The sequence below is a fragment of the Semicossyphus pulcher genome, unplaced genomic scaffold (assembly GCF_022749685.1).
Source record: "Semicossyphus pulcher isolate SPU_LCO1_2020_fin unplaced genomic scaffold, fSemPul1.0.p SCAF_9, whole genome shotgun sequence".
NCBI lineage: Eukaryota > Metazoa > Chordata > Actinopteri > Labriformes > Labridae > Semicossyphus > Semicossyphus pulcher.
This window is the reverse complement of record NW_027211770.1, coordinates 1,791,581-1,935,759: the sequence shown is the minus strand read 5'-3', so window position 1 is coordinate 1,935,759 and position 144,179 is coordinate 1,791,581. Positions and strand designations below refer to the sequence as shown.

Below are 144,179 nucleotides of genomic sequence, written 5' to 3'. Positions count from 1 at the left end.
TAGCTTTCTTGCTGGTTTCTCCACAGTTCCCTTCCCCGGCTTTAACTAACTTAACATAAGCACTGCATCAACACTGGTGAAGACATTGTTGCAAACGGAATAAATTGGAGCCTATTTACAAACTTTGGGTTGTGACCAAAAACCTGCAAATAAAATGATATTTTCATCAGACACTGCTGTTAAGCAAATGTTAGTACGCAAATGAAAAAAAGATGGTGACCTTAGTTAAATGTTATAGAGCAAATAATAATTTTCTATAGATCAGACAGACAGACAGAGGCGCACTGCACTGCCTTTTTTGTTGAAGCCTACAGTTAGAAAAAAGAGCAGCTTGAAGCACCTTTTCCTACTGTTGTTAAGGCAACCACCAAAACATTAGCTGTCATTAACCTAACCGTTAAATTGTAAACTGACAGAAGGCCCACCTCTCCTTTCCATGCACCATGAGAAAAAACGCCCATGACGTCGGGCGCTTTTCTGCTTTGAGTTGAAGTTTTTTCAACTCGAGGCGCACAGAGTGTTTCCTCAAAAACATGAGGTGCACAGAGCGGTAATACACGAGGTGCTCTGCAACGCAAAAGCAGCGAGCAAAAAGCCTCTCATTGAAAACTATGACAAAAAAGCCGCCCAGCTGCTAAAACGTGTTCTGTCTGATCGGGGCCTTAAACAGGCGAGAGAACAAAGAGAAAATTGATAAGTCATGTTGTGTATGGGAGTGCAAGGTAACAGGAAAGGGTTTAAGTGCAGGTTTTAAAATTTTCATCTGCAAAGAGCAAACCTGCTCTGGATTCTTGTTGCATGGGAAATGTAAGAGCTTGTGTTTAAGTTAGTCCAGGTGGCTGTGAGAGGCTGCTGCTTGGTAATTTTAAGACGCTAGCAAAGCAAAACAGTACATAAAAATAGGCACAGCAGAAATGTCAGAGAGGATAGACCACTGTGTTAAACTGTACAACATCAAGAAGTACAGTTATGGCTGAAAATAAAGGCTGTGGATTTTACATGACATTTTCTCCTCCATATGACTTCAGTTAACTCCTTACCCCCACGGATTAATCTGTTGCTGGGAGCGACATCACAGTGATTTGGTTAGCATTCATCTGTAATGTCCCTTGTCAGAATAAACCTCTGCATTCATGTTTTACAGCAAAAGTCGAAAAGCACAAGTGAAAAAATGTTGGCTTAGATCCTGAGTGTATCTGTGAGCCATGAATGCACAACTCCAGGAGCAACCACGGGGTTCACCGTCGAGTTGGCGGATAACAATCACACCTGTCTTTTCCTGCTTTGTCCTTTCAAAACGTGTGCTGTGAAATTTCTCAGCATCGACGCCTGTCAACTCTCCAGAAAAGCAACACCATTATCACGTTCACCCACCGGATTGTCACACAGCAGCTACTGAACCTTCTCTTCTACTCTTAGTGTATTTCTAATTAGTAGCTTAAACATAAGAAGCACCTGGCAAGAAACACTAGAAACAGCAGAAAAGTAGACTTAAAGATGATGGGATGATGACATCTTCATGATGATTACCACTTGGAGAAAACTGACAGAAATAAGGCGGCAGACAATGTTCTGCTGCAGGAATGACTGGAATTGTATCTGAAAGCACAGTGAAATCAGATGGTGTTTGAGTATTACATTCTGCTTTTGTGCTCATTTCCATAATGACAAATTATTCAAAGCCCATATAATGGGTTATGATGTGCAAAGTTACAGAGGATTCTTTCATTGGATTTAATTCAGCACCTTTGGTAATTCTGAAAGCACTGAGATTGCTCTGGGATTGACAAGAAGGAGAGGCATCAGAGACTACTGGACTAAAGCTCAGTTTAATTATTATAATCATGTCCAGTCTGCAGAATTCACATTACAGCTCAGTTTAAACAATATTTCCTTCATTTTAATGATTGTAAAAATCAGAAATTGTTCTTCTTCAAATGTGTTTCATAACCAGAAAAAGGCCAAATGAACCATTTTCAAGTTTAAGAGCAGAGTGAGCTGTTAAAAGGTCACACCACTCATCTAAGAGGATATACAGTCATAATGAAAATGATGAACTCAAAAGCGACACGATTAAAACTGAGTTCATTATGTGAAACATTGGAATGTTTGGGACACATTTTCAAAAGAAGCAGGGGGGAGTATACCTCAGTTTTAATGGTCTGACTTGTGTTTCCTCAGGTGCTGCATCAAACCAACAATCTTATGAAGATCTAGAGAATCAGAGAGGATTTGATCGACACAGTTCAAGAGACCAGCAATCTAAACTGCTGCACTGCAATCTCATGGAAACCACTTTGGCATTTAATGGTGGTCTGTAAGCCCAGGACAAACACTCCCTGTCTGAAGAAAAAAAACACCAGGAGAAAAACATCAATTTCCTGTCTCACATGTTCAGAGCAGAGGAGAAGCAGGTTGCTACAGGGCTGTAGGTCATGACTTACCTGTGTGGACACCACCAACCGACTTTCTCCAGCTAAAAATAAGACACTTTCAAAAAGGACCACTTGTGACAATGACAAACTGGCTGAAGGGAGCAGCCTGTTGCCATTCCTGTGTACCTGTGTGAATTTACACCAACTATACAGGTCAGATTGAACTTCTGGTCATTGCCAATTAATCCACTGAACTTTTTGGAATCTAAAGTTAGCAAAAGTTTCATCTTAATATACGACTGAAAAATCCAATTGGAACCTTTTCCTGAGTAGTCTAATGTTTTAAATGTTAATCAGCTTTTAGTTGAGACAAGAAGCCATCTTGGATAACAATGAATGTTAACACAGTGAACCAGTCTGACTGCCCGGACGTGAAGGTCCCCTTCCCCATCTTCTTCACCATCGGGGTGGTGAGCCTGGCCGAGAACCTGCTGGTTGTAGTGGCCGTCATACGGAACAGGAACCTCCACTCTCCCATGTATTGCTTCATTTGCAGCCTGGCAGCCTTCAACACCATCGCCAGCCTTACCAAAACCTGTGAGAACCTGATGATTGTGCTCGCTGACAATGGACACCTAAAGAAGACAGGTCCCTCTGAGACAAAGCTAGATGATGTGATCGACTCCCTGTTGTGTATGTCGTTTGTGGGCTCTATTTTTAGCTTCCTGGCTATTGCTGTGGACCGGTATGTATGCAGGGCTTGTATCTGCACACAGAAATGAATGCATGGTATTTATTTAGCAGAATGGTGGTATTAAATGTATTCCCCGCCAGCACATTAATCCTCCAGAATGCCCATTTCAAAGGCATCATGATGCTTTAAGCTATTTGTTCCTCTTTAAATCGAAGGAAAATCAGCTCCTCTGACTGTAAAGGAAAGCAGAACTGTGGCGGGCATACTGTAGGTTGTAAAACAAAGTGATTTGTTTGATCTGTTTACAGCTGAGCTGGCTGTTTTGAACTGTTTCTCTTTGGATTGTAGGTCCCATAACCAATTATCCTCTGCTCAAATTCAAATTCAAAGCATCAGGTCCCACTAACTAAGACTCTGGGGATAATGAGCTCGAACTCATTAAAGGCAGTGGTTTCTGCAAGTCATGTACACTACATTACCATCGTGCTACTGTTCTCTGTTTTTGTTAGGTGCAGAATAGAACTTTTTAGGCAAATACTAGTGAATTGCCTATCTGAATTAAAGATAATCTCTTTCATATTTCACTTTTGACATATTTTAAAACCACTCACTGACCATTAAGAACACAAATAAATAAAACCCAGCTGACGGGATGACGACCTGTGATTTCAGCTCCGGAAACATCAGTTATTGGAGCTGTTAAGCATCCAAGTATTGGCAAAAGATAAATCAAGCAGATAATGAAGTATTTGTTATCTCTTCCAGTTACATCACCATCTTCCACGCTCTGCGATACCACAACATCATGACAATGCGGCGGGCAGCGGCCATCTTGGGTGTCATCTGGACAACATGTGGTTTGTCCGCCGTGCTCATGATTCGGTTCTTTGCCTCCGGATTCATCATGATATGTTTCGTTGCCTTCTTCTTCCTTTCCTTGCTGATCATCTGCTTCCTCTACGTCTACATGTTCATGCTGGCACGCAGCCACGCCAGAAAGATCGCGGCTCTGCCCTCCAGTGGCGAGGGGAGGAAGTGTCGCCGTCAGTGGTTGAGGGGCAGCATGAGAGGAGCCCTGACTCTCACCATCCTGTTTGGGGCATTCGTGGTATGTTGGGTGCCGTTTTTCCTCCACCTCATCATCATCATGGTGTGCCCAATGAACCCCTACTGCGAGTGTTACCGATCGCTGTTCCAGCTGCATGTGGTGTTGATGATGAGCCACGCCCTCATCGACCCGGCCATCTACGCCTTCCGCAGCGCCGAGCTCAGACACACGTTCAGGAAGATGCTGCTTTGTTACGAATGGAGACAATGCTCTTAAAGAAAAAGTATTTACATCATGTCACTTTCTCTTTATTAATCAACTGAAAGCTTGCATTTACTTTAACTGCAGACTGCAGATTCATTTGGTTACATATATTTACACCTGGGAGAAGAAGAACCAGCCTGATCTCACATTTCAAGTTATTAAATACAGCAGCTTGGTCAGCGGCACAACCTGTCAAAACATGATGCTGTAGTCAACCCTCTCGCATCATTTCTGAGCGCTGTCCTCTAGTGTATTGTACTGATGTAGTGTTGAAGTCAGGTGACACTGTAGAAAGAGTGCAGAATTCTGCATGGGATGGAGGTCAGAGGCGATGGATGCGTTATAGACTTTTCTAGTCTCCTGACCACTCAATGTGTGTCAAGTCACAGGTTATGTCAAGTCAAGTCACTTTTTTTCCACCCAAGATCCAGCACTCTTACCTGTAGTATCCGGTCTTAATAAAGAGAAGAGATAAGGTATTGGTAGCACGTCTAATAATGATATTATTGGCCAGTTTATATAACCTGTTCAAAAAGTATGACAGTGAATTGTATCTGTATTATCTTGGCACAGACGCAGCCATGATGATGGTCTGCTCTGAGACCGTATTGAGTAGTAACGAGTACGACTGGTCAGGCTTCTCTTTGGGGAGCAGGGGGCTTTGATGTAGCGTGTTGCCATAGCGAAGAGTTTGACTGACAGCCAGTCATCCAATCATGACAATCACATACTGGGGAGCTTTTTGAGTCATCCAATTATGATTCCCAGTTTGAGCTGCGTACATACTTGATAGTTAGACAGAAACTTGACAACATTGAATTTTATCATTTATATTTAACAGCTAACATTCAAACTTATGAACACACACGTTATCTCAGTCATCATGCCTCAAGTCAAGTCAAGTCTCAAAGTCATTTATTTTTTGTCAGGTCAAGTCTCAAGTCCACATCTCAGTGAAATTGGTACAGAGACAGTCATACTTTGAAGTTTAGGGCTACAGAGCAAGCTGCTGTATTTGATGAGTTCAGAGAGGGAACGTGTTGACAATACATAGATCTGTTCTGACGCCAAACAGCTGTCAGGGGCATCCTGTGGCTAATCACTTATTTTGGTCACAATTTGGACCTGGTGGTATGCGATTCTGGCAACATCAAGGCTACTGCTGCCAAAACATTGAGCATGCCTGTGACTGTTCATGTGTGTGTTTGCATGCACCTCTGCAAAACTGAGCATCCCTGAATATGTTTATTTCATGAGATAACTGCCATCTGTCAGTCTTCTCCGTGCCTTGCTGGCTATCTCTCTATCTCCCCCCCCTCCCTCATCCTTTTCTCTCAGGACTTGGATGCAATCTCTTTTCACCCCGAGTGTCAATCTCTTGAAATCCTGTTGGAAATTGCCCATCTGCACCACAATCAAATGGGACACATATTTCCTAGAACCTATTTTACTTGAAAGGCATGTAAACATTTTTTATGCGTGGACATTGACATTGGGATTTCCATCATTCACATGAGCACAGTGCAGCTCTGCTTCTGATGCACACAATAACATGAAATCAGCTCAACATTTGATCGTCTGCTTTTATTCAGGCACATTGAAATAAAATGCATTTGAAGCAACACAAGCAGCACTGACAGCAGTCATTGCAACTGAAGCTCATATTTATATTTTAGCATGCCATCACTTCACTTTGAACTAACGTGAAATCTGCCCCACAGCTGAATATTATCTCACCGAACAAGCGTAGGACAAAGCAGGTAATGAGCAGGGGTGCTTCACCTCTGTCCAGTGTCACATCACATTCAGTGTTTTTGCTTTTATTTCCCTGGGAACATAAACCGACTACTTCACAATCAACAATAGCAATGAGTCATTTTGCATGATTGCACAGATATTTCGAGTTGGAGGCGAATTATCAGAGAGTAAAATGGATCTATCTCTGTGTTATTGTCCTTAAATAAACCTGTTGGAAAAGAAAAACATGCATCATTTTGTTTTTTATAAAAGCACTTTTTCATGCAGAACCATGATGTTCATATGCCCGTCTTATGATCTCACAGTTGCAAAGAACATACATTAACATCAATAAACGCTACAGCAATGTGATTACATCACAATACAGAAATAAACCTCTTTCAAACTTTTATATTTATAACTTTTATCTTTCTGTCTACTGCATTAAAGTCCCATGGATCAGTGTGAAGATGCAAATAATACAAATGGCTTACTCTTTCTTTTGCAATAAATATGAATATGTAACGCTGGATAACAAATGTTTAGTCTGTACCACAGAGAAATGATGCATAACATTGCAGAAAAGTCATTTCAGCAGATGGTTGAAAGTTTCTGTCAAGCTTCTCAGTTCGGAGGTAGGCGGCACGGACACACTCTTACAGAGAGCACAGTGAAGCTGTTTGTACATTCATGTCTGACATTTCAAGTGTAACCTTATGTCATCTTTACATACAGTTTAATACAGGCTGTGGGCTGGGAGGCGGTATGCAGGGATCATCATGTGGCACAGACAGAATGGAGCCTCTATAATTAATCTGAAGATACAAGACGTGGGCTGGACAGGAAAGAGACTCCGCATTGAAGTCATAGCAGAAGCGTCGATGCTGCTTTGAGGAAGCTGCGCTAACTGTCACACAGCAGGGGGGAGACAGAGCAAACAGCAGTGGCAGAAAATTGGCTCCTTACAATTGATGCAATCAGAAAGTTCAGCAGCAGCTTCCTTTTACCCCTTGCAGATAACAAGCATGATAACACATGTCCGAACACCTGTCATAACATGTTATGTTATACAGGTGTCTATCAGGAGTCTATCAGGTGCATTGGGAGAAATCTCTGGAAGACTGCCTTTCCTTTTAAACATCAGTGTTGCCAGATGTACGATAACTATCGTATTTGTACGATATTATCGGATTTATAGGATCAATATTGCCAAAAAAGGCTGAATGTACAATAATTTTACCCTTTCACAGAAACCCACAATACCAGTTCAGGGATGCATCTGTCACTCATTGCATCGGCGCGAGTGCGGCTTGCAAGCAGCTTCCCAGAATGTGCGAGGATTTAGCAATATGGTGCTTTTGTTTTAAAGGGTAATAACGGAAGGAATGATGGCGTAATGGGCTGCAATTGACTCTGTTGTGTAAAGCATACAGTTGCCATCTTGTTAAAGGGAGTAGCGTACTATTGACGGGACCTCCATGTTGTGACATTGATTGGTGCGCAGGGCATAGTTTTGCTATTCAGTGTGGTATTTTCATATGTACGTAGTTTTTGGAAACATACCGTAATTCCAAAGCTGTAGAAGAATATTGCTGTATTTTCTGTGTCTGCAACACTGTTTAACATTAACACAAGATTGCCTTTTGTGATTCTTGTTGTTTAGAGCTTATATACCTGCCTTTAACAATATGTTCCTGTAGACAAGCCACTGCGATCTATTAGCCTTTTTAAAAACAAATCTTCTGTATTAATTTGAGTCATTTGCTTTTCAGTCCAAACATGACATGTAAGAGCGTATTTTTTCTTTGCTGCCCCCGTTAGCAGGCCGTTTGTCAGTGCCTCGTAAAACTCATGTGACCTGCCGTCACTGATTTGCTGGTTGGATAAGGGATCTCTGTTTTTTTTCTCCACACAGAGCTGTTGTCTGTATGAAAGTAAAAAAGTACATCCGTAATGGGGCAGATCAGGGCTTAACTATCTTTGGCTAACTCCAAAAATCTTCCGAAATAACTTACAGAAAAACAAATTACCAAACATGTTGTTCATGATGAGGATGAGGTACATTCACTTCCCCACCTTTCATTCATCTGTGTTGATTTGTACAACCACTGCTCAATAAGGTGAAACATCAGAAGAGGCAAACCAGGCAAATATTTTGGGCCCATTAAAAATATTTTAAAAGTGTCCCTCAACTATCACTCTAATTTGCATATTTTACACTAAACACAAGTCATTTCATAGCCATATCCTTGACGATGTACAGTAATCTTGCAGCAAAGCTTATCTCAGCTAATAAGGTTATGGTTAGCCTAGCCTCTGTAGCCAGTCAAAGTAATCGATAGCAGAAAGAACGCAATCCCACATTACATGTACAAACATAACTATGACAGATGTTGCTGCATGTATTGATTACACCTGATATAGTTTAACTGTAAGCTCTGGAACAGGAGAGGCATGTCAGTGGAGAACGGCGGCGGATCTTACTATCAGGCTATATCAGGTGTAATCAATACACGCAGCCCAATGTATATGCCATAATGATGCCGGTAAAAAAGGCTAATGCTATGAAATTACTTTTCTGTCATCACAAAGGTAGGTAATCAACCGATCAACATGAAAGACGAATGAGAGAAACGTATACATTCCTTTATATACATGTTGCACTTGTGTGTGTCATAAAGCAAGACTACTGTACATTTTCACTTTCAAGCGCCACCTGCCTTTGGAAGACGAGTGGCATCGCTGAGGAGATAGTCATACCAGTCTAACGATCGGCACATGCCGCTGGCCCCCTAGTGGCATGCCATCAGTAACGCCACGTGCTGCTGAACTACTGGCACACACAGTGGCATGTGCCATCGGCCACTTTTCGATCTCACTATCAGGTATGGTAGAAATTGATCTATGTTGGAAGGCCGAATGGAGGTCAATAGTATTTTCTTAATGTTACTGAAAAGATCTGAGACACTCAGAGGGGTAATTAATAAAAAACCTTAATTTCTTTAGGGCTACAGACTCATAGTAAAAACCATGCCTACGCATTTCAGCTATTGAGGCCTTCCTTACGGGAAGTAAACCTGCATCCTCAAACTGAAAGCACCAGAGAGACAACTTTTTCTCACAGCTTTTTTTACACCCATGCAGCACGTCGGCTTTTCTAGTGGTTTCTAATTGCACAAAAAACTCTTGCAGAGATCCACACAGCTTCCTCACTGAAGATTTTGACTGCTTGTCTTCATCTGGACATCAAATTTGCTTCTTTTTATTTGGATGTGCAAATGTTTCATCGTCTGTAGTCGACTGTCTGTTCTTTGTTCGTTTGGCCATAGTTAACATCTTACTCTCTCAGTCAGACAAACCTCTGCTGTGTTATGGACATGGCCAACAATGTTTCCCCGAAATGTCAACTGCAAAGCATGTAATGGCTTTAATAAGTGGGCATAGACTCAATCATAAACGATAGCGACTAAACAGACATAACTCAGAAACCTTAATGATTATACCTTTAAAAGCCAGTATATACGCAAGTGCTCTTACACAAGTAATAACAGCCTTCTGAATGAAAATAGAGGGAACAAGAAGGAAAAAATAAATGTATGTTTTATGAAAGAAAAGCAACAAAGAGTTTTCTGTGACCCACTTTAAAATGAGTCATAATTGTCTGTGTTCACATAATGTACCTTACAAACCAGCCTCTTTATGTACATGGTAGATACAATAAAAGACAGTAGTTTAACCTTCCTACATTCTGTGAGTGTCCTCTTTTCAGTCCATTATATGCAGTAGAGAAAAATGTGCTTGATTACACACTATGCTGGCGGACAGGTGAAATGAACCACTTCTCAAACAGTGCATTTCAATAGAATCTCTCATGGTTAGGTTGCAGTGTCAGATTCAGTCACTTCGTCCTGCTCATCCTGTGATTTCTCTGCGTCTCTCAGTACTTACCCGTCAGAGCACAGATGTTGGTGCAGGCGTTTCTCAGGCTGTAACAACAGATGATCTCCTTAAAAGTCTTCCTCATCTCCTGACTCCTGAAGGCGTAGATCAGCGGGTCAATCACTGAGTTGCACATGATGAGGATGAGGTACATGTTGAAGTGGGACATGAAGCACACGCAGTAGAGGTTCCGCGGACAGGAGATCATCAGGATCAGGTGGAGGAAGAAGGGAGCCCAGCAGACGATGAAGATCCCCAGCAGGATGGTCAGCGTGATGGCGCCCTTCATGCTGGCCCGCTGGTGGATGGAGTTGTAGCCAGGCAGCGCTGCGATGCGCTTGACGTGCGAACGAGCCAGCATGAACATATGGCTGTAGAGGGAGGCCATGATGAGCAGCATGGCGAAGAACATGGAGACCAGGCAGATGATGACGGGGGTGGTGTCTGAGTAGATGATGAAGACGATCCCGCAGCCGGTGCAGAAGGTCCAGATTCCCCCGATGATGCATCCGGCTCTCCTCACTGTCATGATGTTATGGTACCTCAGAGCATAGAAGATAGTGACGTACCTGTAGAAAATAACACACGTTGATTTCAGATGTAACTTATGATATTCTCGCAAACTTCACTTGCCTTTGAGGAATTGCACAAACCAATGAGGGCAGAGGCCTTCAAGATGTCTGAAGAAGAAATATGTCCCCATGCACAACAACACTGCTTTGGCATTTGCTTCTAATTAGTAATGTGTTTCTACCAAGCCTATCTCGTCTCTTCAGCTGCATGGTTTCTCTGTCAGTTAAATTCATTTTATGTTAATGGGTCCCGCTAGTTCTTAGTAATTTTCTGGAAAACGTCAGCAGGCAGCACACAACTTTGTTTTAGTTTAAAGGGGTATTATTAAAGGGTATTTAGTCATGTTGGAAGACTTAAGCTCTTTTCAAATCAAAAGCAAATCACATTTTTGTCTCATTGGTATTCATTAGTTTTGGTTTCTAAAACCTGCAAATATGTGCCTTTAAAAATATGTCAGAAAACCAAACACAGTTGTGCCTGTGTTCATAATATCACCAGCGGGGCACAAACAGCTCGGTAAATATAATTGCCTTCTCCAGCGACTGTATCTGGACTCATTGTACTGCTGCTTACAGTTACAGTAGGTCGACCAGTGCTCAGTTTGGTAACCTGTTAGCAAGTTCAGGCTCAGCTCTGTGCATGCATCTGTCCAAAGTGAGTGTCTAATTCACTGCATGTCACACCCTGGCTTAAATCTACCACACTGCAGCTGAATTAACTGAAAAGGAACATATTTGGCTGTGATTGAATTGCCATACAAGGGTTGAATTTAAAGCAAAATAATAACATGAAGATGCAGACTTGTTTGTCATGCCTGTCACATTTCGGAGAAATGCAAACAACTTTACAATCATCCATTTCTGAGGCAATAAGAGACAAGATAAGATAGAACTTCATGTTATTATTTTACCTTTTTATGCCATTATATATATATATATATATATATATATATATACATATATATATATATATATAATATGAGAGAGAGAGGGGACAGTGGATTTTGTCGGAAACAACTTTATTGAAATTGTAATGCCCAATTGCTCCAAAATGAAAGTACAAAATAAGAGTAATACAAAATAACAACTCAAATATAAATGAAAATAAAATATATAAATGAAATATAAAATATCAGGAGGCTTAGGCTTTAGTGACACAGGGTCACTTGAGGTCAAAAACTTCAACTTTCGCCAAAATACAAATGACGCATGTTTACTTATTTTGCATTTACTGGTGAATTAAACTTTTGACTTGAATTTTGACTTTGTATGTAATTGCATCACTAAAGATGTGCCTAGCCTTTGCACCTTCAAAAGATAAATAAAGGTTATAATGGTTCAAATTGAAGCAGCAGCAGTCGTGGCGGGTGGATGTTTACGGATGAGTTTGGTTCTGCTTGAGGTTTCTGCCTGTTAAAAGAACGTTTCTCATCCTCTGCCACTTTTGCCCAGTGCTCCCTCACTGCTGGATTTAGATCGTTCTCCGTAGATAATATTACAAAGAGTAAGGTCTACACCTGATCTATATGTAAAGGGTCATGTGATAAATAGCTTTTGTTGTGATTTGGCATTTATAAAGAAAAACTGATTGATTAACTGACAGTGGAGTTTCAAATCCCTATTATGAATCAAACTGAAAAAACACTGGAGCATACATTTCCCATAATACCATCTCTCATTAGTATTATCCCTTATCAGTAAATGCCCTATGTTTTTTGATAGTAACAGGAATGAAACAGGAAGTGATGTGATGGTTTTATAGTGAGCAGAGATCAGAGAGATGTTGTCTGTTTCCTTCAATGGTTAGAAAAATTGGAAAGAATTTATTTAAATCTGAGTAAATGTTCATGAATTTTTTTGAGACCTCACGTTTGTGAATTTTATGTTTGGACAAAGTTTACAACTACAGAAAGAAAAACACTGTCCTTCAGCAATACTTCTTTGATATTATTTAAAAGAATGCTGATTTACATCCCTCCATGTTTCTGGGAAACAAAACGACACAACTGGAATATTTTCAGTTAATCTGGGCTCCAGTATGAGGTCGTTTTTACACAGCACAGCCTCTGCTGTTATATAACTTATTGTTTCAATGTCACATATTCATGAGCTGAAGTCAAAGAGTGCCCTTTTTCCGTGTTTAAGGACACAACAGAGTAATGTAATTACACACTGGCTCTTATGAGAGAACATTTAAATAAATAGTTAATTTCACAGTGTTTGTGTCTATCTGTACACACACCCCCTCCATCATTACCTGTCCACAGCGATGGCCAACAGGCTACACATCGAAGCAACCACTGAGATGCAGATCATGGAGTCAAACACATTATCCATCTGCCGGATGAAGTGGTCCTCCACAACAAGCTGCCTGTTGTTGAGGAGGTAAATGATGATGGTCTCCCAGGCGTTGGACACGCTCACCAGCATGTCGGCTACAGCCAGACTGCAACAAACAAGCAGGGTTAAGTTTTCACCATCAACATGGATGTTCATTAATCTGGATGCTTCTGTTCAATTGTATTCTCTAAATGAGTCCAGCGGCCCTTTGAGTAGCTGTCCCAGCCCTCCTCCGACATGATGACACATTAAGGTCACAGTGATTAAAAATATTTTAATCATTTAAAGGCATTATGCATCTACAACAAATATTCTCTTTTAGAAGCCGGCAGGCAGAAGTGAGACCCAGGCAATGAATAACTAAGACACTGGTCCGAAACATTTGTACCCAAACAAGTCATAAAGCACATTTTACTTAATTTAACAACTAACTCTAAATATATACACGTATAATGAATTTTAAATTAAAGACATCTATGCTCTCATCCCACTGTAAGCCTCTGTCTCTTCTTCACTCTGTAGATAGACAGCAGACATCTCACAGAAACCATTGAGAGCCACATCAAAGCGTTCACAGCTCTGCTCTGTCTCTCATCGGTGTCAACAGAGAATCTTCTGCTTTTGTCCGCCGGGAGCCGATTCAGTCTGTTCAGTGACACGGCCCAGATCCGTCACAGTCGCACATAATTAGCGTTAATATCAAAATGAGTTGCAGTGTCATTTTTGAATCTTTTATGCTGAGTCATAATATTCATGACACCCACGAGTCTGACACACGATCCGCATCATAAGGGAGCATGTCTTAATGTGGAGAGATAACATTTAGAGGAAGCAGGTCAGTCAAAGCTTGTTTTTATTAAATGGCATTATGCAGTCACTTTAAGCAGGGAACAAGATTATACGATTAAACATTTCAGAAAGTCTCTCTCTTATAAGTCTGGGTTCAACAAGGCTTTTTACTCATTCATGTTTGATGCATAATTTAAGACACTTTTATGTGTAGTCCCAGAATCAAGCAATAAGAAGGCCCACTTTTGGGATTTTACTTACAGCTACACAGCTTTGTGAGACTGTAGGCAACAGCGAACATGCTGATGTTTAGTTCCTGTACTTTAAGTTGAATAAAGTGCAGCTTTGCTCACCCTGCAGGGAAACACATCTTAGGATTTTCCTTAGCCTATTCGACTCTTCTTTTATACTTTATGTTTGTGTTGAACAGCTGGAAAAATTCACCTGCAGACGAAGAAGTACATGGGTGAGTGGAGGTTCTTGTTCTTCACTATGGCCGTGATGACCAGGATGTTCTCCAGCAGGGAGATGATACCCAGGATCAGAAAGACCTGAGGAGAGAGAGAAGATACAGTAACAGAGTGCAAAAAATAGAAGAGTAAAGAATAGAAGAATACATTTGTTTAAGTTTATATGATGATGATTTAAACAGAGACAAATATACAATACACAAGTTCAGAAACAAAATACATTGAGCAGCCTGAGGGCCCGATCAGACAGAACAAGTTTTGTAGGCTGCAAAACGTGAGGCGCACAGCACTGGCTTTTTTGTTGAAGCCATTTTTTTCTACTGTTGTCAAGGCAACCACTGAATCATTAGCTGTCATTAACCTAACTGTTATATTGTAAACTGACAGAAGGCCCGCCTCTCCTTTCACCCGATTGGACAATCAGGAAAAACGTCCATGATATCGGGCGCTTTTCTGCTTTGAGTTGAAGTTTTTTCAACTCGAGGCGCTCAGAGCGTTACCTCAAAAACACGAGGCGCACAGAGCGGAAAAACGCGAGGTGCTCTGCAACACAAAAGCAGCGCGTAAAAAATGTAGCTCTCATTGAAAACAATGACAAAAAAGCCACCCCAGCTGCTGAAACGCTGTCTGATCGGGCCCTGGGAAGTTCAAAGTGTGCACAGTTCTGGATTGCCATAAGCCGTTGTTTGACATGTTTCTTTAACCCTGTATCCTTTAATCCCTTGCTGCATGTGGTAGGCTATTCCAACATTTACTTTGTCCCAATGGTGTGCGCCTATTTGGCTCATCACAGTCCCTTCTGCTTGTGGCCCTGTAGCCAATCTCACTGATAATAGTGTTGCAAAGGTAAGGAACGGGACAGCAAAACCCTGAGAGGGCAGAGCAAATCAAGGAGAAAAATGCAGGCAGTTTTTACCAGCCCTTTCTCATTCCCAGGATGTCAAATACGATTAGTCAAGGCCTCTCTGCATCTCATAGAGAAGCAGAAGGTACCCTTCTGCATGACAATTTCAACTAAGGTAGAAATGTGAACCCATTAGCAGCAATATTAGACGCATAGACTGAGAAAAGCAGCTTGGGGTGGAAGTCAAGTTGAATGGATGCAAACACAGACAACAAGGACCAGGCTTTGAGCGTCTGTGCATCTAAATGACAGACAAAGGGGTGGTGACTCACTGTTGGTATTTGAATACCTTGGCTCAGAGTGTTTTTACCTTGGCAGACAAATAAAATATTGAAAAGAATCAATCTGTAAAGGGAAGTCTTTCTCATGCCAATTAATCCATGTAGTAGAGTATTAAAGTTAAAGTCCTAGAAGAGGTCATGGAGGTTACGGGTCGTTGGATGCAGGTGAAGAAAATGGAATACAGTAGAGGTCAAATAGTAAAACATGCATCGGTGCCACACATGCTGTTCTTACCTCCACAGCGATGTGGACCTGCTCGCATGCTGCAGGTTTGGAGGTGCTGGTCTTGTCAGGTAGCAGCGGGGGGGACAGGCTGTAGTTTTGGTGGTAGTAGGAGTGAGCCCAGGTGGAGTTATCCAGCATCACCTCCTCTTGGTAGGAGGACAGATCAGACGCATTCATGCCTGCTGTGGCTCTGGTTCGGATCACTGATGCTCTCCTCTGGACGACATTTTCCAAGTAGGCTGCAAAGGAAGACAGAAGTGAATCATCATGTTGATTACCAAAAAAAGAAGTAGAAGTGACAGGTTTTCTCTTCTCACACACTTCAACTCTTAATTAACCTGAACTTTAGTTTGTTTCATGGCTGCTGGCAGTTGTTGTTCCCTTTGGTCAGGAGCAGGCGAGCTATTTCTCCTGCTTCCAGTCTTCATGTCTACCTGATAAATATATCTTTCATATATGTAAAATTTGCAGAGCAGTCTAGTCTTACAGTCTTACAGTCGCAAGATGGAGTCACCAACAGCAGTCACATCTGGGTAGATAACAGCCGAGATTATCAGGGGACATTAAGCTATGTAAAGTCAGCAGACTTGTTTTTCATTTTCATCCATAACTGTAACATTTTTCATAGCTAATTTTTCACTGCAGTTTGCCTTTATGTGTCTGTTAAGGCCAGTTCAGATCAAGGATTCGCAACAAGACTGGAGGCAGCTGCCAAAAGAATCCCTCAACATCTGATCGTAAACGTTCTAAAACTGGGCTGTTCAACGCAACGCAACGCAACGCAACGCACAAAGACACAGCTGACCGTCTCCATAGCAACGACGCACTGACATACCCCATTACTTCTGCGTTAATACTATAATGTTAGTTAATACTTTATAACGTTAGTATTAGGCCGAGGTTACATGAATTATCTAGCTGGATTTCTGTTATCGTTTTAAAAAGAAATGGATGAAAGTGACAGTGACATGCTCACAATGAAGACAGAGAGTTTGGAAAAAGAGGATTTGGAGCCGTCTTTGACAACTGCAGCGCCTATGCCAATTTATACTGTTTCCTAATTGGCTAAATTAAATAGGTCCATCATTCAGTTCTTAAACTGCATTTGGAGATTTAACAAGTATATTTTTGCAACTCCACGCAACAGCTTCAGATACTCTGCAACTAACATGTTCACACCGCTGCAATTTCCTCTGCAACATTCTAAAACTGTTTTGTTGCGTTGCAAATCATCAATCTGACAGGAAAAGGGGGTGAGACACAGGGGGATGCATCAAACCTGGATATCTGGACTCTAAGGACTGAGCCTTTAGGGGCTCAAGCTATGGAAGAAATCTTATAACTGTAAAGATAAACAGTTAAACATGGTGTTACAATTTATGCGTAATTTCTGCTGTGCTTATTTGATATAATCTGATTCTTTACCAGTATCTCTGAAACAAAACCCACCCAACAGCAACATTTAATGAACTGACTTTACACATTTTTAGCCCTTAAGCGTGAGCAACCTCACCTACAGTAACTTACAGACATGCTGTAATACTTTCAAACTACAGACACTAATTATATCATCACAATTTTCCTTATTTGATTAGCTTATGGTAACATCAGTATAAAAAAGGACTCTCCAGCCTCAATGCTCAACACTGACGCCGAGATAGCTTGTACCATTTCAGACGCTGAATCCAGAGCATGTTGGCTCTGACAGAAATCTGACATCTGACATCAAACATTTTTCTTTGTTCTTTCCCCCCATTTTAGGCTTAGCTTATAGATTGTTTTTATGGGATGCAGGGGTTTTCTACCAGTTATTGTGACCAAACATTTGGATTCATTCTTTAGGATGAGGTCAATACACCGAGGAACAACTTCTCATCTACTTCTTTTCTGTTCCTTAAAGTACAGTGTTACATCATACACCCTGTTTAACAATCAAGTTACAATCAGCACAAAGCAGTGTTGTTTTCTTCAACAATGACGATGACTAAATTATTTTGTTGACGCCCCTTTTTTTCATGACGATAACAAGACGGTGATGAGCTAAACATGGCTCTTTGATGACTAAAATATGACAAGACGTGTGTGAGTTTTCGTTGACGAGACGAGACTGGACGAAAATGTTAGTGAGTGGTCTGTCAGACGTTCAAAATGCATGACATTTCTGCCTATTGTGTGTGTAATCTGTCTGTCAAAAGCTAAAAAGTATCAGCAATGCAGCTGCATCCTATCCTTGTTTGGTCACGCCCACCACATGGCATGCAGCGCACATTCTGCACAACACACCTGCGGTCACTAGTCACACACACAGACATGCAGTTGAGTTGAATTCATTGATGGACCATGGCGGCAGCGTCAACCAAGGGGCTTGGTGGTCGGAAACGACGAAATGATCTATGGACATGCTTTCAATATAATCCATCAGAAAGAAAAACAGAATGCAGGGAGACACAAACTAGGTGGAAAGACCAATCTCAAGCGGCACCTGAAGGCTCACCACGCCGATATTCTTTCGAAAGTAAGTTACAATAAGTTAAAGTTATACGTTTTCCACATAACTCCTGGCGCAAATGGGCTGCTAACTTCAGCCTAAAATTAGCTTGGTTGTGCTAACGTCAATTCATTAGCTTATGTGTGTGTAACTGTTATGTGTAGAACATGCAGGGATTTTTGGCTGGGCAGCAAGTGTAAGGCGTTGTCATATTGACCCATGTTTGAGTGACTGTCTGAAACATGGAGGGAAATGTAGCATTTCAGACCTGTTGCTTTTCCCCATGTGTCTAAATGAACAGCACACTTGGCTTCTGTAACATTAGCAGCATGTTTAGCCATGTTTACATTCAGTGACGTGTGGTCATCTCTTTGTGTGTTTATGTTCTGTCAGCACGTTGCGATATGTTAAACTGTTCGAGTTATATGTGCTTTGTTAATCATACGTAGAGTCTGCTAGCTTTAGGCGAAAAGCCACAAGGGTATGTCAGTGACGTCATGCAGCCCCAACCATGACCTGCGCCGTTTGTGGTGAGAGAGGCTTGCCACAGTACGCAAAATAACAATTGGGCTGGACATATGGACCAAAAAAGGACATAATTTAATTATATACGTATACGTATATACGTATTTAATTTGCTTTAAAGACCCAATACAGTGTTTAGTGTCATGTTTGTTTCATACTTTCAAGTATGCATAACTTACAACCTGCCTCACTGTACCTCAGGAATATAAGTTAATAATAAGTTGAAATATGGAGATAAAAGGTTTCTGCCCAACAGCAATGAAGTACACCACGGCAGCATTGCATCTCCATCATTGGGAAAGTCTAGGCTAGAGCTATTAATCTGAAAAGGAATCTTGATATTATGCAAAGGTGTTAAGGTTAACTGTTGTTTTATGAATTGGAACATTTGATACAGCCTGTCAACCTTGATTCCAAGTTCCAGTACTTAATGACCTAAATTAATTTGTTAAAAGACTAATACTTTCTTTTTTTTTTTTACTAAAACTGACTAAAACTAGACTAAAACCTTTTTGAGTTTTCGTCGAACTAAAACTAGACTAAAACTATCACATATAGAAATGACTAAAATGTGACTAAAACTAATAAGCATTTTCGTCCATAAGACCAAGACTAAAACTAAGATGGCTGCCAAAAACAACACTGGCCCAAAGTTTTGTCACACTCTTGCTCTGGATAAATCAGATGTTTGCTTGTTAAATGAGAGATTTCTCCCTAAATTCAAATTACGCGAACAGTCACATTTCCAGTGACATAATATCCCACAAATGTCAGGGAGATGACTTTGGTGTCAGCTGACCAACAAAAAGGCAACACAATTTGTTTTGAACATTCTGCTTTGGTTACAAAAGAGAAAAAATGAGTGGTGAAGTTCATCCCGAGTGAATGGGATACAGTGTTGTGGTCCAGACCCTCAGCTGATGCCATTAAAGTATAGATTTAACTTTTGCCGCAGTTCACTCAACTCATGACCTCACAAACAGAGCCTGCGGTCATGTCAAATGACATGATCTGAGTTGCTAATGCATTTCCACAGATGTGATATAAACCCTTTTACTCTCTACCTTACAAAAATGTCCAGAGTCATGGGGCACATATGGCGTCTCGGCAGATGGAAGAAGAGAAGGAAGCAGGCACGTTGAAGACTCAATAAAACCACTGAAGCAACGTTCAGCGATAAACTTTATTCACCATTATCTTCAACAAAGCCCCGCTGGACTGCCGTCTGTCTCATTCCAGCACAACCAGATTATCCCAACACAAAGTGACTGTGTGAGCAGGGACTATAATGAACCTGGAGTTGTGTAGACATGTTACCGCTGTGATGTTGGCACTTAGAACACAACAGCTGCAGGAAATGTAAATGATGAACATAATTGGAATTCATTTGTTCATGTATTAATTGACACAGCAGTTAACTGAAGCTTTTCAAAGACCAGAAGCAATCATCATGACTGAAAGCATCACTCATGTTGCCATGTCATGTTGTCATTTAAAATGCCAGTTCCTGGAGCAACTAGTTTCATTAATTCACTTTATATGGTGTGTCTCTGTGGAGCCTGTTCACAGTTTGCATTACATAACATTAGCTTATTATCTAAAAATATCAGTATCATACGGCTTTCCTTCCAAAAACAGAAAGTCCATAAGATCTCTCAGAAAATATGCCTGTATTATATATCCTACATGTTTATGTTTCACTTATTGGATCCAACATGAACACAGGAGAGGAAATGATTGGGCATAGTCAAACACAATTATATGTAAGGTGATCTACATCCAACATCTCAAGCAACAAGCAGAGAAACTATCGACCATTTGAATCTTGGTGTTAAAAAATGAAACCTCTTTTCTCCAAAAGGTGTTAAATTAGACAATAGTTGTATAAACTGTTTGATTATGTTGTAATATGTTTTTTTTGTCTTTTCTACTTTCTTTTTGTAGATGACTTTACACAAACACATATAGATGCATGGTGCATTATTCTCTTGACAAGATGGCGCCGCAGATGGCAGCCTCCGTACTGCGCTCTCTTAGAACCTTTGCACTCTCTGTTGTACCATTGCAGTATTGTCTCCTCTCCTGTCTGTAAGATATGTTGTGTTTTTTAAGTAATGTATATATATATATATTTATATATTAATACCTTTTAATATATTTTGTATTCATAGGCCTGTATAAAGTAGCTTTAGTTTTTTCATGTTTTTTTGGCCTTTTTTGGCTTTATTTATAGGACAGTTGAAGATAGACAGGAAATGTTGGGAGTAGAGAGTGGGGGATGACATGCACCAAATGATCGGCAGACCGGGAGTCGAGCCTGCGATCAGTGCGACGAGGACTGCAGCCTCTGTACATGGGGCGCCTGCTCTACCAACTGAGCTAAACAGCACCCCAGTTTTTTCATGTTTTAAGTGTTTCTGTTACCTATGTCGAACTTGTCCATGTCTAAGTGTACTAACAACCTCACGCCGTGCATGTGCTGCAGATGTAACTGTAAACACTCTGCGGCACAGCCCCTCTGTGAGCTGTCCATTTATGTAGCCAGACCATTAACCAGCACCGGGACGAGGTGCTGCTGTTACAGGGAACATAAACGGACGGTTCACGGAGCGGTTTACCTTTAGCGGTTACACCGGCAGCACACACACGGAGTGAGGTAGTGTGTGCCAACGGGAAGTAAGACGCAAGCTTTCGTGCTCAATAAATCTATTTGCAATGCAATGAATGCTAACAGGCTAACTGTAATGTCACACAAATGATGATACCTTCTTCTCTGCGTTTTCATGGCGGCTGGCAAACCAGCTAAAAGGTGCATTACCGCCACCTTCTGGAGTGACGGTGTAGTGCAGTTACTTTGACTGCTTCTGCATACGTCATTGGTATGATTTGCATAATCTTCCCAGGACTTTAGGCTGCCATGGAAATGCAGACAACAATGGGCCACAGGAGCCATTTAGTTCCTTGAAGAGAAGTTCCTGGAACTAAAAGTTCCTCGTACTTTTGGTCAAAAAGCACCTTTTGCGTGTCTGGTCTGTATTTTGATAGTTAAGGAAAAAACGGGGTCAAATTCCTTGTATGTGCCCACATACTTATTATATACTTATTAGTCTATTTAATTACATATGGCTCAGTGGTGATTGACAGTTGGGCACTTAACGTAGCAGCCTTTTCCATCAGGGTGTGAATGTGTGTGTGAAAAGGTATGTAAATTGAGATGTAGTGTAAAAGTGCTCATGGCAAGACTAGAAAAGCGCAGTGGAGTTTACCATATAGTGCCAACTCATAACATTACCTAAGAGAACTTTTTATATTTATATTTTATATATATATGCATTGGGCATTGTTTTACATGAATAAAACTAAATGTTATTATGAGGTGAAATTCACTTCTGAAACTGTATTTCAGAGCAACTAAAACTTTTTTAAGCGACAAACATTTTAACTGAAAGGCAACATTGTCATTAAAAGTTTCTGGAAAAACTTTTTGAAAGCAGAAAGAACAAAATTAACAAAATGCAATAAACAAATGTAAAAATAGCAGAAAGATTCAAAACAAAAAAGGGGAGGTTTTTTCTTTTCACTGTGTCCAAGTGTTTTCTCATGATGGATTTAGTTTGGTCACTGTGAATAATCCTCTAAAGAGTACTGTCTAAACCAGCTCTGCATGAAATGTGCACTGAGATCATTTCTGTTATGAATGGGAACTTTATAACTAAAACGAATAAACTTCCAATTTCAGCTCACAGTTTAGATTTAGTCAGTATTGGAGAGCAGATTCACATAACGCCCCCGTCTGTCAAAAGCTGTGTTCAGTTTGTTTGTTAACAGGATGAATGACAATACAAAGATGGAAACTGATCAGGAGAGAGAATCATCAAAGAATAAGATGAGGGTTGTTTTTAATAATCTTTTCCTTAAATGGACTGCTTTGTTTGGCAATTAATCCATAAATCATGCCAAAAATCATTTAAAATATTCCACTCTCATTTGACTAAACAGAGATACCTGGCATAACGCATTTATTTACATCTCACATCTTCATTACCAATATATTTCAAGATGAAGGTTTAAGAATACTTTCCTCTTCTTCTTTCTCCCAGTTTTAATGGAAACATAAAAACGACTTTCTATTAGCCGTGTCAACAGCTACAAACCCAGAGTGGCTCATTAATAGAAGAGGAAAAGCCTGGAGCTTTTGTCTGATTAATAACCCAGAGCACATTAAGACGATACTTGCACACAGGGTTCATGTGCAGATTGTGACCACCTGCACTCTGTGCTGTGCTGTGCTGCGTTTACATGCAGATCATCTGAGGCCTGTTTCTGTTTGAAGATATGATGTCAGAGATGTGGGACACGTGCAGCATGTGATGTATGGCTGCTGTGATGTGAAGATGTTTAAATTATGAACTCAGTTATGTATGATCCCTGCCCAATTACCGGCAAATCTCAGTGTTTCAAGATGTCATTTCTGTGACTGCGTGCCTGATTGATGTTCCTCTTAGCACTCTACCTGCTATAATCACACCGCCCCAGTGGATTTGGTGGGTGTGATCCTTTGTTCCTTGTCTGTCTCTTCCACTTAGTCGTCCTGTCTCTGGCTCTGTGTTTTCCTCAGGCCCTGACTGTCCCTGGGGGTTGATTATTGATGGGGATCTGCTGCCACAATCCCAAAACAGACAACATGACAACAAGACAACAAGACCAACACTGCCTTGATCACAGTATCAGGGGAGACATCTTGAAGCTTCTTTGCTGACAGCTAATGATCGTTGGACTTAAAAAACCGTCTACTGATCCGCAGTGTTTCTAGAAGGAGCATGTGGACATGAATTACAGCTCTAAAGGTGAAATTTCAGAGCCAATTAAGCTTATTTGGATGAAGTAGCTTATAAAACACCCTCTCACTCTCTCCCACACATGCAGACTTTATATTATTATCAATGGAAAGGCTCTTTCTGATGGATCAAAAGGAATACATGGTCAGCTATGAAGCTAAATTCTGGGCGTATTTTGGGTTTGAATGTTAATGGTCACGTGGGAAATGAAATCAACAGAGAACAGTTGTTGCTCAGGTGGAAGTTTTTGTACCTTTAAATGTGTTTTACATTATTCATGCAGCAAGCAGGACCACATCATTTATGCACAGTGCAACACCTCTGATTAAATCTAATCATGATGACCTGATAATCACACCGACACAACAACAACCTGTGAGCCTGAACTGTTTACATACATGAAACAATACAGTGTCCTAATTGGACTTTCTAATGATGCTGGTGTATAATTATGTGAAACTACAAACAGTCATTTTCATAGACAAAATAATAATAATAGTAAAATAAATCTAATTATCTTGAGATTACAGCAAAAACAAAATTGCAAAAACGGCCACTCTTGTCTCCTTGGAGAAAAAGCTCATTTTCACCTATTATTTTTATTTGCCTTTTAAATTTGTTAGTTTCCCAGTAAACATATTGTTTTCCTCATGTGTATATAACAAGAAGAGGGGTCTGACCATGTTGTGCCATTGATAAATTCAGTCCACAGTTGGAGCACTTGAGAGGATGTTATGACAGATGAAAACAATTACAATGTTACAATTCAAAACTCTCAGATGCTTTTGTCCAAAGCGACATACATCTGAGAGTTGGCTATGCCACCGGGAGGAATTTGGGGTTCAGTGTCACTTGGGCATGTGACTGTAGCAGTCAGGGATTGAACCACCAACCTTCCAATTGAGAGATGATTACTCTACCACTGAGCCACAGCTGCCCATCAATGGATTTACACAGTGAGCATCATCAGTCTTTGCAGCTAGCTAAAGTACTGAAGCTGTTTGTCAGTAAACTGAATGAACTTTTGCCCATGATTAATCATACACAAACTGTAGCATCACTGTATAAACCCCTCTAACAGCAACTTCAGAACAGTTTTTTTGTTTTTTTCCTTCAGAAAAGCGACGTTACATAACGCACATCTATAAAATGTCAAGAACATCACTGTCATTGTAGCAAATTAACTGGCGCCCTTGTACACCTATTGTGGTGCTGGCCTTATATTGAGGTGGGTCAGGTGCATTGTTGAAGCAATGCTATCATGATAGCAATGCTATCTTGCAGCAAGCGCTTGCTCTATTGAACAACAGAAACCTTGTATAATGTCAATGATGCAGTTTTTCCGGTAGTTTAAAGCTTGCATTATTCCAATAGTAAGAAGTGTCTACGTAGGAAGGTTCACAATGGGCATAAACACACAGCAGCGCCCCTGCTCCTGAGGCAAATGTCAGACCAGTTGCTGATATGCAGTCGAATTAGGTTGTTGGGACTAGGAGATTGCTTTTGATTCCTTTGTCTTCTGACCTCATTAAACAGCTTTTGGCATTGTGCACTCGTTTCAGTGATGCTAGAAGATGAAGATAGGCTCACTTTACTTCCTCCCAAAGCTGCTTCACCTCAGGGAGATTTGTTGGATACCCAAAAGACCCCAGCACTGCCCAAACACTCCAGCAGCTGAGCTCCCTCAGATCTCTGAGAAATGATCTCAAGCAGAAACATAAACGAACATTTATTATGGGCTTCAAATGTAGTGCCACGTAATCATCCAAAATGATGCAGTCAAATCGAGCTGTTGATCTTACGGTGTCCATTACTCATGCAGAATAGAGTCAAATTATCCAGGAGCAGACATGAAAAGATTTTTTAAGAAACAAGAAACATTTTTTGCTTTCTTTATCCTGCAGGGTAAAAGCAATCTGTGCCTCACAATGTTATACAGATGCCTGTGTGTGTTCTGCATTTACATGGGCAGAGTGGAAATAACAAAGTTAAATGAGCCTAATCTGACCTGCGCTGTTTAAAATGCCTTAAATTGGCCACTTAAATAGCAGTACCCTAAATGCAGGAGCACCTGGCAGGGAGAAAACACTGATTGATTCATGTGACGCCCAAAATACCAATATGACTAATTCAAGGGACTAAATGCAACCTTTCTGCGCTTTGCATCTCACTTTGTGCCCAGTTCATGTGCTGTTTATAAGTTAAGATAAAAATGGGGCTGTTACTTTTCAATCGAATTTCTACATATCGTTCGAACCTGGTGAAATATTAATAGTTCAAAATTGTAATGATGTGATCCAATTCAAAAATTTTAGCACAGCAGACGTAGGTGTAGTTTGGGGGTGTTCAGGGGGTTCACTGAAAAGAATGCAAAAGTAGTTCAATATCTTTTTTTTTAAAACACAGAACTATTTATTGTAATGCCTTCCCCTATAATAATAGATACAAATAGTAACTAATTGTGTAACTGATTGTGTGAACTGTGTGACAGATTATTTTCATAAAGCTGTCGTACGGCAGCCTGCAGGGACACTCACACACGCACCCATGACAGGCAAAGAAGGAGAGGTTAGCGGTCAACATTCTCTCAATTCTTGTTCACTGCATTACTACTGCCTTAAAAAAGTTTCTTCTTTAAAAAAACAACACCAGCTCGGGACTGACTAAAGAAGAGACCGACCACACAGAGACAGAGTCCAGCAGCTATGGTGAGAATTTCACAATAACTGCTGTTATTGTGCGGCGTTGTCATTGCAAATGGCAACCGCACTGAACCGCATTGGTTCCTTTCAGCCAGAAAGTGGGGAAGAAATACAAAGGAAGAGAGGTGCGTGGTACTAGAGTAAATTATCTGAGAGGCTCACAAAGCATGGAACATCACAGGCTAGGTTATAAATGCCCAGCGATCCCACTACACTACAGACCTCTCTGTGTTTTAACACACTATAGTTTATATTAGACGCCACGGGGTCGGTCTATGAACAAGCCTGCATGGCTCATCCCTGCAGAAACGCTAGAAGCCGAGGATCTGTATCAGTTTTACTATAAGGTTTTATGGTTTGTGCGAGTTCGGTTTCTGTATGTGCGGTTTCCTAGTTCTCAAAGTATTTCATCACTCTGCCTCATTGCATTTCCTCTATTTTTTGTGAACCCCCAAGCTTAAAGTTCAAACTACGCCTATGACAGCAGCTAACATATTCCCACGAACAAATTAATAATGTGCTGTCCAGAGTCCCAGAATGTTATCACAATTAAAAAAGTGTGCCTTGTATCCCAACAAATGGCGATAACACGCTGCCTGCTTTAAACCAATGGAGGAAAGTAACTTGTTTAACCTTTCACCGTCCTGACCGCAGTCAGAAAGTACAGGGGAGACTTGTTGGTGTGCTCCGGGGGCCGAAGCTGTAGCTAGCCTCGGGGCTAACTCCCGACACAAGAGTGAGGCCTAAACTGTACAGCCTAAACTGTATATTAGTTCTGTTGTTAATACAGCTACCGATCACTCTTTTCTCTGCTGTTCCGCTGCTGCCAACACTTCACGTAACTCATGCAAACACACTTCTCTCTCACTCGCTCTACCACCCCACTCTCACGCACTTAACTCTTCCCAAAACAAGTATAAGACTGTGCTACAGAACTGATCATCCCAACACCAATGCACTCAGAAGCGCTGTATGTACCACTATGTACCCAATATGCAATGTACCACTATGTACCCAACCTCCCCTTAGGGTTTGATAGAATTCAAACGAATTCCATAAGAACGAGAATTCGAACTACTTTTTTTGCGAAAAATGACAGCCCTAGTGCCTATTAGCTAGCTTACCACACTATCATTTGCTTCCTGGCTAAAACACTCTCACAAGTATCTAATGTGTCAGCTAATGACTTTATAGTGATGTTGCTGCAATTTGCAGTATGTGGATGTCAAACTTTGCTTAACATACAAGTACTGGTTCTCAGGCTGGTGCTCCATGTATATCAATATCTGAATGTGAGCTAGCTAGCCTCACATACATGATATTTATGTTATTAACTGATTGCTGCTAAAGGATCAAATGATTTATTTACCAACTGATCAAGTATTAATGTTTCTATATCCTCAGATAATCATTTATTCTTTATTTAAAAAAGAAAGTCATGTTAGGGGTGCAGATTTAGCTCAGTGTGTTTAGCAGGTGCCCCAAAGGCTACACAGGCTGCAGGTTCAACTCCCACCCTCAGCGCTCTGCTGCATGTCATTCCCCGCTCCAGTGTTGCCAACTGTTTTCCAATGAAAATAGCCAGCACTAGCACTAAGTCAGTAGAAGTCGCCAGATGACATCATACGATAATTTGCATATTGGTGATGTCATGACATATTAATTTGCATAATGCTTAGTGGTTGTGAGCAGCTGCCCCAGGCCAGCCCCGCCCACCCCTGACTGCCTGCACAGTGCTGCTGAGTACGGGACAAGGGGAGAGAGCAGCAGACATGGGAATGAATTACAAGATAATATATTTCACTGGTCTGAAAAAGTCGCTAAATTTGTCGCTAGTTGCTTTTTTAGAAAAAAGTCGCCAAGAGGGTCTGAAAAGTCCCTAAATCTAGCAAGAAAGTCACCAAGTTGCCAACACTGCCCCGCTCCCTTCTCCCAATATGTCTTGTCTCTCTTCAGCTGTCCTAAAATTTAAGGTCAAAATGCCCCCAAAACAAACTAACAAAAATAATCATGTTATTATACAGGTATTTCCAATATGTAACAATAGAAACAGCCACACTGAGTGCCTTTTGTGCGTCAGGATTGAAAGCTCATACAAGCCGAGAGCTGCTCCTGCTGAGATGTGTGTGTTCAGCCTCAGGGAAGGCCGATCCACAGCAGCTAACAGAGCACGTCATCTGATCTGATCATCTGCAGCCGATCTCAAGATGGGACCAATATTAACAACAATTACAAGAACGATGGAAACACAATGGTCATTTGCACCTTCTGTAAAGGTTGTCATGGCTACACATCACATCACAAACATAGTGTTAAACAAGGCATTTTTCTCTCTCCCACATCCTAAAGAATAACACCATTATTACCATTCAAGTCATGAGCAAACCCCTAATGGCTTGTTGTCAGTGAGTCAAATGCTGATCAACTGTTGGTGGTTGCTATCAGCAGATTCAACAGAGTATTAAGGCGGCAGGATTTTCATTTTCATCATTACACCAACCATTCTTTTGACAGGTGCCACACAGTGAAAGAGACTGATGGACAAGTGCTGGTGATATAGAGGTATTATACTGGAAAGATTCAGTTTTATAAAGACACTTGTTTGAAACAGAGTCTGTGGTATATGCAACATCAACAACAACGAAAACAAAAAACTGAATATCATTTCCACCAAAATAAAACAAACATAGATGCATCAGGGACTGAATGAAATAACTGACACACTGACGCTTCATCACATTGATTCAGAATGCCAACATGACCTAATGCAACAACAAACGTTGACGGGAGGAACCTCAATTAGACCAGCACATAAAGACCAAAGACCACATTTACTGATTCCCCATCTATCTCATCATACACACTCATGATCACCGTTGCCTTTCTTTGTGCTACATTCATGCCTGACTGAGCAGCTGTTTTCCAATTATGTTTTCTGTTACAGCCAGCCCAACCTGTTGAGTCACTATTTACATGAGCTTTGATGAAGTGGCTCGCCTCGCCACACATCTCTGCCTCTGCATATGTCAGAGGTATTGAGAGGAGATGACATGAATGTGTCATTATGCAAACCAAATAATAGAATTCTAATGAACTTGTTCGTGGAGGCGAGTTTTTGTTCTCCGTGTGATTGTCGTCTCACGCTGAGTGATGCTCACTGCTGCTCATTTAGCACAGTGGTGACTAATCTTTGTGAGAAAACGATATTCTCTCTAGACAATTATTACACTAACACTTATAATCGACAAGCAGAGCATTTCATGTTACACCTATTAAGTTTTCTCACTGATAATGAAGCAGTGCTGTTTCAGCTTCCGCTGACTTGCACTTGCTCATTTTTTCGGTATTGGTGCCGCACACTGGGGCCGTCTCTGCTGACATTAAATATGCTTTTACTGCCACCAGGCAGCTCGGAGCTAAAAATACAGCAGACTTACATTATTTCTGTAGGAGTGATGTGTTGTTCTGACTAATTCGGGGCTTTAGTAACTTCAGCCAATGCACACCTGGCAGAATGCCATGAGACTGTGCAGCATCTGGACCTCTGTGTGTTTGTGTTTCCATAGGAAGCAGCTCAGAGGGATCCCCATGCTGTGAAATCAACCCTGTGCATGTCAATGCAAATCATAGCTATAAATATAATTAATGCATATTAACACGTTGGTGTTATTTCAACATTATTTCACTTTGCTGTTGACAAAGTTTTCCTCATGCACAGACTTTAAGATGTTTGTCCACAATAATTACTTTATACCCATACAGATTATTTGATAATTAGAATTTTTTAGAATACATTTTTTATTCTAATATGATTTAAAAGTTCATACAAAGCTATTCGTAGTATGTATTATCATGGTCAGCCAAATGCCTCAAGAAAAAGGGGAAAATACAAATATAACTAAAACCTTGAAAATATGATGTAGCTGCAACATGTTCTCTCATGTAACCCCAATAATCCTGCAAACTATGAACTGAGCACACTGACAATCAAAGTGACACCTCACAAGATGAAAATTATAAACTATGATGATCTCACTATAAAATCACACACGTTTGTAGTCCTCAGGTCTAATAGCAGCTATTCTATAAGTGAGAAATGAATTAAAAGCTGTCTGCTAAGGTGGTGACAGATATCCACCATGAGTGGATAAAACAGAGATAAAGAATGACTCACCTCTTGTAGGAGCTGTGACTCAAATCCTTCCCACGGGCTGCTCAGATGGACTGGCTGGTGCCTCTGTGGAGCATCAGAGCGGTGGATTTACGCATCGTGAGAGAGGAGATGCTTAGCTGTGTGTGTGTGAGAGAGAGAGAGACAGAGAGAGAGAGAGAGAGTGAGAGTGGGAGGAGGGAGGGAAACTCCCCCTTCAGATCTAACGCACCGACATGGCAGCAAATTTTAGCTCTCCCACACAGACATTTGGAGGAAACAGCAGCCAAAAGCGCAGAGCTTCCTCAGTGTACATTTCCAACCTGCAGTGTTGTGAAATTCGACGAGCAGAAAAAGGAAGAGAGGATATTTTTGATCGTACTTTAGTGCAGGTTTTTTGTGTTTGTTGGGTTAAAACAGTTACATAAAACAATTTCAAGTGGCTCAAGTGGAAACAAACAGTCTACTTGCTTACCATTTTTCTGAATGTGCAAACATTTCTGACATTCTGCGTTAACAGACAAACCCTGCAGCTAAATGAACATTGATATCATGATGCTTTGCAGAAATATCATTGTTTCAGAGACGGACGTGGAAGCGAAATAAGAAGCAATAACTAATGAATGCATCTTTCCCAAATAAGGATTAAAGTTAAATGATATTTGACACCGTTCACTGTAATCACCAGCTTAACATAGTAACATTTGTGACCAAAATGTTTTTTTTACTTGGATTAATTTATGTGGACAAAAATGTCTTCTTCTTCTTATTGCTACTCCCTAAAAACACGTGTCTCCCCCGGATAGTTGAGCCTTTTTAGCAAACTCTGTTCCTTGTAAAACCAAAATTAAATGTCAACATACTGTTTTAGCCCTTGGTCTTTTATAAAAACTGAACCAAGAACTTTTTGTTGGAGCACAAAGGGACTATGTTAGGGTAAGAAAAACATCATGATTTAGGTTAACATAATAGATTATTATATATTCCAGACTCCAGTATGAGCATTTGTTTGCTGTTGGACTCATTTTATCCATCTAAATGTCTATATTTAAGCTCTATCTACGTAAAAGTTTGGCGTGAGGTCTCCAGTAGGTTTAATCTAACCGGGTTAAGGTAATATATATATAGTGTTATAACTGGGTTTGGGAACCAAGACACATTGAACAGATCACATTTGTATGCCCTGTTTTTTCCAAAGGGGCAACCTCCGGTGTTGAAAAATGAAGCCAATGTGTAATGCAAAAAACTGCAGTTCCTCGCGTGGCCACTTGAGGCTCCAGAAACCAAGACATAACATTACAGCATGTTTACAGCCTGGTACAAAAAATGGTTTCATTATAAATAGCTAATTTTATTGTTCAAGATAAATGTATGGGGGGTGAATTTTTTATGACACACTTGTTTTAATTATATTAAGCCTTAAATCATAGCGGCCGGCTTACTTGACGGGTGGATCCTGCTGGCTGTCTGCTAGATGTCAACACAGACACACAGTCACTGAGCTTAACTTCACCTGTTTGTGTTGTTGGGATCTTTTAAGTGATTTTTTCATTCAAAATTTGGACAAATAATCTCTCTCTGTGGGATTTATGGAACTTTATGCCCGTGCAAGAAGTCTGAGCTCCAGCTATTTGGTTAGATAACAATAACGATAACTTTCACTTGTCTGGCATCTCATCCAGCTGCTAGTATTATAGTATTGATATATTTTTAGCACTAAGCAGCTGGTATACTATGCTCTCCATACCTGGCTTGTTAGCCTGTTCAGTGTTGATCAAACATTTATGTAATCGTTGGACAGTAAACAGGAGTCAGGAGTTGTTGGCTTTTCCCCGGAGAGATTACAGCGGACTGTAGTGATGAGAAGATCGGTTATTTTAACTTTCCCGTTATGTTTCGTTCACCTGCCACTATCTCCAGTACTTCTTTAGTCTGATAAATAACACCTGCAGTCCGTCACCGTCACTAACAGAATCTCCTCCTGGGAAAGTTAAACTAGCTCATTCACGAGATCCACCACAGACACAGACTGTTTAGCTTTGATAACTTGCCGTTTTTCAACCATTTGCTTTTCTGCAACTCCACCCTCTTATCCAAATTTGGTCACTTCAGGCTCCAGTAAACCAACATGACGGCGGCCATATTTTGGCTTCATTTACGCAGTCGAGAAACCAATGGATGACGTCATGGTGGCTACGTCCATTATTTATACAGTCTATACTTTTCAAGCACACATTATTTTTTCCATACCCCATGACTCCATTATCCCGACATCACCCATACCCTCATCTCTTCATATCCTTCATTCGTTCAACGTTTCCAGTTTCTCCTCAATTATAAACCGTGAGTTATCAGCGGTAAATGTGGTTATACAATGAGGGCTGTCTGAGCAGCTGGTACAGCACACAGTGTTACAGGGACATTATGTGAGTTCACCATTATTCCAAGCAGAGGTGGAAGAAACTTCGACTCTTCAGATTATCCTTACTAAGGACAATAAACCTCAAAGGGGCCAGCACAAACTAACCATGGTTATGTAAAAATACCACACCGGACTCACAAGTGTTGCATCACACACAGGAAATTACCTCCTGCAATCTAAATAAAGATTCCCCATCTAAAAGGGTGACCTTAAAAAGTCTGTTTTACTCAGATAAATAGAGTTCTGTTGATTTAACTGCAAAACCTCAATTTTTTATGGGTTGACAAGGTCAATATTTTCAGTGAACCTTGGCTACCATGATTAGGAAAAGATGCAACCCAAGATTAAACATATGTCGGGCAGGATTTCCCTCATGATGTTGTTGTCTCTGAGCCCAATCCACAATCGGAATCCTGTTGACAGGATGAGTGTCGCTTTAAAAGCATAATGTTTTGTTTGTACACTTGACATAAACAGCATTTTCTCATGCTTTGTTTGGCTGTTGCTGCCGAATGAACGTGTGCTTGATCAACAGAAAAATGAAACGTGCAAAGCATCTTTACTTTATCCTTCTTTTCTTAATACTCAACCAATCGGATGGTGGGAGGTTTGATCCCCAGCTCCCTCAGGCTACATGTTGAAGTGTCCTTGGGGAAGACACTGAACCCCAAATTGCTCCCGGTGGTGTAGCTAACAGTTATGAATTTGATAACAGATTGACAGTTGGGTACTTTAGGTAGCAGCTTCTGCCAATTAAAAAAAAAGATTATTAGTTTAAGATATTAAAAATTTTGATCAGGATGTGTGGTACATTTTGTGGGTGGTTATATTTGCTCTATGAAGGACTTTTAAGGGTCTATGCTATTATTTGTTTAAAACGCACATAATGTAACCAGTAAATTCTAAAACTGAAACACCTGATGTATCAAATATGATACAAAACAAAACTCATACATGCAATGTGTTACGACATGCGTCATTCTCCACAATCACTTCCTCCCAATGTGGCGGTCTACTATTTAAGCTGCAAGGTTTCCGGTCTCTCCCTCTGCTCTGTCACTGCCACCGCTGCCCTGCACCAGCACTGCGCTCTCACTTTCTGCCCCAGCATCCACCTGCAGGCTCCGCCAGGGGTTTTAAGATATTATGTCATCACAATATTCAGGGAGTGATGAGGTCGGAGCCGAGACGCCAAACACAAACTGTTTTCTGCTGCTGCAATAAACATTTCATAATACAACAATAACAAACGTGAGTTGTCTGACTGAAATACCTTATTTTAACTAAATCCACAAGTTATTTCTAAAATTCACCACACAGTTTTGGAACTTATCAAAATAAATCTGTTAAAACAATTTTTAAGTTTAGGCACCAAAAAAACGGATAGGTTAAAAAAGATTGCTGTTCTGATTAAAAAACTGAAAACAAAACGTGTGTCTGTGTACCATCAACTGCCTGTTAGCTATTAATGGAGTGTCTGCCTGTAATCATCCTCCTGCCGCACTCAACAACAACAACAAACATGACTTATACACACAAAAAAGCAACAGTTTTTTCAGTGTGCCATGAACTACCTGTTAGGCAAACTTGCAGTGTAAAGGAATATCTCAGAGGCTTTTAACCCTCCACATCCGCCTTACAGGCGGCTTATTTTTATCTCCTACATGCAGCAAAGAGGACTTCAAGCACAAGCACAGAGAGGCAAGGATGTTTATGTGAGACTTAAATACAGTCACAGTTATTCTCTGCTTTCCTCAACAGGTTCTATGATGCACAGTTTCTAATTTATTAAAATTAGTGAGCCTGTGATTTTTTTCTCTCTGTGCTTGTTTGTGTCTTTTGTGTCTTTGTTCTAACCATCCCTTATTCCTTCAGAGACTCAGTACATCATGCTTTCACTGCTGTTTCTCCTTCTTTCATGTTAGTGTTTTTTGTACTTGAGTTGTGAATGTGACAATCTAGGTCTCCAGTAAATATTTGCATTTTCACAAGGAAGGCCTATTTAGCAAACGTTACAGTAGAATGTGTTTCTGCACACAGATCTTAAAAAAAGCATTCACAGCCGGATGTTGTCTTTCCTTCAACAAAAAGCCCCTTGAAGATTCACAAATGTCACAATGCGACAGAAAAATGCCAAGAAAATAATTTCCTGTTGACATATAAGATGAGAAGACCCAGGATAACAAAGGATGACATTCACTGCTCTGAAATTGTGTGTTTCTCACTTTGATCAATGAAGCAATTTTCCTCTGAATTGCTTCCCTCCCTTTGGGCACCTGATTAATTCCTGCGTGTTTTCTGCTTAAACATGGCACTTTGAAGTATTCTATTAAAGGTGCTAAATGTAACTTTCAGAAAATCCTAATTCATAGCGACACGGTCGACCGTTGAGGGAACTGCAGTCAACCTTCTTTACGCACTCGCGTGGACAATCACATGCATGAACGAGCGTCCGGGATTTTTGCCGAAGACACACGAAACTGAGCGTCTGTCTACTTTTCACTGACGAGACGTGTTCATATATGAGGCCAGTATCATGTTGTCCAAAATCAACACTGCTTGTCATAATACCTAAGTTAAGATCATGTTAGCTGGCCAAGTTATTTGTCAAGCTAGACTGACAACACTGACATACACATTAGGATAGTATTTTGGTTGTCATAACGTTAACAAGCATGCTAAGGTTAGCCAACTAGCTCTAACATAACTACACTGCATGGATCTGACATTGTGCTTCGTAACCAAACGGCAAATTACTAAATGACCAGCCAGATCAGCCAAGGGAGTGTGTGTAAGTTAGCTGATGTTATCCACTCAACGGTGTTTTGCTACGTTGCCTAACTGGCAAATCGTCTGCAATAGCAGACAAGCTAACAGTAGCTTGTTGCCAGCTTACAGCTGGCTGGCTATCCTTAGCCTAGGCAGGTAATGCCATGATATTGGCTAATAGAAAACAATCGGTATTTATTCACATTTGCTTTGTTCTGCTACATAATTTACTGTTGGCCAAAATCAACACTGTTTGTCATGTTAGCTGGCCAAGTTATTTGTCAAGCTAGACTGACAACACTGACATCCACACTCGGATAGTATGTTGGTAGTAATAACGTTAGCAAGCATGCCATGATTAGCCAACTAGCTCTAACATAAATACACTGCATGACTCCGGTATTGTGCTTCGTAACCAAACAGCAAATTATGCCGGTGAGCCAGCAAATCATCACAGGCATTAGCTAACATTAGCCAGGCAGGGCAGGGCGGCTGGAGAGAGCTGGGATGAAGCTCTTGTGCTGTGAGAATTGCTTTTTATTCTTGTGTGTAGTTTGTGTTGGTGTTGTTGTGGGTGCCGGTCGGCACTATCCATCTCCATTTCACAGCTTGCATTGTCTCGTGTTGTAGTGGCGTAGAATGAGCTCTCAGCAGAGGTACTCGCGAACACACAGATATGTCACATCCTGTGGAGAAATGGAGAAAGTTGGGGAAGGTCTCATTTTATCAGTTCCTCTACATTCCTTTCACACATTGGCAATAAAAAATTATATTTGATTGATGAATATATGTAAAAACTTAAATATAGTCCCTTTAAGCAGAACTCATATTTTAATGTTATCATGTTATCTTGATTCCTCTTAGTTAGGCTGAGTCTGAAACCTTCAACATCCTCTTCACCGAAAGGTGTGTTAAATAACAGGATGTTATTAATTAGAAAAACAGTGACGGCACACACACTCATTTCTTTTGCTCTTGCATTCACAAACCGTCTATTAAGGGGAGATGAGGCTGGACCATATCAAGAATGTCCATGGAGGCTTTGGCTTCAGATAAGAACCCTGCAGTGACATGAAGAGCAGGATTTATGTTTGAAAAGTGATTATGCTGCTTGTGCACATGTATGTGTTTCCCCTTAAAATCCCTTAATTGATTACACCAAATAAAAGCTGCATTTAAGAGATTCTTATGGGAGGCTACATTAACCACGTTTGAACATCCTGAGTGGCAATTAGATCCATGAGACGAGAGTGCATCTCTAGCCACAGCTCCAACTAATCTGTTTATTTTTTCCGAACTCCTGCAAAGAACCACTGGAGCGATTTAATTATCTCAAAGCTGGGCAGACACATTCATGGCTTTTTATTATTTTATCTGGCTTTTAAGCTAGCGAATCATAAAAACTAATTTTCTCTGTGTTTTGTATCACAGCAGCAAAGCAAATGTCAACACACTTGCCATATGCTGCAGTTTATAAGTGATGAAAAGCTCAATATTTGTTTTTACTTCCCTGTTGTCCTTGAGATCCTTTTCTTTCCTTTCTTCTAATAATAGAATCTTGTATCTGCTTTATTTGTCACAAAACAAAGTAAATACAAGATTTCGTCCTCATTGTAAGGAAAAAAACATACCTCTTAACATAAGAGCTGCTGCATTCAGCTTTATTCACTTCAATTACAATAGATTCCAAGGATGGCAAGCTTTCATTGAGAAAATAGATTTATTTGTCAAGTTTTGACTCTTTCTTCAGCTTTAAAGCCAGGACGAAATTTGTTGAAACAATGGTTGGAATACTTTGAACAATAAGGGTTCATGCTGCTAAGAGCGTGAAACAACTCTATTGATATTTTCAGAAAATGTCCTGTTGTGGGAATGGATCTCAGTTTGAATCACAAAGAGTTTTTATTAGCATTTTTCAAGCTTCAAAGCTGATGGAGGATTGTTTACTGTAGGAAAGGCAGGTTCAGTTACAACCTGACTTTAAAGACATAAAGACTCAAAAACAACTTGTGTCCTTAGACTACATATAAAAATAAGACGAAGCCATCATGAAGTCACCCTTAGGACTGCTGTCTTGAGTTTGGCAGTGTTGCCTTTGCCACAATGTTTTGGGTATTTTTCTTGGAGCCAAAGGTGGCAAGAGGGTGTAGCTGGAGTTATTAAAGCAATACAGCCTGTATACAGCCAAGGCTAATTCATCAGCTTGCAAATAAGATCATTATTAACAGTGTTTTCCACAGAATGAGATAGTATTTGTGTGGGTTGCTAGCCGGAGATGTTTTTGTATTAGACTAATTAAGCTAAAAGTGGAAATGAATCAACTTGCAGCTCCCTTTTCTTCAGAAAATTATTAGATTATAAAATATCAAACTATTCCTTTTAATATGAAACAACAGCCAGGAGACAGTGAGCGTACTTATCAGGCTAGGAGAAGGGAGAAACAGCACGCAATAGTTCAAATACAAAGTAAACTAAGAAATGTACTTTGAACTATGGAGAGAATCATGCCAGCTGATTCCCCATTTCTTCCACTCAAGATTCACAATTTCAAGATTCATTTATTTGTCATTTTCTTGTGCCCTTGCGTACATAAAAAACAAAATATCGTTCCCTTGTAATCCTGACTGCTTGCGGAAAGAAACTGTTCAGCATCCTGCTGGATCTGGCGCGGACGCTCCTATACCTTTTCCCTGACGGCAAGAGGGAGAACAAACGGTGGGAAGGATGATGAGGGTCCTTTATGATGTTGGTGGCCCTGCGAGCACAGCGTTGGTTATAGATCTCCAGCAGGGAAGCGAGAGAGGCACCAATGATTTTGCTGATCTTCACGATCCTGCTCAGCTGATGATTGTTCAGGGCTATGCAGCTGCCGAACCAGGAAGTGACACCATAGGATATGACAGATTCAATGGTGCCTTTGTAGAAGGTGGTAAGGCGGGGGGCAGGTAGGCCTGCCTTTATCAGACATTGGAGGGGGTGGAGCCGCTGGTGGGCCTTTCCCACAGTGGCTGTGGTGTTGGTGGTGAAGGTCAGGTCGTCTGCCAGGTGGACCCCCAGAAACTTGACCCTGTTTACCCTCTCCACAAAGCAACCACCGACGGTCAGTGCTTGCCAGCCCTCCTGAAGTCGATCACAATCTCCTTTGTTTTGTCAACATTGAGGGAGAGGTTGTGTGAGCTGCACCATGATGTTAGTTGCTTCGCCTCCTTCCCGTAAGTAGACTCATCGTCGTTGCTGATCAGACCCACCACACTTGTGTCATCACCAAACTTAATGATGTGATTGGTGTTAGATCTAGCAGTGCAGTCATGGATGAGCAGGCTGAACAGCAGGGGGCTCATGACACAGCCTTGAGGTGACCCTGTGCTCACTGAGATGGTTTTTTAAGTGAAGCCATCCACCCTGACTCTCTTTATGCTAAGCTACACTAATCACCTCCTGCTGTAGGAGTTCACAGAATGCACATAAACAAGTTAAATACTTTCATGTTTTTCTCAGAAAGCTTAACGTCAAACTATATCAGGCAGCATGTAGGCGTGGATGTGTCATTTATATTACACATGTGGTGTCCGGGTCCACTGGACCAGAGGGTAGTGTGTGTGTGTGTGTGTGTGTGTTTCCTTTCCCGCTCCTACTATTCACTTACAAGGTTGTAATATTGTTACATTTCAAGCACTGACACCTGTCTGTTCCAGCATTCCCGCACATTCTATCCCACATGCAAATTGGGGGCGGAACATAAATAAATAGCGTTGCCTGTGTGCCTCTGCATCACAGTCGATCAAGATGGCGAAAAGAGTCTCTGCTCAGAGGGCCTTAGAAATGATTTATTATTTAAGAGAGAGAAGCTGGGGAAGGTAATTTGAAGATCACATTTCTATCAAATTCTGTCAAAATACATATGCCACACACACACACTTAGTAAAACTCTGCCAACCATGTGTTGTATAGGCCCGCATAAATAGACTATGTGTTCAATGGGGCTGATGTGTTGTGTAGAGTGTTGTGGATACTGTATCCTAAATTTACCTCGGCTCTATCCAGTATCTACCTGTCGGTCGATCGATCGATCGGCTGTGGCTCAGTGGTAGAGGCAATCATCTCTCTATCAGAAGGATGGGGGTTCGATCCCTCACTGCTACAGTCACATGTCAAAATGTCCATGGGCAAGACACTGACCCCAAATTGCTGCGGGTGGCAGAGCCATCGGGTATGAATGTGCATAGATCTGATTGGAGATTGGCCCTTAGGCCTCTGCCATCAGTGTGTGAATGAGTGAATGTTATATGTAGTGTAAAAGCGCTCTGAGTGGGTGGAAGACTACAAAATGTAAGTACAGTCCACTTACTATTTTAGACAGATATTTTAGATCTGTCTGTCTGTCTGTCTGTACAGTGAGGCTGGTGTTTTTCATACATAAATGTGTTCAATTTCTGAACATTGTCTCAGTGGGATTTGTTCAAAATAAACATGTTTTTGTTGTTGATGTTGATTTTTCCTTTTTTTTTTTACGTTTATCACAAAAAACGGATTGCATTATTATTTATAAATATGATCTAACAGAGGTAAATGCTAAATATTAACCAGATATGCTGTCTTCATTGCTTGCAATTGGGATAAAGTAAACATCTGATAAGTATTTTATTAAAATTGTTATGGCTATATTGATTTAAAAACCCAATAATGTGGTGGGTCCACCAGACCCGCAAACATTGGCTGAGAAACCAAAACATGAACACCACACAAGGGTTAATACAGTAAAGCATGTTTCCAAAAGATAATTTGGTAAAGGCACCGTCTAAAACTTCATTTAGAGCAGTGGAGGAAAAGTCAAACCTGTTTTCAACAATACTTAGTTAATGACACTTTCTCTATGACAGGCATTAATGAAAATTGATGAAACTCATTTGTCACTTAATTAATTGAAGCTGAATCCAACGTCACTTTACAAATTAACCTCACAGTCACAAGCAACTCCAAGATAATGATACCACTCAAATCTGTTGAAGGCAGTGTAGTTTCACTTTTTAAATGGAGCTCTGTCCCATGTTCAAATCAATTTCATCATTACAACTGTCAAAAAAACACCATAACCACATTAAAGACGGGCAGGTTAAATTTTTTACTACATTAATACTCAATATTGTCTTAAAATGGCTGTGAAAAAGGTAAATCCTTGATTTCATATTATTAACAAGACAAAAGGGCAAAAATTTAGAGGAAAAAGTGGCTGTTTGCAGTAAAGCTTTTTTTCAACCTCGGTGTCCGACTCTGCCAGAGTGCAAAAGTAGGTGGTAGTGAGTCTGAGCGGTCTTATCGTATAGATATTATTTTGGTAGTTTAACATTGAATTTCACCCGTTCTTATGATGGTTAAACACTCGCCCATTAGTAACTGTAGTAGGTAAGTATTAATGCTTCCACTTGCTACTACTCATGATTTGTTATAGCCTTTGGTATGTGATAAACTTTACAATGTTGTGATGTGAGCAGCGTTCACAACATTCACACGTAATTTATGCACTTATAAGGATGTCCCACCTAAAAATCAATAGTGGTAATGATTGTACGCTATATTTGAATATTTCACCATGTTTCACTTTTCATTCAGAAAGCGTCTTTATTTGGCACTACTTTGTGTGGACCGCAACCCATACGTGTTACTACGCCTGCAGCGTACGGTGTCGGATCAGCTGTTTGAGTCAGAGATTTGTAGAAGAGACAACAAACAAAAGAAAATACAATATTATGGAAACAACGGGGGCGCTGGTTTGGCTCAGTTAGAAGTGACGCTCATGGTGGGGACCAGAGGAAATTTTTTTCCTTTATGTCGTTAAGTGTTTTATACTGTTGAGTGGTAATGGTGTTAGATAGACCTTCTGGTCTAGGCACTGCTCGAGTGGCAGCCTGTTGCAGTAGCTCTTGCTCACTGACCAGCTTTTTCCCTTATTTTTGTAACTTATCTTTTTTATTCATTAAACTTATTCTTGACCATGGACACCAAACTGGTTACGTCACGGGAATCCATGTACGATACGATACGATACGATACACTTTATTGTCCCCTTAAGGAAATTTGTCTTGGACTCCAATGCTGCACACACTTCGCTGCCAATACAGTAGGATCAGTAAATTAAAGACAAAACACAATCCACATGTAGAGAGTACATGCCAGTGAAAAACCACAAACATATATTGCACGTAACCCATATTGCACAGATCCATATAAAGAAAAGCATGAAGAGGGAAAAAAATAAATAAAAATAAAAATAAAAATAACCAGAAAAAATAGAAATATAGAAATAAAAATAGAAATATATAGGAACACCATGATGCCATTGCACAATCCACAATCCATATCACCTCAGGAAGCATTTAAAATCTTGATCGACGTGGGCACAAACACATTTTTACAACGGTTTAGTTTGCATCTGGGGACTCTGTATAGTCTGCCAGATGGTAAGAGTTTATATTCCGAGTGAAGGATGTGAGACCGGTCAGACAGAACTCTCTGGGCTCGCCTGAGGGGTTTTCAGTCCTCCCCACAACCTTCATGGCAGTCCGTACCAGGTGAGCCAACCTAGATTTCGATTTAACAGACAGACCAACGTACCACGCCGACATCCCGTACCTAATAATGCTCTCTAACACAGCCTGATAAAACAAGAACATTATCTTCTGGTCCACCCCAAACACTCGCAATCTGCGTAAAAGATACAGTCTTTGCTGTAAGCGAGAACACAAACTGTCCACGTGAGTTTCCCAGCTAAACAAGTTATCTAGGTGCATGCCAAGATACCTGTAAGAGCTTACCTGATTGATTTCTTTGTCATGTATAAGTACTGGGGTATGATCACCAACTGACCTCGGGTCCACTACCATTTCCTTTGTGTAACCATAGTCGCATTGTTTACTCCCGGGACCAGCTGTTAGCATCCCGTAGCATGTCGATGCTAACCTGTGCAAGGCCCGATGTTCCCCGTGAGCTGAGGAGAAGGAGACGAGGATGCCGTGCCGGCGCTGCGCTGCGAGCTGAGAGGAAACGTTATAGACCTGTCCTTCCATCCATCGTCATGGGAAGTGTAAGATCTATTTCCAATAAGATGGACAAGCTCGCGGCGCTGACCCAGCACCAGAGGGGATTTTGGAAGAGTAGCATCATGCTATTCACAGAGACACGGCTAACTGAGCTAACACTGGACACAAATGCTTCATTGGAAGGATTTAATCTGCTGTGGGCAGACAGGACAGTGTCTGGAAGTGTTTGTTAATGATAGATGGTGTAACCCTGGACACATCACTGTTAAGGAGCAAATCTGCAATAAGGACATTAAGCTATTACCCGTTAGCATGAGACCATGCTATCTGCCGAGGGAATTCTCGCATGTTATACCGATAGCGGAGTATGTTCCCCCCTCTGCTAACGCTGAAGTGGCATGTGACGTCACCCACTCCACTGTAAGCAGGCTGCAGACACAGAACCCTAATGCCTTCCTTCTCATCTCTGGGGACTTTAACCATGCCTCTCTCTCCTTCACTCTGCCCACATTCACCCAGTATGTCACATGCTGCACCAAGGACAATAAAACTTACTGTATGCCAACATCAAGGAGGCATATAACTCATCACCTCTCCCTCCCCTGGGAAGATCTGACCACAACCATGTACATCTCCTACCTGCGTACAAACTTCTTGTTTACAGACAGCCAGTGGTCACAAGCACTGTGAAGAGATGGTCTGTGGAGTCTGAGGATGCTCTGAAGCATTGTTTTGATACAACTGTGTGGGAAGAACTCAGGGATTCTCATGGGGAGGATATTGACAGCCTCACTGGCTGCATAATGGACTATATTAACTTATCTGTGGATAACATTGTACCCACCAACACTGTGTGGTTTTTTCTCAAACAGCAAACCCTGGATTATTGCTTGCAACAAGGCTCTGCTTAAGGACAAAAAAAGGGCCTTTATATCAGGCAACAAGGAGGGGCTGAAAACTGTGCAGAGGGAACTGAGGTAGAAGATCAGGGAGGGAAAAAACAGATACAAGATGAAGATGGAGGACCAGCTGCAGCAGAACAACGTCAGTTGAGTCTGGATGTGCCTTAAAACCATCTCTGGGTACATGGAACCTGACATCCAGGCCGAGGGGACCCAATGGACCCGCTGCAGTTCGCCTACCAGCCTGGCATCAGGGTGGACAACGCTGTTATCTACCTACTTCAGAGATCCCTCTTTCAACTGGAAATGGCTGGAGCCACTGTGTTTTTTGATTTCTCCAGGGTCTTCAACACCATACACCAACATCGCTTTTTCCCCTAACACCAGTGAACATCCTGGGAATGGACATTGAGATTGTGAAATCTTAGAAGTACCTTTTATCACAAACAGCTGATCCGACACCGTACGCTGCAGGCGTAGTAACAACTATGTGTTGCGGTCCACACAAAGTAGTGCCAAATAAAGAGGCTTTCTTACTGAAAAGTGAAACGCGGTTAATTATTCAAATATAGAGTACAATTGAAACCACTATTGATTTTCAGGTAGGACATCCTTATAAGTGCATAAATTACGTGTGAAAGTGACCCCTTTTGCAGCGGCATATATATAGCCTAGCTTCCGTGCCAGTATCGCAATACACGGGCCATGCCGACCGGCATCCACTGTATGTAGTACACTTACCTTATCTATCTCATGCAACCTCACTTCAAACAAACCAAACTATCCCTTTAAGCTTATTCACCGTAAAATGTTTTGTACAGTTTCTAAAGAGCATTTTTTAACAGTTGAACATTCTCAAATCCTTTTTTAATTATTATTTCAACATCACAGTGTTTGAGGTTGTTGCCACTCAGTCAATTCATCAACCATTAAGACCGAAATACCTTTGGACCAATCAGAAATCAGTTTCAACTATCAGTTTATTCATCAATCCATCCATCCATTATCTATACCGTTTATCCTGTTCAGCATCACAGGGGGCTCGAGCCGATCCAAGCTGTCATGGGGCGAGAGGCGGGGTTACACCTGGACTGATAACCAGTCAATCACAGGGCTGACACATAAAGACAGACAACCTGTCACGCTCACATTCACACCTACGAGCAATTTAAGAGTCACCAATGAACTTACGAGCATGTCTTTGGACTGTGGGAGGAAGCCGGGGTACCCGGAGAGAACCCACACATGCACGGAGAGAACATTCAAACTCCACACAGAAAGGCCCCCTACGTCTACAACCAATTTATATGACTTTTGTTAAAAATACAACAATTTACTATTTTAAAGCATGAATATTCAGATCAGAGTTTATTTAGTGTTGATGCAATGGAGAACATTTTCACATTCAGGGGCAGCCATCTTAGTTGTTTACAAGTTTAGTTTTTAGTTTGTTTAATAAAACAGTTTTTGAATGGCCTGACCTGAATCAGGATGAATGGATGGAAATCTACAGTGACAGTGGGAGGCGGACCAGATGCATCCGGAGAGCAAATTAAATATAACTCCTATCTACAGTGACAGAATTATTATGTTGGTGAATTAGGTTGGAAAATAGGACACATCTTTGAACAGTCATAATTACAAATGAAAGCCTCTATAAGCTTTAAATAACAAACTGCATCAGTGTGATATATCAATATCAAATACACTAAAAATTAAGCACAATTATTCCAGTCAAACACGATACAGCATGTACAGAGTTAGGATACCTGATAGCATTCCAAAATAAAGGGAAAAGATGAAACCTGTCCAATACTAATCTAATAGCCACACAGTCCCTTAAAGTGTCCATCTTTTACCACAGCTTCACACTGAGGTTAAATACTGGACGCTCTTCATCAGGTCTCTCTCAGGCACTGTGTGCATGCCCACTACAAGGTCATTCAAGAGCACAAGAAAGTGGTGCTTGAAATCAGGCCCCAGCATCACAGCAGTTTCCTGAGGTCCTACAAAAGCCCTCTCACAGTGCACTTCAGTGGACTGCTGGTCAGCTTACCTTTGGTTGGTAAGATTAGCTCTGTGAAAACTAAAAGGATCTTTGACAGTAACCACCTCAGCCAAAAGTGACCTGACCTATGTCTTGGGTAGGGAGCCTGGGGCGATCCGTGATGTTTTCAACCTTGTTCTCTTGTGGCCAAACTTTACTAGTTTGTATTCCAGTGGTCTCATGCCTTGCCCACTCACTTTTCTGTGGACTCAGAGTGACTCTTGCGTTTACTGCCCGCAGGACTTAGCTTAGTGGAGTGTCTGGCTGTAAATGACTACATTTACCAGAGGTTCCTCTGCTACTAAAATATAAAACCTGGTCTTGACACAGATCAGAATTTTGGTGTCATAAACACAAATAGCAAATAACTATAAGTATGGACTGATTGCGTATTTAAGCCTTATTGCAATCAGATGGTAAAAATATTAAAAATGAATATTGAGTGTTCACTTGGTTTGACTAACAGGCAGATCTGTTTATCTGACTCTTGAGAAACGTTCTATTTAACATTGTTATTATAAGAAAAGTTAGAGGAGGAAGAGAACAACACTGTTCCTTTAAATGCTGTTGTAACCATCAGACCCAGAGGGAAGCACCAGCTCTTCAGATTAGAGGACATTCAACTTAACAATACAGGATGCATTTCTTTTGAAGTCCTACAAAATATAGCAGAGAAGGAATTATGGGAGAATATAGTGAGTATGATTTGTATGCTGAGTATGCTGTCACTGTTGTTGCAAACACTTCCCATATTGATGTGCCTGCAAGTGAGTGTGCCAGCCAGGGTTGCAACCCACAGTCTCCTCTCTCACCCTTGGAGCAGTGATGGACTGCAAATAAGCTCAAAACTGTTAAAAAAGGATGTGATTGCTTAAGTCAGAATTCATAGAGCAATCGATGTAGAAACTCCTGTGTAACGTTGTGTTATGATAAAACTGATATTTAATGATTACATTATTGTATAACAAAATAACCCTCGCATTAATTATCAAATCACCCAGAAATATACATGTTTCAGTGAATATAGGAATCACGTATATGCATAATCTTAGCTGGAGTGGACATTAAGCATCCATGGAAACACAGAAATATAACTACAGATTGTACACATTAAAATAAGTTATGAACTATGAATTTACCCTTTTGCACGTGGACTGGAATGGACAGATTGATTTCAGCCACTGAAAAAAATGTCTTTTTAAGTTGAAACATATTTTTTGTTTTAACTTTCTGGTTTATATATATATATATAGATAAAACAAGTTTCGCTCCCTACCTCTGCTCTTTTTCTGTTTCTTTCTGTCCTCTTATCTGTAGGGCCCTGAGGGGGTTCGTCGTACCCGGGTGCTACAGCACATCCCCAGTAAAGCTTCTCAAAAACACTGACCGCAAGAACTGTGATCTCTCCATATCCAAGCATCATTATCATCAATTTCATTAAAAAATAACTTATTAAATCACACCCTGTTGATGGTGTGGTCTGTATTAGTGAAACAGTTGTTCCAGAGATACTCGATGCATCTCTTCTTCCAGCCTCTTTCCTCCATGTTGAATTGGGAAGTAATTTCTCAAAATCAACTGGAATTGTAGACGTACTGGTCAGGTCACAGGTGGTTGGGACATGGTGCTGCAACATAATGGTTAAAAATTGCTTCCAAATATGTGGATGCCCAGCATGAAAGGATGTAATGTGTATTTGTTTCTTTTAGGACTGTAAGGACATTTTACCAAGTGTAAAGCCTGGCTCGCTGAAGAGCATAACAAAGAAGTAACACAGAAACACAGTAACAGCGTTTTAAATAAACAAATGGTTCATTAAGTTTAAATCAACAAAAGAAAACTAACAGTTGAGTCAGCAATTAGCTAATAATTAATACGTAACAAAGGGAACCAAGGCTAACCTAAACACAATCAAAACAAACAAAAAAAACAAGGAGGGAGGGAGAAAGAGACAGCCATCTTGGATTCCCCAAGCTTTTAAAGGCCACAGCAGGTGAGCGAAATCCCTCAATGAGGTGGGAGGAGCCCGGCAATCAGGGAGGCTGGAAGGAGAAAACAGAGGCAGGAAAACAAACCTTTTGGCCTATATTGTCAAATAGATGCACAATATTACCGGGGATGTGATCTAAAAGGATTAAAATGAAATTTTTCATTTGACCTCGACTTTAAGTTAAAGTTCATGAGGTCAGAATTGAAACTCTATTCACGCGTTCACCTTAGATAACCAGTTTCTGTGATCCATAACATAAACATCATCCTCCAATGAAAACATTTCCAGACTGGAAAAAACAACCAACATTCCCTTCGCAGCCCACTTCCCACAATCCTTTGTGGGCCAGTTGGTCAGCTGAACGATGATGGAACAGTCCTTGTTTACGACAGCATTGTTTTTACAAGATATTTGCCCTTAGGTGGTCATGAGTTACTGCATGACATCAGCAATGGGAAAAAGGCAGTGTGGACCAGCCTGTTGTACATGAGATGTGAGTGGTCACAGTACATATAGCCTATTATACATATTTGGACACTCTTGAGAGTTTGAGAGTCAAAGATTCTAAGTCAACAAAGGACCACCCGACTTGCTTTAATCTCTGTGTGAAACTCAATGTTTCATGTCACATCCGAGGTTGTCATAACCCACGTCAGTTAGGACAGCTTACTCAGTTGCCCAAATCTTGATGCTGTGATGCTGTGGATACCCCCCTCTATTATCATTTTAGGACATTCTCTTTAACTTATTGTTTTCATGTGTAGTTGAAATCAGGTGACACCGTAACAGCTCGGAAGTGCACTCAAAATGCTGGTTTGGTGAGGATGGATGGGTCCAAAAAACATGGGATTGTCACCCAGGAGACTGTTTGATTGGCACAAAGAGTCAATATTGTTAAGTATGGTTGGCTAATACTTCTGTGAATGATCTTCAACCAAGATCTTGTTCCTCACTCTTACTGATTAGTTTTGGTTAAAGTAATAATCTCAAAGATTTTCATTTACATAAATGTCTGTTAAGTCACTATCTGAATGAAATAAAACAATGGTGACTGAGCCTATGGCCCACTGATGAAAGCCTTTGCATTTGCAATATTACAGCTAAGTGGCTGCTTCCGCTCTCTGCAAGTGTTGCGAGTAAACAGTAATCTACTATGGCTGAACAAACAAAGAAAAGATGGATGTACAGATACAACTTCAACAAGAAGTGAAAATCCAAAGAAAAAGAAACAAACTCGACGCTCAGATGAAGGCAAACAGTCTAAAAATGTCATGAGTTCTTCATGTTTAATTTTGTATTTAATATATTGTGTTTTTGTCTTGTTTAGTTATGTAATTCATTTGTGTTTCATTGTTTAGAGATTATCTCATGGAGTTCTGGGGTCCGTTTCACAAAGCAGGTTTAGTGAAAACCCCGAGTTTGTTAACTCTGAAATGAGGGAAACCTCGGGTTTGCTGTTTCAGAAAGAGAGGTAACTTTAACTCTGAGTTGGTTACTATGGTAACTGAGTCTGTGAACCTAACCTGGTCGCGAGCAGGTTTTCTTCAGGAAACTCAGAGTTTCGCTCTGTCTCCTCCCTCTTGGCTTTAAAACCCTCATTCGACTTCCTCGTTCATTCAGCCCGTCTCACGCGTGTGTTTGAGCAGGTACTGAAAAATTTAAAAAAACGTTTGTCTGTGTGACAGAGAAGATTATTATTTGTGACCATGGCATGTCCATTTGTCGAAGATATAGTTGACAAGGGGGCTGCACTTCTCCGCAGGGAGTTCAACCCTCGTCGGGACAGGATTATCAGACCCCGACTAGATGTCTTTTCATTTCCAAACCACTTTTCATTTGAGCGTTACCGTTTTCCTTTACAGTCACTACGTTATTTGCACTCTTCTGCAGCCGCACATCACAAATATCACCCACTGTGGACAAGCACTCACATCTGAGCAAATTCTTTGTGTTGCCTTACGTTTTTTTGCGAATGGAAGTTTTCTTTACAATATTGGGGATGCGGAGCACCTCAGCAAAGCCACTGTCTGCAGGGCAGTGAGGAAAGTGTGTCTGGCTCTCACGTTTTTTGCACGTTTTTGTTACATTCCCTGGGCACAAACCTCCAGAGCCATGAAGGAGGAAATCCACAGGATTGCAGGTAAACCATGTAGAAATCTGTTTTAAAGAATGATAATGTATTGTGTACTGTAAATGACATGTTGCTGTGACCTCAGACTAGGATTACTAATTTCACTGTATTCTAGGATTTCCTAATGCGATTGGGTGTGTCGATGGAACCCATATTCCCATCAGGGCTCCCTCTGAAAATGAGGGAGACTTTGTGAATAGAAAGTCCATCCACAGCATTAATGTGCAAGTAGATATGACCACTGTGTCAAAATGTGAAAGACGGCCTCACAATCCTGCAACTAACATCTGTCATTCTCTGCACTGTCAAGATCATATGTGATGCTGCACATATAATCACCAATGTGGAGGCCAAGTGGCCCGGGTCTGTGCATGACTCACGGATTTACCGTGAGTCTACTGTAAGCCACAGAATGGAACGTGGTAAGTAGCCTCAACCTTTGTTCAATATAATTCACTTGTCTCATTCCTTTGACACACTCAAAGTATCCACTATACATTACAGGACACTTTGACGGCTTTCTGCTGGGTGACAGGGGGTACCCATGCCTGACCCTGAGCCAGCGCTTCAATGTGGCCCACTGCAGGACGAGAGCTCGGGTGGAGATGACCATAGGCCTGTTGAAAGCCCGTTTCCAGTGCCTACGTCACCTCAGGGTAACCCCTGAGAGGGCCTGCGACATTATTGTGGCATGTGTTGTTCTCCATAATATTGCCACAATTAGAGGAGAGCAACACCCTGCGCTACAAATAGAGGCTGAAGACCCCATCCCTGCAGTTGACATGCAGGATGGAAGGGCAGTCAGAGATGTTGTCTGCCACAATCATTTCGCTGTCTAAGACACGTTTATTTTTCTTTTAGTTCTTTAACATGTCTTACCTTATTTACATCAGACTTTGAAGTCTTAGTTATACTTCTTAACTTCCAACCGCTTAGCCATTGTTCATATGTTTGACCTTTGACCCATTTACACAGTGCTTCTCAGATGAGGCCTGGGTAGTTTTCTACTTTCTGAAGCCCAAGGACACTGAGTACTCCTAACTCTATAAAATGCCTGTGTATTCACTCATTTCTTTATCATTCTTATTAGGCTCTCTTTGGTTGCCTCTCTGTTATGCTCTGACTCTTTGCAAAAGTCTTTTATAATTCTAATAAAATAACAAAAGATAAATCTGTGTCAAAGTCATGTTTTGTAGATTTTCAACCACCACTGCCAAGAGCACCCAAATAAGACAAATGATTCATATTTTATTTGGTCCTCTTTATTTCCTACAAATACAAAAGCAGACGTTAATTACTGGAACAATATTTAACAAATAAAATAACACAGTTCACCTGTGAATATGCACCCACCTAACTTGTGTTGCAATATTTCGATCTCCAGCGCTGTCTTTTTATTCTGGAGGTCCAGGAACACCAAAGATGTACAGTTCCTTTACAGGTAACTGGGAATACATAAGGATGACATTAAATCATACAGTTCATGCAGAATTAACCTCATTTAGTGACTCACTGTGTTCACCTGTGCTGCTGAGTCTGATGGACCCTCCTCCTGCTGCCCAGCCATGGTCTGTTAAAAAGGATAAGAATGTCTGTTCATACTTCAGTGTAGGCTACACGCCACAATATTCCACACAGGAACTTAAAGAGCAGTGAATGGGAAGATAACGCCAGATATCAGTAACATATCTTTTTAACATGTTACCTCTGTAGGCCTCTCTGTGTCAGCAGAGAGGGTCTCTTCATCTTCTCCCTGAGGTTCTTCCTGTTTAGATGAGCGTTAGGTTTTAGAACACCTTACACTACTATTTGGTCATCTCTGGAGTATTGAGTAGCCTACTTACAGCTGCAAGGTGTTCTGTCGTTGGATGGGGCTCGACAAGGCAGAGAACCCCATCACAATCTGTTAGGACAAATGACCATGGCTATTACATCAATCAATTAATTTTTATTTCTATAATGACAAATCACAATGAAAATAATGTCATAACACTTAACATGCAGCGCAGGTTTAGACAGTACTCTTTATTTCTTACATCTTATGAAGGCACTTGTGTCCCGGGGTGTGACAGGCTCAGATGAGCTCCCACCGGGGATTCCCTCTGCCACTGGCCTCCCCGTGTTCTGGCTCAGGGCCAGCTCCTCTGCCGCAGTTAGAGGTGTTGGTGCTGGTCCTCCACCCGTTTTGCGGGCCTCTGCCTTCTTTCTGTTGGCTGAGCAGAATTTAAATGTATTGAGGCCTAATTAATGAAATGTATGTGAAATCAGCATCATGTTAGGGATAAAGCGGCACAAAAACTGCCACTGAATGATATTTACTTTAATATTTTAAATATGATTGAAGTGAGGTTCAGACATGAGCCCATTTTACCTGTTTGAATGATGTTCTTGTACTTCATTTTTAGCTGCTTCCATGTGCGTTTAGGTCCTGCTGGATTGCACCTAAATTAATATAAATTTTAGCTTCTATTCCGTGATTATATATTTCATTAATACACCAATTCAAACTTACGCGTTCACTCGAGCAGCGATTTCTTCCCACGCCGCTTCTCTCTCTCTTGCAGCTGCAGCTGTATTGCTTCTTTTGCGAAATATATTTTCATGTTCGCCAAACGTCCGCATGAGGATTTCTAGCTCCATTGGTGTGAAGTAGGAGGACCTCTTATTGTGTACAGTTGCCATGGTGAATCGTGATATCGGGGCTCCATTAATGATGCCTTTTCATAGTCAGCGTGCACGCACTTAACTCCGGCTGAACCTACTCAGAGTTGATTGAACTAACTCTGATCAGCTGTTCTGGAACTGAAAACTCAGAGTTTCCTATCTCAGAGTAGATCAACTCAGAGTTCAGGGTTAGACTCAGAGTTTGTTGAACCTGCTTTGTGAAACGGACCCCTGCTGTCACAGTCCTGAGTTTGGTTTTTAGTGTTTCCTGTTTTATTTTGTAGTTCTCGCCCTATGTATGTTTTGTCTTGTTTTACTTCCTACTTTTGTGTGTTTTCCCGCCTGTTGGATCATGTGCCCTGCCCTTATTGTTTTCACCTGCTCCCTTGATTGTCTCACCTGTGCCCGTTTAGTTTCACCTCCCCAGTGTATTTAGTCTTTGTCCTCCCTTGTCCCAGTGCTAGTTCGTTGTCGTCTGTTCATGTGCATCCATCGTGTTAGTTTATTCTCAATTATCTCAGTGTTCCCTGTGTAGATTTTCTTCGTTGTTCCTTCAGTGGTTTTTTCACCTACTGATTTATTTGGATTATTTATTGCCGTTTTTTTTAACCTTTTTTTTGCCATTGGATTTTGTTTGCCTGCCCCCCTTGGACTCCTCAATTCAGTAAGCCTTTTGTTTTGCCTTCTGCCTTTTTGTTTAAATAAATACTTATAGCAGTCTGCATCTGGGTCCTCAACCGTTTGTTAAAAACCTAAACCCTGACAGAACGAACTAGCCATATAATGGACCCAGCAGATGGATTTTTTTTCATTTGGACTACATGAGGTAACATACAACCTCATTTGTTTAAGAAATGACTTTAAGTACGCTTGTACTAATGAGGACAGGGAGGCAGCTCTGTTACGGGCACGCCAGGAAGTTTTTTCTAAGCCCTGGTTGAAGACATCGTTGCCTGATTGGGTTGAGGATTTTATAAGCTGTCATGGCTCACAGTTCTCTGACCCCAAACAGCCTGCCCCTAAGACTGTTAGCTGCAAGGCTGGATCAAAGTCTTCTTCCCTTCAGGCTCAGGCTGCCCTTCAGCCCCAGTCAGCATGGACTGGGACCCGCTTGGCCACTTTCTCTGGTTTACATGGAGGCCACAGGGGGAGACGCAGTCATCATGGCTCCCGTCTTCCTCGGCCCTCTCCCCTGCCCAGAGCCACAGAGCCTCCACTGCCTAGCTCCCTGCCGACTCCTGCCCCTGTGTTCTGGTTGGAGCGCTTATATGAACAACATTTACTAAGTCAAAGTTCATGAGGTCAGAATTGACACTCTATTCACGCGTTCACCTTAGATAACCAGTTTCTGTGATCCATAACATAAACATCATCCTCCAATGAAAACATTTCCAGACTGGACAAAACAACCAACATTCCCTTCGCAGCCCACTTCCCACAATCCTTTGTGGGCCAGTTGGTCAGCTGAACGATGGTGGAACAGTCCTTGTTTACGACAGCATTGTTTTTACAAGATATTTGCCCTTAGGTGGTCATGAGTTACTGCATGACATCAGCAATGGGAAAAAGGCAGTGTGGACCAGCCTGTTGTACATGAGATGTGAGTGGTCACAGTACATATAGCCTATTATACATATTTGGACACTCTTGAGAATTTGAGAGTCAAAGATTCTAAGTCAAAACAGGACCACCCGACTTGCTTTAATCTCTGTGTGAAGAGGATGTTTTCTGGAGCCCGAAACTCAATGTTTCATGTCACATCCGAGGCCATTGTCAAAACCCACGTCAGTTAGGACAGCTTACTCAGTTGCCCAAATCTTGATGCTGTGATGCTGTGGATACCCCCCTCTATAATCATTTTAGGACATTCTCTTTAACTTATTGTTTTCATGTGTAGTTGAAATCAGGTGACACCGTAACAGCTCGGAAGTGCACTCAAATTGCTGGTTTGGTGAGGATGGATGGGTCCAAAAAACATGGGATTGTCACCCAGGAGACTGTTTGATTGGCACAAAGAAAGCGACCGTCAGCCAGGAGTTACAACCATTGGGAGTGTTGGGAGTGAGAATGTGTTGCACATCCATTTCCAAGAAGCTTTCTGTGGGAAAAAGATCTAAGTATCTTTGAATCCGTTTTATGTCACAAATGTGAACACATTGACCTTGGGAGAGAAAGCTAGTTTAAGGTTGATACGCTGTGCTAAATCTCTGACACAGACTGGATCTCACTGGTAATCCAAACAGGTTTACCTTCACAGTGAAGTTTACTAAAAGATAAAAAGCTCTTCTTCTCAGCTGCAGCCTCTTCTTGTTCTGTACTGGCAGAGTTTAGGCAGAGGAAGAGAGGGGAAGACAGTGTGTGGGAAACTAAAAAGTAATTAGGTGTGTCGGCAGACTACAGCCCTTCTCACACTAATTAAAGCAATGTTTCAGCCTCCAGGCGGGCTGGGAGAATAAATCAATGAGACTGTTCATGAATTATTTCTCTTATGTCATTTAAGTCATTCATTTGTCATTAAATAATTCGTCACAATATTTAGAGTGAGGATATTAAGCTCTAATGTCAGTGAGCTCGCTGTCAGCAGGACAGAGCTGACTGTCACTTAGCATCTGACAAGCTTAGCTGTGGTTTGGAGCGAGTTCAGTTTATCTGATGCTATCGGTGGCTTAAAGAGCAGCTGCTGTCCCAAGGTCAAGGTTAAAGCTCATGGGTGGCCTTTTCAGCTGCAGATCCAAAGCTTTGCCTCCACATGTCCAGCTGTCCCCTACTCTGCCTGTTTTTAAGGCCTCAATCCTCAAAACACACTTTTATTCCTCTACTTTTGGCTCTGCATGAGAGTTACCTTTTTATTATTTTTCCTTTCCTACCGGTTTTAAGGTTTTAAGGCTTTTTAAAATTTTATTGTACTGTCGTCTTTACATTGGTCTTAGTGATTGCTTTTATTCCTTTTATGTTTGATTGTACAGCACTCTGGTCAACTTTTGTTGTTTTTAAATGTGCTTTATAAAACATATGGATTTAATTCCTATAACACAAAAATTCACATAAAAAATGTTGCATGAATCAAAGGAAACTCCTTAAACCACTTCTGTATCATAACGCCTGGATCCCACAGGATCCATGTCCGGCACGTTCCGTCTGCGCCGCGGTTCTGATATGTCGGACGGCGCAAGCCCTCGCCAACAGGAAGCGCTGGCCCAAGCAGCTGGATTTGCGAGATCACAAGATCGCGGGAGAACAGTTCCGTTTGCATCTCCGAGGTTGATTATCTGCTCATTTGGATGTCATCCCGTGATTTTTGTGCTTCTACCATGGATGAGTACACTACTTAATTAAAAGTTTTCTTTTTTCAAGATTACAGTGCGTTGATGTTATAAAAACGGAAAAAAAAACGGGAGTCTGTACATGGTGTTTTATTTTGAAATGACCGGATGCTCAATGCTGAATTTGTGTCTGACTTCCTGTTTGGAACGATCTGCTCCGTCTGGGTTTGAATTACGCTTTTCTTCATGAGAGGACTGATTCCATTAACCTTTGCAGTGGGGAAGTGTTTGTGTTATAATGTTTTAGAACATTACAAACACAAAACACACTGGAGAATGAAGGTATCAATGGGTTTTATTACAGACTTAATTGGGAATTTGAGTGGAGGAGACAGAACCAGAGAGTCCAAAGGTCCGGAACTGCGTTGGAGCGGAGCGGAGCGGAGCTAAGTCTAGTGGAAGCAGTGCAGGCTTAGTGGCTTGATGTTGAGCAGGGCAAGGCAGACCAGAGACCAGAAGACGTTCAAAAAGTGAGCCACGTCGATACCACGCGTGTTGAACGACCAAACTGGAGAAGAGTGACTGTCTCAAATGGGCTTTTATGCAGAGCAGAGTGTAGGTGGCTTGAACTGTGGCAGGTGTGCAGGCTTGTTTGGAGAATGAGGTCTACAAGGCCACGCCAGCTCCTACTGACACACACAAAGAGAGACAGACAGACACACAAGGGAGGGGAAACACAGGGACACAAGAGGAAGACAGACTAGACATGACAGTCTGATGCTGATAAAGAATGCAGAAAAGAAATTAAATTAATTGCCTACCCTGGCTTTAATAACTCAGTTTAGACTCATCTGCCATCTGTAGTGAGCTCTAAAGCTTTGATAAGCTGAAAAAAAGATGGCCTCAATTATTATTCCAGTAGGACGTTTATATTGCATCAAATATTTTAGATATGTTCTTTTATTGCCAGGAAATAGATAACCTTATCTTTCTAGCTATAAATTTAACTGATGCAGATATGACACATTTAACATTGAGTACCATATAGGAAGTATTATTATAATCTGAACAACAAACTTTTGCCTTAACTTCACCACAGAACAACACTGTTGATGGACTGTTGATGATCACAAGATGGAGAAGAGAGCAGACTTTGCTCCAAAATTTGAAAGATTACAACCTCCAGGTCCTTCCCCCTCTCTCTCCTTGGCGCTCAGTCCTGCCTCCAAAGCCCTCCCCGCAGAGGAGGCTATCATGAGCGCGCAGGTTAGTAACCACGGCAACTGAAGGAGCTAGATGTACACTATGTAAAAACGTGAAAAGACAACAACCACAGCCGTGGAATCACACCACCAACACTATCGAAGCAGATACACATCAAACCAGCGGAAATCAGTGTTTTTGCTGTGAACAATAATCTACAGCTAACTCTATTTAGCAAAACCACCGACACTTAGTTTGCTAACAGAGACTGTGGAAAAAACAACGGAGCCAACTAAGCAGTAACACACTGATGTTGATGTTGCCTGGACACTTCAAAGATATTTTCAGCCACAACGCCACGAAACAACACCCAACAGCAGCCGCATTGGGATCGAGCTAACGTTAGCCCGACTGCAAAACCAACGTAACACAACGTCACAGTAACCGCAGACATCTTAGCAATGTGAAACAATTACAGCAGAAATGAAGCTGGGGTAATGACCTGTCGAGCAGAACTGTCTAACTCAGCATCACTTTTTAATCCTTTCAGGTCCCGTAGCCCTCTCCACCTCAGAAATGCCGCTCCAGTGTTTACTCTCGTTTTTTTCATTTATGTCTCGGTCCAACTCTTTCTTTTTAGCTTGCTTTTCCTCTTTTTTCTCCTTCTGTGTAACGGTCTTTTTAGTGTAAGCTGTAGTTGGCAATGGGCACTATTTTCATTCCCGGTGGTTGTTTTTAAGCCACTGTGAACAGAAACCGGCTGACGCTGCGCACACTGACCAAATTGAGCTTGACCGTGTGAGCATGCGCGGAGAAGTGGTGCTGCGCAGAGTGTGATTGACAGCAGCCTGAGAGACTGCTCTGCTCTGATTGGTTGTTGTGTTTCGGGAGCGTTGGATTCTTACAAATGCCATTAGAAGCAGTAGGAGGAGCCAGAGGAACATGGTTTTTTTTTTACAGATTATCTCTCTCATGTACTACTGCATGTTTTAAGTGACAGTTTGAGCAAATATGACAAAAAAAATATTTTTAATAATGTTACCTACTACAGCTTTAAACTGCACCTACGCTGAGGACAGAGCACTCCACTGACCTTCTATTACTGAACCCTGTTTTTCTATTTTTTTTTTTCATTTTTGATTCAGCAGGACAGGTGAAGCTCACTGCTGTGTCTTTCGTAAAATAAGTTCCCTCGTAAATAAAGGTGAAAAAGCTCCTTCTGTCATTCATGGGTTAGTAAAATGCAAGACACCAAAAAGTGTAAAAAAGGCAATATTTTTAACTTACAGCATTAGAAAGGGGTCAGACAGTTTCTTAGCTGCACGTGGAAAATGTGTTTTTTCCAAAAAGGTTATCCTGAATCGTATCTTTCCTGAAACTAAACGGAGGCTGGGGCTGAAACAAGGAGGCATTGAGCCTCGTATTCACAGGACATGATGTTACACAGTGGAACTCCTCTTCTGTCTCCAGCTGACATTAAAAGCTAATAAACATGAAATGAAAATTATGCTCCCATGATGCTCAGCCCATTTCAGGCCTGAAAAACAGCAATCAACCTCAGTCACAAGGCTAGCGTGCATGCTTTTTTTGGAGTTGACTTACAACTTACTTGCAACAATATTTTCTAGACTAGAAGAGGGAACAATATGCTTTTCAACATTGTTACAGAGTGTTAAGGAGTTTGTCCACAATTCTCATAAGCAAATACAGGTTGGTTATGTTATGTGTATAGGCTAAGCTGCTTCAGCCACCCTTGCAGATCTTTGTGTCTGTTGTTGTTGTGGTAACAAGAACATATGTTGTTGTTGCTCTCTTTGCCTGTCTCTATCCTGCATCTCCTTCTATCCCATTTTCGGCCCATCCAGTCGAGGCAGATGGCTGTTCAACATGAGTCTGGTTCTGCTCGAGGTTTCTGCCTGTTAAAAGGAAGTTTTTCCTTGCCAATGTGCCGAATTGCTAAGTGCTACTCATGGTGGATTGATGTTGGGCCTCTCTTTAAATAATTTAACAAAGAGTCGGTCTAGACCTGCTCTTTCTGTAAAGTGTCTCGAGATAACCCTGGTTATGATTTGGCGCTATACAAATAAAATTTGAATTTGAATTTTGAAATTTGAATTTAAGGCCATATTGCCGTGGTGCTAGGACTAAATGCTAAAACATCTTGGGTTAGCATATTGGCATTCTAACATTTGCTAATTAGCACTAAAAAAACAAAGCTGGGGATGATAGGAACATCATTAGTTTTGGTAAAAAATCTAAAATCTAAATCTAAAATCTGACGTGATGTCACTCTCGAGGTGGCACCACAGGGGCGGTCATGCATTAACCAAAGCTGTTAGATACATTCTTTGGGGTAGAGATGTGGAATTGAGACTTGGTGACTTGGACTCGAGTCGATTAGAGTCACTGTTTTGAAGACTTGCGACTTGACTTGACAAAAACTAAATGACTTGAGACTTGACTTGGACTTGCAAGTTAATGACTTGAGACTTGACTTGAACTTGCAAGTTAATGCTTGAGACTTGACTTGAGGCATGATGACTCGGATGACTTGTGTTCATAAGTTTGAATGTAAGCTGTTAAATATAAAATGATAAAATTAAATGTTGTCAAGTTTCTCTCTAGCTATCAAGTACTGGGTAAACTGGGAATCATGATTGGACAACTCAAAAAGCTCCCCGGTATGTGACTGTCATGATTGGAGGACTGGCTGTCTAACACCTTGTCTTTTCTCTTTATAAAGACCAGATACTACAGGGAAGAGTGCTGGATCTTGGGTGGAAAAAAAGTGACTTGACTCGGGACTTGACTTGCCTTAACTAAGGACTCGACTTGACATAACCTGTGACTTGACTCGACTTGACTTGCCCAAGATAAAATGACTCGAGATTTGGACCAAATGACTTGAGACTTACTTGGGACTTGAGCAAAGATGACTTGGTCACAACACTGCTTTGGGGAACATGAATATTTGTGTGTGTTTGCACTAAAGCAATTGACTCACCGACAGACGGGCCCTTGTTTAGCTCAGTTGGTAGAGCAGGTGCCCCATGTATAGAGGCTACAGTCCTTGATGTGCTGATCGCAGGTTCAACTCCTGGTCTGCTGATCATTTGGTGCATGTCATCCCCCACTCTCTACTCGCCACATTTCCTGTCTCTCTTCAGCTGTTCTATAAATAAAGGCCAAAGCCAAAAAAATAATCTTAAAAAAAAAAGTCAGGCCCTAGAGTAAATATCAATATTGGTCAAGCCTGAAAAGAACAGTATTATTCTTGTCCTACATGTAAGCTAAATTGTTTCAGCAGGAAAAGGTGAATTACATAAAATAGGAAATACAATTTGTAAATCCGTAACTCAGCAACAAAATAATCTCTTATCATTAAATATCCCTGTCCGAAGCAGGTTACATCCTGGGCAGGACACCACTCACTCACAGGGCTGATACATAGACGGGAATCCACATATGCACGGGAAGGACATGCAAACACAGAAAGGTCCCCTACATACAAACTGGGATGTGAATCAGGAACCATCTAACTGTGAGGCAACAGCGGTAACCATTGCCCCACGAGTCCTATGTTCATCTCAATTCATCAGTTTCATCAATCTAACCTCGAGCAGAACCAGGCTCGCTGTGAACAGCCATTTGCCTCGACTATATTGGCCGAGAAAATGAGAAAGAGATAGATGCAGAAAGAGAGGGATAAATAGAGATAAAAGGACCGACAGGGAGACAGGGACAAAAACATCCTTTTCTGCTGACTTCCTACATGCAGCTTTTTTCTGTCTTGTTTCGAAACTATATTTTAAAGCTGCACTTACTGATGTTCTGCTCTTATTTCAACAATGGATCAACTCATTCAAGGTCGTCAAACACTCATACTTTATCACAGAACACAGCATCTCATACAAACCCAAAAGGTAGCAACTATTTTCATCTTTACAAACATGTGGTTAAACTAAAAGGGTCTGTTTGGTTGCTTCAGGCACAAAAACTTCCTGGTTAATCGACAGTCTGGGTTAAAACAAAACCTTAATGTTGACATTTGCTCAAACTCAAACAGGACTTGGACTCTGGTCAACTAGTTTGAAGTTAATTTACAGTTTTCTCTGCTTTATCAATTGGGCCAGTTGCTCTGGGTGACTGATACTGCTGTGGATGGGTTTACACTGGAGTTGGTGGAAGAGGACAGACACATTTTTATCTGATGACTTGAGAACCAGTAAAGCCGGAGATATTCTTGCTTTTAACTACACACATGTGTACACATGATGGCTGCCACGCGTTCCCTACGCCTGTTTGGCACGTCAGTTGTGCATGTCCTCAAAAATTAACGCTAGGCGTACGCAATATGCAGTATGCACATGATCGGTAGGGGCAGCTCAGCAGCAGAGGGGATGTGACAGGTTCAACACAGCAGCAGGCAGAAAGTTTTGAAGAACAACTGATGGATCAAGTCTGCAATCTGTACAATGCGTTATTACCGCTAAACAGCGACTGACATGCCTGTCAAAACAGACAGAAAAGATCATTTTAGAAGTCGACGTGGAAACCTGCAAAACTAAATGGAAACAAGCCCGGGACCGTTACGTCTGTGCACGGAGGAACATGTTGGAGAAACGGAGTGGGGACGGTGCAGACGGTGTGTTCTGTCCACCAAACACACAAAACCTTATTCTGCCGTGATTTCAGACTGAACATTACAGTAACCTCCTCGAGTGTCTCCATGTCTGTTGTTTACATCCCGCACATAAAGTACTTTCATTCAGTCTGAGCTCCCTGGTGTACCCTCTAGAGGTATCCTCCAGTAACACGTGTAGTGCGTAGACAAGTATGTGAACGATTACATTCATGACGCAGCCGGTTGTGTACGCGAACGCAAGGCCAAGCAGCAAGTATATCTCCAGCTTAAGGATCAAATGATGATTTTGTAAAAGGTCATTTTTAATGATAAACCCAAAGAGAGTTATTGTTCGACTGCAGTTTCCCTCAGCTCTAAGGATTATTTTAACCTCCTGCTCAGTTTACAGTTTTGTTTTTCAGATGCAACATCAGTGCTTTGTTTCAGCCCCGCTGCTCTAATGTAGAGTAACTATAGGACCCAAATGAGTCTGATGTTGCTCTTTGTCTGCTGGAAGTGTAAATTGTCAGTTGTTAGACGTACCCTCACAAAGGTTTTAAAGCATCAACTGTTAGTGATTTCTTTTTGTTATTGTCAAGATTCTGCATCCAAAAACGAAATTATTACGAAATTACTCCAGTAATGTGCACATTGTTATTATTAGCACATTATTTCTAATGCGAGAAATCACTTAACATGTCTGTGTCATGTTTACAGCTTTTTCTGCCTCGTGTGATCAAAGAACTACTATAAATACATAAAACCAATAATACAGGGTTAGATGTTTTTTAAGCTGTGTCTCTTTTCTGTGTATAACTGCCCTTTTTAATTATTTTACATCACTGTCTTTTTAACCAGTCACCAGAACAATATGAAAGATCAGCAGCTGAAATTGTTTGTGATGGCCACAGAGGCAGCTTGTGTCTGGCAGAACATCTTGTTGGTATGACATAATGGTTACTAATAACTGAGACTGAGTCTGAAGGCAGAAGCCTGTTACACAAGCAAACTGAAAAGTTTATCATTTTACTCATGGGCCTTTAGTGCAGCTGAAAATGCCTCAAACACAATTCTAAATGTTTTTATCAGCAAACAATCCATCAGGACGGCTGGAAAAAATCACTTCACAGCAAATTGTAAACCTGAGAAGGAGGCTCTGAAGCGCTGCAGTGTTTTAGAGGAGGTGACAAACACATCACACTCATTTTGATCCGATTTTACATGGCTGTCTGCATGCTGCTGACTGAACAACATCCACAACAATATCACATCTTCACACTAAATGCTGCCTCAAACTCCGTGCAGTAGTCTGGGATTGTTTAGACTAACCGTGTCTGTGTCGCAAAAGTAAGCCAGACATCCCTCTATACTATGTTTTAGCTCTTACTGTCACTGAACAATGAACACTGAGTCCCAGTGTAATATTTTGTTCAGGACTGACAAATAGATGAAAAACATTTATTTTACATTGATGATTTGGTGATGAATCATGGTCAGAAGTCTATGGCACTTGGACTCTACTTGGAGATATGGTGTCATCTAAAGGTGGCTACACACTGCCCAGACAAATGCTGACCAACTCCAACCAACATCAAATGTCGGGCCAGTGTGCGCCAACAGTCTGTGTTTGTCGGATGGAGTAGTTTGAGTTAGAAATGTCCAGTCGGGTCTGGTGGAGTGGTGGAAAGTCAGACCAATGTGTGCCTTTTCCCAACAAACCGCAACATCCTGAGAGTGCGTTTCCTTGACAACTAGCCTATACTCCTGTGTGGAACATCAGTACACACAACCTTTGTCCATGTAATAACTTAAATAAGTAGGCAACAAAAGTCTGACCTGTCAGCTTATGTCTGGGCAGTGTGGAGCTGGCAGTTGGTTTTCGGAACATTCTAAAGACTGCAACCAGCAACTGCAAACTTCAGAATGTTGAGGTGAGTTGTCTTGGCATCATCTGGGCAGTGTGCAGTCACCTATAATGCTAATGACATAATGGCAGATGATGGGGAGGTTGAAGGTTGCATATAAGGATGGCATGAATGAACTGGAGGCATAAAAAGACAGCAACAATATGATATGATGGCTAACAATGAGGGTGTGCTGCAGTGCTATTGCGTGAGGGGAGTGTGAGCAAAAGAGATATGAACAATAGAACCAGCATGCAAAATATAGTCTTCCTGACTGAACTCGCGCTAGAGCTTCATGTTATCCCTCTGTCTCTATACCAGGCTCTCCCACCATCCAGGAGACATCTACATCAGATGCCTACATGCCTCAGCTGACTCCTTATTTTCTGATGGAGCAGCAGCTCTACTCCAACCATTAAAATCAATTTCAAAAAATCAAAACAATTCTGTTTTATCATCTAATGCTTATCTTGATGGTCTTTTTGAAGTAGTTCTGTACTGCAAGAAGAAACTGAACAGGAACTAAAGTGCCAATTAGTGTTGTTTTTTCACAAGTGTGGGGCTTTGGGGACAAGTTTTTAGAAGAAATGTCGTTACTGGGGATTTTCTATCCGTAGATTTCCAGCTTAAAAAACTAGACACTGCCAGTCCCGCTGACTATAACCAAACGTCAGTGTCTGAATGGATTTATTTCAACTTAAAACAAGGATGTTAAATTTGTTGTCTTTGACTAAAATAACATTTTCAGCAACTAACCCATATAAGTGATGTATTCAGTGATTCAATTTCAACATCATGATGCAGATAAGTAAAAAGTAAAAATGAAGCTTTGTCAGGTCTGTCCTCAAGAGAAGAAGAAAACTACTTTTGAAATGCTTGTTTGTTGAACAGAGGTCGGATTGATAATGATGCATTTGAGGAAGTCAGGAATTCTGAACACTGAACGCCTTTCGTGACACCATGTCAAGAGGATTTGTCTCAAGTTGAATTTTTGATCAAGAGCGGATTGTTAGCTGAACTTGCTGCAGATGCCTGTTAATAGAGATTAATAAGAGGTAAATCGTTGTCAGATGACCACTGATGGAAGCCAGGACGTCATTACGGAGCATTATGTTCCGCCTGCTTTTGATCTCCACACAACTGTTTTTTTTCTACATTTCTACGTAGAATCTGCTAATAGAAATGTATGTAGAATCTGTAAATAGATATTACCACAAACTTGATTAATTAAATAGAGATTACCTATGCAGCAACCTGGAATGCAGAAGTCCCAAAAAACATTCCAGCCTCCAATAAACACCTGAGACTGCCTCCAACAGGGAGTCAAACTCTAACAGGCCAAAAATTAAAAACTTTAAATAAGAAAAAAACATGCTCCAGCCTGGTACAAAAAAAAGGTAATTAACAGCTGCTCTGTGGTCACCTGTAGACAGAGTGCAGGAGAATGTTTGGGTTGCTTGGCAACAAAAGTCCAGTTTCAGTCAAGTTGTGGAACTAGTGGAGTTGGTGGAGCACAAAACAAGGTTGATTATTACTGTTAACTGCTATTTGCCTGTTGTGATTATCTGCGCCACTTGGCCTGCGGCGTCTTGCCTACGACCGAATCACAGCCTTGATGATGTTTAGTACAACATCACTCCCTCTCATGTGATATTGATTATTTAAGGTTATGCATTATTAAGGGTGTGGCCACTTTGAGTGACAGTCGGTGCTCATATTTTAGGGCCATAAGTGCTGATACCAATATGATTATTTTCATCATTAGAATGTAACCACCAGTTTTCTCACTGACTCACTGACTGCACTGAACACTGGAGCTACCAAAAATGTTCCATGTCTCTGAAACTCGACTGGAGGGATGAACACTATTCCCATACTTACTGTTTGAAGTGTATGAGGTCCGGCACTTGATCCACAATCTCTTAGGAGTTCAGTGGGGTCAATGTGGCGATTTGATTCACATCACTTTCCAACTCCAAACCATTCGGTGACCCCTCGTGCCCTGCAGATGGGGACATTGTGTGTTTCACAGAGAGAAAAAAAATTAGAATCTCTGTCCAGTGAAAAGCTTTCTAAGAATTATTACAAAAGGCCTTCATCGGTTTAGCAGTTGGGTAATACATTTAATTAGGACATGACAAGACTGCATAAGACTTAATCAGGTTTAGAAAATTGTTCCCCTTATGCCTCACCCTAATACTCTTTCATAGAAGTGGAGGAGTATTAGGTTCCGGTATAAATAGTTTTAAATTGGGTTTATAATGGAATAAAGTCCAAATGTTAACAGAAAAGATTTCAGTTTTGTTCTCTAAATGGTATCTTAACTTTTTTCTCAAAATGCAAAACAAAAACAAAATTTTTTCCCTTATGGCTGGCTATAATACTTTATTTTATTCAAAATTTCTGCATACTGTAACGCACTTTACAGTAACAGTTGGGATCCGACCAGCAGTTTAATCACAGATTTCTTTTATTACTGCTAACTCAGCTCCTCAACCCGATCTCATCCCATATATTACTTACACTCCAGCTGCTCTAAAGGATTCATCTGGCGTCTCTCCAGTCACAAGTTGGATTTTTGAACCTTTAGCTTGTATAATCCTCACTGCAACTAAGATAATTGGATTTGGCAACAGGAAGGAAAGATGAACCGTAATACTCATCTTGTTTCCAGAGCAATAAAGACAAAATACCCAAATTAGAAACCTGTGTTTAAATTAACACAGATCTCAGCAGCCACGTCGAACCAACAACTAAATCAGCATAACATTATCTCAAAAATAGCAAGAATTGTAAGTCTAATGTCCAGACAAGGGGCAGCTGTGGCTCAGTAGTAGAGTCAGTCAGGGCCTGTGTTCACTAACGTCAGTTTTTGCGCTGGCAGCGCCTATTTTCTATCCAAAACCAATGCAGTTCAGCGTTTTCAGCACTCAGCGTTCCTCAGCGAAGAACGCCCTCAGTGTCAGCTGCTTTTTGTCACTCTGCTCACAGTGTTGTTTTTTCGAGGGTACAATTTCCAAGTCTACAGCTGCAGTTAATGCCAGGATTGATTCCTTTCCTTCATTTTGATGTTTTCTTTGTAAGATTTCTTCGAATAAAAGCAAATATTAAGCGTACAGAACCAGACTTTCGTAATCTAGCAACAGTAAATGTTACGCCCTGAAAAGGCGAGATATTAATAATGACACTCAGACACGAAGCTCCCTCTCTGGCAGCAGGACCAAGAATGTATTGTCTTCAAAATTGTTTACAAAGTTACAAAATTTCTTTAGATGCAACATATAACAGTAACAGTATCCATTTCCTTTACATTTTTGCAATGATTACAAACTTACTTTTCTAATCTTATTTTTTTTCTTCTTCCAGGTTTTTTTTACAGTTAAGTAAACAACATATATAATAACATTTCTTTTTTTTTCAACAGGAAAAAACATATACATGTTGCAGACATGAATAATTAATCACAGATTTTTAATCTCAAAGATTCAACAAGTCGATCATGGATTTACTCCTGTCCGATAGGTATATCTAAAACCTTGCAGGCATGACTAATCAACCACCGATTTCTCATTTCTAAGGATCAACCAGTTATCATGGATTAACTCATTACAGGTAGGTATATTTACACCTTTTTAAATGTTTTTGAAGTCGATATTAACGGTTTTTAAGCATTTTAACCCCTCTTGCAGGATTTTTACATTTTTAACCATTTCCACTTCTTTTTCCACATGACTTCGTTTTTTTAAAGACATTTTCACCTTTATAGCCAAGAACTATTATTAATGATTTTTTCTCTGTCACTGTCTGTTTTAATTACATTTTAAATAACAGTTTTAAATGCTTAATGAGCTTATTTACTCACAGAATTGACAATCAAAAAATGAAAAAAATCAATCTATCACATAAACATCATCAAGAAGCGCTCTGAAATTGAGGTTGTGGGCGCTGCCAGCGCAAATAGCGGCATTAGTGGATACAGGCCCTCATCTTTCAATTCGAAGGTGCAATCAGAAGGTTGGTGCTTCGATCCCCAGCTCCCTCAGTATGCGTGCCAAAGTGTCTTTGGGCAAGACACTGAACCCCAAATTGCTCCCGGTGGCACAGCCATCGGTGTGTGAATGTGATGACTGATTGAACTCTCTGCCATCAGTGTGTGAATGTGTGTGTGAATGTAACATGTAGTGTAAAAGCAGCCTTGAGTGGTTGCAAGACTTTAAATTCATGCCTTTATTTCCTACAGGGTGGACTACTGTAATGGTCTTTTGTCCAGTCCTCCAAAAACAAGAACCAGGAGAACTGAGTATATTACTCTATGTTCTTAAATCTTTATGCTGGCTATCAGTTACTCATAGAATATATTTTAATGGCTTCCTCTGGTTTATAAATCATTCAACAATCTCCAACCAAAATACATGGCGGCACCACTTGATAAAATACAGAGCCTTCCAGCCTTAAGCTCTTTAAGAAGCTGTCATCTTGTAGTTCCTTCCTGGAGTCACAAACAAACAGGGTGAAGCTGCTTTTAGCCACTCTGATGCGAAAAGATGGAACCAACTTTATGATGACTTAAAAGCCCCTCATCTTTGACCTCTTTCAAATCTAATTTGAAAAAATTATTTTGTCTCCTGTAGTTATAATTGATTGTTTTCTCTCCTTCACATTTGTTATTGAACCATAATCTTATTCTAACATTTAATTTCATAACATCTTAATTGATTTTTTCTTATCATCTTAATTTTCTGTTTTTAAATGTCTGTTGTTTCACTCTGCCTGGCTAAAGCTGAATTGCCTCTGTGTTTGAAATGTGCTGTATAAATAAAGCTGCCTTGCTTTAGCTTTAAAACTACAGCACAACACTGGCTTTTGTCCTGCTCAAAGAAAGCATGAAAATTGCGTAAACATAAAATGTTCCCATGATGAGATCTAAAAACACAAAAATGACACATTGTTAAATCAGAAGGTGCTTGGGGCTGGTTAACACACGCCTGTCAAAGCTTTTCTACTTCAGATGGACCTTGTGTCCTGAAGGTCTTCTTGGGAATTTACACTGCAAAACCAAGACGCCTCTGTCCTTGTCTTTACAATTGTGTAATTGTTGCACAATGGTAATCAACAAACTAAAGGATGACAGTAAACAGTCTATGATTTATCTTCACAAGCAAACGCATTCAATTTACACATACTCCTTAATCATTTTAAGCAGCTTTAGAAATGTCAGGTGAAGAGAGGTAGTTGACTTTAGTTTTTCTACCATGTCTGAGATGAGTTAAGGAACTTTACATTAAGAATACACTGCAGGAGTAACTTGTGTTAAGGAGTAACTGATCACCCTGTTGGGTCACTCATAATCGATGGAATTCACATCCGTAACATTGATCTGATCCATCCGCAGTGCAGAACTGGGGACTCTTGAATCAGGGCTGATGTGTGCTGAGTCCAAGGTTTGCTGAGGGGTCAATCACAGATATAGTCACAGGGAGGCTTAGTGATGAGAGACTTCTCTTCAACTGGAGGACTTGGTTTTTAACCCTCTGACAGCAAGAACCAGCTGTGCCAAGTATTCATGAACATGACCATGAATCCCAATTAGCTTTAGGGACTATCTGTGTAACAATAATCACCTTTAAATCGGGTGGTAATTTACAACAGGGCTGAAAGATATTTAATATTAAATTAATTAAAGATATATTCTTTGACTAAACCATAAGATTAAGCTCACCAGAAAAGTGAATTGCTATTTTAATGGAGATGACACATATTTGAAACAACTTATTCTTAAACTTTACATGTCAAGATGATGAAAAACGTCCTGGCGAGGTAAGGCAGCTTTTACTATAGAGCAAAGATGAAACATTGAGGTAATTCACATTAAAGGAACTTTATAAAGGCAAAGAAATGGAATTGGCACCGTTAGTATAGCGCCAACAATTTGAGGACATCGCCCTCTGCTGCTTGTACTTAAATACTGCACATGGTTATGCACATGGATGATTGTGATGTCTCGATCACATTTATTTCTGTATCGGTTTGTGATGAATGGCACTTGCACATAGAAAGCCTTGTGTTTTGTTATTCACGTCTGTTTACAGAATACTTAAACAACAGAAGCTCTAAATTGTGTTTTAGTCTACTGAACGTGGGAGCCAGGCATAGTTACGTTATGCTGTCTATAGTCTCGTAGAAAACTGACAATGCAATTTAATTGAGAAAATCAATCATATATTTTTAAAAATGTGTCTCTATCGCCTGGACACTTAAAAAGCTTTTGTCCAACTAAGAGAGATAGAAGTAAATTCAAATCTGTCCAAGAAGTTGACGTTGCGCTAAGAATGCTGGGAAACGGATTCCCTCCACGTCTAGGAGCGTATCACAGCCAGCCGATGTGAACTACATTTCCCATGGCTCTTTGAGCGGTCGGGGTTACATGCAGCTCCGCACGCAGTCTTTGCTGCAGCAGTGATAAATGTGGTTCTTGAACGTCACATAGGACAGACAAATTCGTATGGCCGGTAGAATTAAAGGGTTTGCCTTGACCTCAGTACGAAACGTCCAAAGTAAGTATACGCCGCTTTGTGTCTTCTGCTTATGTTTGTTTTCCTCACACAACTTAGTGACAAGTTATCTCTCTGACTGTGTTTGGTGCAGCTAGCTAACTAGCTAACGTCAGACGTAATGGCAAAGTTGGCAGCTGTTCATAGTCTGGCCTTAACAACCCCGCCTGCCAGACAGTGTTTAATGTAGAACCACTTTAATAGGATAAAAGCCTCTTTAACGTTACTTCGCCTCCCGCTGGAAAGTGCCCTTGCAACGTTGGGACTGAAAGCTGTCTCCTCGTGTCCTCCAACGAAAACTAGTCAATGTCAGCTAGCCTAAAATAGATGCCCCATGTAAAGTTAGCAAGAATTTAGCTGTAGACTTCCGGTTAGAACTTTTGTAATACGCCAATCATATCACTGCTATCTATTTTTTTTTAATACAGCCTCTTTGAGTATTTTTATTTTGAAGGTAAAGTATTGACTTCCTGTCTTATTGTATTGACATCATAGTGCTAGTTTAGCTAGCAGCGAGCAGGTGTACAAGTTTTGTAATACGACAGTAAACCTTGCCTTGTCCTGTGGTAGGTTGTGGTCATTGTAAAATGAAATTGTACTTGGCGATCCATTTTTGATTTGTGATTAATTCTTAAACCTTCTTCATGAACTTACCCACTCGTATGTTTTCCTTCAGGTGCTGCATTCATGGTTATGCAATCATAACACAAGGTATGTTTACGACCTTTAACTTCTTATAAAACCTGTGAGCCCTAAAAGATATAAAAGGATAAATGCTCATGGTTTGTTGTCTCACGGAAATGTTTAGCTTAGTTGTTTAATTAATACTTTAACTTTAGCTAATGAATAAGCTTAATTTACTATCTGGAAGGAAAAGGTGTACGTAGCTAATATTTCCAAAAATGCTCAAATTGCAAAAGGACAGATGTATAAGACTTATCAGAAAACTTTTAGTCGTAGTTCAAAACATTTTATGTGGATCAAGTTTCCTTCTGTCTGCAGTCTAGCTAAATAAATAACCACTGAATCTGAGACCAGAATGGCAGATCAAAGCTTGCATTTAGGCTTTTAAGGGGTCAGCAAAGTAATGTTACTATTGGAATAATGTAAAAGTTATTAATATGTTTAGAAAATTAAATGGCAATGACAGACACAACTTCTTTTATGCTAAAAAAAAGGAATGGGTTGATTGTTGTCTTCCCATTAGAATTAAGTTGCACATAGAATGACTCCATGGAGTGACTATGTGTAGGCTATGGGCTGAGCGCTCCGTAACCCAAGTAAGAAGTTCAGCAAAAACAGCTGTACACAACTTCTAGGCTGACATTAAAAAAAATAGTTAGTTGTTGCACTTAACAAGAACAAGTTTTAAAAATGCGTCGCTACCAACATTTAAAGTTTATTCAGTGTTATCTTCTATCCCACAGTCTGTGATTAAACGTCACAGCAGCAAAGAGGAGGTGAGGGAGGAGCAATAGAGGATGATAATGCAGCGCATCCTAAGTCATGGGACACTGCGCCGTGTTGCAGCAGCCCGCCCGTTGCTGGTGGGTTTTACCGTCATGGAGCCGCCAGTAGCATTTTGTTGCTGTGCCCTCCGCCTGTCACTGCCATTGCCCACAGGCCGGCGGTTGCTGTCAACCTCAGCATGCAGCAAGGCAGCACATCAGCCAAAACACCAGCCACCGCAGGAGGAACCAAAGTCCACCTCTACACCTCCATCACAGGAAGTCCAGAGAGGGGAAGCTGGGCCTGACGCTGGAGAGGTGGACCCCCTGCAGGACAAGTCCATCGGTCTGGTCCAGAGGTTTAAGAGAACCTTCAAACAGTATGGGAAGGTGATGATCCCCGTTCATCTCGTGACTTCCTCCATCTGGTTTGGAACCTTCTATTATGCTGCTATGAAGTGAGTATTGGCTTGTCAGTTTTATCGCTTTGCTTGTGACCTCCAATTGTAGATCAGATTGATACTGTTTGAGAGCGGGGAATATGGCCCATAAATGTTATCACAGTATTTTAGCTAATAAAGCTATTAACAGTTTGTATCACAATTTTTCAAACTTTCTTTAAGCCACTTCAGAAATTGCTCAATTTACCCTTTGGATGCAGACATTCACACTAGTGTGATGATTCTAGTTCTACCTGCTAGTGAGGCTGCATTAAAACGTTCAGAAAGGAGGAAATAAGAAGCAGGCGGTTTCATGGATTATTGATGAAGTTCTACATACTGTAGTCTAGTTCTATTAAGTCCTTTTAATAACAAGAGTACTCCAATCAACATAAAAATGCCACCTCCCTCTCTGTCTGATAAGATAAAACTTTATTATTCCCGAAGGAAATTAGAGTGCCATATGGCTCCAAAAAATACAGTACAATACAAATAATACAAAATGCAAACAACAACTCAAATATAAGTGAAAAATATAAATTGTATGGGTTAATGCAATAGAGATGGTGCCTAACAGAAATACAATATTACAATAGTTATTTATAAAAGTAGGCAGGAATTAATGGTGGCAGTTAAATAAGTAATGACAGTTCTTACGAAGTAAGAGCTTCTGTTGCACAAGAGTTATTAAGAAAACATATACACACAAGTTTATACGCAATATGTGGAATAACAGCGCAGTTTAAAAAACGCTGTCACAGCAGCCATGATAATAGCTCTTATATAGAGGATGGGCAGATTTTAACATTTATCCAGAAACCCAAACTATCACTATAGATCTATGGTTTGTCCTGTCTGAACGCCATGATTGGTTAACATGGGTGCTGAAAGGAGGCCGACAGCACCTCCCAGCACTGTTTTTCATCTAAAACCAAACGCATGCGTTCAGAAGAGTGGTTAAAGTGAGTAATTGAATGTGACTATATTCTATATTTTGCCCTATATTATTTATATTTAAATTGTTATGGCTTTTTAAAGTACACAGGCCTGTTTATACCCTGTTCAGTCTCAACTCAAGAACACCAACTACCCCTTATTAAAAACATAAAGTCGCTCTGCTGGGACACCCTGTCAGCACCCCAGCATTAGAGTTTTGGCAGCTTCCTAAAATGTTCTCCCTCTTTTTGATCTCCTTCCCCTTAGAGGTGTGAATGTAGTGCCATTCCTAGAGATGGTTGGTCTACCTGAGTCACTCGTTGACCTTTTGCGAGACTCCTCGAGTGGCTACGCTCTGACAGCATACGCCATGTACAAGGTAATTTCTTTTAAGACCCCTGTGTTTTTATTGAAGTGAACATTTAACATTATTTCTCATTGATCGGCATCATTGAATTCCCTGACCTTTTATTCAAAGATTAGATTGTGTCTGATCCCTCAGTCCTCGTACTTTTGAAAAGCAAATACCGTGACTCTAACAAGGGACTGATGGATTCAGGCTTCGTTTCACTTTGCTGAATATTGTTGCTTTCTGTGTGTCCCACAGATTGCAACCCCTGCCAGATATACGGTTACTCTGGGTGGCACATCACTCTCTGTTCAATATCTTCGCAAGCATGGCTACTTATCCACACCACCACCAGTTAAAGAATATTTTCAGGACAAGATGGAGGAGACAAAGGAGAAACTGTCGGAAAAGATGGAGGAGACCAAGGAGAGATTTTCAGAGAAAATGGAGGAAACAAAAGAACGTTTCTCTGAAAAAATGGAAGAAACTAAGGACAAGCTTTCTGAGAAAATACAAGAAACCAAAGACAGAGTCTCTGAGGGGAAAGCGTTTTTTAGAAAGAAGAGCGATTAGAGAATTAACCTTTTACAGGTGGCGCCTCTGAATGATCCTAATTTGATCCCGACAAGTAATCAGCGAGTATGGGCAAAGTAACAGATGGCACTGTGAGGCTGTTTTGGCAGAACGGAAAGACAACATACTATCCTTGTCCTAAAATTTCACCTTGCACAGCTTAGTAATCACCTGTTATCTATTTAAGCGTAAAAATCAGTCCCTTACTGTCCAAACTTTGCCACTTTGCACTGTAAGTATAGACTAGAGAGAAGCTTAGCAGACTCTTGGCAATGCTACAATCTGGCTCAGTCATCTCAGACTGGATTTACACTGGCTCAAGTGATCTGGACTTTAACTCTTAACTGACTGTACGCTGGCTGTTTAAAATGAAGCTGTGTTCACATACATGCATGGGGAAAAAGAGGTCTGGGCTTCAACAGAATAAAAAAACAAAAACAATGTGCCTGTAGAAAAACAGCATCCATGTAAGAATGAATGGGAGAGAGCAGATCCTTCTGAACTTGAAGCTTATGGTTACCTGTGTGTGCTAGTCCATCAAAGCCTTTCTGAAGGCTGGGTATCACTTTGTGTCTTTTCTAATGTGAGGAGAAAGAAATTAAGTTTTTCTAATGTATTTTTAACTGATAGCCCAAGCTAATATATTGCATTATTGTTTCACAAAATGTGTTGACTGAAAGTTGAGGATGAAGTGACAATGTCAGAGTGTTTGAAAGCTGTTCTTAGAGCAGATAAAGTCACAATACATGTCAGTTTACCTGTGATGAGTCATCAGTCATACATGTAAACATGCAGTGTGTTCAGCGTGTACGAACAGAAGACCTTCTTTCTTTCACATGGGCAGCGAGTCAGATGAAATAGCTTGGGTACTTTGTTAATTGATTATGTTCATGTCAGAAATCAAACAGATGTCTGGTTAAAACCACAACTGAATAAAGTGATATGTTAATCATCAGAGTCTGTATGCTTAATTTATTGGCCATTTGAGACCTAATGATCAGCAAAAGACCTGTTGTGTTTATACTTAATTTCTGGCCTAAAACGATGAATGTTTGAAGTTATTTCGCTTCACAAACAAATTTGCAACGATGTCAAAATGACGTAATCCAGAATGACGGGTTGACTTTACATTGACATTATGGAGGCACCTTGCTAATCGTGCTTGTTGATAACTTAGCATTTGCTGACTCCACCCTCTTCATAATTCGTGGCTTTAAAGGCAAACCTGGGGATAACAAAATTGACAAACCTGAGTCTTCAGAATAGTAGTCGACAAACCTTCGGGGTGACTGGCTACGTCTGCTTCTATGTTCAAACATTTGCATTTATTCCGTAACTGTTGTTTGTGAGGACAGTAGCTATTATAACAACGCCACTGTGACAGTCACTAATAACTGCATGTGACAAATGATTAAGATTTTAAGGTCTGAACAAATTGTACTCAACTGTGGGTTGACATTGAGAACAAATATTAAAACATATTGTGAGGATTTAAACAGGTCATGAAACAGACGAGAAGACTTTTTATTTCTATATTGTTGTTTTTAATGCCTGTCACCTCTGCCACTGGGTTGTTGTCTAATGAAGAGATCAACAGCACACAGAGCACAGGAAGTAGAGTAAGATTTAGAGATACTACTTACGCATGGACAGTACGGGTGAGACGCACCACTTTGTCGACAGGAGTCGCCAAAATCAGAGCAAAATAAAAGTTCCTCACAGAAGCTTAAAAGTGACCCCAAAAAAGTAGCAGCATTTACTGTTTTTGTTTGACAGATTGGGTCAAGAGATTAAGATGTGACATAAAAAGGGTCTGCTCGTTTTTATCTCACTAATAATGATCACCAGACTGCAGTCCCCTGTACAGAGCGTCAACGTTTCAGCGTCTTTCAGCTCATAGTTTTGGTTTAACAGCCCTTAGATTTAGTTTGATAAACAAACTGTAGATTCCCACCTGTCCTAACTGGTGAACATATACAGTAGTTCTTTACTGGGCTTACTGGGTCCCAGCCACTAGGGGGGGCCATAGAGGCCAGCAACAACCTTGAAAATGTATCGAGTGGAAAGAAACATGACTCCAAATGAATGATAATGTTTCTCACAGCACAGTTTGGTGGCAGATCTTTTGGAGAAAAAATATGTTGCAACTGATTGTAGTGGAGCTAGTTGTTACTATTGCTGTTAAGTTTAAGTTATAAGTATGCATACTGCTTTATAAGCTGATTATCCTTTTATTGTGTGCTTAAAATCACACATTCTGCAAAGTGAAGACAATAACTGTTAAAGGAAATGTAGTCATTGAAGGATTATAGGAGGATTGGCCTCTGGGCAAAGATGCATTAAAGGCGCCCAAAGTGACCTGGTCAGGTGACCTCACAGTTGATATGTCTTTGAGCAGATTCAGAGAGCCCATGGTGTCAGTATCCTGAACTGAACAAGACCTAAACATCCCACATCAAATCCAGAGGAATTCTTTTTGACGTCTTCCTTCTTCCTCAAAGTAATTTTTTGGGCCGTTCCTTTCAGATCTCAGAGAGACACTTTACTTTGGAATCACAACTCTCAATAACAGTAACATCACAGAGGCTGTGACTTAGGCCCCCCTGGTCAGATTTAAAGTAACATTTTTCAACCAATCAATCACAGTGTGAAATCTTTGTCCTTAAGCAGCAGAAGTTTTAACTGTTTTTGCAGTACAATTACAAAGTACCCTGAAAATGAACTTTAAGTAGCGTTTCTACATTTCCACTTAGAGCAGAACAGACTGTCAACACTCACATGGCATTTTCTATTGTGGGATTTATAGTATGCCTTCCTTTTCTTCTTATATAAACTTGACTTCCCAAATGTGTAAACTTTAGCTAAGTGCACACTCTTCTACTTCTTCTACTTCTGTCTATCTGTTGAATGTAAGTTAATAATGACTGTCTTTTAACTTTTTTTGGTCTCTAACAGGGCTGCACGGTGGTGCAGTGGTTAGCACTGTTGCCTCACAGCTAGAAGGTCACCGATTCAAACCCCGGTTTGGGCAAGGTGGGCCTTTCTGTGCGGAGTTTGCATGTTCTCCTTGTGCATGTGTGGGTTCCGGCTTCCTCCCACAGTCCAAAGTAATGCTTGTAAGGTTAATTGGTGACTCTAAAGTGCCCATAGGGTGTGAGTGCGAGAGGTTTTCTGTCTCTATGGGTGTACCTCGCCCTTTGCCCAATGACAGCTGAGATAGGCTCCAGCCCCCGCGACCCTGATATATAGATATAGATAATGGATGGATGGTCTCCAACAACTTCTGAGGAAAAAATCTGACCCTGACAGCTAAAAGCTCACCCTAACCAGATATATAAAAATCTGCTCTCCATGGGTTTTGAATAGATTTTCAACGACAGATCTGGATATTTGTTCCACAAAGATAAAGCACCGTGAAACACAGCAGGACAAGAAGTCTTTTCGTGACTAAGTGAGTTAAAGTCAAGGTACATACCGCTTAATGAAGAGTAAGTGTGGTGGTCTGACACTTTGTGTTCTTACCTGTCAGTGTCCAGAAACACTAACAAGATCTAAACATCACGCTGTCACATGCTGGACGTGCTCCAGCCTGCCTCCTTCATTATAAATGCTATCTATATGTAAATATGATCGTATTGCTGGGTGCTGGTGGGAAGTGTGTGTAAGTTACAATGACCTCTGCTGTCCAAACTAATGAACAACTGTTTATGCAGTCCACATCCCCTCACACAAACACCTGTCTGTTCTCCCACAGGGAGCGTGACACCGAGGACAGAGTGGCGCTGTGATTCCTGAAATCATTTTCTGAAGACAATCTGTGTTCCTCAGGTGTGAGTCAGTGGCTAAACATGACTCAAGTGTCAAGATGCCTCCAGGAAGCGTGAGGTGAAGCACAGGTCAGGGGGAAAAAAGCATCCAAACTGTCTGTGATTTTCTCTCCTTTACATCTTTTCTTACTGGGTCTGGATGCTTCAAGGTTGGCCTGTCAGATGAGCTGACAGAATGTGTGTACATAAGAAAGTTGCAGTCCAGGTCACATTGAAATAGTTTGGCCAGAGAGTTTTTTTTAGTGTTTGTGGGGGATTACTGAAATGGTACAACTCTGAAAATACATATAGATTCTGTAGTATAAGACAAACATCTATTGTAAATAATACATCTGGTGTATTTCGTCCACTTAAAGAGACATTATGACATGAAAGAAAAAAATAATAATATTAGAAATGTATTTCAGTATAAACCCCTAGAGATGCATCATCTAATTTTCAAGGGGGTCCAAAACAAACATTATATGCATTTGTTTATGTCTCCCCATTGATTACATATATTTTATATAACTTAATGATTTCAAATAGGGCTATTTAAGTGTTAGTGCTGGGAATTCACTGTACCTCAAAAAGAGGGGGAAGATTTTTTATTATTATTGTTCAATTTGGAAATTAAGTCTAACGGTCCAAAATGAGAGCGTTAGAATATAGATTTGGTCTTTTTTTATCAAAATGGTTTATTCTCTACAGCTTGACTTTTGTATGAAATGCAAATAAAAAAATGATCACATTTATCTTTTCTTCTACCTTACATCCCAATACTGAATGTTTGTCTTTATTTTTTCTGAATTATAAAACAATAAAATCTTATCCTATAATTGTTTGCCTTGTGCCTGGCCCTAATACTTTTTCCAACTTTCACTATGTAAAGTATTGTTTGGCTGGTGTGCAACATGTGATGGCCAGTGTGCATCTTGTGATGGACCCAAAAGTTGAAATTACTTTGTTTTGCCATCATGTCAAATTGGGCTTGTTCCACTTCCGTTGGACTCAGCTGTGTTATGTAGCTTCAAGGGCGGGAAACCCCCTGAATGAAGTGCAAGGAAATAAGGTTCCAATTCTGACATTGAATTGCTTATTATTTACAAGTTGATGAGGTACACCCAGATGACAAAAAGAGTACTGAACTTTCCCATCTGAAAAGAAAAGTTCCAGGATCTGTATCTCAGACTGTGAAGAGGCTCAGTTAGTGACTCAGTAAACTTTCTCCAGAAGGACGTAGTGATTTAAATCTGTTATGATTTCAAGTTATGATGTATGTCTCTAAAACAGAACATTTAGGCCCTGCTTCCTGATTAAATATGAAGGTAAAGCACTGAGTACTAGAAAGCAGTTTCCTGCTCTGTTTCCTGTCTGATGCTGAGTCTAGATCCTGTAATATTTAAAGGGAATCCTGGGAGAGGTTCAGACTGAAGCTACATCGTGTCTCATCTCTGAACAAACTGCAGCAGATGTATGCATGATTGCCTCTGCATGGCCTTCACCAGTCTGCCAGCTCTCGCAATGTGTGTGTGTGTAGTCTGGAGAAAGTGAGTCAGGAGGAGGATGTGAGCAATATCGGGACGGTTGTGCTCCTTGCCGAGTTTTGCAGAGGGAGGTTCACAGAAAGGACGGGAAGGAGGCGGGGCCCCGGGGCCCACCCTCCCCCTGCACTTGTAAGTGATGCTAAGTGCTTTGAACATTAGCTTTGTTTCACCCCTGTGAATGTTATGACAAGTTGCCAGATGGGGTCTGTCTATAAATAAACTGATTTTTCCTGCTGAAATATACAGTAACTTATGTTTTATGCAGTTCATTACTTTACGGGCCTGAGTGAATCATTTGCTCCGGGCTCGGGAGAAAGGGAGATTTTGAATGTGACCTGTGTTTGACCTTTACTGTGTTGCTTTATATTGGAAAGACCGAGCAGATTCAGATGATGGAAGTTAAAACCAAATGTGAAACTCACCAGAGACTGCACTTCGTCCAACAAATGAAAGAAGGGAAGTACTGAAGTGTTCGTGCAGAGTCATCTTTGTACGTGTTGCCAACTTCTCTACATGTGTCGGCTGTGGCAGTTTCTGGATGAACACACACCAGAAGTGGCCACTTCCTGTTTTCTGGCCCTCTGAGAGGGAAGTCAGAACCTTTTTTTGTCTTCTCAGCAGCCACTAAATTTGATGCACTATACAGATTTACACATAAAAAAACTCCTATCTCAAAATGTCTGCAGCGGCTGTGGATGAGTTTTAAAAATCTGTGAAAAAAGCTTGTTGTGATGTCATCAGGTTTAGCTTAATTTAGGCCTAGATTATTTCTAATCATAGAATCCAGAATACAAGAAAACAAAATTGCACCAAAATAGAGCTTTTTCATCAAAAAATTTGCCCAATGTCCCACAATTCTAGCACATTCTTGTAAGGTCAATCTATTTTGAAGTAGAACATCAATACATTAGGGCTATGGTAGGGTATTGTGTTGCATAATGGTAATCAATATACTGTACCACCAGTGAGTATCATTTTGTGAACAACACACAAATTGGCATGTTAAACTTTTTTTGCACATTACAGCTGTTATAACGAATCTGTGATCTTTAGGATCCATCCCACATGACGTTAACACAGCAAAGGTTCTGAAAACTCTACCTACACCTGGATGGATTCTCTTGACATTCCTGCGCCCCTCCCGATGAATTGTGATAACTTTGGTAAACCTCTGACCTTTCACCTCGTGCCTTTATTAGAACTACATATGTCACTATAGATATATGCAAATATCAATGTATCCAATACTTTGCTTTATGACAAAACGTCTAATAAATAGCATTCCTATCCAACTCAGCAGCACATGCAAACAGGCTTACATAATATAGTTACATTATCATTGCTAAACATAACCATAGGCGCTCTATGTTGTGAAATGGTTAGCATGCTGTTAGCATTAGCTTCAAGCTTGCAGTGCCTCAGTACAGCCTTGTTTTAGTTTGTTCTTTTTTAGTTGTTGCACCTTAAGCAGTCGTGCGGTAGGTTCAGAGTCTTTCCAGTCAAATGGGAAAAGTGAATGTTTACCAGATCATGACTCATTTTTCTAAAGTTACATGTCTTGTGAACATTCTGACACCAAAATGGCATTTGTATTTAAGCAGCATACTCTCACCAGAACCCACGAGTCTCTTCTCTCACTGACAGACATCTCTTCTTGCTGTTGGTAGTGAACCGTCAGTGCTCCCAACTCTCTTCCCAACAAGATAAACAGAAAGTTCAAAGGGACTTACATGTGAAACCATGAATTAAAAGTTGAAAGAAAACTTGTTTCTTTACTTAAAAATGCTGTTATTATTGTTACTAACTGTGCTTAGAGGGGAAAGAGACCACACACACTCAGGAGAAAAAGATGATCTTGTGTTATATTACCTGTAATGAAGGTGCTTTACATCATTTACAACTCAGTTGTAAAGCATGGTTGGTTTACCTGTACTGAAATGTGCTATATAAATCATATTGCTTACTGTAATAGTTTCATAGCGGCTCAGACTGCATGCCGGTGCGTCAGGCCTCAATCTGCATCACCAGGCAACACAGAAAGCAGGTTAACAAGTCTGAGAAGTTGCTGATCCGTCTCTTAAGTCCTGCTCATGATCTTTGGCTGCTTCAGTGAGGACAGATAAAAGAGCTGAGTGGCACCGTGGCCCGCACTGACTCCAGTAATCACATTACAAAACCTCATTATCCATATAAGACTAAGGAGAGAATAGCGGGAGAACACCAGAGTAATCACTTTTAAAGTTTTATTCATTACGCTGCAGTTTGACTACAGCATAAGTACAAGCATAAAATCTTTGACTACAACAGCACTTAGAGCAACATTTTTTGATTTTTTTCTTCTTTTCTGTAAAAGTATTGCAATAACAGACCTTAGGCCTAAAACCTATTACATCACAATTGCTTAAATAAAAAGAGGCAAAAATACACAACAATTTTACCTCTGCGTTTGGATATATATATACTGTATGCTTACTAAATACAGTCACATATATATCTAGATTTGAGCACAGAGGGGGGAGAGGGAACGAGAAGGAGTCATTTTGTAAATAAAGCAAATCGATGTTACAAAACCCATGATGGAAGCAGTCCTATGGTAACTGTCAAGACAGAGAGAATACCAAACTGTTGAGACGTTATCATTGTTATTATCATCATCATTATTATTAAAATCTGGAACAATAAAAACAGCTACTTGTTGTCAGCAGTTCAGTACAGACTTCTGATAAGTGGAAAGAGGGAGCGCGCTGCGGGGGCAGAAATCAAATAAAAATCAGTCTGAGCCCAAGTTAGTTCTTCAAGCTAGTGCAGGAAACCAAAAAAACTCTATTAAGAAGGAGAGCCGAGCGGCACTCCAGCCAAAGTTACAATAGAGACTTTTCCAAATTAAAACTACACAACTGCCACTTATTTGGTGCTTTGAAGAGAAAATGGCGCGTTGCTATGTACATCGTCTATAGATAAGAATGAACATGCTCTGCGGTTATTGTACAGTGGAGTTATTCTCAGTACATACTGTAAATAAATGACTGCAGATTAAACATGACTTTTGTTCCAATATACTGTGCCACATATAACATTGTAATGTAGAAAATAAAAAATAACAAAGAGAGAAAAGTTAAATGACAGTTTTAACGGCACTCGCTGCACGCTGGTGCAACTTTCCAATCTTGACCAAAAAAGGGAATGATCATTTTCTCCTTGAATGTTTCACTTCCTGTTCACACGTGAGCAGACATTGGTGATCCTCCTGTAACGGATCTGAAATGCTTTAACCAATACCAAACATCCAGCCAGATCTATAGCCGCGCTGAGTGTGCTCCACAGATTTACACTTTGGCAGATTTACAAAATTACAGCTGAACTGAACCAAAACATTGTTAAAATCTAAGAGTACAGACACAGAATCTTCCGTGTTTGGAAGTGCTGACAGCTCGTGTGCGCGGTGGAAATGTGAACCTCATCCAAACTAGACAGCTTCGACTTTTTGTTCAACAATTAACAAAGTGAGTTGAGATGCAGCCGAGGCCGGCTGTAGTCGTGGCATTAACACCAACCCATGTGTGAGTGTTTTCTTAAAACATCTGTGTTATAGAAGAATACATTTGTCAGTCGATTGTGGTGAAAACAAAAGCACACACACCAGTAACCAAATGATGGCAAGCACTGACAGCTTTTTAGATGATCCAATAAACAAGTCAATAACTCAACAACTTCCTTAATCCACAGGTTATCTCATCCTTATCATAACAGACTATTATTTATAGCAAAATATTATAAGTAGTAATTTGTATTTGTGTTGCAACCATATTCTAAGCATACTTTGCAAACCATGTTTCTGATAAAAAAAAAGACAAAGCACGTTTTTAACTGTAGGCATTTACAAATTTGATGCTGCCTTCTTAAAATTCTTATATTGTCTATACATTATATTACATTATTCACAACATTTTTTGTGGTTTCTACCCATTGGGTAGGATATGTGCATAATATATTCAAGTTATATACAGCACCTTACAAACAAACATAAAGAAAGACAGACTACTGAAAAAAGCACCGTTGGAAGTGAGGCACAACGAAGGTGGGAGCTTTTTGAGTGCAAGTGGGTTCCTATGTCTGCTCCACACGCTGGCCAAATGACTGGTTGAAAAGGCTTCAGAGGCTCTGCCGGGAATGACCGCTCCTGTCTGGCATGGCAGGCCTGTAAGCACGCTCAGAAACTGCCTGCGCTGCGGGCTAACTAGAGCTAAAGAGCTTAAGGCTAAACTAAAGTTTGGAGAGGCAGCTGGAGTTTTGCTACACAGCTGCTCCTGCTGTCAAACGTATAGTTTCCTTTTGGATATTGAACTAAATGTGGCTTTTGTCCACTTCAATGAGTCTGTAATTAATCAGGAGCTAGAAGAGCAGACTCCTGAAAGCCACAAATGTTACATGTGTGAGTTTACAAAAAGACAGAAAGATCATTTGGCAGATGTAGTGAACCTTTTCTCACATACTTCTGTTTCAGTCAAGCCAGACAGGCGGTCAGGTCCGAGGTAAAGCACCTGCAAAGATTCCAAGCAGCAGTTTGACTGAGGTGTGGTCTGCTCAAACATGAACATTAGGCACCTTATTTACTCACATAATAGTAACATGCAAACCTCCTTGTAGAAAACATAAAATTCATCTTTATGTCCTCAATTTACAAGCTATGACTGCGCAGACAGAACAAGGCGAGAAAAAACAGAAAGGAGGAAAAAAGGAACGAAACGTGGGATTGAAGCAGGTCCGTGCAGTCAAAGACAAAAGAGTTGGGACAGTCTTCTCACTGACTCTCTCAGGCTTCTGTGTAACAACATGGTTTGAATAATCGTCCTGCAGGAAACAAGACGATGTTTTGTCTCAATACTTGAGCTTTTGACTGCAGAGGGTCAGAGATCTCTCCTTCTACTTTTGGATGAGTTGAAGGGACAGAAGGACTGGTGTGGGACAGAGCGGGGGGCATGAGAAGCAGCAGTAGCAACAATAGTAGCAGTAGCAGTAGCAGCAACAGCAATAGCAGCAGCAATGTAGTAACACACACACACACACACACACACACACACACACACACACACACACACAAACTGTAGAGCCAGATGGACACACTGACAGGAAACAGACTGGGACACATACGCACACGCATACATTCATCCACACCGATGCTAATGGAATCAGAAGGCTTTTGTTCTAACTGTTCTCCACCGACCTGACCTGCATGGTGTAAAGTCAGATGTGAGCTGCACAAGTAAGACCCTGTTCAGTTAACTCTCACTCATCTACAGGAACATTTCCAGGTTCCCAGTTTGATGTTTCAACTAGAATCCAGCTCAGCATAACTCGTCAATAATGCTGCATTAGGACTCGTGCGAGCAGAGGAATTCAAAATGTGAAGGACTTAAGTCTCTTCAAATATTAAATTAGTTTAAGCATAAAAGGGCAGTTGTGTCATAATATCATTATATGTGTGTACATTTTTCCCATAAACACGCACGCACGCACACGTGCACACGCACACACGCACACACACGCACACACGCACACACACACACGCACACACACACGCACACAGACACACACACACACAGTAATGTCACATCAGTGTCAACTGTTTTTGGTCTGCTGACGGTCAGTTCGCAGTATGAAACAGGGACACAGTTTGCTTTTGTACTGTGACGAGCTGAACCATCTGTCGAGAAGACCTCAAATCAACTGGCATTTTGTCAGTCGAATATCTGCACCTTTGTTTTTTAGCTGCTTCATTGTCCACAGAGTAATGTGGGAACAAGAGCAACGGAGGCTTTTTTAAATTACCCTTTAACATTCATGAGGTTTTTATCCACAGAGATCTCATGCTCTCCAAAACAAACAGAGCTGCTAATTAAAACAGCTAAAACCACTGGATGAGGCAGTTTCATGTTAAAAATGTGTCCTCCACTACTCCTCGCTAAATAAGACTCATGTAGTCTGATACAGATGTTTTGTGTAGAACAAAACTGAAAAAAATACAAGGGAATAAATAGTCGAGGCTTCATATTGAAAAGCCCGATCTGATAAGACTGACAAAATCTTTGTTACAGCCCTGCAGCTCTATTACACTTAACTACAAAGGTGGAGTCATCCTTGTGCAGCTTTGCTGGAACCAGCATGTTGGACTGTGACATACACTTTCAGGTTTTACAGTGAGGTCACTTCTACAGCACAATAATACCCATCATGCATCGCTGGCTTTAACGGAAGTTTAATTAATGGTAGGTAAATATGGACAGGGCCAAATAAGTCATATGTGCTTAAATCTTTAAACTCAGACAAAGCAGTCGGCTAATAAATCACTCAGATAAACACAGACACACGCACACACACACGCACACACACACACACGCACACACACACACACACACACACACACACACACACACACACACACACACACACACACACACACAACGCTCCTGCTGGAGCATTAAGTGCTTTTTTGTGTTAAAACAAACACACATGTATATACACACAAACACACACACATACACACATAGGGGAAGAGAGGACTGTACTAGCACACTGCCAAACGAGGGCTCCACTCCAGTCTCCACTTTAAAGGGCTTGGCGGACTCTGCATCATTTGAACGCACTTTTTCTGCACATGGATGGAAGGAGGGGTGATGAACAGTGTTTGCCAGAGACACTGTTAGAAAGCTGGGAGGGTGGGGACTGGGGGAGGGGGCGTCAGAGCACTGGTGTTGAACGCAAACAAGATAGAGAGACAGAGAAAGCGCAAGAGCAGAGGAGAAGGCAACGATGAGCAGAGAAAAAGGCTCGATTTTCAAAAAAGGTTTTCTTTTACAAAAAGGACCCTCCCATAGCCCTTTGACTTCGACCACAGACAGTTCTCGTTTAAAACCTGATCAGACAGGAATCTTCACTTTGTGTAGTCTTGGGTTTTTTTCTTTTGTGGCTTTGGAGACGTGAAGACGGAGATCCGAGCCTTCTTTTTGTTTTTGTTTTGTGTTTTTCGTTGTCATGGCGGCGGGGTTCGTGTTCTGTGTGGCTGTTGGCAGAATGCACTGTGCATGTCGAGATGAGCGGTGAGAGGAGAGGGTGGGGGGGATCATGGACGCAGGAAACAGGAAAGAGGAAGTATCAGGTGCTCAGAGGTCGGGACAGAGTTGAAAAGTGAAGAATCTGCTGTAAGCCGGCTGCTGGGAGGACTGTTAGATATGTTTGTTATAAAGTTATGATCTTACAGATTCAAGATTCTCCAGAAGTGTTGGTATGGAGCATGTTGGATCTTGCCAAGCAGCTCTCATCGTTCTAAGGGTTTATAAAAGACTATCGAAGTCTAACAAACTAAAGAGGGAGTGAGACATGTTTGGTCCACCCAGCAGCTGGTCACCAGTCAGATTTCATCCCCACTAGGCTGTGTGTACACAGACGTGAGCAGTACAAGGTTATTCTCCTACTACGTCTCACTGTGCCTGTGGTGTAAGCAGACAGAGGTGTTTTAGGCTGGGTACGAGTATTTCTTGCGGTATTTCAAATACAGGAAGGACATAAGCTTATAATACTTGTTTTTTTCTGCTCCCAACTGTTTAAACAACTTTGGAGCCAAAGTTCAGTCAGTCAGTCCATTCATGAAAAGGACAAAAAAACAAAAAAAGAACACATCATCGTCATCATCACATAGCATATTTTCCCTCTTCTCTTTTACAACAAAAAGATAGTGCAACTTTTAGATAACTTTTCGTTTTCGTGTTTTGAATGTTAGAATGAGTCAGTTTCCCCCCTTGCTTTGCTTCCTCGTGAACCTTGGCACTAAGATTTGGGTTTTTGTGAGTCTCTTGTTTTGTTGTGTTCTCTGTAAGTCCTTGATTCTCAGTTCTCGCTTTGTGCACAGATCCCGGTCCGAAAAAAAAGAACAAAAATAAAAACATCATCCTCAGTTCCCAGGGACAGAGCCGTCACCCGAGGGGACAAAAAAAGCAAATTGTTTTAATCTGTGCTAGCAGAATGTTTCTTTCTCATGTAGAAGAAAAAAACTCTCCACGCAGTGCATACATCCTGCCCCAGTGGTGCTAGCGCTTTGAATTACTAACATCGGAAAGAAACTGAAATGAAATCAACGGTTGGTTCTCTTTCCTTCTTTTGTTGTAGCTAGGGTTGATATTTATTTGTGCATGGGAGTGTGGAAAGAGGACATGAGAGAGACAGAGAGAGAGAGCGATAGAGGTGAAGAGGAGAGACAGTTTATAGTCCGGGGTGGGTTTCCCCCACCTGCCCCCTTCCCTTCTCTTCACACCAGGTCCTCCGGTTGGCCGTCCTTGGCCTTGGCAGGTACTATTGTGCTTTCTGATTGGCTCTGCTGCTGGATCGTCCTGCTCCCCAGCCCCCCCACCCTCTGGTTATTGCTGTGCTGGTGTAGAAAGAATGCTGAGCCGGGATAGTGACCCATCACCTCGCTGTACGCTGGCGGAGGGCCCTCCATGCGCCCATGGCTGCTAGAGTTTGCCGCACTGATGCCCGAGTTACTGCTGGGCGGCCTTGGGCCACCTCCTCCCATTACTCCCCCTCCTCCCCCCACCCCTCCGAGGCTCCCGCCTCCTCCCATGTCGATCAAGTCACTGTCATAGATGGTCCGGTTTGGCGGCGCCCTCACCGACTCCCGATTGAGTTCCATCTGCTGCTCTGGGTCGCGGAGCTGCAGGGTGCAGGGCCCCTGGTACGGCGGGGGCTCCTCGCCATCCGACAGTGAGATTGTGGGCGGCAGGTCGATCTGGTGCTGCAGGTAAGGGTAGGTGGGCTGGAAGCGGCTGAAGCGGTCGCGCTGCATAAAGGAGGGAGCAGTGAAGCGATCCCTGGCCTGGGGGGCGTACAACACCTGAGAGGAAGACCGAGAGGAAGGAAGAAAGGGAGGGAAAGAAAAAAGGCAGGGGAATACAAGGAAAAGAGGGAGGGAAGGAGGAAACACATAATGTCAGTACAGATACAACAGTTATTAGAACTATCTACTATCAACAGACAATGTGGTTAGAAACGGTATTATTATATATTATGATATTTTCAATACAGCAAATGTATGCGCAAACATTTTTTTCTTTATTCAGTTACAATTTGTTTAGCAGAAAAACATTGAAGCCTCCAAAACTTCAGCTTACATTCCCAGTAAGAAACTATCAATGGAAAGTTGTTCTGATACAGATACCAGCATCAGAAATGCCTCCAATAGAACATATAATATGGGAAAAGGGTTACAGTCTAAGCACTAACTCAAGAACTAACTAAACTGTATCTCAAAAACAGCTCCCATGACATTTATTACAGCGGGGTAAATGGTAAATGGACTGTACTTATATAGCGCTTTTCTAGTCTTTGCGACCACTCAAAGCTGCTTTTACACTACATATCACATTCACCCACTCACACATTCACACACTGATAGCAGAGGCTGCTACGTAAAGTGCCCAACTGTCAATCAGTTATCACATTCATACCCGTTGGCTATGCAATTTGGGGTTCAGTGTCTTGCCCAAGGACACTTTGACACGTATACTGAGGGAGATGGGGATCGAACCTCCGACCTTCTGATTAAAGACAGCTGACTCTACCACTGAGCCACAGCCGCCCCTTAAAATGTTGCAATTATTAAGTTTTCAGTACTTAAATTTCATTACTGAGTCTAACTGAATACAAAAGATTCACTTGATTCAAATGACTGATGATCCTGAAGCAGCAACAGCATCCATCAGTGTTTCACCAGTTCATTACTAGAGATATTAGAGATATAACAGTGGCATTACAGAAGGGGGAGAAAAGCTGCAAAGTTCCTTCTACAACAGAACAACATTCAACACGTCGCTTCTCTCTCAAGCTTTTGTCAGAAATCTTCAGCTCAATTAGCTCTTCACACTGTGTCTGCATGATCCATTTCTTCATTTCTGTCCAATTCAACACATTTGTACTGTGGCGAGTCATTATCAGAGGGAACCCATTTCAATTAGTGACTGTGGCTCTAATAGTCAACCCCCACTGACAAGGCAGCCTGGATGGAGAGAACAACACACTGGAAGAGAAAAAACCAGGGGGGATAAAAGATCAGGGCAAATGAAATGGAGAGACAGAGAGAGAAAGAGTGGAACGGAAAGGATTAAAAATAAAGGCTACTGCGATAAGAGAGAGCACAGAAAGGAGAGAGGAAGAAAAGAGCCATGAGGATAAAGAGAGGAAGGAGAGTGAAGGAGCTGGTAAGATAAAGGAAGAAAGAAACAGGAAAGAGAAAAAAGAAAAAGTATAGAGCCAGACAGATAGATAGACAGACAGAGGGAGGGAGGGAAGGGGGGGAGAGAAAGGTGTATCGCTGATAGAGGGAGCAGAGCGCAGCGGAGCAGGGCAGCTCTCAGACGGCTGTCTAGACAGTGTCAGGGGAGGTGTTGCTGATTAATGACGCACCAAAAACCATCCCCCCCCCCACCACACACACACGCACACACACGCACACATGCACACACACACACACACACACACACACACACAGCCCCCTTCTCTGCATCTATCAGCCACCCACACTCATTGGCTGCGTCTCCCTCTGTGTTTGTCTCTCCATGGCCTTTTCCTTTTTTCCTCGTCTCTCTGGGTGCTTTAACGTTGACATCGCGTTCACCTGCCTTCATCGTCCTGTGCCTCTTCTTCTCTGACTCCCTTCACCTTCCTTCGACTTTATTCTCTCACCATCCAGCCCTTCATGTCTGTTTCTCTCTTTTCCACTCCTTTAGTTTTGTTAATAATGAGGCTTTTAGCTGACAGAAGGCTTGGAATGAGAGCAAATTCAGTGTGTTTGTTTTGGTGCAAGCTTGCCCTTTTGCTTACACAAAGTCAGCCTTGATTTCCAAAGTGAATTTACACTTCCTGGCTTAACTACGCACACATCCTCAAAATACTATTGTGTGCAAGTTATCAATACGATCATGTTATGGTTGTGTTTCGAGTACTCTTTGAACTCCATGTTCCTAGTTTTCCCAGAGCGGCCCGTAAGCTCCTCCATCTGGCATGGACGCCGTTGAGCAAACAGATCACCAGTCACACTGAGTATACTGGCATTTGTTTACGGTTCTGTATTCACGCGGCTTTGAGAACACGCCAAATTTGATTTTGTTTGGTGACTAGTGCCAGCCGTACCCGGTGCGACTTTCAAGCTTCAATTCCTGAATGATCAAATATTTACAAGCAACCAAAATGCAAATGTCAGGATCTTTCTGCCGTGACAGTATTCCTGTAACCACAGAAGAATGATACAAGGGCGAGTACTGTGAGAACGAGCCAACTACGAAACAAAAAGGAGCAGAGAAAAGACACATTTCTTTTGTAACACAGCAAGCAACGCAAGCAGATTAGACAAAAGACATCAATGAGTGGGTTCAGGTCTCCTTTCTTTCAGTTTAATTCATTATAGTTGACATCTTTAAAGCCTATATTTTCTGTACACTGCCTCTGAATGTCAAACACTGTTTAATATGCTACTTGTAGCAAGTTACCATGTATATGTCCTTTCCACACACTGGAGCTGTATTTGTTTTCTTTTTTACCACACACAAACTAAGCTAAATCACATTAAGTAGGAATTCTGCAGGATGACTTTACAGCACTTTGTTTGATGGCACAAATGAGGGGCGAAATGAGTACTGCCTAATCCTGACCTTCTGTGGTGTGACAGGAGACCGCTGTTCATGTCCTATATGAAACCAACACTCAAATTTGACTTCATATTTTAACCCTAACCGTGATGGTTTCCCAAAACTAATCATTAGTTCTGGTGCCCAAACAGTTTTAGGTGTAGTATAGTTAAGTCACCAACACTACTTGGTTAACTCTCAGGTTAAAGCAGTAAGACGTGGACTTTTACAAGGGACATGAACAGCTGACTCCTGTACCCCTAAAGGCAAACTTTGAGGCAACTTTGAGGCAAAATTATCTAAAAAAAAAAAATTACATAAAAAGGATAAAGATTAGGGGTGCAACAATTGGTTGACATTGTAAGCATAAATCAATCAGTTTAGTTGGTCAATAAGTTGGTTACATGCGCAGACATTACATCGTTTTCTGGAGCTGAGTTTGCTGAGGGGTGAGCCATCTCGCATCCTAACTATCTCTGCTGAGAGACAATGCAACACCATTTCGTCCTAAAACTTCTTAAGTTTGGGAGCATTTTAGCCTCAACGCTGCAAAGAAAAGGATCACCTGCAAGACCTGTAAAGCAGAACCCGCTTATCACGGGAGCACGTCGGTAATGCACGAGCATTTGAAGAGAAGGCACGCTGGACTTGTGGATGATGCAGACTCGGCCAGAGAAGATAATTAGGTTCTGAGCTAGCTATTAGTTGGTTAGTTAGCTATCAATAGATGGAGCTGTATTGTCTTTTAACATTAATATAACACTGTAGTGCTATGGAAAGAAGCTGACACATCTCTCTTTTAAGTTTCAGCCGGACTGAATGATTTTTCTTTCATTTACATTTTCAGTTCCTCATCTTAAACTCTTCTTCTTTTTTCTCCATCTCATCTCTTGTTCAGTCGGAGCCATATCAGTATACATTTTCACTAAAAAGGCACCTTGTAGTTTTTCTAGCAAGCTAACTTGTTAGCATAGTCTTCTTATTAGCAAGTTGACTTGCAAACCTTGTAGTAACTCTAGGTAAGTACTAAATATGAAATATTAATGACTTATAGACAAACATGAAGGATTATATGTTAATTTATACTAACTTTAAATACAATGTGAAAGAAGCGGAGGAGCAGCACGTTGATGATGTCAGAGGGCTGAGATTAGTCGACGGCAATGTTGTTCTTGGAGCGCAATGATGGATGTTGATCCGGGAACAAGTCCCACTTGGCAAAACCACAACATGGTTGTACACAAAGCCGCTGCTGTGAATATCTGAATAAGAACTGTAAATATCTGAACTATCTTTCCATCTGCATCTTTGAGAGCAGCAGTTCAGCTTCCACAGAGTAACCGGGGTTGTGTACATCAAGAGTAGCCGTAGTCCTGCCCAGTCTGCCTCCTCACAGAGAACAAGGCCTGGCTGTGGGTTTGAAATGTGTCAGTGTGGTGGTCTTACCTCTGAGGCACCTTGTCGAGAGCCGCTGTCTGAAGGCCACAGACACCCATCCTACACATCGACACAGACAAAACAAAAACAAGACAGAATGAGGCTCAGAATGCCTATCTTTACTTTTTAATGATGACAAAGTGATCAGATAAACTTTTGAACATTAAACATGTATTTGACAATGTGTTAAATTCATGTTAGATTAACTGCTGCTGATAAAACTTCACAAATCAACAGTTTTTACTGCTTTGTTGTTTGTTGTGTCTGAAACGATTTCTGATAAGAGACCACTAGGCTGACGATACAAAGTCTCTTTTCAAAAAACAGAAAACAGAAAAGGATAAAAGGGGAAAAACAACCAAAATATAACAACTTAATGAAGACACAAAAGATGAAACAACAAAGCTGTGAAATGCCTGATGGCTTCAAACTGAAGAATCCTGCCCTGTATGGGAGCGAGGACGACACAAAGCAGACGGCTCCTGTCTTAAAACTAGGCAGGATAAAAGCCCCAACAAAGAAACACACCTATCAAATAACTGCAGTTTCCCTTCTTCTACATTTGACTTGAGGATCTTTTCTCAGATGGAACAGTCAACAATATTTAGTGAGAAATGAAAAAAGAGGCCACTGGCTTTTCTTCCAAATTGCACTCTCTCTGCTTCAAGGATTTGTTGTCTTGTTGCTTTCTGATGTTGCATTTATGACACTTTAGCTTTGTGTCCACTTGTGTTTGCATAATATTTGTTTTGATTGAAAGGTACAGTGCATCAAGTGAGAGGAGAGATGAAAGAGAGAAGTTGAGAGCTTAATTAGAATAATCTTTAATGAGACAACAAAGCCACAACAGCTTTCATATGTTTATCAGACGCCGAATATCTATGAGCCAATCATTTTGCATTATGGATCATATGAGCCGATTGCATCTGGAGAATTGCAGATCTGCAAGTTTCCACGTGTGTGTGTGTGTGTGTGTGTGTGTGTGTGTTTGTCCCAGAGTGTTGGCGTGTCAGTATGGGGGCAGAGCCGCTGCTGTCTAGACAGCGCTGTAGTGAATTAAACATCAAGGCCTGACAGAGTCTGGCTCTGAAGAAACCAATTCGGCAAGTTCACCTAACAGACTGGAGCAAAGCTGTTACCTCAGTGAATCTGGGACAGAGACTCCGACTGGGATAAAAGGATTCATTTAGCTCAGTGCAGCTTTACTGGGAACAAACTGGTAAGCTATGTTTGTCCTGCTTCAGAAATAAAGAAATGTACTGTCACAATGAGCAAGCAGGGACATTCAGTGAGAACAGACGAACAGACACACAGTTTTTCACTCATTATCTGTTTATTGCCATGGATGCTGAAAGAACAGCACTGCCAGAGCAACTTAATCCAACCCAGCACACACAGTGTCTTTTTGTGTCCCATTCACGCTCACACACAGGCACACAGGCACACACACACACACACACACACACACAGGCACACACACACACACAGGCACACACACAGGCACACACACACACACACACACACACACACACACACACACACAGAGAGATACTGACCTGCTGCAGGGCATGGTCGTGCCTGCGGGCCTGGCTCTGCCTTGTTATGAAGGACCAGGTGGAGAGCTTGTAGTGGTTGAGCAGGCAGATGATCACCACCACCATCACTGTCATCACCACGATGATGATGACGATCTGAACAAACTCCAGTTCAGCTGCACAAACACACAAGAGGAGAGAGGGACATCAGCATCAAGCATTCATAGGAGACGTAGGTGCAAAACTATTACCAAAACGGTACATTTAAAACAACATTCTGAGGTTCATTGTGACACAATGTAGAATATGTAGAATTAAGGGATATAAAGCTTTTGAAGAAACACCAAGAAATGACATCACGATAAGCAAGCATACCAGTGCTGGGGCTGTTTTTGCAGATAAAGCTCAACATCTTTGCAATTTGCTTATTGAAACCACGTCTCAGGAAAAATAAAGAGTTTAAATCACTTTTGGAGTGTAAAGAAATATTTTGTCGCTGTTTCTATATCCAGAATGCTTTGGGGTCAATATGTTCTGTGTGTTTTCTTTAAAACATTTGTTGCAAAAATGTATGACACAATTTTAGAACTTCCAGTAATTACTATGAGTGTTATTAACTAACATTGCCAGTACAACCCTTTGATCTTAGGTTGTACTGGCAAGAGAAATGGCAGCCGTAGCTATTGCAGAGTCGTAAGGTTTGTAGTAAAAATAGAAATGTGAACATTTACACATGAGAAGGAAGACAATCTGAAAGTGTTTAAGACTTCTATTAGTAAGCCACATTTTTCCTGTTTGAGCGCTACTCGGCCTGAGAGTTATACCTTGTGATGACCAGCAGGGGGTAGCACAGGTCAAACTCAGGAGTCCGTGTGTCACACCGTGAGTACATGTACTGTATAGTTTCATATGTGTGAGTGAGTGTCCAGAGAAAAAGTTCACATCACAGTGAAGATGATTGTTGAGACTGTGCTGTCTGTCCCAGCTCACAGTGGCTGCTTTGTAGAGACGCTGAATAACTGCGGTGTCCTCAGTGACACACACACACTCACACTCGCTTCAACACACACACAAGCATCAGAACTGGTCTGGGCTGACCTCCCAGATCAGGGCACCGCTGGGAGACACAATGGCCGCTGCCTTACAGTCACGTCTGCCCCTGGCCACTGTTCATTGTTTCATGGTTTCGTTCCTCTCTTTCTCTCCCACAAGTCATCTTGTATTCTCCCAACTCTTCCTGCCTTTATCAGTCTTGCATTCCTCCCTCACCCACCATCTTTCTTTCTCTGTAGTCTTCATTGTCTCCCACTTTCAGTTTCTCTCTTACTCTGTCTATCCCTCCTTCCTCTCTCCGCTCTGCTCCCTCTCTCTGTCTGCAGTCCGAGACTCTTCTGTTGTGTTTGTTCTGAGCAGAAGTCTTGACCTTGTCTGGTCCTGGCACACAGTCTGACCTCTGACTCACACTCTTACTCACTGCTGGACACTCACTCACTTTCTGTGCGTGTGTGCATAGTGTCTGTTTGTGCCCTTGTGAGTACGTGGATTTCTGTTAGAACAATCGCACAATGAACACTCAGCTACTTCAGCCACAATGGTTCGATTCTGGCAGACAACTCCTCCACAGAGCTCTGTAAAAATGTTGGATATTATTACCCACAATGCAGCTGGGCAGTTTTTGACACAACACGGAGGAAAACAAGAAGAATCTTTCAGTTAGAGCTGTGTGCATAATATTTGGTAATAGAGACCAACCTTCATGTCACTATTCAGACAGCATCAAGTTTAGAGGGGAACAATTCAGAGATATCCAATATGGCAATAGTGAACTTTGGAGCTGGACTCAAAGTAAACCTCTTCTAATTCAATTAAGCACCAAATTTGCACAAGTATAACTATGCCAAGGCTGGCCGCATTACATATACCTTTATTAAAGGATTTTGTTTTTATATATTGTCAGCCTGTTCTTGTGCGGAACACTGCCGGCGTAGCTGTGATGCCCTGCTAGCATGTGATGCAAATAGTGTGAAGTATTGGGATGCACTCAAACTACATAGTGACATCTTTTCGAAATCACCCTGAGTATTTTTTTCCTTTTTAAATGTTTTTTAATATCAACATATATTTGAAAACATAAACAGCGATACCAATATATCATGATGGGCCCATATCAGCCATATAATATTGGCCTCCATACATCTGTCAGGTTCTACTTGCGATACATTCAATTACAAAATAATGTATATACTCTTAAGAAAAATGTGCACGAATCACACAAAAGAGGGACCAGCCCAGTCCAGTAAAAACCCAACCTATCCCGGATTTCCCAGCCTCAGTAATCCTCTCCGGCTCATTCCTCTGCATTAGGGCGTTGTGGAGCTGAAACGTAAACCCACCCAAACCTGCCTCTGCCCCACCACAGCAGCCACAGGGGACGGGTGGGGTAAGACTAAGAGGAAGAAGGCCAACTAGCACAAACCACATGGAAGGAAAAAAACATGCTGCGAAGAACGAAACCTAAGCCAGAAAAACCAACTGACATTAACCACCACAGAGCGGAGGTATGAGGCGCATACTGCAAAAACGGCCACAGACAAGTCCTACAACTTTTCTTTTGCACAATGTAAGGTGACGAGTCAGGTGGTGAGGAGTTTAACAAATGACTTATACCTACTTCATTCATAAATTTATCAATTTACTGGAGCAAAAGGGACAAGCGGACTGCAGTGAACTGCCTTTTAAACTGATTAACTGACACATTCAGTCCAACATTCATCATCTTAGGGGCCTGACACAACACATTTTTGAGTTTTTAGGCTGTTCATCACAACATGAGTCACCTAATGCGACACAGGTAGGACTGAGGGAACAGAGTGCTGAGAGAGCAGATGAAGAACCAAAAAGTGAAACACTAAATGACCGTCTGGTAACATCATCAACCACGCACAAGGGGGAAGAAGTGGAATGTTCTGGAATAAAACTCTGCCCCGTGCACCAAGCCTGTAGCGCCCAAATAAGTCAAATAAGCCATGAGGGAGGGGGGGTTTCATTCAAGCAACATGTCCCCTTAAACCTGGCTTACTTAGGTCTGGTGAAGATCTATGTTACTGATGCTTTTTGGTTTGTGTAGAAGTAAAAGTTTTATAATCACATATTTCTTGTGCTGGTTGTCACCTATATGAAAGTGTACTCCCCGACAATGATAAAATAGTAAATCTTAACTTAGATTTTAGACATTAGAGTTTTTCAATAGCTGGAAAACATAAAAAGGCCTTCTTGAACATGACACTCGGGACTGTGAGCAATTCTGTGACTCGAATAATCAGGGGAGAAGACCCTGAGACCAGTCGCATTTTGTCTGTCAAACTTCTGCACTTTAGCGGTTTCATTGTGCACAAAGCAATGCAGGAGCAACAGCGTGACAGGCTTTAAACTTCACATATCAAGTCAAAATTACCCTTCAGTGTTCATTGTTCACAAGGTGGTTAAAACCAGTAAAAAAGTTTCGTCTTATGAAATCAGTGTCTCTCCAGCATTCTTTAGTGGTCACAGGACGTCAGGAGGGGCTGTGAGCTGAGCCGCCAACAGATTTTTTTTTTAGATGCGAGGCGTGTTTTTTTGATACTTTTGTTCACAAGGTTTTTTCAAGGAGCCTAATTATCCAGAGAGGTCTCCTCTTCAAAACAAGCAGGGTCAACAATTAAAACAGGTAAAACACTGAATAAAGCAGATTGGTGTTGCACTCGACTGAGTAAAGGAGTGAATCATCAAGGCTATGTATTGAACTGCCAAATCTGTTTCGACTCAATACATTCCGAGTCTGGTGCAGCCCTTAATAGAACAAATCGTTTGACCTGATGATGGCACTAGATTAAAAAAAAGACAGGGGATTGTTGTCGAGACATTTCCCTCCATCATCTTGAGTATCAACCTCACGGTGATGCAAGAGGAGAAGTCAGGTGCTCAGATTCATTATCTGAGATTTTATGCCAACTCATTTGGTACAGTTGAAATATTTTACTGGATAAGCATAAATATTTGTGACCTACTATGAAAAACAACCCCCCCCCCCCCCCCCCCCCATCTTATTACACATAATGTGACCACTGAGATTTGTTTAGCAACCCTTCAGGGTGAGCCCTCTGTAAACAGTGAAAATGCATTGGAAAGATGTTATGTTGCTAAGCTGACGGTTTCATTTGGGAGCTTTAGCCACAACCAGCCCGGGCCTGTGTGCTCACCACAGCAGCCACAGGGAGGGGATCGAGGGAGGGTTTCATTCAGAGAACAGCCTTCTGGGAAACCAAGTCGACCAGGCCCTTCTTTAAGCCTGCAGGATAAATATCACATACCCTGCTCCTGCTGGCGTAAAAGCCTAACAAACCAGATGCCCGACCCAAAGCTGTGTTCTGAAGTACGGGCGGGGATGTTTTTACAATTCAAGCTGAATAAAAGTGAAGCGGCTGCAGTTAATAGCTTCTCCTCTGAACGTCAGAGAGGAAGGAAGCAGAGGAGGAGTTGAGCAGGGAGGAAGGAGACATTAAATAAAAGAGAAAAGAGGCAGGGAAGAGGGGAGGCCTATCCTGAACCACAGTATCCACCCAGTACAGAAGCTCCAGAACACAGCGTTCTGCTCTGACTCTCGCTCAGGCCAGAGATCAGAGTGTGCTGGCAGTTTGCATTACCAGCACCAGTCTGATGTTATTACAACAGTAATCCACTTGTCAAAACAATATTGGCCCGGTGTCTACGGCACCCTTATTCCTTCAACACGCTGAATTATTTGCATTGCATGCCGGCCGCCCCATCACCTTTTTTCTGCTGTGGTGAGGAGAGGGGCCATCAAGTTTACTCAAACCATGTGCGAGAAGAACATGACACGACCTCATCAAACATCTGGAGTACAATTTATGAAACACTTGGGTTACTTTTGTACAATTTGGGTGTTTTCACCAAAAAGTTAGGCTACTGTTAACCTGGCCATTTGTCTCCTCTAGTAATTAGAATAAATAAGTCATAATAAGCAGAATTATTACCTATTCATAGCTTGATACTCTGTCAAACTGCAGCCATTTCCATGACTAAGGAAGTGAATCTTTTACCTTACCCAGCTACAGTACGGAGAAGTGATCAGAAACATTCATAGTTGTTGTTACGGACTAGGGCAGGGTAGAATTTGTTGATACAGTACTTGTGTCATACCAATACCTCACCCTACAGAACAATAGGCACCAATAGTTTCTTCTGTCTACAAAACCCTCCTTTTCAATTTTACATGAATGTATTTTTGGCGTCTATGCTGTTGTTTTGACAGTTAATGGTAGAGAGGTGACAGGAAATTGATGTGCAAAGGTCAAACGCTGGACTTGAACCCTAAAATACCTGCTTTCACTACAGAATCAGCAACACACACACACACACACACACACACACACACACACACACACACACACACACACACAAACACACACACACACACACACACAGGGTAGGTCAGTACTGCGGTTTGACACTGAGCCCTATCAGACACAAACAGCAGCAACAGCAGCAGCAGGAGCTCGTCCCAATGTCCATTCAAACAACCAAACACTAAAAGAGAGGGTAAACAGCATGCAGACAGAGTACACACACACCAACACACACAGTGACCCAATGACAGCCCTTTGACCTTTGTGTGTGGGGGTGTGCGTGTGTTTGTGTGTGTGAGAGGCCAAAGGGAGGTCAGACAGTTCAGCTGACCTCCCGGTGAAAAGAAGCAGTCAGACTCACAGCAAACAGATAGAGACAGACAGACAGCACCCCCGCCGTCAGAGAGCTGCACTGTGTGGACACATTCAAACATGTGAAATACATGAAATCTCTGAGATTGCTCATTAATCCACCTGAGCTATAAGAAAACTTTGGGGAAGTTTGGTTTTATTTTTCTACTTTTTTTTCTCTGGAATTTTACTGCAGATTTTCACTGAATCATCTTTCTAGCAAAGAATGAATCCCTTTCAAACTGCTGAAAGTGAACTATACACACTAACCGGGACACAGTCACTGGAAAAAGTTGCCTTTTTTTCCATTGCTGCAAACATTACAATGTAAATGTCTCCATTACTGGCAGTGGCAGAAATCTATCAGAATAATATTGAAAAGCTAATACTTGTATACACAACCTGCTTAGACAGACAGACAGGAAAATCAGGAGTTCCCACTCTTTTCCAGGAGTTTTTCTTGACAATACAGGACAGCACTTGGTCGCAAATGGTCATATAATTTACCACTAGGCCTTGTACTGACACATTTAACCCCAGTTATTCCTCCTTCTTTTAGCAAAGCAGGGTTCATGATGTGTGTCTCAAGCACCTTCAAGGCGGGATTATTACACCTCTGTTATGTTCTGTCTTCTGGGCGGAATGGTGGGGCGAAGTCATTCATTTAGCCTACATCTATCTCTCAAGTTACACCTGAAAGAACAAAGCAATATATTGAAAAAAAAAAAAGATAGTATTATTCAAGTGTCATACTTCGTCTTTCAGTTGGTTAGAAAGTGTCTCAAGGCGGCATTCATAAATCACTCACAGGACTCCATTGTGACTGTGACAGCTGTGGGAGCCTAGACTGGAGCTGAGACGGCAAACTTGTGCTACCGGCTAGCTGACATCAGAATATGTCATCAAGTAATTTTAAGTCAAAACATCCAGTAGTTGCGTGCTAACGGAAATTAGCATCGCGATAATATAATATAACAAACAATCCATTTTACTTCACATGCTTAACATGAAATGTCGTGTGCTCATACTTACAGGAATATAACTATTAGCTGCTCACTTCACATTGCTAACAGTGTGCTGCTTCAATACTGCCCACTAACCAGGTACAGCAACCTCAAAGGGCCAAAACTCAGAAACGCAATGAGTTTAAAATACAGCCACCAGTAGGGGGGGATATTGCATGCCAGGTGAGAGCATTCATACTGCACAGCTTATCCTACCAACAGTCATGTTTCAAACAAAAATACATACCTAGGTTTATGTATGAAATCTGAGTGCTTGGCAATCTAATATATTTCCAGGACAACATAAAGTATTTCCAGGATATTTGGTCATTTTAATTAATTTCCATGTGTTTCCAACCTGAAAATGCTCCCTGTTTTATAAAAGGGGTGAGTGTCAGTAAACAGTTCCCTGTAACCTGGACTGAATCTCACTGTAACATATACAGCAAACAAGAAACAGTTAATGCTGGGGGAATCTCACTTCTGTGACTAATGAGAGCGTACAGGCTTACCCTGTTTGGCCCTGAAATGAAAATCAGGCTAATGGCTATCTATAGAGACTGCACACACTCAGCTGGGGCCTCTAACATTGTTATTGCTCAATAAACTTAACATTTGAGCTCAGATGACCTTAGAAACTTCCGTGAGAAAACACAGCCGGCTGGTTTAGTTTGCACAAAGGAGCTGTCTTTTGTCCAAAACCACGAGAATGTATTCCCTGATTCAGGTCTGTAAGTGGATGTAAGCTGAAAGCAGAAGCTGAGCATGAAGAGAACGACTCGCTAGCTGCTTGCTAATTCAGAGTAGGAGAACTACTCCCACCAGCCTTTTCTTTCAGACTGGAGACACTGAGCTTCAGCTGTTATGAATCCTATCTTGCAGGCAGGCAGCAAACAGCCCCAGAGCTAAAGCAGCAGTTTATGGAGCCGCTGCAGCAGACGACCTGTCAAAAAGAAAGCAGCCTACCTGCTCTGGGAGACCACAGGAAAGGAGAAAAACAGACAGAAACGACAGCAGAATTTTCAATGGAAATAAAACTGGGATTTGCATGTTCCCTTAAAAACTAAAAGCTTTTGCCAAATGTTGAGGCAGCAGGTGAGGAGTTGTTTTTTTCCACCTAGCTCCGATAAGCTTAACAAAACCTCCAGCTGGCTTCTTTCCTCTGCAGTCATTTCCTGTTTCCTGCTGCACTCAAGAGCTACATCTGCAAAAAAATTACCATTCTCACGGTCGCACCTGGCAATCAAAACTGCACTTTACTTTGAAATGCAGCACTTCCTCCATGACTGAGGAGAGGAAGTATTGCAAGTGCTGTGTAATTGTGCTGGTCCCCAAGTCCACTGCAGGTTCACTTGTTTACCATGCAGAGATACCGCAGGAAGGAACTTTTACCTCTGGTTAATAAATCCAACACAGGAGTTACTGATTTAACATTTAACAATTCTGAGCATCATCTGCACCATTGTCTGTAGAGCGCTTTGCTAAATGCTACATTCACATGAATTGAGGGGGAAAGCAAGTCAGATACCATTTAAAGGGACAAGAGCAGCAAAATTAGGTGAGGCCTGCAGAGAAGAGCAGCAACAACACCAGTAGACGGCAAAATGTTTTAACTTCCTGCCTTCCTCAGTGACAGAATTTATAACACAACAACAAGTTAATAATAACTTTGCTGTCCTGGCATTCTCACATTTGTTCTAAGATCTTTCACCATCATCTTGTCAGTAGATCACTTGTTTACCGGGAAGCAACAGGTAAACAAAACATAGCAAAATAGCGACCGATGCAACACCGTTGCGGCCTAAAACTTCTGTGTGGGAGATTTTCACCCTCAACGCTGCAGAGAAAAGGATCACCTGCAGGAGTTGTAACGTTAGCTATCTATAGACAGAGATGTATTGGCTTTTAACATAAATATAACAGCGTAGCGCAAAAGAAAAATAGCTATAGCAGAGCCTGACACATCTCTTTCAGACATCTTTTAAACATGTGACATTCAACTAAACAGTCCAGAGTTACAGCCTCGCTGTGTGATTTTTCTCTCATTTACATTTTCAGGTCCTCACCTTAAAACCTTCATCTGTTTCTCTCCTACTCATATAATCTAATTAGCCATTCAGTAATTGTGCAAACGTTTCAATCATCGATAACTAGTCAACTATCAAAGTAGTAGTTAGATGCAGCCCTACATGGCTCTGGGTCAACATAATGGAAAACTGACTCCTGCCATTCTCATCTACAACTTGGGTTGGGTATATTTTGGATTTTAACGATTGTGATGATCGATTCTGGTTCTTAATGATTCTCAATTCCGATTCTTTGAAGGGCAGGGTCAAAACTGGCACATGCTTTTCACGCCAGGCACAGAGCACGACAAAATCGCAGATCGGTGTCCTCACTGCGCTGCATGATTACAGTATTGCCAACGTCTCTCCCTCTCGTCGGTTCAGGATTGTCCCGTCTTAAAAACTTAGACACAGACTCCTTACTGCATAAATACAGACACGATGTCTGTCTGTATTTGTGTGTGTGTGACCGTGATGTATGCGGCTCTGCCTGAGTGAAATATGTTTAGGAATCGATAAGCAGAATCGAAATAAAAAATTCTTAATGATTCCTTCAGAATTGGAATTTTGGAACATTTTAGATACGTTTCTCGATGCCCAACCCTATCTACAACACTGAAAGTTTCAGTTCTCATTATTGCTGCATCCATTGAACAAGTATTGATTAGAGCCCAACAAATATGATCAGATCACAGATGCATCAAATTGACGCAAAAATCCGTCAAGTGTGAACATGAAAAGTGCTTTTGCCAAACATTGGGGTGATTTACAAATGGTGTCTTCAAATAGTTTGTGGCCACAGTGGAAAGCTTACTGCCATGATCAGCCATAAACTCAAACCTGTACTCTGATTCATGTAAGACGTAAAAAGAGACAGAAAGACCGACACTTTCTTTGCTCCAACTTTCTCATCCCTCTCCTGCTGCCCAGAGAGCTCCAGCCCAGCTAGAGGCCTGCTGAGTTCACAGCCTGCTGCCCACCACACCGGGCCCACACACACACACACACACACACACACACACACACACACACACACACACACACACACACACACACACACACACACACACACACACACACACACACACACACACACACACACACACAGTCCTCCTTCGACACACACGGACGCACACAGCCCTGTCTGCTGCCACTGCCGTTGCTATGGTAACCCTTGGGCACGGTGCCGTGATCAACAAGGCCCGGAGCTGCCGGGGCGCCATGGCAGCGACCTGGCTGGCACACATACACACACACATGCATGCTCAAACACACACATGCGGTGCCACAGAGAGTGATAAAAGGAGACAAGGAGGGAGAGGAGTGAAAGCCTACACACACACACACACACACACACACACACACACAAAGACTGGCATGGTTAGAGGGAAGGAAAGAGAGTTCAGTAATGAAGGGACAGAATAAGTAAGGGGAAACGGAGGGAGAGAGAAAAAGAGGTGCACACACGCACAAAGAAAACAACACAAACACACACACACACACACACACACGCACACCCTTCTATCTCCCTTGGGAGACATGCACTGTAACGTCTAGACGGCTGGTATCAGCCTGGCAGCAACAGTCTCTTTTAACCACTGTGTGTGTGTGTGTGTGTGTGTGTGTGTGTGTGTGTGTGTGTGTGTGTGTGTGTGTGTGTGACACAGCATGTAGTAGATCAGCCTAGTTACAGCCTCCACTCCTCTGCTACAGTCAGTCTCTCCATGGAAATAAATGAACTAGTTTAGTGCTGCTTAACCCCGAGGAGAGGGTTCTGTTTGTGTGGGTCAGGAAAGAGATATAGACAGTGAGACAGAGAGGAAGAGGAAAAGAAGAAAGAAGAAGAGACATACCTATAAAGAGAGGACAGTGGGAAAATGGGGATGTAATGAGTGTGTCAGAGATGGAGGGAGACGCAGAGAGAGAGAGACACACAGACAGGAAGAGAGAAAGGTGCCAGACATGCTATAGGGACTCAGGGCAACAAGAGAACAAACAATTACAGCTTTGTCTCTTTTCTCCACTCTCCCTCTGCTCTCTCTCTATCTATCTATCCCTTCTTCTCTCTCTCACACAGCCAGTCTGTGCTTCACCACTGAGACTAAACGGGATTAAAAAGCAGGACTCTTACACAATGGCTGCTTCTAACTTGAGCATTAGGACAGAAAACATTTAGCAGTACTTTACTCATATTGTTTTCATTTGCAAATAGGAATAAAAGCAGCATAGCAGGTCATGCAAACACAATTAAAGGGTAAGCTTCAAGTACAATAATGGGTTCTAACAACTCAGGTCCAAAAGATTTTGGCAAACATTTCTGTTGGTGATGATAATCGTGTACAAAGTATCATGTGAGATCTGTGACAAAGAAGTCTGTTCTGGCAAAAAGCACAGGTAGGTAAGACAAAGAGGCTGGTTGTTATTAAGCTAACAGTGTGGACAGCTTATCTAAACCATATTATTTGCAGGTTAAACAGAAAGTGAGCCAAAATTCAGCTAATCATCCTTCAAAGAACAGGAGAACTGTGGACACAGCTATGATCAGTATATGAGGCCAAATTTGAACAACATAATTGGTCTGTAAAAATGTTAGCATTGGGATTAGATTTCTGTTCTATTCACTCTTGTATGATGAACTGAAGGCTCAGTTCATGACATCCCGGACTTCCCCCCCAGGCTTTTGTTGGCTTATGTGTGTAGTATTTGCAAAATTCTACTTTACTACAAATGGAGTGTAATCTGTCAACAAGTGGCAGGAACAACCTGCTTCTTACCTGACTATAAAAACCAACAACAATGTCAAAAGCCATGGTAGCTTTATTTGTTTACAAAAAAACACTAAAATGAAGAGTAATGGTCACAGTAATGTTATATATTATAAATTATTAAGCAATATCACATTAGAGGGAGTGATGTGATTATCTGCAGCACTCTGCCTGCGGCCTCGTGCCTACGTCCAAATCACAGTCGTGATGATATTCAGTACAACATCACGACCGCGACTGTGATATAGCTTTTATAAAGGCAGCAAATAGTAGTTAACAGTACAACAAATAAGTCATTTTGCTCCACCAACTTAACTTGTTCCACAACTTAACTAAAACTGGACTTTTGTTGCCAAGCAACTTAAACATTCTCCTGCACTCTGTGTCTACAGGCTACCACAGATCAGCTTTATTATCATGTATGTTATAATTTATTGTCAGCCAGTGAAATAATAGTCTGTGTGATCTGTGTGCAATCTAAACATACAGGGTCTGCTGTAAATGTTAATTACCAGTATTCAGAACACCTGGCTGAGGCGGAGTGATACACAGAGCAAAAAGTCCAAGGGATGTTGATCTCTATAGATGTCTTGCAGTCACGTGACCTCTGACGAAGTTTGGATACTATTGGATACCGTTCCACACGTAGGTTAGATACATAAATGCTAGCGCTCTTCACCACCACGGTCACTAATTTCTCATTTAGATAGCAAAGAACAGCAGAGAAAATATCAGAACTTGGATTTGATCCTTATTTGATGTTGACTAGGCACGGATGGACAAGGTATAAAATAACGCTAGATTAAACGTTCGGGGAAGGCTAACAATAAGCTTGAACACACATACAAGCTAACGGCTGCTATCTTACTCTGTAAAAATTAGATATCATAAAAGATTTGAATTATCAGTTCATCAACAAATTGCCATTATGACTGGTTGCTATAATCACAGACTGTCCAATGAATGGGGATTCACTCTGATCGCTTTAACAGTTGGAGAGTAGCCTGTCTTACATGTCATTGATAAAAATAAATCGAGTTAACGTTAACTACAGCATATATTATCTGAACCATTACTTTTATAGCAATGAAATGTGCGTGCTTCCAAATTAAGCCAGTTAAGTTAGCATCTTTGCTGATTTAGCAGGCTAACTTGCTGGTTAGCTAACGTTAGCTCGCAACATTTTTTCCGTTGGGACTCACTTGGGACAAAATGTCCGCTGCACAGACGACTGCTTTCGGTCAGTGTCCACACTGCCCTCTTAATTGCTGCAACCCATTTCTGACGTCTGCTTTCTTCTTTTGGTAGTCCATAAAATTAAACATTAGGGTCACCTTTTTTGTTGTTGCATCCCACTGCACAGCATACAGAATGCATGTTTGCACAGTTGGAAAGCTAGTACCCAATATGGCGGCGGCCAACAGTCAACAAATGTTTGACGCGATTGTGGCATCAGCTGCAAGGCATGTATATATACCACTCAAGGAATGCCTCTTGTCCAATCCGATTACTCGGTCGGAACTAACTGTTACCTGAAAGACTTCTCGGTCTTAATAATCTTCTTTGACTTGTTTGTGTTTGTATGGGGCATTTAGCAAAGGTGAACAATATGCTGCTCTTGCTGCTGAAATTTAGCCGCAGATCCAGTGTATCAGGAGGAAAACCAGAACTGCTCGGCACTCCACAAGCGTACGCTGGTGTGATAATGGTGCGGATTAAAAAGCCTCCGTCAACATTTAAGTCAAACTTTGGCTTAGAATGGAAATAAAGGTGGACAAAGCTGATACACTGTGTAACCAGTCTATCAGTGTGTAAGCCATGTGCCACCAAAAACCATATATTGAGAATAGCAATACCTCAACCATGGCCATTTTTTTTGCCTGCCTCTTAAGTGGCAAACTAGAGTGTCAGCCAATTTTTGCTGATACCCAAAAATAACTGATCCGTGTCTCAAAACCTTGATAAGATGTGAACCTTGAGTTTTGTGATCCGCTGCAGCCGCAGGGTTCAGTGACTGTCACGCTTGTTGCTGACACACTTTATGGCATCAGACTAGTTTCACGCTCTTGTTGTGTCTGTCACATGCATTTCACATCTTAGTCTGACTCAACATGCATTTGAGCCACCAGTTCACATTTTCTCTGAACACAGACTAAGTTTAATGATATCTGAGGTAGGCCGTAATGATGAGACCCGATGCTGAGCGAGCAATAAATCCCCACTAGGACTCCTGAAAAGGACTTGTGTAGCCATATCATCTCCATCTGCATGAATATAACATGAACAAAGATAGGGAAAACGCAGGGCTCTGTGATAACATATCATGAATATTACAATAAAGTCTAATATTATCAATATTCCAATGCTGTAATATTCATGAACAGCAGTACAGCAGAGAGGGGAGCAGTGTTAAGCTATTCATTCAGCCGGGGAGGTGGATGATCCACGGCTGGCTCAACATGTCACTTTACACACACACTCCCCCACAGTCTCTCAGGTGTGTGTACATTATCAGAGCCAGACAGACAGGATAGTGTCTAGACCCCCCTTCCCCCCTCCCATAAAGCCAGACAGGGTCAGACTAATGTCAGAGTTAAAGTGAGTGCGTGCGTGCGTGCGTGCATGTGTGTGTGTGTGCGTGTGTGTGTGTTTGTTTGTTAGGGCTGTCCCCTAGACCTGTAACTATTAGTTGCACATTTGATTTATTAATTTAACAATTTAATCCGATTTTTGTGGGAGACTTCAGAAAATGATTTGACTTCCAGAGTGGAGAAAGACTATTATCATTAACATTGTGAACACTGTGCTACAATACGGAGAAAAAACAAAACCATTAAAATAAGCCTACAAAAATATAGATCTAACATGCACATCCACAAAGCCAGCTGCCTGACAACAACAAAACTAACAGCTGAAGTGGAGATGTCTCTGAATGTGTCGGAACAACCAGAAAGAAGACTCAATATTTTGTAGAAAGTGTGACATCATCTCTCCCTGCTTCATCTCTCTGAAAATTAGGCTGATCCGGTTAGCTTAAGCCTGACTTGTAGATGCTAAGTAACTAACTAGCTAGTGAAGAATGGTCCTGAGACTTTGTGATGCCTTTGCATAAACAGGAGGTTTATTCATCAAGTGCAATGAACACAACACCACCCTTTTCACATCAGCTATACTTAAACCTGAGCTTATCTGGACACCTGCCACTAAACAACCCATTAAATAAGGCCCTCCACTGTACTTGTGCATTACCCCCACGCAGGAGACTAAACTGTCAAGACTGCATCCTCAGACATATGTTACCTAAAAGGCCAACTCACTTCAAGAGGACTCATCCTGTAACACTACAGATAGGTCTAACAGATGCAAGACAACTGACAAGAAGCAGCTGTGTCTTACAGACCAATGAACACTTGGTCAACCAAGACTCTTTTGGTGGGCTATTTAGGGGGCAGCCCTTGTGTGTGTGTGTGTGTGTGTGTGTGTTAGTTTAGTGGATAATATGTTTTTGTATTTAAAGGAAATACCAATTAAGCAGAAGTATCTGAGGAGTGAGAAGATGTCGTAGCTGTCCATTTAAGAGCAACTTTCTGCCTAGTGGCATGATGATTAAGATAATTACAACAAATATTCTAATGGACAGTCTGTCCTGCTGTTTCCTGCCTGTAGCAAGTGACGGAAAGATGGACATGAAGGCCATCAGTCTGAAACACAGCCTGGACCTGAAGCCCCATAAGCAGCACAACACGGGCAATAAATGATGTAAAACGTTGTGATGACAGTGAAGGGCACTGCAGGGAGGGGGTGTGTGGGGTCGATGGGGGGGCACCAGACAGAGTTGTATCCGACAGACCGTAACAACCTGGAGCAGATTAGGAGGTTACGAGGGGTGTGTTGTGATGTGATTCAACCTTGAAGCAGTGTTTTGACAGTGACTGGCAACGACGAGCTTTGTTAGCCTCGTCGCCAACATACGCATAGTCATCCTCATCTTCATCCCCTTCACCAGCAGTCAGAGGAGACGGACACACGGTGGTGGGCTGTTGTGACAGCGTTAAGGAGAGGATACTGGCCAGCAGGATACACACAGGCTTACATACCACCAAAGGGTAAACTGGCAAATAAAGAATGTGAAAAGTTGATGTTAATAATCTGCTTATGAACACATCACATTTCCAACAGGCTAAATATTCTTAAAGAGTCAGAAACAAATGCACTATTTCTGTTCCACTACATTTGTCATAAAACAAACTACATCGTGTACAGCTCTTTTAAGAACTTAGGATTAACACTAGGGCTGGACTGGGGTGTTGTCGGTCTCATCACTTTTGGTTGTTCAATCCCAAGATCGACTATGCATTCCTTTATTTCAGGTGTGCTCCTATAACAGCATAACCACACAATTTAACCAGACGGAGGATGTAAGTCAGCCCAGCTGCCCCCGGATTTATCCAAGAGCATCCAAGGGAACGAGATTTTTTGACATAAAACTGCATTATTCAGTTATTTTATTGGTTTTAAACACTTATTTGTTTGTTTTGGAGAGAAGGAGACCGCTGCAGATAATTCTGCTCCCGGTGAAACGATGAGCACTAAAGGGTCACTTTGGGACTCGTTTACAGCCTGCCATGCTGTTGCTCCTGAATTGCTCAATTTACAGAGTTCCCACAAAAAAAACTCGACTAATGACATGGCTGATGAATCATTGAGTTTTAGAAAGCAGCTCTGACTTTCCTCCAAATTTGTTGAAGATGAGAGGAATATAGATATCACCAATAAAACCTTTAATATGTCTGCATTGGAGAACTTAAATCGTACTCTGGAATAAGCTCCCAAATCAAAAACAGAAAAGAGCCAAAGCCTAATAAAAAAGCAACATTAATGTAGATTGCACATGCACACACCATCTGACTCTGCTGACTCCAATCAGCCAGAGACAACTCAGCCAGCCATCCAGACACATTGATCTTTGTCAACTTAGCAGGAGGGTTATGGAAATTATTCTGCGGTGTTCATTTTTCTACAGGTCAACTTCACAGGTCGGCTGCCGCTGAGGGCGAAAAGGTACAATCATGCTGAGGTCTGTCTGGATAGACAAGAGAGAAAATGGAGAAGAAAAAGGAAAGAAGTAGACATAGCCGCCAGAGTCGCACAGAGGGAAAGAGTCAGACAGAAAACAGAAGCATGAAGAGAATACAGCCCAGGTTTGGACACGGAGGGGATACAGGAACAAAGATAAGAGCGGGGGGAAAGGACAGACGAGGGGAAGAAAGTCAGCGGAGGAAGAGATAGAGGTGTGGGGAGAATGCGGTAAAGGCAGACAGATGTTAAAGGCAGACAACAACAAAGCGTGTCTCATCTCTGAGACTGAACAACAAAACAGCGGAGCGGCGGAAAGAGAACAAAACAGAAGAGATGAGAGAGGGGAGGAGGAAGAAGAAACGAGTGGGCCTTTGTCTGTCTATCTGTATGTCTGTCTGCGTGCTTCCTGGCACATGTTCATTTGACAGAATGGTCCCCCCCGACCCACAACTACCACACACCTCACCCCCACAGGGGTCCAACTCTAAAGTGGGTTTTCAAGATCAGTTGGTGAAGCAGACACCTCCCTGACGTAGGCTCCGTGCTGCATATGTGCTGCAAACTCTCTGAGGCTGTTGTGATCAGCCAAACAGGGACAGCAGGGGATTCTGTGGGTGGAAGACAGGAAGCTCTGGGAGACATGGGACACATCCAAACTGGAGGTGCTAGGTCTGCTGAGGTTACACAGACATACTGGGCTTATGCTGGATATATGTCACTCATCTCCTGTTTGACAGTGTGTTTGTATGAGTTTTTTTATGGTTTGACTCTGAGACACTCCTTGCTTGTACACTATGCACACCTGCAGGCAATGGTCCCTTTATAATTCACCGTCCAAGTGGAATTGTGCACACATGCATCAGCCTCATCATTTTATGAAAATAGTCAGTTGCAGCCCTAATCTAAAAGCACACTACTGCCATATATATCACTGATCAGTACCATACAGCTTTAAAAAAGGACTTAATAACAATTGCCTCTTGTATGGAGACTTTGACACATTCCTTCTCTATCACTTCCTCCTTAGCCCTTTTTATACTGCTGTTCAGCAAGAGCGCCATAACGAAGCTCCGCTGTCACGCCGTCTTAGCCATCTTACATCGAACCAAGCAATGCCGGCATAAAGCCACCCCCAGTGTGTGTTTATACATAGCGTTCCAGCGTGGCAGAAGCAAAACATGTGTGAGGTGTACATGTACATAATATGTCGGACTTTACCGGTAAAAAAATGGCAATTACTGGATAACGGAAACCCTGCTTCCACCCTGCAGGCTCCGCTGTTTACACAGACGCTATTTTGCCTCTGTTACTACCTCCGATGCCAGCTCAGAGGCGGAAGGACTTCTCCCCACCATTCCGCCTCTGTGCGCTTTACATAGAAGACGAAGCATAACGGAGGAGTAATAATCCCGCCTTGAACTGGCAGAGGTAAAAGGGGCTATTATTTGACTTCTTCAAAGATTTCAGGTAAACTACGACATTTGCCTCTTGTATGGAGCCTCTTAGCCAAAGGTGAAGTTGACCCTAAGGTTGTTGAAACCAAGTGTTTATAATTTTGATATTTTAGAGCCAGAACACTGAACTTAGTCAAAAGGTGAGTATATTGATAATAAGCCCATTAGCAACAGTAGCTGCAGCTCTATTTCACACCTCACCAAGAAACAAATTCTGAGGTAAACCTAAAAACTAGAAAGTATAATGAGGAACCAGAGAGCTCTGTGACAAACAGCCTCCTGCTCTGCTGTGTAATTTCACCCCGTCTGTTTGTAATAACTTGGTTTTATCTGCTCAGCTTTTTTTTCTTCTCTGTCCGCAAATCATAACTGGTTTCCATTTTGGAAAAAGATGGCTCCTCAACAGCAGCATATGCTTGTGTGGCGTTTTATTCTGCTATGACTCACTGTCTCTCCACTGAGATGGACTGTCCCTCTATTTTAGTCTGTCTCTCTCTTCCACTCTTTGTGTCACACTCCTCTCACTCTCCTTCCTTCTGTATTTATCCATCCCTTCCTGCCTAATTTTTAATCCGTCCATCCTTTTCTTTTATAATTTATTGCACTCCTCTTCTTTCCCTTTAAGCCTCCTCTGTATCCCACCTCTTCTCTTTCACTTCACTATATATACTTTTGTCATCATTTTCTGTCTTATCCCACCTCCTCTCTGTCTCCTACCTTCCCTCCCACTTTTTCCTCCTCTCCCACTCCCTCCGACTCTCAGATGAAGGGGTGTAAACATGTCTTCCACATGCGGTCTCATTGTGCCAAGCCAACCGAGCAAAACAACTACGCTTAAGTTGCTCAATAGGCTTCACCAGATGACTAGCGCCACCTCCCTCCTCCCCTTCCTCGCTCTTTTTCCCCTTCGGGTTGAGATGCTTAACAACCATGAAGCAATGCCTTGCAGGCAGGATTAAGCAGTTGAGAGAGACAGAGACAGAAAAGAGAGGAAGGAAGAGAGAGAGACCGTAAAAAGAGATAAAGACAGTGAAAGTGAGAGAGGGATGAAGAGAACCGAGAGGCTGAGAGGAAAGCAACGTCAGTGCAAAAGGGGGAAAAAAGCGAGTGGTGCGTGTACACGAGGAGAAAAATGCAAGATAAAGGGAAGTACGTGTGGGGAAAAAAAGTCCTATCAAAAACTTTTTTTTCTGCTCAATACTTAGCCGTGACCGCAGGCTGAACTTCGGTGCGGTGCTGAGCAACAGCTGCCGACACTGAGGAAACTACAAAAAAAGAAAAAGAAGCTGCAGAAGAAGCAGGCAGGCGAGGTGCAGGGGGAGCAGGGATTCTCTAAGTAATGGTGGTGGTGCTTTGGAGATGGCCAGGATGTTTTAGGCTGGCTGAGGGAGGGACAGAGGTATAAATAGACCCGGGGCGGCGGGGGTGGATGAGGATTGAAGGGGTTCAAACAGAGGGGAGGATAGTTAAATGTGGAGAGCAGCTCGTGTCTCACCAAACAGAAGTAAAACTCAAGTCCTCTGGGCAAAAGACCAACCCAGACGCTGCAGTTAAACAGCAACTGTCTGCTTCTCTCAGCAGGCTAGGCAGTGAGGCAGTCAGGTCAAGGATTTAAGGCTAGTTTGCTTGGATCTAACCGGGAGGTGTTGCTGTTGATTCTTTTCATGTCATTTTTCACAGCTTTGAGCACCAATGAAAACATTTTCACTTCATTCTACAGGGTTTAGATCCAGTTCCTGGTTTGGCCAAATACCTGGAAAGCTAATAGCTACAAAGAACAATGTAGGACACATCCAGGAAGCAGTTTCTTGTGTTAAGCCAACACTGACGTTTGTTTTCACTGGTTATAATTACAAAACCAACACCATAATATTAGCTTTACCTTTGAATCCACTATAGCTAATATTGAAGTTTTGGCTGCTGTCTCATGTATGTGGTATCTGTCTTGTTTTAAGATCAGAGCTACAGGTCAAAAAAATGATTATGTCTTCTCAACCGAATGAAAGATAGTTACTAGGGATGGGGACGAATACTTGACGTCATTATTCGAGTAACGCTGTACTACTCGCACACCTGCGCATGCGTTGTTTTCGGCTAAAGTAGTTTAAATTGTCCAGTGATGTCTGGAAGTACTTTAACAAAAATGACGACGGTAATGCGCTGTGCAACATATGTGGTGTTTAACTTGTATATCATAGAAATACTAGTTCGATGCTTCACCACATGCGCTTGAAGCACAAGGAGTAAGCAGTGGAGACAGACAGCAGGCAGTCTCGCATCACAGCATTTGCTACACCGTTAACACACGCCGTTGTGATGATACCAGAGTGGAGAAGATTAGCCTGCTAATAACGAACATGGTGACTGGAGATATGCTCCCATTAAGTGTTGTGGAAGGAGAAGGCTTCCGTGCGCTGATGGCGTTTGTTGAGCCGGAGTACAAGCCACCATCACGCCAGATAACAGCTACGAGAGTGGAAAACATGTGAGTTACAAGTTAAGCAACACAGAACAGAAGACGATAGAGTCCGCTACCGCTGTGACGTTTGACAACGGAATGTAACAACAACGTTATTTGAAGGGCCTGTTTAGGTTGTTCAATAAATGCATTTGAAACTGCACTTGCTTTCCATTGTTGGCTATTTATTTACATTAATGTGAAAGTGTTGGATAGTAATGTTCTCTTACAAGCATATCGCCAGTAAAAGAATATATCATTTGCGATTACTCATTCATAAGGTAATTACATTACTGGAATATTGAGATTACTGAGAATGCCCATCCCTAATTGCTACAGATCATTAGGTTTTATTAATTCCTAAGTGTAGTAACTTGCAATTCTATTTGCTTAAACTAAGCAAGTTTTATAAGTAGTTAAAAGGATTTGAGCACATATTTAACGACAAGCAGAGGCAAATTCAACAAAAATTATAGTTTTGTGTGTCTTCTCTGTGTGTGTGTGTGTGTGTGTGTGTGTGTGTGTGTGTGTGTGTATTCTTATGTGAGCCTCTGCTGATGAGAGAATGGATTGATACAGCTGAGGTGAAAGCGCCCACTTAGGATATTATCAGACCATTAAACTGGCCGTTATCAGATGTTATCACCACCATTAGAATACTTCAGGCAGCGCCAACTGCACCTACCAGTAGGCCAGAAAGTGCATAATCATCTATTATAGGGGGTAACGTTGTGAAATGGTCACAGTGAACTTTTCATTCCACTCAGAACATAAGCCCCGGTGCATCCTGGGTGAAAGTCCTGCGTTTGTTTGACCCTCCCATCCAAACCAACTATCTCCTGAAGCAGACTTTCTTGGTCTATATAAGACATCACCTGACCACCTTCTATGCTTTGCCCCCATCCTGTTCTGTTCACTAACAACGTCTTCATCAACCACATCTTCTTCATGCTTTCTTTCCCTTAGCCATATACTAGCTAACCTCTCAGTCAGACACTGACACAGATGAATCTGAGGGTAGCTGATGGTGAGCTCCGGCTCCATCTGATAAGCCAAGTAAGGGATAATGTATTGTGAGCAGGTTGTTATCGCGGAATGGAACATTGTTGTTTTGTCTCACCCTGAAGGGGTTCCTCTGCGATAACAACCTGCTCACTATACACTATCCCGCTTATCACACGGCTTTTTACTTAAGAAATCAATTATTTGACGAAATTATTGATTTGGAAATGAGTACATTCATTTAAAAAATATTATATTCCCATTTTCCGTTTAAAAATAGTCAGTTACGCTTACAGTGAGAGCTATGTCCATAGCAACAGTTAACTCTGTAGTCATAAGCCAGCTGTTTTAACTTACATTAAATGAAATCATTTCCACTGATGGTGAACTAAGACGAGGTGAACCGTACCGCAGGAATCAGCGCAGCACCTGATTGAGGTTTTCTGTCTCGTCACTTTCAGAGTCTGTTGACATTTTCTTTTCCATTCACCGTCTTTAAACACTACCGTATCTCGTACTGTGTTCTGTTTAATGTATACTTCATGTGGTGTTTTCAGTTTTGTAGATCTCTCTGTCGTAGCCTTCAGCTTCTCTGTCCTTTAACCTTTTCTGTTTTCTCTGTTTGTTTGTTTTTCTCTCTGTAAACAAACTGAAGTCAAATTTACTGGACTTCTTTCAGCGTATTGATATGATTCCAGTTAGTCCTCCGGATTGTGTAAGTAGAGCCAAATACCTAGCAACGGTCTGTTCTTCCTAGCAACGGTCTGCTATTGAGAAATAACTCTTGTGATCCAATCATAATCAATCTTTAACACAGCTGTGTAATAAACAATGTTAATGCATGGCCCATGTATCCAGGTATCCATCTGATAGGTCAAGTGTTTGCATGATGAGTGTGCCTTTAACAATATCGATATTAGTATCGGGATATTAGGTTTTGTGATACTGAAAAGATTGCACAAAAAGAAGGGATTATATGTTGAATATTAGAGGAACTGTGTTAAATACAAATGCTGATCTGACTGTTTTGATTGCTTTAAGTTACCTTTTTACTCAGATTCTAGGCACACAGTGGTATGCTGTTTATAGCATGAGGGTTTTTTTCACAGTAATATGTATTGAAGTTATATTTTGCTTACATGTGTCGTATCTGAAGATTCTTTCAACACACAGGCCTATTTATCGCTCATGTTCGAGAACAATGGTCATAAGATTCATCAGTCAGAACTGCACAGCCGACTGGAGGTACACTAGGACCCTACGACCACATCTCTGTGCCAATATTAAGGGCTGATAAAACCCCAATAGGCTAAATGAGGTGTTTGTCTTGAATGCTTTATGAAATTTTCATGGAAATTCACTTCCTAGAGTTGAGCTGTGTAGCAACACAGACTCAACATCTCCTTCCTTCTCTTCTTTGTTTTTTTCTTCTCTGATTCTTTTATTCTTCCCTCTTGTCTTATCTTTCTTGCCTTTTCTGTCGGACTCCTTTTTCCCACCCACACCGCCCTCTTCCTTCCATCTCTACTCTCTCCGTCTCTCTGTAGAGGCACCACTTGGGGAGTTCAGCTCACGGCGAATATTGCAGAATAAAAAGAAGAAGCTCCTGACTTGTTGAGGTAAAACCCTTTTTTTTTTTTCGTGGTGACACAAAGACCGAGTGTAACCAGAGATAAAAACTGAGCAACACCCACCCACAGAAACACTTTTATATGTTTTAGTAACCTTCCCAGTACTCCTTGTGTTGATGGTAGTAGCTCTCTCTTCTTTTAAAGGCCCAGAAGTCAGGTCAAGTTCACGGTGAGTTCCCACTCCAACCGATTCATTGGACGTCTTTGAAGAAATGTTTTTAAGTGAAGTGATTTTATTCTTTGCAGCTTACGCGTGGTAAAAATTCTCAATTTTACAGCAGAATTATATAATATTGGATCGAGGCCTATCCACTGCCATTCAACACTGCATGGAGCTGCAGTATGGCTCTCTGTGTGTGTGTGTGTGTGTGTGTGTGTGTGTGTGTGTGTGTGTGTGTGTGTGCTTCTGCAGACAAAAAACAGCTGAGGGGGCATGTCTGTCTCTGTTTAGGGCTGACACACACTGTGCTCGGGCTCCTAGACATTCAGCCAGACAAGTAGACATTGAATGCAGCAACAGTCACATATTAACTGAGGGAGAGCAATTTGGCTCCTGAAATGGGACTCCCACCCGCCTACTCACACACATACACAGAAACAATTCATCACGGGAAGCAGGTTTCTTATGAGGAGCCATAAACTCTTCCCATTAAGATTCCTGTCTCATGAAAATATAATTGCTGTAAATGAGCAGCGCAGGGTGCTGCATAACTGGTGGGGGACTAAGTGTTTATGGAAAGAATCATTATCACAATCCCAACTGCACCAAATTTTTGACAATTTAAAAAATTAGAGGTTGTAACTTTTAAGGATTTATGATAAAGGTGCAGATGTGGAAGCTTTTTGGTGGGGTCTTTTTATGAACCCTAACCTGATGCAGACCTCAGTTATAGGTGATCCACTGGGTTAATCAGGCCGACAGATGGGGCAGACTGTGGGTAAGCAGGGGTAAGTGGGGGCCGTGTATTGTGATAGTGTTGGGACGGCACTGGGCAGGGCCAAGCCGGATGCTGTGACTATGACCTATATTAATAATTCACACATAGGATCTCCATGCTGCACGGAGCAGGAGCCCTAATCATCATTAGCAACGCTAGCCAGGAGCCACGTTAGCTTCCAGCAGAATGCCAAGCGTGAAGATCAGAGACAGAACATAGATAGAAAGATCCGGTCCTCCTCTCCATTTTCCATGTGTCTAAATTAAAACTCGAAATCATGTGATGAGAAAGGCTGTGTGTGTGCAAACTTCAAAAAGTGGTTAAGTTTTGACACAAATGGCCACTTAAAATCTGAGTCAAATGCTTTCAGTTAGCCTACATGATACATTTGTCTCTTCAGATCTGTTTCCATGACAACCAGTCTCTGAACACAAACAACATGTTTCCACCTAATTTAAAGTTTAAAAGTGGCAATCTTGTTAGTAATGCTCAACAATGCCAGTACTGAGGGTTAAAATGGTTTAAAGACCAGGATACACAAGATCTGCAAGTTTGTGAAAGGACCAAATTCTCCGGTATATAGACTGAATGTTGCAGTGTGGATACTAGTCAACATACTTTTGCCGTACTTCTGTACCCTACACTTTTGTTGCTCTATGGTGGGTCTCTGCAGCAGCAGCAGCAGGTTGGTTATGTTGGATTGAGTCAAAATAATCTTTCAGTTGTACAGGTCCTTACCTTTCCCAAACTACTGTCTGCTGGAAAGTTGTTCTTAAGTCCGTGGCACCTTAAGCAGCACAACAAAGTTATTCAAGCATCTCAAACAGAGGCACGCAGCTGAGTGGGAGAGGTGTGTGGAACTGCATTCCCCATAGTATCCCATAAAAGAACAAAGGACACCAGTGAAAAGGCTATAGATGAGGTAGCTTATCATGTTGCCAAATATATGATGCAAGTAGCCGGTTGTGCAGGAATATGTTGTTATAGTCGTACTTCACTGCCACTATCACCTGTGGGCACCATACACTGGCTACTAGGCTGACGGAGAGAGCTTGGTTTTTTTTGTATCACTAATGATACCCAGACATCACTCTGATTAGCCTACCCCATGCATTTCAAAGACAAGAATATTTCCCTTGTCTTTTTGTTTGTTTCACAGTAAAAAATAAATGAATTTAATATAATTTGAATGGGATGTGATGTTAAAAAATTCAAGATTTTTAATTACAGGCGAAATCGTCCATCCCTGTGTCTGCTAAGTAGACCATATAGACAAAAAGTATTAATTTAGACATATAATAACTTGGTGAGCAAGACAATGCCAATCCAAAACACTTTGCATAACAAGCATCATATACATCTGGGACCTCCAGTGAAGGCAGGAGAGAAGAGAAGAGGAGCTGTGTTACGGTTGGGGGTTGGGAGTCAAAGAGGCAGGCCAGACCAGACAGCCACTATCTTCCTCTGACCCCCTGTCTGAGTCTATGCACGTGTGTGTGTGTGTGTGTGTGTGTGTGTGTGTGTGTGTGTGTGTGTGTGTGTGTGTGTGTGTGTGTGTGTGTGTCCCCTCTCCCCAGCCAGACAATAGAGCAGGCCCTATGCCTGATTGGGGTCAGCTGGTGGCTGCCGGGGGAGAGGAGGGGGAGTAGGAAGGGGAGGGAGAGAAGTGGGGGTGGTAGGTATCAGACACCGCTGTCTGACTCGCGTGTCTGGATGGGGAGGGAGAGGGAACAAAAATCTCTGCTAAAGAGCAAGTGAGGGAGGAGAGGAGGACAAGGATCTGGGCAACCAGAGGATTCTTTTTCTGACTCCCACACACATCCTTCACTACTTGACTCCAGGCTGGGAGGTTAAGCCGGGTTAAAATGTTACAAACAATAATAAATACCCCACAGACATCACTACAGAAAGTTGGTTACAATCTGTGTAATGTTTGGCACAGTGATCTCTTCCCTATGGATACATTAACTACCATTTAGGTTGCAACTCCCAACATATATAGCATATATATTAAAAGAAAGCGTCATTCAATACTACTGGTGCGTGTGACTACAGAGAAAATCCAGGGTTCTTATGTGGTTTTTCATTTAAAAACACAAAGTCTTCTTCTGCTTTGTTATCTGTATCTGTATCTCCTTCTCCCTCTCTGCCTCAGGTGTAATCCACAGTAATTTCCTGTGATAAGGTCAGATCCAGAGCAAGGCCTTGTTAGGGGGCAGCCAGCGGCCCAGCTGGCACAGGATGCGGATTTAACCTCCTTCAGCGATGTAGTAGTGGGGTGACGAGGAGGTACAGAACTGACAGTGAAGCTGAGATGGTATAAGATAGGAGGGAGTTTTTGGTTTGATCAGTCAGTTAGTTAAAAGTTTAGTTAAGTGAAGATGCACTTCATGACAGCTTAAGAAAGTGGTCAAAATAAGCTATTGACTTGAAAGTTTTCTGTCTTTAAAACTTTTGGAACCTGTAGGAAAAAAACATCGTTTATAAATGATGGTGTGTGATACAGTTACTGCGGGGTCTAAAAGACTTACAGGTCCAAAAACGTTTGAAATTGCCCCAGTAGATTGCTTCAGACTGCAGCTGTGAAATGTCCTTAATGTTTGCCAAGTAATCACTGCGAGAAAAATGCGCCTGATCAAAGTACGTCTACTAGAAGTTTTTGTTTTTGCCACTGTTATTTTAAGTTTTTGACAACATTAAAGAATTGATTGCTACCGACACAGAGTTGTTGGTTTATGTAAAACCTTTTTTTAAACAATAAAACAGATGTTAACTACATCGCTCTCTCAAAGCCTATTACTGACTGTCTTGACTGTCGAAGAGAACGGTCTAGACCTGCTCTTTTTTAAAGTGTCTTGAGATAACTTCAGTTATTATTCAGCGCTAGACAAATAAAATTTTATTGATTGATTAATTGATTTTACCTTGCAGAACACCGGAGCTGCTGGCTGCATTGTCTAGTTAGTTTGTTTGTGTTATTGTGTTGTGTTGGATTGAACTAACTGTTTTTGTCATCAGAGTCTGGCGGCTTTAGAGAGAAGGAAGTTAAAACAGTTTATGTTAAAAAAGGCATTGACAAAAAGTTCTTTCCTTGTATGGACATCCTTTTAGGGTACTTTCGCACTTGAGCTGTTTGATCCGTTTGAACCGAACCCTGGTGCATTTAGCCGGATAGTCCGGTCGTTTCGGGGGGTGTGAAAGCAATCTCCAACTTTGGTGTGGACCAAACAAACGAACTCTGGTCCGCATAAAAACGAGGGTCTCGTTTCGCTTCCAAGTGGTCCAGAATTTGGTTCACTGTAGGTGAGAAAGTGATCCAAACCAAATATAGGAAGTGAACCAAAAAACAGTGCATTGGGTTGTTAACGGGTACTGACACTTGCAGAGACGGATGAGTAGAGGACAGACATGGGGGAGCGACGAGGAAATAGAAATATGGGCTGACCAAACAATTTCACAAATGCTTGTTGAAACGCACAAGATCAGGGAGGTGTTCAAACTGTTCAGTGAAAAACTAAAGGACAAAGGAACGATGTCGGTTAAAAGTTAAAAAAACTCAGACAACAAAACATTAAAGTCTGTGATCGTGTTCAGTGTGATTGAGGAGTGTGCTGTCTCTCTTTCTTTGTGTTTACTTCAAGGAGTTTTCCCACGTGGAATTCAGACCAATCAGAGAGCAGTTTCCTTGCGCATCAAAACTTTTGGTCCGCTGCCGTGTCAACACAAACCACACTCCAGGCAAAATGCAACATTGTAACAATTTGGTCTTTGATTTGGATCAAACAAATGGACTTTATGTGCAAAAGCACCCTAAGAGGCTCATCTAAAATTACAGGCCATTTGGTCCAAAATTAGCCAAGAAAACAACACCGGGTGCATAAGGATTCTGCATACCTGGCACTCTGTTTCCACTAACTGCCCTAGAAATGATACCACTTTTCAAATATAAAACAAGTATGCACAATGTTCAAAACCTGAGGCACATCGCAATGCATTCTCCATTATTGTAGCTCAGACTCCAGTCCCATTGAGGTGTTTATTTGCAGTGAGAGGCGTTGTGGTGATGCTAGGCAACACGCAACCTCATGTCAATCACTACACATAACTGCAGTTATATTCAGGCAATTAGAAGCAGCAACACAAACTACTTATCACAGGAGAATCTTGGTCACTCATTCACACATGACTTCTTGCAGTACGACACAACTTTCTGGATGCGTGAGAAGGACATCATGTCCGGTGGAAATCAGTTCACACTGATGTCCTGCTTTTAACTAAGCTGAAACGGAAAACAAAGAACTGAAAAGCACTGTAAACTTCCTTTTAAAAAAATCAGTGTCAGCATTTTTGCGCTGACAAACTTCAGACATGGTTAAAAAAATCCTTGTTTTTTGCTACAGGGTTCCTATTAATCTAATAACCATCTACATCTTTGTAATTTCCAGTCAGAAAGGAATTCAATCTCTTTTACTTCACCACGAGTACACCACTCACATCCAACAACCTCGTCACCCTCACCTTGGAGTTTTTTAAAGATGAAAACCGATTTTTCATTTAGCCCTTTCTTCTTTTTTGTTTAACCCAAGTGACTACATTACCCACAATGCACATCTTGGTTGCAGATTTGGATGAGTTACAGATAAATCACTTGACATCACTTGAGGTCATTTAATAGACGTTACATAGCTCCAACAAAAGGCTTCATACAAAATCTTCATTTGGGCAGAAGTTTTCCTGAAGGAGTAGGGCTGGGTATCCATAAGGATTTCTCAATTCGATTCGATCGATTCACAAGTTCCCGATTCAATTTTCCGATCCGATTTGGTTAGGGGTATTTCAGTTACAATATCTATGAAACTCTAACCTGGTGCATTATCAACATTTTTAATGTTTACAATAAGAATGAACCCCAAAGAGTAAGATCATGTACTTTTTATTTAACAACACACAGCAGTCAACACAATATTAACATGTTATGAATAAGACAGCTTATGAACTTTTTTCCCAGTTTCAGATTTTTAGTCTGAACATCTGGCTCATGGTTTTGATTAAACAAACTGGCCACGAGATCTCATAGCACAAAGAACAAAACCACACAAGACTAAGAGTTATGGGGAAAGGCATATTGTAAAACAACATGCCGGAAATACACTCGCGGCCAAAGCCGACGCTAACAGAGAGTAACATAAATATCATTGTATCAATAGTAACTTGCATATTCATGGACGCACACGATAAAAAGAGTCCGTCTGTGATCACTGACGTCTCTGTAGCAGGTGCAGTAAATAAGTCTGGGCAGGTCTCCCTCACTTCCGTGTTTCGGGGGGATGCGCTGAGTAATGCTGCGTTCAGCAGCGCTCAGAGACGTGTGTGATCAGACATGAGACCGTTCTTACACATTTTTTTAAAGGTCAATCTCGGGATTTACTAATCAATATTGCGTCATTCAAATGAGAATCAATTGAAATTGGAAAATTCGATTTTTTAAACCCAGCCCTATTAAGGAGTGTAAACAAACTCTGACGTTGGAGTTCCTATTTGTATGATAGCAGGTGCTGTTGCAGTTAAATGCAGGTAAACTAATCCTGTTTCAACAAAGTCTGAGTTGCTGTGGAGACAAAGGAGTCCTTTATGATGTGTTCACTCATAACAATGAAAAGTACAGCATCTGATTAAGTGCATTTATAACAGACGATGGGTGAGCTTAAATAATGTGTCAACAACAACCTACAATAGTGTGCTTACAAAAATCACAATGTCACACATTTTTTTTCTCAGTATCAGAAAGGTTGCCAACATGACTGTATAGAAATGGAAGAACTGCACTTCTCTAACACCTCTCTCTCCCATCACTCAAAGTGCGTTACACTACGGCCACATTCAACGATTCACACAGAAACATACACAAGCTGACATGGGAGGCTGCCGTAATAGATGCTAACCTGCCCATCAGGCCCACCCAACAACTCTCACACTGATTGGGGCTCAGTATCTTGCCCAAGAAGACTATGATACTTGGACTGGAGGAGCTGGGGATTGGAAACACCTATCTTCCAATAAGTGGCCGACCCACTCTTTCTCTGAGCCACAGTGTGTACCACCATGCAACAGTAGAAAAGTGTCCAGCAGTTGAGATTTGGGCAATATTATTCCCACCATGGAAGCTGATTGTGTCACCCTATGTGGAAAATCAGGGATGATTTCTCGCATGATTGTTGTGATCTTGCAAATCCATCTGCCTCACAAGGTAACATGATGTGGGCCGACATGAAAAGTGAGGTTGTAAACACACAGCAGGAGGAGGTTTCCCACCTGTTAACCTTAAACGCCGTAGTTTACTGTCTTGAGTTAAAATCTCATGTCTCGTGTGAGGCAGAGGTTGTCTGCAAGTTACAAATGCAACAAGAAAATGAACAAATATGATAGTAATATGATAGGTATACGTTTTTTTAATTGATTTTCTTAATTGAATTAAAAGTATAGTTTATGTATATAACTCTTGTCAGCGCAAGCTGAAATGTGAGGTGACCTCTCAAAGTCTTTTCCTCCGCTTGTGCTATTTGAATTTCACAGAGCCATAAAAAAGGTTTTCTTTTTCAGGTATTAAATGGTTGACCATGTGTATTTTTCTTGCAGGAGGGATTTCAAAGGCTACATAGGCACCAAAGTTCCCCCATTGAAGTGATCTTGTACAGCCCTGCAAAGCGCCTCCAACACCGCTTTGGAAACTTTACCACGTAAGCCTCTTCAAAATCCAAGGAAAATCCTGCAAACCACTTGAAGAGACATGTCATTATTCCACTGTCTGGGTGTTCCTGCACACATAAACAAACGGATTACCTCAAATCTGACAAACAGCGGGCGGCACAGCGTTTTAGATTCTGTTTTTCCCCCCATATGATGTGAAACAGCATTTTTTATTTCAAAGCTATAATCGCTTCTTTGTTTCATGTGAGGGAAAAGACGAGACATGAAGGGGGAGTGAGTTCACAAAGGCTAATAACTATGTCAGCCATTTCATTTGTCTGAATGCTGGGAAAAACAAATCTGCGATGAGGCAAAAAAGCCGAGATGTGCTGGTATACTATCTGCCAATGTGTGTCTGGAGCACAGCGCCTTGACTGACTGTAATATGTCCCATCCATGTCCACAGACCTGAAGTCATGAGACGCGTAGCAGACAGCGCGGCTGATTCATTCTCTCCTTCGTATCTCAGACAGACTCCTTAGTATCTCAGACAGTCCAACTGTGTGTAAATAGATGTTGACTGAGACAGCAGACTACTAACCACCCCCCACCACACACACGCACGCACGCACGCACGCACGCACGCACGCACGCACACACGCACACACGCACACACACACACACACACACACACACACACACACACACACACACACACACACACACACACACACACTTGACGGATGGCCTGTCTTCAAACACACTAGGACTACAAATCTGCCCTGGTCCCAAGGGCATTATGGGAACTAAGGGAGGAGGTCTTGGATGTGTGTTGGGTTGGGGGTGTAGAATCTAGACACAAAGGGACTCCCAGCAGCCAGTGACGGGGTTGTGAATGCAGCTCGGGCTGGAGCACTAAGTGAAGGTGCTGCAGGGACAAGTAGACGGAAGCCAGGAATGACCTTTCACTACTTTTGACTTTGGAAGTCTCTGCCTGAACTTGACCTGCAGCGAGCCGAGCTGCTCCGGGCTGCGTTTTCCACAGTGTTTAAAGCTTTAAGGTTTGTCAGTTAGATACCACAAACACCAGGTTACACTGCCCACAGATAAATAAAAAGCTCTGATTGGTGGTCAAGCTGATATCAGGAAAAAATTAAAGTGAAAGAGAGGAGAACTTACCAAAAAGTCAAAAGCAATGCTAGCGCTGCTGTGCTATCATGATATATCCTCAAACATCCAGCACATAGTGTGAGTAGTGTAGTGTAGTGTGAGGCTCAGTAACACAGAGACAAAGGCACTTTTAGGCCAAACCAACACTCACGGCTTCTGTCCACACTGCTGCTCTGCACTTCAGAAAAGGGTTTTAAAAAGGTGGTCATTGGAGTTTTCTAGTAAACAAGCAAATGTTTACGTTCAGTGTTGCTCATCAAAACACACTGTGTCTCATACAAGGCAAACCAACATGATCACTGCATACAAACAAATACAACAGGATGAGCAAGTATACAGCAAAGGGGGGCCGCTTTTAAAAGCATGACTCTGCAGCGCTAAAAGTGGCTTAAACTTCACAGGGGAGCTTCAAATATGCTGCTACATGTATGCTGGGAAAACTAATTTTATCTGAGTATGTGCTTATTACCTGGACCAGCAGAGTGCGTCTGCAGGTCAACTGCGTGGTGTAAAAACAGGGTCTGGGGCCCACTCTGACTTACATTAAAAAGGAGCTCTTTCTTAACCCTGCAAGTTGAGCACCGCTGTGCACCGCTCTAACCCGCCGCTCAGGAGAGGTGGCAGACTAAATAAGGCTCCACTGAGAGACACTAACCAAGTGTAGAAATTCCCTGTGAAATTAATTACAGAAGCAGTGATGGCAGAAATAAGTCTGTCTGGAGGAGAAAAAAAAAGACTTCTTTTTTTTTTTAAATGCTGCTGTTCGGTTGTCTTCGCCACTCCCCTCCCCAAGGTCCCAGAATTATTCAGTCTATTCAGACTTGGAGTCTGAAGTAATGTTTTTTTCCAAGGTTCATTACTAAAATTCATTAATAATAAAACTAAATAAAAACCAAACTAATTTCAAATCAACAACACCTCCACAAACAAACCAAACAAAAAAGAGGCAAAAAAACAAACCCCAAACAAACAACAAAGAGCTTAGTGAGAGATTGGATTGGCTGTCTGGCGGGAGACTGCAGGGTAAATATTGGCTGAGCCAGAGAGTGGCTGTCTGTGTGTGTGTGTGTGTGTGTATGTGTGTGTGTGTGTGTGTGTGTGTGCGTATATCTAGGTGTAAATGTGTGTGTGCGTGTGCCTATGTGTACATCTTCCTGTATGTGTCTAAGGGAGAGTCAACAAGTAGCCGAGTGCGCGTTTGGCCTGAGGTAGTTGACAGATGACCCTGCTGCCACCTACACACTAACACCACTCATACACGGGATTACAGATCAGGCCGTTTACATCCGTCTGGCTGGCTGGCCCCTGCTGCAGGCTAACTGTTACATACACACAGACGCAGACAGCCACTCAAGTCTCTGACACATGGACCCAGGCCTTTCCCAAGAGGCGAGGGCATGTATACAGCTATACTGCTGTGTGCATCTAAAGAAGCAGAAGGATAATAAAGATATTCTAAGAATATTCCAAACAGTGTTTTTACTCTGTCGCTGAGTAAAAGTATGATAGCTGAGTTATGGTACGAATACCAAGAGGATACCTTATTATTAGAAGTAATATTATTTTAATGCAGAACCCTTGTCTCACCAATATTATTAATGTTAAATATCTAAACACTTAGACCCCCCCAATCTAACACACACAAAAGTTCCAATATTTAATCTCATTTTAAATCCTAAAATCCAGGTAATTTCCAGGTACCTTCCTTGATGTGCTTTCACTTTTGTGCAAGACTCTTCTGGGAATCCATATTACAAAAAAACCACTAGACGGCTATCAAGATGACGTCTCTTGATTGAAAAAATAAATGGGTATTTGCTTTGCGTGAAGTGAAAGGACCTCACACAGTTGGCACATAGTATTTCCCCACTTGTTTAAAAAAGACAGGGCTGATAACAGTAAGAGTCAATACCAGATTAAAAGACTTAAGAGTTGAATGTTTGCCTATTCTGTCACCCTGCAGGGACTATAGCTTCACACAGAAATACAAATCCCTATTACATTGGATTTGAGCAGGTAATAGCTTTTATCACTCTGAAAATGTAGAAATGTGACCAGAAAAAGGTGATTGAGTTTGTTCTGCCACTGCTGCTGACTGTAGGTTGAGGCTAAAGAATCTGCATATGTACAGCAATTCTTTATGGAGCCGGGGTGTTTGACCTCAGGCCTTCATCATATCTCAGGACTTTAAAATACCACACCTACAGTACAAGATAACTGCACTGCACAGTGAATCCAAGCCCAGCAACAGTTCCAGACTACCACTTGTTAAAGGTCTTTGCCTTTCAAATCCTACATGAGAATCCCCGAGTGTAGGCAGAAGTTCGACTCCTGGCCGTGACACACTGTCTGTGCTGTGATCCCTCTATGTTCGTAGTCCCTTTCAATTTTTTCCTCCTCGTCTGAATAAAGAGGAAACACACCAGTGAGACCGCCCGCTCTGCTTAAAAAAAAGGGAAAAAAGGCAGACTGTAGCTCTTTTCTTCAGCCAGAGAAATCATCAAAGCATGAGCTACATTATTCAGCCTTTGCCGAGTCTGCATGACAACACAGCCGACAAACAAGAGCTCTTTTCAAACCAGACGGCCACTACAGTAGGACGCTGCTATTTCAAACCACTTGTGAATGGAGCTCCATCCAACTAGTGAGGCATTCAGATTACGAGCACTGAAATGATCATGCCAGCATTTATCAAGTTTCAAACAGATGCATACATAATCTTAAATGCATTAGTCAGCTCAAAGGGAAATCCACTGCAAATATCTATTATCATTATTAGAGTCTCTTGCAGCTCACTTTAGAAGTCTGAGGCAGTTCTGCTGGATTATCTAATTAGTTTCTCAATGCTGTATCAGTGTGTCTGTGGATGCACCAGCTCATGCCTGACTATGTGCGTTTTTCCTGGCTAGCAATACGATGATGCCACAGAAAACGAATGGTCGCACACCAGTCCGTCTGCCAGACAAACACACACGCACACACACTTCTTGGTTACAATGTGGCGTCAGCACAACCACGCACTGCTGCCAAATTTGAATCTAATATCCTGCGTTCACCTCACGTTGCCCAGGCCTGGCCCTCGGCCCCAATGGAAATTACACATCACTGTAACTCTGTCCGTCCGTCTGTAGCTTGTCTGTGTGTCTGCATGTCTGTCTCTCAATATGTCTGCCTGTCTAGCTTCAAATGTGTGTGTCTACATCTCTGTTTATATCTCTGTCGGTACTTGTCTGGCTGCCTGCTTATGAATCTACCCGCCTGTCTGCATGTCTGCTATGTGCCCGTCTCCTGTTTATTTGTCTTTGGCGGTCTGTCTGCACATCTGTCAGAATGGATACATATACTGTCTGTCTAGCTGTCCTCTGCATTACTGCCTGTCTGTCTGCCTGCCTGCATGTGTCTGTCTCTGCTTCAGTCATAAAGAGGAACATCTGCAGTGGATCTAGCAGGCAGCAGCATTAGGGCAGAGCTGATAATGATAGTTTCTCTCTGGGCTGCTCACAAGGCAGACAGACATAACATACCATTCCAGCGTTTCCTGTCTATGCTGACAGGCAAACTATTTAACCCTCTGTGGTGATCCCTCAGAGCATAGGCACAGCCCGGCAGGCCTTGTGAGGCTAAATCTCAAACTATTAAATCAAAAAACAGCCACTATTGCAAAAAACGTCAAGAAAAAGTCAGCTTTGAGTAAGAAGCAATAGTTAATAACAACTCACAATAGACCTGTTCTTGTTAAACACAACTACAGTAAATCTGCCTCTAAAATAGCCTGTACAATGCTATGCTAAAAGATTATGACAGGTTTCTTTTTAAATGTAAGCCAGCTTTTGAGTAAAACTGTATGTCCCTGTATGGGTAATGACCACAATAAAACCACAGACACAACATTTAATGTAACATAACACTATAAATTCAACACTGTATGCGACATAATAAACTCTCAGTTAGAAAACAAAAATAGATTATAAATACCAGAAGGTACAGTAAAGTCACTATGAAGTTTCTACTGGACATCTCAAACATATTGCAAGACCTTACAGATGCATTATAGATATGTTATAAAGAACAAAGGGTCGAAATGGGGTCAAGAGCAACCTTTGTTGACCGTCTTGAAGGAATACTTAGTCTGATTTGTTGTCCTTCTGTTGCTACTTGAGACTGCAACATTCAACGGATTAACCACGCACTAAAGTCTCTTGGTGGGGTTTTAAGGTCAGGAGAAACGCAACTAATGTTACTCACATATCTCCATTCCCTGTGGCTGGGAAGCGGTGCAGTTGCAGGAGCAGGTGACATTGGAGTTGCCGGGGCCGCCAGGGGCCGTTAGGTTTTGCATGGGGCTGGGCTGACCGGGACACCGCTCCGGGGAGAGAGCCGCCGCCGCCACCGTCGGGGCCCCACGACGGGAAAACAACAAAAAACTTCCAGGCAGCGGCAGCTGAGTCCGCCGCTACGAGTAACTCCCGACAGTTTCGCACTTATGTCCCACGGTTCTTCTCACGCCATATTTGTGTCGGAGCGGCTCGGTCAGAGAATTAGAGGGAGATTTGGGGACGAGCCATTGCCCGTGGCTAACGCATTGTATAGTTTTTCCGTTCCTTCCTTTGCCGCTGAGAGCAGCTGTCCTTCCTCTACTAGAGCAGAGCAGACACAGCGGGCTCAAGCCCCACCCATTTGCTGACAGACAGCCGCTTGGGCCAATCCGAGGGCCCAAGAGGAGAGACTGACAGAGGGAGAGAGAGATGCTGCTTTCAGGAGCAAGTGGAATAAACAGAATTCTTACTTTAACCAGCCAAAAACATTATAAAACGCCGCACTTCCATATAAAATACACAGTGGGAAAGTCTGGATTTTCTGTGACACATGAGTCAGGGCGCGATTAAGCTTTCTGACTAACAAATCTTCCAACTCACCCACTTTTTGGACTGACAACACATGTAGTAGAATGCAAATCTGACATTCCAAAATTTCATACACTGTGATGAGCTCAACACCATAAACAGGTCAGATGACATTAAAAAATATATTTAGACTTTTAAAGAAAATGCAGTGTGAAATTTTGTACAGATTCAGAATGGTGTTTATTTCTATAAATACTTTTTTTGGCTAGTGGCTTATGAGATATAGCCTCAAGTCTCAGCAATGTATTGTCTTTAAATGAGTAAAAGACAAATTTGGTTTATTTAGGGGCCCCTGTTTTTTGAGTCATGCTTTATGTTGGGCTGCCTGGTGACAGTATTTAATATTCATGAAGTCCCTTGCATATATTAGCTGCAAAATGCATTAATTGGCTATTTGTGCTGCCTGTCCATTCATAAATATTACAATTTACGCAGTGCTGCACCTGTTTAGCAGAGTACTATCATTATAATCTAAGTCTAAAGTCTTCATTTTCAGCCCCATTAACACTAAGATGAATACCGATCACCATAACAATAATTTATATGTTTATAACTGATTTTTGTTTTTAAAGTTGCCATGCAGAATAATCCATGGCACTTGATTTGTAAAGTTCAACAGTTCATCGAAATGAAACTACAGTTATTGACATTGTTATTTCTCACCAACAGCATCTAGATGTGCATTGGTATAAAAAATTCACAACTAGGATATTGAGCTGTACAAGGAGGACTTGAAAGCAGCAATGGAGGAGGGATGGGACAGGGGGTTATATGTGTGTCTGGGTTACAGGAGGGTGGGTGTGCATGGGTGGGTTGGAGTGTGGTGTGTGGGGGGCTGACCTGACTCAGAGAGCTAGCAGATGGCTGGGTCTTGGTTGACAATGGCTGTGGGAGAGCAGAGCAGGGGAGAGGTGAGGGAGGGGAGAGGCGAGGGAGGGGGGAGGCAAGGCCGGGACTGGTCTGTCTGGTGTGTTATTTGGGGAGGGTGGGGAGAGCGCTTCGAGTTTCAGTCCCTTGTTACGGCGGGTTGCAGCCAATGAAGACTGCCCTTTGAAGGGGCTAACCTTGAGGTGACCCCCCGCGCCAGTCTTGTGGTTCAGGGGCACATGTGCAGCAGAGGAGCAATCCCCCACCACCACCACCACCACCCCCCTATCCACCCCAACACATCCCCTCTGAGACCAACAGTGCAACCCTCCCACCCAAAACACACACACACACACACACACACACACACACACACACACACACACACACACACTGTGGCACAGCACCGTCTGCAGTCTATAAATAAACTAGGCTGTTCAAATCTGAGAGAAGCACTGAATGCCACTCTAGACCAGCAGGCTCCCAAACTTTGGTCCAGGGACCATAAGAGGTCACTGAAAAGCTTTCAGGTGGCCCTCCAACAAACTCAACAAACACGTTTGAATTGAACTTCATCTGTGCACAGGACAAACTGAGTGATAGAGTAAGGACTCTTTTTCAGCCAGCTTAGACAGCAAATCCTATCATTTTACTGATCCATGGGTAAAAATCTCATCTTTTATTGACCTTCACTGAAAACAAATGTCTGCTCTTAGGGGGTTCACCATTTCAATTCTGAAAACACCAGTAACCAAAGGCAATGAAATGGCCCTCTGTGAAGGAAAATAAGTAAATGGGAAAAGCAAAGACCTCCAACAGATGTTGTGCATTAAGTGCCACATCACCAGCCAAGTTCTATATCCAATCATGCAAAAATATTTTCCTTGACGGCTTTCAATGAATTCCACACTCTGAAGTGACACTTTAGGAAGGGGAGAAAAAATAAACGCGTGACCCTGACGCAATTTACAAACGCCTGGCAGCTGTCATAATTTTATTGAAGCAACAAATTGAGCCGCTGCTGTCTTGTCAGCTAAAGCAACGATATCAATCGAGACACTGAGCAGTTTTTTCTGCCTTGATGTGAGGTCATTCTCATGTCCTCTCTCTCTCTCTCTCTCTCTCTGCCTCACACACACACACACACACACACACACACACACACTATCACACACACACACACACACACACATAAAAACACACTCCAGACATGCACGCACATCCCAGACAAGCTCTCATATACAGACACACTCAGACACACATCGATTCTCTTGCAGCCCACCTCTATCCACTCACAAACACCCCACTACCACCAAACAGCACTCACGCACACTCAGACACACACACGCGCAGTCTGTCTGGAGCGTCAATTTAGTCCCCTGGGGAGCACGCAGGGTGACACCACTAACAGGCCAGACCAGACTAGACAGCCAGCAGACAGATAAATACTAGGCACGGCTGAATACCAAATGCACTCTAGTCTACCAGCTCCCCTACCATCCCCCCTGACTGCAGTCTGCACACACTGCACACACAGCCTCTCTGTTTCTCTCTCTCGGGAAACGTCTGTCTCACCGTGTATTTGAGGAATACTAACTTTAGGTTGATAGGTTTATCACGCCCGGCACGTGTGCATATGTCTATTTTAGGAACTTTGCATGGGGCTTTCCTGCTTACACAGGGCTCTCATGCTCATTCAGGAGTCCCTCTTGTTTTGTGACCGTTTCAAAGCGCGACATGTTCGTGTTATGCTTAAAAGATCTAAAAATTGTTTTTTTTCATATATCAAATGCCGGCAGAAATGTAAACACCACCACCATGTGTCAGCAACAACACTGCTGATGACATTACCACTGCAGCTTCTTTTGAAGCTGTGGGAGGCCTGATGTGTATGTGTGCTTGCATTTGATTTATATATTTGAAGATAAGTTAAATAGGAGGTTTCCTGCCAGTATTTTCACCATGTGCAGCAAACAGATGACAGAAAAGATGAACTAGAAACAGTTTGACTCAAGTATTCTCTTATCAGACACAGATGCCTACAAGTTTAGTTTAAATTTTTGTTATGAGACCATGAACGCATCATGGATTTGATCAGGCTGATACTGACAAAAGCAGCACAGTAAGGCCTCAGTGGCTGATTGGTCCATCCCTTTCCTCTTTAAAAAAAATGATAACCAGAGCAACTTCTCCATCTGAGCTTGTATGGAGCTGACAGAGAGAGACACTACTTCATAGCGCCATCTTGTGGCTCAGCAAGGAAAGGCTCTGTTTTATGCATCATCCCAAACATGGACTGGAAAAACTGTTCCACTTCTCTGGTGTCTGCTTCAGTTCTCCTCGAGTCTCTTCTCAGTCGCTCCATTACTTCTGAAACCAAAGCTGTCTCTGGGGCACGGGTTTAAGCTTTGAATCAATTACGCTTCGTCTTCATCAGAAAACCACAAGAGAGCACATGGAGGAGGACACTGGGAAATGAAAGAGTCCCATCCTATATCTTATTTTGTGGAGTTGCTATCTTGTGCACAGAGCCTGCAAGGCTGAGAGTCCATTCTAACTACACTCTGTGCACATGCATGATGTGGATCATAGTGTGCAGATTAAAAAGGAAAGCACAGACAGAAATGCAACATAGAGCAGTTCCTTGCATGGAAATGACAGGTAAATATATAAAAGTACGTGAACATCTTTACACACAGATTTGATCCAGGAAACTTGATCTTTTTCTTTTTTAGATACTTTTTTGGGCCATTTTCCCTCTACTGGATAGGACGGGGAGAACATGGGGAGTAGAGAGTGGGGAATGACTTGCAGCAAATGGTTGGGGGGGGGGGGGGGGGCTGAACCTGCAGCCTGTAGGACCGTAGCTTCTGTATATGTGGGGGGGCTGCTCCACCATCAGCCAGACCAGTGCCCTCGGATCTAAGGAATCTTAATGTTTCGGGAAATATTCATATTTAAGACAACTTTATGGCCATATTTTATTCACTGCACTGCACTAGGCTTCAGCTTGAGACTACGCGGAGGAACAATTTACAGCAGATTGTCATGTTACCCAGTTTACAGGGCTACTGACTAAACAAATCAATATTTTGACAAAACAATATGATTGATTTTTTATTCAGATAAAAAATAGTTAATTACATTGTAGGGTTGGAAATGCTCCCGTACAGATGTTAAACTCTGCAGGCTTCTAAAAATCAGCCTACTCATCTGCCAAATCCACGTTCAGATGGAACAACAAGACTGAGAACACATAACAATGTTAGTCTCTGATAGGCAGAGGTGGGAGACTCGAGTCACATGACTGGATTCGAGTTAGACTCGATTCGCAAATTTGAGGACTTGGGACTTGCTTGACTAACACTGATAAAAGACTTGGCTTGACTTTGACTTGGCATTAATGACTTGAGACTTGACTTAGACTTGAGACGGATGACTTGTAATGATTTCTGCATTTGTTATGCTACATTTTGAAAGATGATTGGGTAATTTTGAGTTCAGTGCGCGCAAGCCTTGCAACCTACAGGACGCAGCAGGGGCAACGCCAGAGGCAGCAAACATGGAGGGCGCTACACCAATTTTTCAATATAAGGAGTATGTAATGGATGACTATAAAAAGAAAAGAACGGCGGTTTGCAAGGTATGTGCTTCGAAAATAAGTGACACGACAACCACCACATCAAACTTTATCCATCTCTTCAAAACCCACAAATAAAGGTACGTAATTGTGCCTGTTTAGCTAATTTATCAGCTGGTCAAGCTGATACTAGAAAGCGGCTGTGGCTCAGTGGAAGAGTCGGTCGTCTTTCGATCGGAAGGTCGGAGGTTCGATCCCCAGCTCCCTCAGGCTACATGTCGAAGTGTCCTTGGGCAAGACACTGAACCCCAAATTGCTCTCGGTGGCATAGCCAACGGGTATGAATGTGATATCTGATTGACAGTTGGGCACTTTACGTAGCAGCCTCTGCCATCAGTGTGTAAATGGGTGAATGTGATATGTAGTGTAAAAGCAGCTTTGAGTGGTCGCAAAGACTAGAAAAGCGCTATATAAGTACAGTCCATTTACCATTTAAAATAAAGTTTAAGCCTCAAATCAATTTTGTATTTTTGTGAGAAGACGTTTTGAAAAAGAGTCGGGGGACTGACTCTGGGCTATATAACCAGGTAAACTAATGTCATTGACCCCTTTATCGTTTAAAGCTGATCTCTAAAACACAATTAACTTTAATTTTGTCCCCGCTCTGTTACAATCACTTTGCTGCCAGTGTTGTTAATGTTAACGTTACTCAAGAGCCATCATAAACTTAACATTATAATGCATTATGGTCACTGCATGGGTCAATGCATTTTGTGCACAAAAGTAACAATGACAAATGAGAAGCGGATGTTAAATGTTTTGTTTAATTGTTGAAAATAAACTCAACTTTCCATGACAGCTGTCTTTTAAATGATTTAAATATTAGATAATCAGAATTTCATATAACTTGTGACTTACGCCAGCTCAGGAATGACTTGACTCTCGACTTACAGCACTGGCTCGACCTGACTAGCTTAATTCTCACCACTGACTTAGGACCTGCTTGTGACTTGAAGAGTAAGACTTGAGACTTGCTTGTGACTTGCATATGTGTGACTTACTCCCACCTCTGCTGATCGGGGCCCAATCCTGCTTTGGTTCAGGAAATTTAGGGTCTGAAAGCAGTGCAGAATAATAACAGTATTTGTGATAGTTGCTATAGTGAAATAAGCATGAATTAGAAAGATTTACTGCTAAGTAGGCATTTCTAAGTATATGTGCTGATCATTAGACCTGTTAACTTTCAATCTGTATGTATGAGTGCTTTTCCCTGACTAATGAAAACTTGAAAAGCAGTTTAGGAAAGGTGTTGCTTCTTGTCCTCCAATCAGTCACATATGAGATCCAATAATCTCACCTACTTCTTGGTGAGCTCTAGCTCTGCTGTCACTTACAGGAATCTGAATGTAAGTCAGTTATGATGAGGTTTGTTTTCTTCTGGAAAATGATCACATGATAGGGGCATGATTGGGATTAATAATCAGGAAGTGAATGAGGCTGTCTGTGTCATTGTTTCGAAAAGTTTATTTTCCTACCGTACACACTGAAACAAAAGCCCCAATATTTGAACGTGTAGGAAAGAGAATTGATCTGTTTGACCCTGTTGTCTGGTCAGACACCAGAATTCTTCCTCCTGTTTAAAAACATGGCTTTCCGTCATTTATTTAAGCTGAATGAACAGCTATAGACAGACCTGACTTCAATGTGCTTCAACATGATCTTCAATATATAGATTTTGACTACCTTTGTGAGCTGGGTTGGTTCAATGGTTTTGGGTGCAGCAGGCGAATGAGTGCATGAAGGTGCATGTGACTTTGGGATACCTTCTTGTGTCCTCATGTCACACCTGTCATTAATGATGACATGATTTTAATACTCAAATTGTTGTTAAACAAAACAAAAATGGCTCCCACAGATGTATCATGACTGATGATTAACTTCAAATGTTCATAGCAGCGATTGAGCTAATTCTTTGAATGGTAACAAATCCCTGCAGCCAGGCTTTCACACAGGAAACATGAGATGCTCAACAGCAACATATGGCTGTAAAGGTTTACACAAACCCTCTGGCCTCAGAGTTTACCTCAACAAAGTGAGATTAGATTAGCACAAACTGACGGATTACAAAGGTTTCATCACCACCAAGCACAAGAAATAACCTGCACCAGTGTAATCCTACACAATGCACTTAAAGCCAGTGTGTAAACTCCTGTAAGGCAGTTTCTATCCTGCAGCACTAATGCCTGTTTATCCAACAAAAAAAAATCCTCCAGTGGGCGCAGCCTTCATCATGGGACTGTGATGAAAGTACTTGCGCATGACGATGATCCATTTTGACTCTGGCATAACATTTTCAGTCAGACTAATAACTCGAAACACCCCGTGACTTCTGTGTGGAGTCAGTATTACTGAATGCCATTCCAAATGTCAGAACAAAAGATGGATATGACTCAGCCTTAATACCAAGGCTGAATGGGATTCATGAATTAACCGCAATGCATCCCAGCAGCTGACAAAGCTGGAGAGCGAGAGCGAGGAGGAAGAGAGAAAGAGAAAAAAGAGGGAGAAAGAGAGAGAGAGATTGTTTGCTTAAGCATCGACTGTAGCTCGGCGTCTTCAGCGGAGCGCTAAGTAACAGAAAGGCCACTCCAGACAGTCAGATTGCAGAGAAGAGAGTTGCATTCAATAAAAGCGTCTGGCATGCCACATCATATTTGCTGCTTCCTGCCCTTGTCTGGCTGCAGTGCCGTGTCATATCCTGTCCGCACAGGTGCACCAGCTGTCTGGTTTCCCACCCCTGTCATTTCTTCACACACACACACACATAAACACACACACACACACACACACACACACACACACACACACACACACACCCCGCTTGCTTCCACCCCTGTCATTTCAAACCACCCCTCCCTACCGCTCTTACTGCCGCAGGCACCACTGCAATGACACCACAACCCTAACTAAAAAGTTGTGAGTTGGTCTGAAACAGAGAGAGAAAGATAGAGAGAAAGGAGGATGACAGACACAGAGACAGTGTGTGTGTGTGTGTGTGTGTGTGTGTGTGTGTGTCTAAGTTTGGGTTTGAATGAGAGAAAGACCGATTAAATACGAGAGATAGACAGGGCCTAAGGTGGAGGATACTTTACTGAGTGAATGAATAAACGAAGAGGAGAGAAGATGGAAGACAGGAGAAGAAGAAATGAGATGGACAAAGCAGAGGAGAAGAGAGAAGAAGAAATAGAGTAAAAGCAAAAGCCAGTGAGTCGTAGAGAGAGGGACCCAGAGACACCGACGGAAAGAAAGACTAGATAATCAGCAGGTATTGAGCTCTTTTCACCCCTGCGGTAGGGCCCTGCTGAGCATTGTAATGGGCTGTCTGCCCAGCTGGGCCGATGAGCTCATGTCTGGCTTTAATGCCAATCTCCTGAACTGGCACACAGCGAGAGGAGACGCAACGCCGCAACACTACCTACCGCTCCACCACTGCCGGAGGAAGGACGGAGCACAGCTGAGAGAGGAAGAGAAAGAAAAGTGGCAGAGGAAGCTGGGGGAGGGCAAAGGTGTGTTTGTGAATCTGTGTGTGTGTGTGTGTGTGTGTGTGTGTGTGTGTGTGCCGTCAGCCACTTCCGTCACAACAATGATAAGAGCCCCAAACCAGACGGCAATAATCACACAGCCAGAGAGGCACACACAGCTATAAATTTGTGTGTGTGTGTGTGTGTAAAAGTGAGGGGAGGAGATAGAATGAGCAAGAGAGAGAGAGAGTGTGTGTGTGTGTGTGTGTGTGTGTGCTGTTTTATGCCATCATAAACAGCAGTGATTACAGAGTGTGGATGGTGCAGGTTACAGCCTCCTGCTGTTAAGAGTCCATACATATAGTTACAGGAACACAAACACACACACACACACACACACACACACACACACGAAAAACAAATCATGTTTATATATACCAGAGTACATAAGCATAGAAGCATTCTACCTACATGCATACTAATGCAGGCAAACACACACACACACACACACACACACACACACACTTGTCTCTTTAAAAAGCAGTGTTCAGTGTTGGACCGCAGCGTTTCAATGGTTTGCCTTCTCTCTTCTTTTTCCTTCAAACTGTACAGACACTTTATTGTTATTATAACAATACAAGTGTTTGCTTTTACTCAATGTGACGGCTGTGCTCACTACAGGCATTTCACAGCAACCATTATACATCGCTCTCTTATCCCCAGGTTTGCTGCTCAGACAGTGATCTGGACACATTGTCTAAACCATGGCCTCACAACACAACAGTGCTGAATCCAATCTGCATCTAAAACAAAGATGCATCTACAGCACAGAGGAAGGAAAAGGAAACTGTGTTGCGATGAGTCCTGTGTAAAAGTTCATGTTAACTGTCTGCTACAAAGTTACAAGCAGTGACTGACGAGCATGGTTTGGAGGATTCCTTTAAAATGTATTCCGATACAGTTACTAATTACTCGTTGAAAAATGAAATCAGTAACCTAATCCAAGTATCACAATTTTAAAGTAATGTAACTGATTACTTTCAGTTACTTTTGAATTACTTCAATACTAAATCTGCAAATGAAGACAAGAGAAAATACATTTCAATACTTGCGCAAATTCCTGTTACAGCGCCAATCATGCGCATTTAAATGTACTTTGTTAAGTATGCAGCTTTGAAGAGTGGTTGTAGTGAGACTTGTGTGTCAGGAAGTGTCGTAACGTGTGCACGTAGGTGCATGGTATTATCAGAGACAGTTTAGAAAGGGGACATCCGATGTTATAGAGCATCTTTAGTATTATATCGTCTTCATTTTAAAATGTATTTTTTCAAGGTGCTCGGTCCCCTTCTCTTTTCAATATCTACCATCTCACTTTGTGCAGTCGTCTGCTCCCATGGTTTCTCATACCATTGCTATGTGGACGATACCCAGCTCTTCCTGTCACTACTACAGTCTCGGCACGGATCTCGTCATGCCTTGCCAATATCTCTAAATGGATGAAAGAATGCCACCTTCAGGTCAACCTATCCAAGACTGAGCTCCTTGTCATCCCCGCTAGTCCCTCTATGCAACCACAGATCATTATCCAGCTTGGATAAACTGAATATTACCCACAAAGTCTGCCTGGAACCTGAGAATCACAATTGATGACCAGCTAACCTTTAAGGTTCATGTGGCCTCGATTGCTCGGTCTTACCGATTTGCCCTGTACAACATCAGGTAGATCAGACCCTACCTGTCAGAGCATGCAACACAACTGCTGGTACAGGCTCTCGTGATATCACGCATTGATTACTGCAACTCCCAGGCCTTCCTGCATGCACATTCAAACCTCTGCAGATGATCCAGAAAGCAGCAGCGCGACTGGTCCTCCATCAACCCAAAACAGCACATGTCACTCCACTGCTCATGTCCCTCCACTGTTCATATCCCTCCACTGCTCATATCCCTCCACTGCTCATATCCCTCCACTGCTAATATCCCCCCACAGTCACTGCTTGCATCAAATTCAAACCCTGTTGCTCGCTTACAAAACAGCAACAAAAACGGCTCCTGCCTACCTGAACGCCCTCATCCAGGTCTACACTCTGTCCCGCCCACTACGCTTTATGAACACCTCTGACCTTAAAGATATTGATGCTACTGGTGATGAGGACATCGAGGATGTAGTTTATGCTGACTAGGATTTTCATGATGATGATGATGACTGTACTGATCTTGTTGATGTTGCTGATGATGATTATTATTATTATTTTTTAAAAATGGAAAAACGCCCTATACACTGGGTGTCCGATCGCACTTGAAGCTGTTTGTTGGCTCTTACTGACATCGTTCCCTCCTGTCTTGACTGTTGCTTGTGTTGTATTAACTCTCAGATGTACGTCGCTTTGGACAAAAGCGTCTGCTAAATTAAATTGTAACATTGTAATCCTACTAGTAATCCCCATTTTTAATAAATGTATCTGTAATCTAATTACAACTTTTTTTTCTGTAACTGTACCGGAATACAGTTGCCTTTTTTTAATTACGTAACAGCGTTACTTGTTACTCCTCAAGCCTGCTGACTAGACAGACATTTCCTTTAGCGAGACATGATTTTGATTTTGAGTATAATACCTATCAATGTGGGGATTCCTTTTCATTTAGCTCTATGATGAAGGAGCTAAATGAACCATAACATTTCATGAAATACCTGCACATCAACATCAAATGTAAGCATGATGACACGATTTTGTAAGACTGTAAACATCTTAGATTATCTAAAATGGCAGATGTGGTAAAATACACCTGCACAACATTAGCATTAGACTTTTATTTTACCTCAATACCACTTACTGACAAAGGTAGCTGCAGGTACACACAGTATGTTGTATGCAGAGTATGTTTGATGTGTGAATAAATAGTTAAATGACTTCATGCAAACTCAGCAACATTTAAGTATCTTAGAAGCCATTATTTAAAGGGTAAATCAGTTATATCAGTATGAATCACCATTTTCACTGAAGTGATAGCAAAGATCTTAGAACAAGGACACATTGCTACAGCAAAGGGCATGACACATGAGAGTTAGGACAGGCTGTAAAAAAGCCAACAGGTATTCCAGTGATACTGTTACTAATTACCTTTGTTTTCTCTTTCATAGCAAGTATACATAGATACGCATTGCTATGCTATGCTATGGTGGCGACTCTTCAATCACAGGTAGACAAGCCCTGAAGTAGACCCTGTTTTAAAGTTCACTGACTCTAAATGGGACCATTGCTTTTGAAACCATGAGGCTACATCATTTCTCATTTACACTCTACGGTCCCAACATATATTAAAATGGAAGGATCCCAGATTTTTGAGTCCAAGATAATTACTATCTGAATGGGATTCCAGAAGTTCAAATCAAAACTCAACAGAAGACTGTGACACAGATCACTTTCCTCCAGTTCACCACATTTGATCATCTAGAAAAAATCATCTACAAGTGCTCGAAACACTGAGAGGAGTCATCAAACATAGGGGGAAGAACTGAAACATTTATATCACCTGACTGTCATACTGTTTTCTGCAGACACAAGTTACATGAATACTTTGTTGTCGACATGTTTTTCATCAGTCCCTGCCTGTGTCCTCGTCCCCTCTACACCTGTCCCTCCGCCCCTCCCCTCCTTACACAATATGCAGTTATGAGTATGAAGCTTCATTATTATTGTTTTATTATCACTTTGATCTAATTAAAATAGGATAATTAGTTTGAGCTTTTCTCACCTAACCACACTCACTTTGGGTGTGATATGTAGGAGCTTGTTTCCCAGCATACCAAACACCCAAAGACAATATAATGAGCTCTGTTCTGCCTTTAGAATTTCATGCCATTAAATTTGCTGAAACACTGTCAGATCCAAAGTTATTTGGATGTTTCATGAACACTAATTCACTTTTGATTGAAAGATCTAATTAGGATTGTAACTCCCATTTGTTTTCCTTTGTTTTTGGCACATGGATTAGATGGTAGTCCAGGACTTCCACTACTATCAAGTGAATTCATAATTCATAAGAATTAACACTGAAGTTGAATGTATTTACTGCTAGTTTGTGAATCATTTCCATTTCAACAAATGTCTAGAAAAACAACTTGAGCAGCCTTCTCAGCTGAGCTGTTATCATTTTCATATAATCGCTCACATACATCCAAGAATGTCAAAACATAAGCTCCCGACTGTGAGGGCAGCAGGTTTGGAACAGATGGATGCTCATATGAACAAGTTGCAGCGATCCAAACACTGCAAGCACTCCTCCTCTCTGCCTGCCTGGCCACGCCACAAAAATGCTATAGCTCCCATATTGAGGAATATAATGAAAACATTACATTAGGTGAGAGATGCTGTGCTCGGAGCAAGGGCTGACAGATGGATGGTAGTGGGAACATGTTGCAGCACCCCAGACCTGCTACCACCCTGGCAGAACTCAGCGACACGCAGGTTAGCATAACCGGCAAGCTAATGCTGCCTACACTAACACAGCTGCTTCCAGTGGACCCCTGCCTGCACTGCTTGGATTTTACATGCTTATATGTTATCATACCAGATAGCTTTGTTAGCTCCCAGGTTGACTCATTCCCACCATACAGCTTGTAAACAGCACGGCCGGTGACAGATTGTTCCAGCCCAGCCAGCGTTCCCTACAGTCTGCCTCGCTGCCGTCCTATAGCTCTGTAGCCCGACCATTGAGGTAACAGCTTGTACCAGGACAGCCAGCGCCCCCCCCCCCCCCAGCTTCCCATTGCAGTAGTAGCAAGCAGGACTATAGGGAGTCAACAGATCACCCCACAACAGCTTGTAACTGTAGCGTTCACTGCTGAGGTGCTAAAACCAAAGGCAAGGCTACACAACAACATTAACACTGCATCCAGTCAGCAGAGCTAGCTCATTTGTGTATTCGGGATACTGGCAGATGCTGCCATGCCGGGCCATAACCTGAAGACTGTGTAATGTCTGAGTCACAGCAGAAATATGCAGATATCCTGAATTTTTTATGAATATCAGTTTGTTTTTTTGGACTAAATCCTTTAGAGTTGATTGAGCATGGAAGAGACATAAGCAGCACCTAAATATTTAAATAGCTGCTGTTCAGACTCGTTGTTGCATTATCCTGTAGCATGACATTGCAGATTGACATCCGGACAACATTGTTTGGTTTTGTGTTTACTTTGTGTTTCTGTCATGATTTAGTTAGTTATGTATTTCATTTTTCAGATATCTTTTCCTGGGTTTTAGTGTATCCTGTTATATTTTGTAGTTTTCGACCCATGTATGTCTTGTCTTGTTTAGCTTCCTGCCTTTGTGTGTTTTCCCGCCTGTTGGATTATGTGCCCTGCCCTCACTGATTTCACCTGCTCCCTTGATTGTCTCACCTGTGCCCAATTAGTCTCACCTCCTCAGTGTATTTAGTCGTTGGCTGTGTTCGAAATGCCATACTATACACTGCATGCTATATACTGCATGCTGCGTTCGGAGGCTGTATGTAGTATGGAGGAGCTTTTCAAATTAATTTTGCAGTATGCTACGCCAGGCGGAAGTAAACAATAACAGCCACTTCTTTAGCTATAGCGCCCCCTTCTGCTGGAAGCCGCTGCTGTCTGTCATTTAAACTGCCACTGTGACGTTCCAGCACTTTGCATTGTGGGATATAGTAGGCGACGTAGACTGGTCCGA

The 144,179-nt window shown here is 41.7% G+C and overlaps 4 protein-coding genes across 6 annotated transcripts; 2 read left to right on the top strand and 2 right to left on the bottom strand.

Moving 5' to 3' along the window:
• Positions 1–2,767: 2,767 nt before the first annotated feature.
• On the top strand, positions 2,768–4,393 carry mc2r (melanocortin 2 receptor). The gene is made up of 2 exons (XM_069656082.1): positions 2,768–3,120; positions 3,835–4,393. Exons 1-2 carry the CDS (start codon positions 2,768–2,770, stop codon positions 4,391–4,393), a joined length of 912 nt encoding a protein of 303 aa, XP_069512183.1.
• Positions 4,394–5,959: 1,566 nt separating this feature from the next.
• Positions 5,960–23,890, bottom strand: mc5ra (melanocortin 5a receptor). Of its 2 annotated transcripts, XM_069655958.1 has the most exons (6): positions 23,849–23,890; positions 15,649–15,699; positions 14,203–14,309; positions 12,887–13,075; positions 10,095–10,626; positions 5,960–8,116 (listed from the first exon to the last, which is right to left on the bottom strand). In XM_069655958.1, the coding sequence occupies exons 1-6, from the start codon at positions 23,888–23,890 to the stop codon at positions 8,093–8,095; spliced, it is 945 nt and encodes a 314-aa protein (XP_069512059.1). In that variant the 3' UTR covers positions 5,960–8,092. The 2 variants fall into 2 exon arrangements, with proteins under 2 accessions (XP_069512059.1, XP_069512060.1); XM_069655959.1 differs by lacking the exons at positions 5,960–8,116; positions 23,849–23,890 and having other exon boundaries at positions 9,884–10,626; positions 15,649–15,837.
• Positions 23,891–69,765: 45,875 nt separating this feature from the next.
• On the top strand, positions 69,766–74,518 carry LOC138584084 (uncharacterized protein C18orf19 homolog A-like). Of its 2 annotated transcripts, none has more exons than XM_069656224.1 (5): positions 69,766–69,852; positions 70,526–70,560; positions 71,277–71,755; positions 72,941–73,052; positions 73,281–74,518. In XM_069656224.1, exons 3-5 carry the CDS (start codon positions 71,331–71,333, stop codon positions 73,593–73,595), a joined length of 852 nt encoding a protein of 283 aa, XP_069512325.1. In that variant the 5' UTR covers positions 69,766–69,852; positions 70,526–70,560; positions 71,277–71,330; the 3' UTR covers positions 73,596–74,518. The 2 variants fall into 2 exon arrangements, with proteins under 2 accessions (XP_069512325.1, XP_069512326.1); XM_069656225.1 differs by lacking the exon at positions 69,766–69,852 and adding an exon at positions 70,370–70,415.
• A 6,663-nt stretch (positions 74,519–81,181) lies between these two features.
• On the bottom strand, positions 81,182–130,203 carry LOC138583999 (low-density lipoprotein receptor class A domain-containing protein 4-like). The gene is made up of 4 exons (XM_069656100.1): positions 129,851–130,203; positions 93,617–93,771; positions 92,070–92,120; positions 81,182–87,835 (listed from the first exon to the last, which is right to left on the bottom strand). Exons 1-4 carry the CDS (start codon positions 129,942–129,944, stop codon positions 87,251–87,253), a joined length of 885 nt encoding a protein of 294 aa, XP_069512201.1. The 5' UTR covers positions 129,945–130,203; the 3' UTR covers positions 81,182–87,250.
• Positions 130,204–144,179: the final 13,976 nt, after the last annotated feature.

What these genes read in the sequence shown, in the direction of transcription:
- mc5ra (XM_069655959.1), bottom strand. Translation starts at nt 15,816, where the DNA reads ATGAATGCGTCTGATCTGTCCTCCTACCAAGAGGAGGTGATGCTGGAT. An exon ending in AGGTCCACATCGCTGTGGAG is followed by an intron (nt 14,310 to 15,648) that starts GTAAGAACAGCA and finishes CTCTCTCCTCAG; the next exon opens with GTCTTTCTGATCCTGGGTAT. An exon ending in ATGTACTTCTTCGTCTGCAG is followed by an intron (nt 13,076 to 14,202) that starts GTGAATTTTTCC and finishes TGTTTGTTGCAG; the next exon opens with TCTGGCTGTAGCCGACATGC.
- LOC138583999 (XM_069656100.1), bottom strand. Translation starts at nt 129,944, where the DNA reads ATGCAAAACCTAACGGCCCCTGGCGGCCCCGGCAACTCCAATGTCACC. An exon ending in GCCACAGGGAATGGAGATAT is followed by an intron (nt 93,772 to 129,850) that starts GTGAGTAACATT and finishes GTGTTTGTGCAG; the next exon opens with CTGAACTGGAGTTTGTTCAG. An exon ending in ACGACCATGCCCTGCAGCAG is followed by an intron (nt 92,121 to 93,616) that starts GTCAGTATCTCT and finishes GTCGATGTGTAG; the next exon opens with GATGGGTGTCTGTGGCCTTC.
- mc2r (XM_069656082.1), top strand. Translation starts at nt 2,768, where the DNA reads ATGAATGTTAACACAGTGAACCAGTCTGACTGCCCGGACGTGAAGGTC. An exon ending in CTGGCTATTGCTGTGGACCG is followed by an intron (nt 3,121 to 3,834) that starts GTATGTATGCAG and finishes TATCTCTTCCAG; the next exon opens with TTACATCACCATCTTCCACG.
- LOC138584084 (XM_069656224.1), top strand. Translation starts at nt 71,331, where the DNA reads ATGATAATGCAGCGCATCCTAAGTCATGGGACACTGCGCCGTGTTGCA. An exon ending in TTCTATTATGCTGCTATGAA is followed by an intron (nt 71,756 to 72,940) that starts GTGAGTATTGGC and finishes CCTTCCCCTTAG; the next exon opens with AGGTGTGAATGTAGTGCCAT. An exon ending in CAGCATACGCCATGTACAAG is followed by an intron (nt 73,053 to 73,280) that starts GTAATTTCTTTT and finishes TGTGTCCCACAG; the next exon opens with ATTGCAACCCCTGCCAGATA.